The 144,179-nt window shown below is 34.9% G+C and overlaps 6 protein-coding genes and 1 long non-coding RNA gene across 8 annotated transcripts in view; 5 read left to right on the forward strand and 2 right to left on the reverse strand.

Moving 5' to 3' along the window:
• The first annotated feature begins 23,991 nt into the window (after nucleotides 1-23,991).
• LOC112057793 (homeobox protein DLX-3-like) lies at nucleotides 23,992-25,881 on the forward strand. Its single transcript, XM_024098339.2, has 2 exons — nucleotides 23,992-24,274; nucleotides 24,734-25,881. The coding sequence occupies exons 1-2, from the start codon at nucleotides 24,179-24,181 to the stop codon at nucleotides 25,784-25,786; spliced, it is 1,149 nt and encodes a 382-aa protein (XP_023954107.2). The 5' UTR covers nucleotides 23,992-24,178; the 3' UTR covers nucleotides 25,787-25,881.
• A 3,616-nt stretch (nucleotides 25,882-29,497) lies between these two features.
• Nucleotides 29,498-32,197, forward strand: LOC112057798 (retinal homeobox protein Rx2-like). Its single transcript, XM_024098343.2, has 2 exons — nucleotides 29,498-29,844; nucleotides 31,030-32,197. Exons 1-2 carry the CDS (start codon nucleotides 29,746-29,748, stop codon nucleotides 32,089-32,091), a joined length of 1,161 nt encoding a protein of 386 aa, XP_023954111.2. The 5' UTR covers nucleotides 29,498-29,745; the 3' UTR covers nucleotides 32,092-32,197.
• Nucleotides 32,198-32,513: 316 nt separating this feature from the next.
• LOC112057800 (homeobox protein pnx-like) lies at nucleotides 32,514-34,838 on the reverse strand. Its single transcript, XM_024098345.2, has 3 exons — nucleotides 34,678-34,838; nucleotides 33,836-33,908; nucleotides 32,514-33,422 (listed from the first exon to the last, which is right to left on the reverse strand). The coding sequence occupies exons 1-3, from the start codon at nucleotides 34,726-34,728 to the stop codon at nucleotides 32,788-32,790; spliced, it is 759 nt and encodes a 252-aa protein (XP_023954113.2). The 5' UTR covers nucleotides 34,729-34,838; the 3' UTR covers nucleotides 32,514-32,787.
• A 71-nt stretch (nucleotides 34,839-34,909) lies between these two features.
• LOC112057799 (homeobox protein ceh-31-like) lies at nucleotides 34,910-39,452 on the forward strand. Of its 2 annotated transcripts, XM_052883860.1 has the most exons (6): nucleotides 34,910-35,117; nucleotides 35,267-35,321; nucleotides 36,144-36,221; nucleotides 36,502-36,570; nucleotides 37,257-37,344; nucleotides 38,497-39,452. In XM_052883860.1, exons 1-6 carry the CDS (start codon nucleotides 35,065-35,067, stop codon nucleotides 39,015-39,017), a joined length of 864 nt encoding a protein of 287 aa, XP_052739820.1. In that variant the 5' UTR covers nucleotides 34,910-35,064; the 3' UTR covers nucleotides 39,018-39,452. The 2 variants fall into 2 exon arrangements, with proteins under 2 accessions (XP_052739820.1, XP_023954112.2); XM_024098344.2 differs by lacking the exons at nucleotides 34,910-35,117; nucleotides 35,267-35,321 and adding an exon at nucleotides 35,333-35,767 and having other exon boundaries at nucleotides 38,497-39,160.
• LOC112057772 (homeobox protein DTH-1-like) lies at nucleotides 39,290-41,579 on the reverse strand. Its single transcript, XM_024098315.2, has 3 exons — nucleotides 40,802-41,579; nucleotides 40,497-40,566; nucleotides 39,290-40,305 (listed from the first exon to the last, which is right to left on the reverse strand). The coding sequence occupies exons 1-3, from the start codon at nucleotides 41,447-41,449 to the stop codon at nucleotides 39,377-39,379; spliced, it is 1,647 nt and encodes a 548-aa protein (XP_023954083.2). The 5' UTR covers nucleotides 41,450-41,579; the 3' UTR covers nucleotides 39,290-39,376.
• Nucleotides 41,580-44,955: 3,376 nt separating this feature from the next.
• Nucleotides 44,956-110,532, forward strand: LOC112057773 (uncharacterized). The gene is made up of 7 exons (XR_008251135.1): nucleotides 44,956-45,503; nucleotides 57,907-58,107; nucleotides 59,708-59,787; nucleotides 60,076-60,278; nucleotides 76,272-76,314; nucleotides 95,561-95,617; nucleotides 105,435-110,532. It is a non-coding gene; the product is annotated as an uncharacterized LOC112057773 (long non-coding RNA).
• A 19,029-nt stretch (nucleotides 110,533-129,561) lies between these two features.
• Nucleotides 129,562-144,179, forward strand: part of LOC112057774 (homeobox protein Hox-C4) — a 16,661-nt gene continuing 2,043 nt past the window's right edge. Inside the window, exons 1-2 of the mRNA XM_024098317.2 lie at nucleotides 129,562-129,784; nucleotides 130,284-130,900. Of these exons, the coding sequence (XP_023954085.1) occupies nucleotides 130,378-130,900 (523 nt within the window). The 5' untranslated portion in view covers nucleotides 129,562-129,784; nucleotides 130,284-130,377. The remainder of the gene's footprint in view (nucleotides 129,785-130,283; nucleotides 130,901-144,179) is intronic.

The raw sequence follows: 144,179 nt of genomic DNA on the forward strand, positions 1-144,179 counted from the left end.
AGGTTGGTGGGTTTAGGAAGATAGTGCTTGACTCTGTTAGTTATTGAAATCTAATGAATGCTTTACGTGTTCGAAGTACGGAGGTGTAATTACTGAAGATTTTTTTTAAAAGAAATATTGAGTACTTCCGTAATAGTAAGGAATCCATCCGAAGCCACAACTATCTAAGTGGTGCAAGGCATTTCGAACTCTATGAATCTGAAAATAAACAAAATAAATTTTAACAGCCATAGTACCTACTAAGTTACGAATACATTCTTTAATCCTTGAGACGGGGTTCCTCTCAACTGAATTAATAAAAGGCTCTAGACGCCCACCAGAGGAGGGTAAAAGAAATTATAATCCTTTCTTTTAAAATGCAATGAGGTGATTCTTAAAAAGGTTTGCGGCAAATCTTAAGCGGCTGCCCCGGCAATTAGTGATCCGACTGAAATTAAAACAATGAAGTAAGGGTTCGAGCCACGCGACCAATTGTAAGGGTTGCAGGGAAAGGGACTACTAGAATTATACAAATTCTGTAACAATAAGTTTTATTTTTATAGTGCGATATTATTACAGTTGGTGTGTTTCTGTAAACTAAATCAATTTTGATATCGCTAATTTAAGCTTTTTTTTATTCTCTACAAGTTAGCCCTTTACTACAATCTCACCTGATGGTATTGGCAAGTGATGATGCAATCTTAGATAGAAGGGCTAATTTGTTGGGAGTAGGATGAAATCCACACTCCTTTCGGTTTCTACACGATATAGTACCGGAACGCTAAATCGCTTGGCGGTACGTCTTTGTCGGTAGGGTGGTAGCTAGCCACGGCCGAAGCCTTCCACCAGCCAGACCTGGACCAATTAAGAAAATCTCAATCGGCCCAGCCGGGGATCGAACCCAGGACCTCCGTCTTGTCCACCACCGCGCATACCACTGCGCCACGGAGGTCGAAAAAAGCTAAAATTTATCAAATATTAAGCTTAGACAATAATAACAACCCACAATCAGCTCACTGTTGAGCAAGAGTCTCCTCTCAGAATGAGAGAGATTGGGCCTTAAGCTCACAACGCGTACCAAATACGGATTAGCAGACTTTTAACCGCAGATAATTAAGAAAATTCTCAGGTATTTGTTAATCAGGCTGGTACTTTGTTAATCAGCTTTTAACCAATCAATCTATAAATCAAAGTACATAATTATTTGCAAACTAACCAAGAATAAAATGAAACCAAGTAAGTATGTTCTCGTTTTCTCAGTTAATAGTAAATAGTAATAGTATCACTTACCTACCAATATAAACACTTTTTACTTTTCCACGGGAAAGTAACTAGGTGTAATTACTACACTGTCAAAAAATGCTTTGCTCACGCTAGTAATGAGAATTTCTTGAAAAATCCAATAACTTTTTTGGTCGACCAGATCCTAGACTCAATGTCAACAGTTCGTCCTTCTTTTTTCATTCAAATCGTATGTAATTTTCAAAACATTTGACATATAAATAATTTTGCAGAGATTTATGTTTAGCAAACCTTAAATAAATGCATACGTATTTAAACAATAAGCATCCGGCACTGCGAGGGGTTGGCACGGTGCGGGATTTAAAATTTAAATTGCGTTAATTAAATTTAAATCTAACAAGGTGTCACTTGCGCGGCTTGATAGATCGCCGATACTATCGCAGGGCATAAGTATTTACGATACAATGTTCTTGATGACTTGAGAATCACTTTTTTATTCACTGACAAGTTTGATTTAGTCATTTTAGTCAAAATAAAGTAAGAATATCGGAATGTGAGATACCCAGCGGAATATTTGTATTTTGACATTATTTTGACATTCTAAAAGTTGTCTTAAAATCTACTGGTATTTGATGTTGTATTTATTAACTTAATTAAACTTAATTTATTTAAAACTAGCGGACGCCCACGACTTTGTCCGCGTAGAATTCAGCTATTTACAAATCCTGCGGAAACCATAGATTTTCCCGAGATAAAAAGTAGCCTATGTGTTAATATACAGTAAAATCTATTATCATTCCAAATTTCAGCTAAATCGCCGCAAAATTGACAAAGTTTCATACAAACTTTCATCCCCTATTTTATCCCCTTGGACTAGAATTGGTCAAAAACCTTTCTTAGCGGATGCCTACGTCATAACATCTACCTGCATGCCAAATTTCAGCCCGATCTGTCCAGTGGTTTGGGCTGGGCGTTGATAGATCACTATGTCAGTCAGTCATCTTAAATATTTAAATATACTTAATACTACTAGCGTCCGCGTGAAAATCGATATAAACTTTCAACCCCTATTTCATCCCCTCACAGGTCGAAATTTCAAAAACGCTAGAACAAATGTTTAATTATGTCATATCAAGTGCTTAAATATGTATTTAAGTTTCATGGTTTTATTTTTTAAAAACCCATACAAACTTACAACCTCTATTTCAACCTCTTCATCCCTTTTTTTCGCAATAAAAGGATTTCTATGTTCTTTTTCAGGGTCTAAAAATTGTCTGTGCCAAATTTCATCAAAATCGGTTGAGAGGTTTAAGCGGGAAAGCGTAACAGACAGACAGAGTTACTTTCGCATTTATAATATTAGTAGGGATTTCAGGTATATATTTTAAATTTAACCTAAGTTTCAAAACAAACCGTATTTCTATATTAAAAATGTCTACGTTATTTCCTCAATATTAGCGCTTGCTATTATCGCTCACTGCATTAGAATTACAAATGAGGCCTGACTATACGTAAACCGCACCATGACGGCGAATATTGCAAGAGCGTATCTAAACCCATGATTCAAGGATAATATATATAATAATATTCCCCTGGAACTGTTTCCTATTCAGACGTGGGCTCACCGTGAAGACGGGCAAATAATAAAATTGTTATCGAGATACGTACGTCATTCATAAACGCATACAATTTGTTCATTTTATATGCTATTATTTTCACATTTCTTGCATGCAAGTGCAATATTGTAAGTGCATACAACATAATAATCTTTTTAAAATAAAAATGAAACCGACTTCAAAGACGTATTTGAGTTATTTTGATTTTAACAGAAAATGACTAAAACAATTGTCATGAAAATGAAATGGGACCAATCTGGAAGTATACTCTTTCAAACAAAAAAAGAACTTTCAAAATGTAAACATACCTACATAAAAACATATACGCCCAATTGAAAACCTCCTTCCTCCTTTTTTGAATTCGGTTAAAAACACAACTACAACTCTGCATGCAACTTTGTGTCACAAACAAATTCCTATTTTGAAAAGCCATCTAATATTAATTCAAAGTGAGCTATAGGTTATTGTATATATTTTTTAGCTATAGGTTATTGTATATATTGTGTATATTCGGCGAATACTTGAATCTAAGTACACAATCTTAGATAACGGGAAACTACAACTCAAAGAATATTCCCAATTGTGTGCGTAGAAATTCTTACCAGTAGTGATTTTCTTACTAGCCAACAGTGCCATTTTTTTATTCCAGTTCCCCTCCAATTAGTCGAAGTGTTAGGATTAGGTACAACAATGGTTCAGCGCTCGGGGATCGACTCCAGGACCTTTCAATGCTGAGTCTGGACTCTTTACCAAGGAACTATTGAGGTTTTGAGATTCTCCTTTTAGCGAACACCAGTAATGATAAATAAATTATTCGCTGTTTTAAAGGAACGAAAGCAAAAAAGCCTAATTAATTTAATCTACATTCGTACATTAAAACAAGAAATTTCATCTTCTCGCACAAGTGAAATAACGAATGTGGAACTATTTTATTTTAAAAGTCATGAATGAATATGAAATTATGAAAATATAATTATGTAATAAAAAAGTGATACAAATATTTTAACAGAATCAGAATTATAACTTTAAAATTGTTATAAAGTATGTCTATCACATAAAATATTACAATAGTCGTATTTTATGTGACATTATTTAGGTGTTATAGAAGAATATCTTGTTTAACTTAACTCTTAATCTGAAATAGGTCAAACAAAAAACAAAAATAAAAACAATAATTTTAAATGCGCATAATATGGACGGCAAGCCGCGAGATAGCTAACAGACGGAAAATATTAAAGGGAACTTTTCTTACATTTTTAAAGGAAGTTTTCTTTATCCGACGAATAAATCGAAGGTGGGAGGGAGAAGTTACGCGGCGGAAGTAGAAATCTGTTGTTTTATTCATGAAAAAATAAAGAAGGGAAAATAAAGAACGCCAAACAATTGTGCTCGCTCTAAAACTTGCTCCCGGGCACTTGAACTAACAAATCTTTTACTACCGCCCGCTAAGCAGTATTTTATACTTAAAATAAAGCGCGCTACGAAAGCCGCAAGTTTTAAATTAAAATAGCGAAATTTTTATAGTTGGAGAGCTGGTCGACATTTTTTGGCTAGGTGTTTGAGGTAAGCCGATTCGTCGTGTTCCTTATCTGTACTACCAAAACATATAACTGGAGACCTGCTTGGCGAGTAGTAGGCTCTTTTTTCACAAAAAATATCCTTGAGGGTTATGTTTAAATATAATATACTAAACCTTAACGCTTACTTATTTAATACTAGCGGACGCTCGCGGCTTCGTCCGCGTGGAATTTAGTTTTTCACAAATCCCGCGGGAACCATGTATTATTTAACCGGGATGAAAAGTAGCCTATGTGTTAATACAGAGTAAAATGTATTTCCATTCCAAATCGCTTCAGTAGCTGCAGCGTAAAAGAGGAACAAACATATATAAATACAATATTAAATTTAAATATAATATTATAAACTTAAACGGTTCAGATGTTTTGCCTCAAGGATATTTTGCCCAATAAAAATCCTAACTGCCTTTTTGGAAATATAAAACTTTTTATAAAAATTGTTTTGCAAGCATTGATCAAAGTCAAAAACCCGACTAAACTGTTTATTAGATTAGTTTATTTAGATTATTTTCTTTAATGTAGAGGTACAAAAATTCCAGATGGCCTCATTGACATATTTTGGAAACTAAAAGCCCCTTTAGTCCAGGTCATCTAGGTCTCCAGGTCGTGTTAGGGTAGTACCTATAGGAAAGGTACAAAGCAAGTTTTCATAGTATGCTTCAAACCCGTACCCAAAAATGTTGACCAGCTCTTGGATCATTTGTAGCTATTCGCAAAACTTGTTCCACTTTTGAATGTTTATAAACTTGAAAATATTTGTAGCGAACTTTGAACAAACAATCAATCAAAATCAGCGAACAAAATAGCAACGCGAACTAAAGCGGCGGAGTTCGCGACAAATCCTCACGCACAGTATCCATTAAATAATGCAAATTTCTTGTAATCCCCACTCGGCGGAACATCTCAAAGCCGCTACGAGTGAATTATTTAATTTTCATAAAGTTTGTTTGTATATATTTACAGACAAATAAGATATCTATATCTAAATAAGGGTGATGTTATTTAGGGTAGCAATATTTTTATGTGATCGGAGGTATATTTTAAACTATATTGTATACCTAATCTTTAAGAAAAAACATCTATCAAAAATTTAGATACCTGCTGTTTTAGTAATTATCTACATATATAGACTAATACTATAAAGAGGCAAAGTTTGTGAGGTTGTTTGGATCTACTGAACCGATTTTGAAAATATTTTTACCAATAGAAAGCCACGGGATTTGTGAGTGTCATTATGTATATGTTTTTTATCCCCGTATTGACACGGGAAAGAATAGTACGCGGGTGAAGCGGGTGAATGAAGAAGTTGGGAAAGTAACGGGTACATCAAGGTACAAATACAAAACGGCTGAATGGATCTGGTTGAAAATTAACACAAACATTGCACTCTGGAATAGTACATGGACTTTTATCCCGGATATGCGGATGAAACAGCAAGGCATAGGTAATTAGTAGGTAATCTATATTTTTTGTTTCAGTGTGAACTCGTCACATCATTTATTTCATTTCCCGCGACCGTTCAATTTGGAAACAAACCCGATCGACAATTGTCTCGCGGCTGTTCGACGGGATCCCGACAGCAAATTTGCATATCACCAATATTATATCGTCACGCGAAAAACGTATCCCTTACGCCTGTGTACACATGAATGACGCGTGATGCTGCCGACCTTCCCTGACGTCATCCATCATTCGACGTGGCGCCTGCACCTAGACTCGTGACAGCGACGCGACCGGCGAGGGTGTTAACTAACTCGCAGTGCAATTTTAAACTTTACAACCGAATACCTTAAAGTCCTTTTTGGAATAGCAACTCAGCTCGCAAGGTGGCACTCCACCTCCCCGCGGGTTAGGGAGGATCCCTGTCAAACGCTGGCGAAGAGTTTGACAGACGCGGGGCGCGGAGTATTTGACATGAAGGGGCTTGTTTGATACGGGGGTGAGCTGACAGCGGGGAGGGGGGCAAATTCTGCCCGGTCATGAATAGGCAATGGGTTCGGTTTATTTATAAAGATTGTTAGCCAAACATGAGCAGTGAACTTCTGTTGAAATTAACACATCATCGGGTCTCACATAATCTAACTTGCCCTCGAAATGTTATAAACGTATAACTTTGTTGTATACTTGTGTTCGTATGAAGACTTGTATAAGAGCATTTTAGAGGCTTTACCTGTTCTAAATGCCCTGTTCTGAGTGCCCGCTTCATTAAAATATATCATTTTTAAGAGAGTAAAGATAATAATTTCGTACCCTTTTCCCCATTTATTATCTATTGTAAGCTTCAACGGGAAATAACAGAGCGCGCAAGAGGACTTTATCAACGACAATTTAATTCAAGCAACCGCAACGCAACTCCGAGCATCTTGTTAGGGGGAATAAAATCCATAAAAGACACGGCAGTGGCATGAAAGTTGAAGGCAACGTGGAGAAGAAAATTTGATTATTCCGCGAGGTTGGCCTATCGCCAGCGTTTGACTATTTATCACAGCTCTCCTCGCTCGACGGTTTACAAGGATACTAATCATCGATAAACGAACTCTTAAGAGCTGCTGTTACGATGTAACGTACTTCACTGTACAGAATATAGAGAGTGGATACAAATGGTAGTTTTTTTATAAAAAAAATTAATAAATATACCTAATACTACTATACTCAATGATTATTTTAAAATATGGATAGGTTAGGTGCCTAGAAAATTTCCGTAAAAAGTGATTCGAATTTAGCGACTCCACTCAAAGCACACATGCACAATTTTGGGTTTTACTTACATCATACGTATATTACTTATTGGTTACGCCAGCGTTCAAATCCTCATATTATACCTTACCTGTTCCTAAACCATTAAACCTGAAGTCCCTAACCTTACCTTAAAATAAGGCACAAATATATACTGGCCACACCATATTGTGGCTAGCAACACTGCGTGGACACTATGCCCGCGCGGACAGTACGAAACCTACCGCGGTGATGATATAAGCCGTTAAGTACAATCGAGTATGCCACGTGTGAACGCGAAGTGCATCTCGGGATGGTGATAATATAAGCCATCCGTTCAGTGTGAACATTATATAAAAGTGTGAATGTGTGCCTAAACTGTACTTTCCATTTGTCTCGGGGTTTCTTAATTGCTGTATTCCCCGAGCAATCAAATATATGGTGACGTCTCATAAACCAGTGGTCGGCCGGTCATCTTCTCGAAGTCGGCAGGAAACGCGAGTGGATATCAAAGGTATGTGCCATATTATTCCCGTCTGGTTCCTGTCCGAGTCCTGCCATACCACATCTTAAATCCCAAATACAGTCCACTTTCGAAGCATACGTTGGCGTCATCATAAGTGGTCCTTCGAGCCGGATATACCACATAAGTGGTTCCTTTCGAATCGGATTCACCACATAAATGTTCCATACAAGTCGGATATTTATTGGTTCCTTACCGTAAAATAAAAATTATAGGTTATGTATAACCTACCGATTTGGTCACACTCACACGCATAAGTTATTAACTATATTAACAACTAATCCCTTATTAGAATACGAGATTAAAGGCTCTAATTCGCGGAATTAACGTTAATTGTTCGTAACAACACATATAAATTTAATAAAACAAATAAGTTATTGCGTCATTCTTTTCTTGTCCTATACTGGTATAGATTCACATATAACTTGGTTATCTGAACTCCCCGGTTGGCTAGAATAGGATACCTACGCTTATTTATACATATTTTCAATACATATTCTGTATTTATTTATATAAAAACAAATAAGTTATTTGTCATCATTTTCTTGTTTAGATCGGCATAGAATCACATATAACTGAGTTATCTGATCTCCCCGGCTAGCAGAATAGATACCTACGCTTATTTGTATATATTTTCAATAAATATTGTGTATATATATAAAACTAACATAATTTAAAACAAATCGCCGCATACGTCGCTTTTATCTAAAAGTGGAAGTAAAACGTTACAGCATTCTATACGATATACAAGGCAGATTACTGTAGCCGTTTATACAACCATCGACGATACGCGACGCGCAATCTATTTCGACCTATTCGGGTTACACTTGTTAGTTCGAATCATGATATTAGATTACGATCGGTTGAGTATTTTATGCGATATTATACGACAAAATACTGTAGCCACCTTCACTAGATATACCGCGCGCCATTAAGTACGCGACGTGTATACCTATTGTAATCGTTTGGGTTTTACTTGACCTAATTATCAACGAAGCAGCTAGCTGCGCGTGCATTTACAATACGCGAAGTAAAATTTACCAACTACCCGCGTTTGAAAAATAAAACATAATTATTAATTATTTGCGGTCGGTTATAATATTCTATGCGATATTATACGACAGAATACTATAACATACGACATAAATACCTACATAAATATTTGTTCGGGTTTTACTTTTAACTCGAATTATAATATAATTATTATAGTTGCTTTTTGGTACTTGTAAATCGCATGTAACTATTACGATGCATATCAAATTATCTCTCTTGCTTGCTAAGCGTGAGGCCTTATTTAATTTCGTGCAAAATATTTATGATTTGTCGCGAGACCCTGAGGTTTTCACGAACGTCGAGAAAAGGGAACACTTTCTAGACCAATCGTTTCAAATAGACTCATTGCGAGATAAATTTAGGTCATTAGTTGACGAATATAACACCTGCTTATTGAGTTTAGACTCAAATGCACTTCAGGATAATAAGTGTTTATATACTTTCGAAACTTTATATAATAAAATTAAAATAACAAATACAATATGTTCAGATACCTACACTTCTTCTCCTGATAGTGTGCAGAAATATCAAGCTTATGTAAACACAGTTGATAAGCCTGTAAATAAATGTTTATGTAAAAATATTACACATACACATATTAATGAATGTGTTGCATTTAATAAATTAATAACCCCTCAAAAACGACTTAAGTGCGTTAAAAGAAAGAATGCTTGCGTGAACTGCTTTTCTATTAAGCATAAGGTCAGTCAGTGCCAATCTCCTCCCCATTGCTTTTGTGGTCTAAAACATAATAAAAAACTACATTTTGTAACAACGGGGAATCGAACTGGGGACAGCACTCGTGATCTCTCGAGCTCGACTGCGGTGACGTCACGCGCGCACACGCCGCGCGCTGCTACGATCTCGCGGCAAGCCCCGCCTCCTTTCGTAGCGGGCGAGCGAAACGACGTAGCACTTAGCACTTCGAGCGTAGGTTATAATATCGGCGCTACGCCGCTTGATAGATTAAAATTAAAACATTGTTCTCAGGTTGTCGGGAACATTAAAAATAATATTCGTGTTATCTCGTCGCTTGTTAATAATGAAGTGACAGATAAATTACGCACGGTTGTGGTACATACGTCTGGTCTACCACACCTGGCAGGTATCCCGCTTTCTGTCGAAAGTTTCGGTGTCCCTGACCAAATTGACGCCTCATTAGGTGTCTATGTGTCTCCGCATCTACTGGTCCCCGAGGGTGTCCATGCATTACGTCGCGACCCGTCGGCGCCTATAGTGTTGCGGAGAGTTTTAGGTTGCGTGCTCATGGGCAATGCGCCCACGCTGCCTTCAATAAACGCCCATGCCTTAGCGTGGCGTTTTCGGGAATATGAAGAATTGCCTTCAATCCTTATACCCAGCAGGGTCTTAGATCACCCTCCTGTGACAAAAACCGTGCACCATAAAATAGTTGGTTGGCATTGTTTCACACAGGTTGGTGACTTTTATTATAAAATAAATGTACCGAAAGATGCGACATGCATTATGCGCTCCATCTTATCGACTAGTGTGCGTCAGTGGGACATAATGAGCTTCATTGCTCCCACAGTCGTATATACAAAAATGATAGTTGTATTAATGTGGCAGTTAAACCTAGATTGGGATACTGTAACTCCGATATACATCATTAAGATGTGGAGACAGTTTTGCGCTGAGTTACCAGCTCTAAATAAACTTCGCATACCGAGTCATGTGGGCGAAGATGAAAACTGTGAGGTCATACTCTTAGGCCTATCATATTCTAATCTAGCAGCCTACGGTGCCGTAGTTTATTTACACATAGGTTCGCCTGCTGGTAACACTGTACGTGATAATTACGCCGAACGCATCCCAATCAAGGCTACATATGCATTTAATCGTATTGTTCAGATTACCGAGAACATCTCGTCTGACAACTTTCATTACACCGGCACTGAGAACTCAGTTGTCATTTTGTCCAGAGGTGTGACTCCGGAGAAGCTCATCTCTCACCCTCTGAGAGACCGCGGTCCCCCGTGGCCCTCTTTGCACCCATCTCAGTGGCCGTTAAAGACCTTAGAGTGGCAGTCGATCAATGACGTACTCGATAAAAAGGTTATAGCGCTTGCTCTGTGTATAACTATTAAGCACGATGCTTTGCACGAGCTTGCTCTTCACACTCCTTCGTGGAGTAAACTTCTACGTATAAATGCATACGTCTGTAGGTTTTTAAAATTATTGTCTCGTTGTAGTACTCCAATAGTATCTGCGGGAGATTTAAATTTAGCAGAAAATAAAATGCTTCGTGCGCTGCTAATCCAGCATTACGCTGATGAATACGTTAATAATAAAAACTTTTCACCGACGCTTAATCGCTTAAGACCATTCATTGAGAATGGCCTGATTCGCGTTGATGGTTGGTGGTCGGATGTACGTGCGCGTCCACGGTTGAAGTCCTCCAACTTCACAGGCTGTAATTGTGCAGGTCCTGTATCGTACGTCCCTATACGTCAACGGGGCGTACACAGCAAAGAAATTTATCTTTTGCTGTACACATGTCTCACTACGAGATCTATTCATATTGAGGTTTCTATCTCATTTAGCACGCATAGTTTCCTAATAACTAAGCGCGGCGCTGCTTCCTACCTTCGGGATCTCTATAGATTTCTCAATGAAAAATATTACCCGAAGTTAGAGCAAGAATGCGCAGAGAATAGAATATCATGGATGTTTATTTGTTCTAACTCTCCACACTTTGGTGGTTCGTTGGAGAGTATGATCAAAGTAACAAAATCCATCCTCTTTAAAGTTATAGGACTACAAATCCTCTCTTATGAGGAGCTCTGCACCGTCTTGACGCAAGTAGGATGTCTGCTTAGTTCGCGCCAGCTGATCGTGCTGAGCTCAGGATCGTCCGAGCCTTTGGCATTTACGCCAAGTCGTAACTTTTTATATACCGCTCCATTAAATTCACTCCCTGCACCTGTAGTCGATACACGCGTTAGTTTGACTGACAGACAGATAGTAGGGAAAGTGTTCTCTTTGAAGGACGGCGTCACTCGTGTGGCGAACGTGAAAACGTCTGGGCGTACTTATACTCGTCCGGTGATCCGTTCGTGCCCTCTACCGACTCAATGAAATCATAAGTAGTTTATTGAGCTGGAGGAGTGGCTAGGAGTAGGTAGTTAATAAGTAGACACTCATAATATAACATACCATAACATAACATAACATACCATAACATAACATAACATAACATAACATAACATAACATAACATAACATAACATAGCATAGCATAGCATAGCATAGCATAACATAACGTAACGTAACATAATATAAGAAAACTTAAAATAAATTAACACTATACTGTAATAGATTATAGGGACGCTTAATATACATTACGTATCGAGCACTCTACGGTTTAGTTTGGAGCTTTTTTAATGGGTACCCATTAAGGGGGGGCGTATGGTTACGCCAGCGTTCAAATCCTCATATTATACCTTACCTGTTCCTAAACCATTAAACCTGAAGTCCCTAACCTTACCTTAAAATAAGGCACAAATATATACTGGCCACACCATATTGTGGCTAGCAACACTGCGTGGACACTATGCCCGCGCGGACAGTACGAAACCTACCGCGGTGATGATATAAGCCGTTAAGTACAATCGAGTATGCCACGTGTGAACGCGAAGTGCATCTCGGGATGGTGATAATATAAGCCATCCGTTCAGTGTGAACATTATATAAAAGTGTGAATGTGTGCCTAAACTGTACTTTCCATTTGTCTCGGGGTTTCTTAATTGCTGTATTCCCCGAGCAATCAAATATATGGTGACGTCTCATAAACCAGTGGTCGGCCGGTCATCTTCTCGAAGTCGGCAGGAAACGCGAGTGGATATCAAAGGTATGTGCCATATTATTCCCGTCTGGTTCCTGTCCGAGTCCTGCCATACCACATCTTAAATCCCAAATACAGTCCACTTTCGAAGCATACGTTGGCGTCATCACTTATATATAGTTTTAACACTTCCTTAACACACATTTCGCCATTGTAGACAATATTTAGGTAGGTATTATGTGTTTAAATAACTTTCGTTGTTTAATCGAAGTGAAATTAAGACAGTTATGCACATAAGATAAGATAGAGGGAGAGTAACAGAGCGGTAACTAAGTTTTGTATGTCACAAGATGATTATACAGATAGCTTGGTGCAACATGCTGGTTTTGTTGTGAGATCGTAGAGAAAAATATTAAACTAAAGACATCAAAATAATGTAGTATATGAAACCTAATAAAATTTTGTATTACTCGAAAAAAAAAATTCTTCAATTTTTAATATAAAAAAATTAAAGCAATCTTATATTGTGTGTGTGTGTTAAAGTGTCTCGTTGGTCCAGTGGTTAGCTTATGCGGCCTTCTTTATGAGGTCATGGGTTCGAATCCCGGGCTGGATTTTTAGACATTCAGTATTTTGTTTCGGCAACAACAAGTACGGAAGTTGTTGTGTTATTTGTCGTGGCCCGGAGAGCAAGATAAGCCGTCGATATCGGTCATTATAATTGGTATTTAAAGAAATATTATTTACTGCGAAAATATTAATTTTATAACACATGTTCTTTAAACATTTTAAATTATTTTTCGGTGAAGATTATAACCCAAGAGTTATGGGAAATACTCCCTAGCACCCTGTATAAAGCTAAATAAGCTTCAAATACAATCTAGAAAGTTTTGGGTAAAATGAAGTAATAATAATAGTTATTTTTAAAGAATAAAGCAAAAAAAATTAAATTCTGTGTGATGATCAGAATGAGAATTAAATTGCAGACCTATGTAAAGCTAGTCCATCATTTAAAAATTCAACCGTTGGGGTAAAATTCATTAAAGCTAATTATAAAATGAGAAATTAATCATTAGGGAAAATTTTCATTAATTTAATTACAACGTATCTAATTACTCACTTGTTAAGTAATTTGAAGTACAGCAAGTGGCTTAATGTCAACTTTATGTAATTTGATTATTGGAACACGATTTGTTCATAATATAATTTAGGTAATTAGTAGGTACGTAATTAATTTAATTAACCTAATTTGATGCAATAATTTGTCAAATTATTGTGTTTTTTGCGATGAGTGATATTAAAATTTTATTAATTACTCGATGACACATTTAACTAGTATTTAAAAGTATTTTGTTGAATATTTGAGAGACATACTAATAAACAATAATTCAACAAAACTTAACATATTTTTCATCGCTTCTTACATCGATAAATAAAATGTGTCATGTGGGTTGGTTTGTCGTTGGATACATTTTTATTGAGAAGTTCTTGGAAGAAAGAAAAGCTCAATTACGTAATAAGACTCGAACTTAGGACATCGTTTTCCCACTCCACATAAGCGCAGTAAGGACTGTGTGACACAGTGAGTGGTGTGACCCCCCTTCTGCATCCACAACCGTGGGTTCGATTCCTACAACTGATAAAATATTTGTGTGATGAGCATTAGTACTTTTCAGTCTTTGGGTATACATAAGTCTTTATACTACACTAATATTACAAAGAGGTAAAGTTTGTGGTGTTGTAGAGGGTAATCTCTGGATATACAGAACCGATTTTAAAGTCTTCTACCACTAAAGCCACGTTATTTGTGAGTATCATAAGCTATGTTTGATCTCGGTATACGTACTCACGGAAACGAGAAATACGCGGTCGCAACTGCGGGGTGTTGACTAGTAAGTTGTCTATAAATGAATATGATGAAATCATCTATCTTGGTACCCATAACTCAGGCTATACTTTATTTATGGCTAGATAGTGATGTGTTTATTATCCAAATATATATTTATATTAAAAAAAAAGAAGTACCTATCATAATAATATTACGTAAGGATGTTCCACAACGAACTGGGGGCACGTTTAATAAAACAAAAGACAACATGTTGACGCGACGCTGCCTCCGATCGTCTGTCAAATAATGACGCTCATTTGTCAAACGCGATCGAATCCATGTAGTCTAGGAGCCGGTGGAGACTTCATCTTGGAATTTTTTTGCTAATTTTACCCACTACGAACCTACAAACTGACAAATCATTTTTGAGCGCTTGTAAAGAAAAATAAGTAATTTTTTAATTTGGTACAATGATACTCTGATGCTATTTATAGGGATTGCCTCTAAGCGATTACGGTGCTTTTAACCAACTTAAAAGAAATTAAAGTTTGTATTCAAGCCGTATTATAAGTACTATGTAATAAATAACTATCTATGTATATGTATAACTTTCTTTGTAATAAACCTAAGAAGTAGAACACAATAATTGTTTTAGGAAAAATTATCATCAAAACTAATAAAAATAAATTTCAGCATTTAATAACGAAATTCATTTTCCAAATTGAATTAGTAGATTCGAGATAATCGGAAATATACAAACTTACAAACCCTATATCTATACTAATATTATAAAGCTGAAGAGTTTGTTTGTTTGTTTGTTTGTTTGATTGAACGCGCTAATCTCTGGAACTACTGGTCCGATTTGAAATATTCTTTCAGTGTTAGATAGCCTATTTATCGAGGAAGGCTATATATTATCCCCGTATTCCTACGGGAACGGGAACCACGCGGGTGGAACCGCGCGGCGTCAGCTAGTTATTCATAAGAATGTAATGCTATTATATATTTTAATGTAGATAAAGTAAAACAGGAATATATACATAGGGCTGAATACAGAACCTATTTCTTAAAATCGGTTAAATAGGATCATTTATTATCAGACGAAAATGTAAACAATACTTGTTCTAGTGATAAGAGTATTAAAGGAATTGGCTCTTGTCCTGCGATCTTGCTTTTATTTGTTAACTATTTTATAGATACTAGACTAAGAGCTAGCGGTATTCAGACATACCATTTTTTGTGAAGGCTAAAAGTTCGTCAGCTCATGATCCTACCATTAGTAAGTAATAGCCAGTTATAGTTTGGACGATAGTAACTTTAAAAGGCGTCAAACATCTAAGTATGAAGCATATTTTTCTTTAAATCTTAAAGAGTAAGAAGATTTAGCGTTCCGGTACGATGTCGTGTAGAAACCGAAAGGAATGTGGATTTTTATCCTTCTCGTAACAAGTTAGCCCGCTTCCATCTAAGATTGCATCATCACTTACCATTAGGTGCGATTGTAGTCAAGGGCCAACTTGTAAAGAATAAAAAAAAATTCTGGTAATTGCAAGCTATCCTTCTTAACCACGTTCCCAATGATTGTATTCCATCACAATGAAAACATTAATTCTTAGCAACGACCAAAAATTAATCTACATTTAAATAACTCAGATAAAGAATTATAATCTTCATATAAATGGCGATATCGGTCAAAATTTTCCGAATAAATGATGTAAGTATCGTAAACAATATGTAAGTAAATACTCGTATGCTAGTATTTCATTTTACGAGATGTTTCTTTCGTAACCATTGCTCCCAACGATTTTATTCCACCGCAATAAAAATATAGCCTCACGACAGTAATATGTCAAGAGGCGGCATATGGCTGCCGCGTCTATTCTAAACGTATATAAACAAGGAACACTGTATGTAAGTGGGTCTCTCCTCGCGTCGATCCCGTCATTTCTTTTATATTTTTTCATCAATGTGACACGTGACGCCAGAATGTCATTTTCATGCGACGAGAAAAAAAAAATTATTAAGACGCGCCGCGCACGCCGCGATATTATAATTTTTCCCACTAGTGAAATATGGAAAGTGATTTTTTACGAGAAAATAACAAGGTGAATACGACGGCCGGATTAAAAGTCGCTATTAAGAAGGGTTGAGCAAGATTTATTAATGTGAAAGCCGTCTTGTACTTCGTCGTACAATATTTTGCCTGCATCATTAGTTATTATTAAAATAAGCTACAGCTACTTTGTAAATGAATTCGAATCTCAATAGTTCCGTGGTTAAAGGAACGGGTTAAGGCGCGAGAATTCCGTAGTTCAATACTCGCTCGTTAACTTTATCCAAGTCGTCTACGTATACGCAAGTGGGTATAGGCTTTTCGTGTAGTTTTGGGGTAAAGCTAATTGTCCGGTTAAATGGATTAAAATTATTTTGAATTTTTATTCTTATTCGAAATTATTTAAAAAAAATACAACAAGTCAACCGAATCGTTGCTATTCACCTGTCATTAATGTCCAAAGAGATGCTTAATAATATAGCATGATAGTAATAGTATCCTATTAAAGGGTTTCTTAAATTGTCCTAATTAATTTAATAAGTAATTAAGTTTTATTACTTATTAAATGTATTAATAACGTTTAATTAATTTATTATGTAATAATAATAATGTTTTATTTGATATCTAAGGTCTATCTATCTTTGAAAATAATTAATTTAGCTTATTTGCAGCTAGCTATTTTTGAAAGTAAGTTGGTATTAAAAAAAATACTATATTAAAAAAATACTATAGTATGAATGGGTTGTAATATAATGATAGTAAGTATTAGCTCAGTATTTTATACGAGTACCTATGTTTACTTGTGAATTAGTCACTGATATTGCTGAGTAATCAATTAGTTAGTCGCATCTAATTATTGTAATAATCATTATTAAATCACCTTCAATTAATAAAATTAATAATTTAATGATATTAGGATAATGTTACGTAAAAGTTATTTTACTTATAAGAATTACTATGAAGATGTCAGGCAACTGACATTACCGACCTGCTGGCTTTTCCACTGTTTTGGTTTTTATCAACCTATTAAAATATACATCATATCAATTGACAAAATGTCATTTAGCTACTGTGTTATAGCACCGGATGACATTTTTATATAGAATTTCAATTTCGTATATTATGTCAACTATTATACGTCAAAGATAGTGAATTATCCAGATGATTTCTCATAATAAAATAAAATACGGAAAAAGGTTATCAATTCGACGCGCATATTTTTTATACATATAACACGAATATCACGTGTCTCAAACGGTGAAGGAAAACATCGTGAGGAAACCTGCACACCAGAAAATTTCTTAATTATCTGCGTGTGTGAAGTCTGCCAATCCGCATTGGGCCAGCGTGGTGGACTATTGGCCTAACCCCTCTCATTCTGAGAGGAGACTCGAGCTCAGCAGTGAGCCGTATATGGGTCGATAACGTAACACGAATAACTTTTTATTGAGTGGTCCGATTTCGATAATTATTCAATTAATATTTCATTACAACGGGTACATTTTGAAACTGCTTCCATATGAATTTAGAAAAAATTCAAGGTCCTCGCATAACTTTTCAGCGAGTAGTACGATTTTGATAATATTTTTTTTATTGAATAGGAATATTATAATCTTATTGTTGATGATAGTTTGGCCAGGTTTTTGAGGCAACCTACTTGCAACATATTTCAACGTATTAAATTTGATATACGGATCTTCTACTAGTAATTACCTCAGACCAATTATTATAGAAAGACCACAATCACGAACAAAATTGTCTATAATTGTCTGAAGAAAACGAGCTTAGATTTGGTATATATCTTATAGTAAACTAGAAGTTTTTGCCCGTTTTTTACACTTTTCAATTAAACAAAAAGGTATTTTTACGAAGCTCTTTAACTGACGAACATGTTTACAACTATGAAACATCGGTACTATAGAGATAGTTTTTATAATCGCATTAGATCGTCAATCATATACTTCGACATAAAAGTAAAGACTAGCAAGGCAGGTCCTATTTAATTGGTCTGAGACTAGAACGAATTCTTTATTTTAATTCAATACAATCAGTCGTACGACTAGCTTCTTCCTATCATTGAATAAAAAAAATATGTTCATAAAGAGCCGTTAGTTGATTCAATCGTCACAGCTCGCACAGCACCCCGCGTGTTTGCTCTGCGGCTCGTAAGGGATGATAGTAGCGGTGTCGATGGCGGCGCGGCAGATGCGGCACCGGTTGTGATTGTCTTCCGCCATGATTGATGATCTCCGCCGCGGCTGGCGCGCAGGGCTGTGCATCCACTACTTATTCATACTAATATATTTACACTAATCCTACTAATATTATAAACGCGAAAGTTTGTATGGATTACTGAACCGAATTAGCTGAAATTTGGTATTAAGATATACTATAGCCTGGATTAACACATAAGTTACTTTTTATCCCGGAAAAATCCATGGTTCCCGAGGGATTTGTGAAAAACTAAATTCCACGCGGACGAAGTCGCGGGCGTCCGCTAGTATTATTATAAAGAAAAAAGATTTGTATTTTTGTTTAAAAAATTAATAAAAAGATTTCACAAAATTGGTTAATAAATGACGAAGTTATGAGGTTATGATTAAAAAAAACATACGCGTCGAGTTGTTGTAACTTAAAAAGTAGAAAGATTTGATTGTTTGTTTGATGCATTCAATAGGCTCCGAAACTACTGAACAAAAAAAAACATTTTATAGCTATACTATCCCCGAATGCTATATTTTGTTTCCATATTTCCACGGGACCAGGAACTACGCAAGACATTACTACGAATAAACTTATAAACTACTGGACCGATTTGAAAAAAATCTTTCAACAATAGGGAACTACATTATCAGTTAGTAACAAAGACTATATTTTATCCCCGAATTCTTACGGGAATGAGAACTATCTCGGACTTACCGCGAGGTTCTGCTAGTCTTAATGTATAATGCGAAAGGTCAGTGTTGAGGTTAGGCCAGAAATGTTTTATTTTTAAATTATTAGTTATTATATACCTATCTAGTAACATATTGTACTACTAAGTTGTACCCATATATCTAACGTTGACAAATCGTGTATATAAACCTCAGCCAGTAAATAAAGAAGAAACGACAAAAATTTTAAAATGTAATTTAATATGTAGGTAATTTTGCAAAGAGAAAAATATTTAACTTATTGTTTGCTTTAGTTATGTCAATAACTTTATAACAAACAATATGCATAAACAGCTTAACTATCCCAGCACCGTTTGCAAGTAAATATTTTGATCGAAATAAGGTGATTAGGAATGTAAATAAACAAGGTTCAGGTAAAGATTTGGATACTGTGTGTATATACAACAAAGAAGGGATTAACTACTTAGGTACGAACGCTTGACAGCTTCTTACAAGTGAGGGAGTGTACCCTTATGTAAACAAAGATCCGCCTATCAATTGTACCTATAGAAAATGATTGTAATATACTATTAAGTTTAAACCAATTAAGGAAATTTGTATAAAGCTCGTATATGCAGTGCACTGTAAGACTCATAATATATAGCTCACAAATCTGTAAAGTACCATATTTAATTTTCGAATTAAAAATTTTCGAAAGCGCTTGGAAGCCATTGGATCAGCTTCCACCTTCACACAGGAAATAAAACTATAAGAAATTGTAATTGTTATCAATTGTAAATTATAATACTGTATGACTTTTTCAAAAGAGCAACTGTTGAGTTTCTTGCCGGTATCTTCTCAGCAGAACCTGCCTTCTGAACTGGTGGTAGAATCTTTACAAATAGTCAACTGACGTGTCAAAAGTGCTTGTAAACTGAGCCTACTTGAAATAAATGATTTTTGATTTTGATTTTGGTTTTCGAATTTTAATTCGAAGTTTTTCAGAATCAGATTTTTTTTTTCAGAATCAGTAAAATGCGCAAGATTTTACTGATTCTGAAAAAAATATATTTATTATATTCTACTAATAAATATATTTATTACAGTATGGTGACAGCCCTATTCCACTATTCAACTCACGTTTATTCAATATAAGCAAACTCAAGCATAGGCCACAGTAAAAGTACTTTGCCGAAATATTTCACATTCGTCAACCGTTGCCTTAGCGATGATTCCGGTGTACCCCCATATAAGTATTTTTGTTTGATTTAGTTTACTTGTGTAACCAAATAAATGCTTATTTGGTTTACCTCTTTTGAAATACAATTTCAAAAGAGGTACATATATTGTTATTAACCAATTTATTTACGTATTCTCACTGTTAAGTAAATGGTTTTTTATGTTTATGATCATTACCCGATCACTCGGACTTAAGAAATTAAATATCACGTGTCTCAAACGGTGAAGGAAAAACATCGTGAGGAAACCTGCATACCTGAGAATTTTCTTAATTCTCTGTGTCTGCCAATCCGCATTGGGCCAGCGTGCTGGACTAAGGCCTAACCCCTGTTATTTTGAGAGAAGACTCGTGCTCAACAGTGAGCCGAATATTGATTGTTAATGATGATGATGATGATGATGATGATGATGAAGCTGTTAAATGACAATGATTTGGTCATCAGAGGTGCTTAGACCAATTTGCTAGATAAGTCAATCTGCAATGGAGCACGATATCTCAAAACCCTTTACTGTGAGACAGGAAACAGTCTGTGAGCAAATTAGTATGGTGATGACGAATAAGTCGTTATATTTATTGTTTTCTTTTTTTTTGTTATTTTGATTTTTGGCAAGGGTAAACAAGCAGGTAGGTACACATAGGTAGGTAGATTTTTCACAAACATAAAAAGTTATAATTTTCCTCCAAGCGCCATCTAGGGATAAGTTTTAGAAACATCACGTTAACGTGACAGTTTGGAATTACGATGCAATATCCTAGAAAACCAAACAACACTTTTGATTTTAAGTGCAATAATTTATCATATCATCCTTTTAAATGAGTGTGTTTTAAAACGAGCGAGGGGTTCAAAACTGAGAAGGATCTGAAATATTGTTGACATCGTCTTTAGAAAGGAACCCGTAGAATAACGTAGCGCTGCTTCGCCCTTGTATGGTTCGAAGGCTCTTTGTAAAATAATATTGATGCGGCAAACTAGATGGCGTTATAGAATAAAACTTGTTTGATTTTTTCTTTTTTTTTTATTATTTACAAGTTAGCCCTTGACTACAATCTCACCTGATGGTAAGTGATGATACAGTCTAAGATGGAAGCGGGCTCACTTGTTAGGAGGAGGATGAAAATCCACACCCTTTTTCGGTTTCTACACGACATCGTAACGGAACGCTAAATCGCTTGGCGGTACGTCTTTGTCGGTAGGGTGGTAACTAGCAACGGCCGAAGTCTCCCACCAGCCAGACCGAATCGTAAATTCACCGCGCATACCACTGCGCCACGGAGGCCATCAAATTTAAAATTTGACGGCGTTTGATAAATAATATTTCGTGAAAAATCAATTCTTGTAGCAGGTACCAAAAAACGTGTCAAAAATGTATCTAGGTTGAACAATGAACATCCTGTGTAATGAAAAAAAATGTTCCTACTAATAGCCTGTTTGTTACGTGTGATATGTATGCCTTCAAGTTGCACTTGAAGACATCACTAGCAGATGCCTCGCGGTTTCACCCGCGTAATTCTACTACTAGTACTACTAAAGTGACCCACAAATAATGTGATTACATCACCTGTGTGTTAAGTTTTCAAACAAGTTTTCTAAACTTACCTGGGCACCTAATTGAAAAGTATAGCTTGTTTTCCACTTGATGTTTACTTATCAACAAAATTATTCAAAAACAAAAACATTATTCAAAACAACAATTACCTTATAGATAGTAAATTATGTACCTACTTATTTTAGAAAACATTTTGCTTTAAGGCTGTTTTTTTAACATTAATATTACCTAATATAAAAATTAAACCATAGCACTAAATCGATAACCACAAAAAGTCTACAAATAGATTAACACCTAAAATATGTTTTTCTTACATAAATCTAACTTTTTAAGAAAAGCTTAGTATGTAGCTACTATTAGGAGCAATAATTACAATGCTAACAAATTTATTTACGACATTTAATTGATCATTATATAATTTCTAATTAATATAATAGTATAAAGTTTTCGATGCTTTATAGAAAGACGCAGTCACTGGTATAAACTCTGACAGATAACTATTAAGAATTAGGGGCAGTTAAAGTGTGTTTGAACCCTGGACTTATATGGCCTAACCCTAAGCCCTGTTCTGTAAGCTGGTTACTGGACTATAAACAAGTAACGCAGGTACGTAAAATTTTTGTACTTCAAGTGTCATATCAATCTTATTAGAAAACGTGAACGAAAAAAAAATAGTGGTGTGGTTGTTATTATACTATAATTACTATACACATACATCTGATAATTGGTCGTTAAGGAAATTATCATTATCACCCTAAGCCCACCAACACGCATTGGAGCGGCGTGGTGGGTCTAAGCTCCATATCCCCTCTCATATTGAGAATTGAGGTCTGGCCCTGTAGTGTGTAGTAAAATAGGTAGATGATAGCTTACTATAGAGAGGGATTTAGTTTATGGGTTCGATACCCACCTGTTCGATTGCTATATAGCTGTTATTCTGATAAAATAAATATCAGAAAATATTTGCTTCAATTAAATCGTTTTTTTTTTACTTTTACATCATTTTTTGGTAAACAATTCAAGCACAAAAATGACGAATTGATTTAAACTTAAACAACAACAAATAAATTATAAGTAGATATTTGTATGTCAACATTATCTCGCCAATCATAATTATTGTAGCGTGGTGGGTTTGGTTCTAGAAGTATCTACTATAATAAAAATTAATAGATAAATCTTTCTTTGCTACGCGTGCCTGCCTATATGAATTGAGAGCAAGTTTGCAAACGAGCAAGTCGATTTTTCACATCTTCATAATAACACCGTAATGAAGATGAATACAAAAATTCAACTCAGCAGGAACTTTTCCCCAGATTGGAGTTTAAAATGCCTAAAATTACTGGACTATACCAGAACTTTCAACTTTGTGTTCTCAATTAAAAATAGTCCGCAACGCATATAGTTCAATAATAAAGATCACTGGATATAATAAGAACTCGTTTTTCAGATCAGCAGTATAATTATTTTATTAAAATACTAGCTGACGCCGCGCGGTTTTACCCGCGTGGTTCCCGTTCCCGTAGGAATATAGGGATAATGTATAGCCTATAGCCTTCCTCGATAAATGGGCTATATAACACTGAAAGAATTTTTCTAATCAGACCAGTAGTTCCTGAGAGTAGCGCGTTCAAACAAACAAACAAACAAACTCTTCAGCTTTATATATTCGAATAGATTCTTCTTACGTATTCGGATTCGTATTATTACGTATTCGGATTCGTATTTATTATTATCCTCTGTAATAAGTACAAGTAACCCTTAACGCATATAAAAGTTTAACGATAAAGATCTATAGACACAAATTTTTCAGTTCAGCAATGTAATTATTTTGTTAAATTAAATTATTAAAAAATATGTTTCTATTTTATTTACAAATAATTACATACTTATACACATGTTATAGATCGTTGATCAAACTTATTTTTCCATAAAAGCTTAATAACAACATCTAATTAGCTCATTAAGTCAGTGCTATCCTTGATTTGGGATTAGTTACCTAAAATTGTTAATGATGGTGTACAGTGGGGGTATATATATTTGCTAATTTTTAGCAAAAACAATTAAAAGCGATTGAGCTTTCGTAACTTACACTTATCAGTCTAGTAATTTAGCTCAGTTTTGTTCGTTCAATATGTCTGTATCAACCTCGTCTCAGCTGTTCCCCACTACCACTAGTGAGATACAATGGGACCCAGTTACCAGTAATACAAGCACACCAAACCATACGGTAATTTTTTTTTTAAATCAACTATAGAAAATCATTTTTAAGGTTTTATATAGAAGATAATAGATACTTATTGATAAAAAAATATTTATTAGTGGCTAATTTACAAAAAATTCAATATTTACAGTTTTGAGTTTTAAAATAAGTACTTAGTTAAATCTAGTACGTCATTTAAATATCTAATTTTTCCAAGATTCTCTTAAAGGTACTATTTTGTAAAGAAAGGCTTCGAGGTACCTTTACATAATTTAGGTTAAATAAGTACTAGGTTAAATAAAGAAGTATATTTTATATTGTTTAAATTATAGAGAAAGAATAAATGTGTTAAAAAGGTCCGAATAAAAGGCTTATTTATTTGTTTAATTTTTCAACAATAGTTGCGTGCCCAATGATATTTTTATTTGTGTAGGGATAATGTATATACTTTAATTGTGTACTAACGTCAATATTTTTATTTTACAGAATTTTCTTGTGGAAGAAGCAAAGCCGTACAAACTCATTCCCTTGAATTGCAATGGCGGCAATGGTGTTTTTAACGTACCGAGACTGCCTCACGTTACCAATGCTAACTGCATCAACAGCCACAATGTATACAACAGCCCCTCACACTACGTCAACGCAGGCACACCCAACGGATTGATCAGCCAAGATATGAGATTCCAGAAGACATACGGAATTCACAACCCAGTCATGGTTCCTAACATGCGAAACGGACATGCGGTCTCTAATGTCAACACGTGGGGACCAGTTACAAACGGAGATAGGATCCTAACACGACCAACTTGGAATGTAAACAAACCTTCCAGTGGAGTAGTGAAGAAGCCGAAGCGAATTCGCACGGCGTTCACGAGTCACCAGATGATGGAACTCGAAAACGAATACGCAAGAACGCGGTACCTCGATCGCAGTCGCCGCATCGAGCTGTCCGAAATACTCAACTTGAACGAGCGTACTATCAAAATATGGTTCCAGAATCGAAGAATGAAGGAGAAAAAGGATAGATCGGAGAGTCTTGAAGACACTGAAGCTACCAGCACTACTGAATCATCGCCTGAAAATGTTCCAGTGCAAATGGTTATGTTCGACCCATATCCTCACAACAGATTAGATCATGTGGGTTATGTGGAACACTTTCAGCCAGCAGTCCCTTCAGTTCCGGTGCATAACGTGGGACCGTCTATGGTTGCAGGCTGCCACGATGTCAACAGTTGCTACCCTACATATGTGCTAGACAACACTCCGCATATATCCCAGCAATTTCAACAAAATAATACACCGTTAGTAGCTCAGTGCCAGCAAATGCATGTGCAAGATAATGTGCCAGTGTATCCAACTGATAACAATAAAGATATATTGAATGTCTATAAGGAGGAAATGATGGAAAATTCCTCAACTCAGTCGGAAAATAGTATTAGTGATGCCATCAAAACTGACGACGACCAGAATTGGGACTTGTCGTGGATACGTAGCATTCATATTGAAGAAGAACTTCCTGAACAAACAGAACAAAATTAGTATATGAAAAATCTACTATGTATAAAGTTAGGCTAAGCTTATATATTATTAAAATTAGGCTAAGCTTTTATGTAAATAAATTATGTTTAAAATAATATTCGCATTGCTTTTATTTCCCACAACCAATTATAAAATCAATTATACCAAAATCATAATTAATATTAGCAGCTTTTATTGTTCTTTTAGATGTTAGCTTTTTATAAACCCAGAATTAAAACCATAAAATTTTGTTACTACATTTAGTGTAGGAAAAAGATAAATAAGCCTTATATTTTATAGCTCGACCCAATTTCAGCTGAGCTATGAATATATAGGCTTTTCTTTATATTTATCTATTCATTAGAGTATGAAAGAAAAGCCTAATATTTCCTAGCCTAAAATATAATACATAGAAGGTTTAGGTAATCCCAATCCTTCTATCTAACTACATCATAATCCTAGGTTCGAGTCAGGACTAGTAGTATGTCATCATCATTAATAACCTATATTCGGCTCAGTGTTGAGCACGAGTCTTCTTTCAGATTAATAGAGGTTAGGCCTTAGTCCACCACGTTGGCCAGATGAGGATTGGCAGACTTCACACACGTAAAGATTAAAAATAATCCCAGTTAGGCAGGTTACCTTACGATGTTCTTTCATCGTCTGAGACACGTGATATTTTATTTCTTAAAATGCACATAACTGAAAAGTTGGAAATGCTAGCGTCGGCACGCACTTTTTTTTGCTGGGAAATGCATTGACGCATCCCTATCCGAAAGGATATGTGGGACTCGCCGAGACTATGAAATACCCACGAAAACCCAGGGGATCTGGCTTCGCCTTTTGGCGACATCACCATCACCAGGATCATTTAACATATTCTACTGTGATGTCCCGACGTTTGTCACCATGTGTCGCCGCCTACCTTGTTCACCCTTAATTAAGGTGGGATTAGGTGCGCATATCGGCGCCTCCTTCTACCTTGCCTTTGCCTGCGTATGAGGGGAGCATCGGGAGCTTCTTCCCTCGCTCTCTCTCTTCAGCCTCTTTCAGGCCCATGACAGCCTTACAGAACAACAACATCACTGTCCAGCACGATTTGCTACATGTAATAGTGTCAACTACGTCGAGCAACGAGACGGCTACACTAATAGTTGCACATACTAAATTCAAATTCAAAATTCATTTATTTCAAGTAGGCTCAGTTTACAAGCACTTTTGACACGTCAGTTGACTATTTGTAAAGATTCTACCACCGGTTCGGAAGGCAGGTTCTGCTGAGAAGATACCGGCAAGAAACTCAACAGTTGCTCTTTTGAAAAAGTCATACAGTATTACAGTTTACATTTGATAACAATTAAATTACAATTTCTTATAGTTTTATTTCCTGTGTGAAGGTGGAAGCTGATCCAATGGCCTCCAAGCACCTTTGTCGTTAAGGAACTCATCAATAGTGTAGTAACCTCGACTAAGTAAATGTTTTTTAACACATTGCTTAAAGTTGTGCATTGGCAAGTCCATCACAGTCTTGGGGATCTTGTTATAGAAGAGTACACCCAAACCCATAAAAGATTTTTTAACTCTTTGGAGACGATATGCAGAAATAACTAACTTATGCCCGTGTCTAGTAAGACGTGGGTTTAGATCTCCTTTTCGTTTGTACAAATTAATATTTTGTCTTACATAAACTATACTGTTATATATATACTGACAGGCTACTGTCAAAATGCCTATTTCTTTAAACTTTTGACGAAGGGACTCGCGTGATTTTAGTTGATATATTGCTCGAATTGCTCTTTTTTGAAGTACAAATATAGAATGTATATCAGCAGCCTTGCCCCACAACAAAATACCGTAAGACATTACGCTGTGAAACACTGGACCAACGATGCAGAGTTGTAAAGATTTACTAATGTATAACTCTGTAATCGAATCTGACACCACTTACTAGAAAGACTTTTGTCGACTGTACTACAAATTACATCAATATAGTTTTGTGATGACAAGGCTACTTTGAAGTTGATTTCCTACATAATTGGCCCCATTTAGTGGTAGATAAAATTATAACATAAATGCCTAGTTATATTTGGTTGTCTTTTGTTTGAAGGACTGATAAGGTTATTTATATAGGTACACAAATAATTATTATTATTCTAATGGGTAGAGTGGGTGAAACTGCAATTTGTTTTATTAATTAAATCTTTTTATTATAAAGCTAATAAAAAGTTCGTTTGTTTAGGTGAACTTGCTAATCATAGGAAATAATGGTTCGGATTTAAGAAAACCTTTTTTTGTTAGACTGTCCATAAATTATCAAGAAAAGTTCAAAACTACATCACGTTATGACTAATAGGATTCAAGCATCAATGAAAAATTAAATACAATCGACTTCTAAACATTAACGTACCCACTAAAACGAGAAAAATAACATCATAATATTTTCTTGATTGATCACTTTGAAGGAGGCGCCAATTTACAGATGTTTCTAGTAATAATAGTTTCTGCGCTAAGGCGGACAGACAGACGGGCGACGGATAGACATGGCGAAACTATAAGGGTTCCTTGTAGATTACGGAAGCCTAAAAAATAATTATCAAAATACTACACTATAAAAAGTTATGCGTGGTTTTACTTTACAATCAATCATCCCCTGTTTTCTTATTATCCTTAGGATTGCATTTTTTATTCCTTTATATGGAACCTAATTCGAAAATCGTACTACCACTCATTAAAAAGGACCACGTGTTCATTAATAAAAAAAAAATTCGTCGGTAGAAAATGAAAGACGTCCTCCTTTGACCTAAAAAAGGATGGATGAGCGTACTCTTTATTTATATATATAGGTATTGTTAAAAACAGTGGCTTAGCTGGTTGGAGGCTTCGGCCGTAGTTAGTTACCACCCTACCTACAAAGACGTGCGATTTAGCGTCCCGGTACGTTGTAGAAACTAAAGAGATGAAAGTTGGCACGTAGTTAATAGTTAATATAAATAATAGCGATAGGGCCAGATTAAAGAGGTCTAAGGACGAACGAAGTCGCGGGCGTCCTCTAGTTAATTATATACGAGTATGAGGTAATGCACGCGCCTTGATGAGGGGGAAATAAAAACCGAGTTTTTTTTACATTATACATTAACGGAGGAGGTTCTGTATTCGACTCGAATACAGAACCTCCGTTTTTGAACTCGATTAAAAATAGGTCACACACAAGTATTTAACATATTTACCTACTTGTATGTAACATATTTTTAATTGAATACCTACGTTACTATCCTAGGTGGAGCAAAGTGCAATAAGACAACTTTACATATCCTACTAATATTATAAAGTTTGTATTGATGTTTGTTTGAATGTTTCTTACTCTTACGCCGCTACTACTGCATCAATTTGGCAAAAGTTTGGAATGGAAATAGATTTTATTCTGGATTAACACATAGGCTACTCTCATCCCGGAAAAATCCATGGCTCGCGCGGGAATTGTGAAAAACGGAATTCCACGCGACCGAAGTCGCTGGCTTCCGCTATTCTTCTGCCTACATATATTCGAAAATAAAACCGTCCTTCGGCAATCGAGCAAAAATAATTTAATTTTCACTATTATAACTGACATGTCAAGCCAAACGCCTCCTAATAGTTATTTATCCAAGTCTCTGCAAACTCATTAAATGATTGTCAATGTACCTTCCTAATTAGTTTTAAAATAAGATGTATTTGTTACATTCTAAATACATTACAATTAGTATATGTAGACTCAATGATACATAAAAACGTGCCTCGGTATTTGATATTCCGTTGATAGTCGAATTATTAATTTCTTTCATAATTAGTTAATGATGGACAATATTCGAGTAATTTGCTAAGAGTCAATTAATGTGTCGAAATGATTTATATATATACGTTATAATATTGGAATGTTTAGTTATTTTCTGATCTTTACTGATTGAGCTACATGTTTTTTACCGTTATTCGAGTGGTTTGTCATGAAGTATCTTTTATATAAACAATCGAAGAGTGTGAAGGAATCTAACATGAGTCGTGTAACTGGGCAAATGGCGGCTAAGGACAATCAAAATGTTATTGTAAGTGTTTTGGATTTTTTTCATAGTAATAGTTAATGGGACGAGCAGATAGCCTACATGGTGTTAATTTATATCCTATTAATATTGTAAATAAACCTATGCGTGATAGCTAAGTGGATATGACCTCTGCCTCTGATTTCAGAGGGTGTGGGTTCAAATCCGGTCCGGGGCATGCACCTCCAACTCTTTAGATGCACAAGTCTCAAACGGTGAAGGAAAACATTGTGAGGAAACCTGCATATCAGAGAATTTTCTTAATTCTCTGCGTGTGTGAAGTCTGCCTATCCACATTGGGCCAGCGTGGTGGACTATTGGCCTAACCCTTCTCACTCTGAGAGGAGACTCGAGCTCAGCAGTGAGCCAAATATGGGTTGATACGAATATTATAAACGCGAAAGTTTGGATGTTTGTTACTCTTTAACGCTGCAATTAAAACCGATTTGGCTGAAATTTAGAATGAAAATAGATTTTACTCTGGATTAACACATAGACTTAACATATACTTTTCATCCCGGAAAAATCTATGGTTCCTGAGAGATTTGCGAAAACCTAAATTTCACGCGGGCGACGTCGCGGGCGTCCGCTAGTGAAGCAATACATTGTAGATCATTCAAGGAGCATGTCTATTGTCTTGAAATGGATTGTGTCCAACTCTTGATATAGGATTTATTTCTGATTGTGTAAGTGCCGTAGGTTCTAACAGGGAGAACAGTGGCGTCACCTGGGTGAATAGGTATTATTTAGCTTCGACTATAAAAAAGTACCTAATTTATAACTTGATGAATACGTTATAATATTGAAATGGGGAAAGCTTAATAAGAACATTTTGAATGTGTGAATATAATGATTTGACTAAATCACACGTTTACAATAACAATTATTACTAATGAAATGTCAATCATAATTTTTATGCTACCTATACTATTTATTTTTACCTATAAACAAAGCCGAAGACCTTTATGTATAAAAATATTTAGCATGTTTTAAAGATTATTCTTATTAAATGAAATTAAGACAATTATGCACATTTGTCCGCCTAAGTTTAGACGCGTTAGTGCCCTATCTCTAGTATAAAATATCGTTCATTTTTTATGAAAATCTTTATAACTTTGTAAACTAAAAGCACCTATAATACAATTTACATATACATTCATACTAATCAAATATATTTTTTATATTTTCCAGGTTAAATCGAAGTATTTTCAAAACTGTGCATCGAAAAAGTCCAAAAGGTTTCGAATTGCATTCACTACTGAGCAGATTAATTATTTAGAGAGAGAATTTTCCAAATTTCCCTATATCGGAAGCGGCACTCGCAAGGATGTTTCAGATAAACTAAAAATCCCGGAGAGAGCCGTGAAAATTTGGTTCCAAAACCGTCGTATGAGAGAGAAAAAGGAAGGCAGCAAAGATTTCGAAATGGAAGACATTACTAGAGATACCACGAAGACTGCTAATGAACCATTAATTAATAATACTTGTAATTGGCAATCAAATAATGATAATCACTGTGGCGTAGTGAATATGAAGCCATTGGCACCAAACGTACCTACTTGTGTGACAGTAAATCCAAAATTATGCACAATTACTAAATCTCCAGTCAACCCTAAAGTTAAAGGAGATTCAACGAATAACTATAATAACACGTCTTTTGTTCCAACTAACAATACTGTGAAGACAACACCAGTATCACTCCAGAACCCAAAAAAGGAACCAAATGTAACTCTTGCACCACTGTTCAAACAGAAAACCATATATCCTACACCTTCTAAGAAACAAAGCAAAGGTCCTGCAAATCATTGCCCGTCAACAAAGAGTAATTCAAACACTGACCAAGACGTACCTCAAGATTTGTCATCCAAGAATTTAAACAAGTTGCATACACAACAACCATATCCATCCATATCCAGTGGAATCCATTATCCAGTGAATACAGCACAGGGTCCAAGGTTCATACCAATGCATATTCCTAATGCTTACCCTCCTCCTACAGCTTTTCCAACTGGTCATGTAATTTGGCGACCGGTTAATATGCTGTCAACGTTACCCGTGCCACAACCATCCCCTGTATCGATGGGCATCCCTCAGAATAGTACAGGAGTGCATTTAGTTAATAGTCATGTTAAAGATTCCTGCAGTTGTAGTTGTAACTGCCATGGCTCGAACTCACGAGCTTACAACCAACATAGTGTAAGAGCACACCCACAATACATTCTGGCAATACCTTTCAGCGAGCCTCATAAGTAAATGTAACTCTTTATATTACTGCTAAGTACTAAGTAATAATAGGTCGTATTATAATTATTATGTTATAGTTTTTACAGAGAAATAAATAATAGTAATTTATTAAAAATTCGTTTTATTTTATACATTTAAATAAGTATACATTAACTAAACTAAAATTAAATTTAGTTAAGTGCTAACAATTTTATATAATAAAATATTTATATTTTTCATATATTATAAAATTTTATATAATACTAAAATTCTATTAACTAAACTTATCACGTCGCATAAAAATTACACATAGATTCATTTTATTTCTCTTATTTTGAAACTTTGGCAGTTTAATATGGAAAATAAAGTTGTCAAGTATTATTAATAAGAAATAAATTAATTTATAGAGAATAAATAGAATAGTAACATGATATAGATAGAAATTATATCACTAATTAATAACAAATTCAAATAAAGATAGAAATTTTTATAATATAAGATAACTAAATAACACAAATCATAGTATTTTTCTTATAGTTCACTGAGCTTAATTAATATATTATATAACTATTAATTTAATTTACTAATAAAGGATCGATGATTTACAAAAATAGTGTCCATTATAAAATTTATTAAACAATATAAACATAAATTTTGTTCGACTTGCGGGGGCACTGCCGTGCCCCCAGATATAGACTATCAATGTAGACAAATAAAACTTAAAATCTAAAAATAAGTTAATTCCGTATTGTTAGACCAGTTAGGGACCTCAGAGAATGTATTCATTTGATCTTGGATAAACTGAGTGTTATTTGTGTTCGTGTACATATAATCGGGTATGGTTGCATAGGGGTATTGTGTAGGGTTAATATTTGTATGACTCTGATAATAGTCATTAGGGTGCGAAGGTACACTATAATTTATATATTCAACAGGGTTATAATTCTGATAACCAATCCCATGTGACGATTGCAAATTTTTCATGTCTTGTTCAATTGGATAATAGTATAGTTGTGGGTCAGTTTTGGTTGGAATCGGATGAATGTAATTATTTGGGATGTATTGGTCTTCGCATGTGTTCTGAACTACTGAAGGGCTTGTTGCTGCTGTTTTATAAATGTATTCACTCGAACTATCAGGATTTGATTCTAGAATGTCTCGTTTCTCCTTCATTCTCCTGTTTTGAAACCAAACTTTGACGCATTTTTCACCGATGTTCAAATACTTTGCGAGCTCCTTGCGACGATCTGCATCTATGTATTTTCTTACTTCGAATGCTTTTTCTAGGGACTTCAGTTGGTCTGTCGTATAAGCAGTACGATTACGCTTACTCTTCTTCTTTATAGTTCTTGTTCCTGTATCTGTAAAAGAATGTCACCCATAACATATATTGAATGAAAAAGAATTTCACCCATAACAAATATAAGTGTAATTGTCACTTGTCAAAAAAAAACCCAGCGTTACGTTTTTATTTACTTTCATAATGTTAATTCATGGTGCCCAAAGCCCAAAATTGAAAATGAAAATAAAAATCTCATGTGGGTACCTCTATTAAGTGGACCTTATGATTCTGGCATATTTAAATTAGTCCCATTTGCCCCAATCCCAATGATACATACATACAAACAAAGATAGTTCCAGAGATACATACATACAAACAAAGTTCTCGCTTTAAAATGTTAGTACAGATATTACGAGAATAAGAACGGTAGGCCAAATTGAGATTATTCCACCCATTTTGATGATAGTTTATACAAACAGAGGGTGGATTTACCTTTATTAATCTTCTTTTGACGACTTGACTCTGGCCAACTGTGTACGAATGGTCGGTTTTCCCAGCTATTAATCTGAAAAAATAAGGAAATATCAATTATAAACAAAACTTATTATTAACTTTGTCTATAATCTTAGAATAGGTATATAAGTAAAGAAAGACTGTCCGCCTTATTTAGATTATATATTAAAACCTTCCCCCGTTCCGTCCTCTATCTTTATTTCAGCCTTCGGGTCTCATCAGGCGATGCTTCTGCGCTCGCCCAAACCCCCCCCGGTGACGCCGTAGTGGTACCACATGGAGCCATCGGCACTTACTCAACACGAAAAAAAAATGTGCGTGTCGGGCCACGCGCTGTGTAGGGTTCCGTATATTAAGCTAGCACTTTAATCCCTTGTGTAATGCACAAAAATACCGATAACCATACCCCACACTATGGGATTCATCCTCACTTTGCATGTAGGGAAAGAACCCCAAAATTTCTTTTACAAACTTTCTTTTTACCATTTTATAGACGAAATTAATATACAAACCCATACCAAATTTCATCTTTCTAGTTTTAACAGACTCTGAGGTATCTTACTGACAAAGTTATCTTTTTAATTAACAACTGAATTAGTAAGCAATTTTCGATTTTTATTTTATAAGTTGGACGACGTTTGAAATTATGCCTGGCGCTAGAAATACACATACTGAACTATTTTAAAACTAACCTAACTGTAAAGTACTGTAGCTACTGTAGCTAAAGTTATGATTTTTACGCATTCGATTTAGTCTAGAAATATTACTGAAATATCTAGAAAAAATATGAATTATACAATATAATACTAAACATTTCATACCTCCTTTGTTTCACTCAACGGTGTTACCGCCATTAAAACGTTTTGAAACATTCCAAATATAAATCAAATTAAACAATATCACTAAATATAACGTGGCAAAGTATCATTCAACGGAATCCAAGATTTGATACGCACACAGCGTTACCACAGACTAAGGAGACATATCGATTATTTGTTAACCTACCCGCAATTATTTTCTAAAATATCTGTGGTCTATGCTTCAATCGTAATATCTAAAAAAAATATATACGGTCGAATTGAGAAACCTCCTCCTTTTTTTAAAGTCAGTAAAAAAAAGTGTAATTCCAATATAATACGATTAATATAACCTATATTCCAATGGTTTGCTAAATTGAGTGCTACTTGTAAATTGATTGAATAATACCAATGCTTGGGAAAATTTATCCTGCCATTATGAAATCGGAAATAAACACAGACAAGTACGGTAATCATTATTATTTATTTATAAGCTATATTCTATACATTTTTAAAGCGGAAAGTAAAAAAAATACAAAAATACAACGTTTTTTGTCATAAGTATGTTATGACAAAAATATATTTGTTTTTAAAAACGTTTTATATTTCACAGATACTTTTCTAGCAATAATAATTTAATAAAATTGTGGATTGCTGTGATAAATAAAGTAGGTATATTACTGACATTTTCTAGTGAGTGTTGATTACAAAAACTATACCAATCAAATTGAAAACCTTTTTGAAGTCGGTTGAAAATATAACGGTATAGGAAAGCTTAATTACAATGTAAACAGATTAATTAGAATCTTGCGAACCCTTCCGATTTGCTAATTAGTGTTAGCTTAAAACGGCCAATAGAAATCAAGTTTGCACCTGGAGAGGGAGTTGTCCTAATTACCTAAACAATTTAACATATAAGGGTTATTTTTTTTTATAATTATATCAGTTAGTGTTTAGATCTATTGCACAGTAGATATAACAAGTCTATTGACAGTGAGTTCAAAAAAGTACGCATCGCTTAAGTACGCATTTCATCGACATGTTACATTTGAATAGATTTCAATTGGGTTATCCAAATGAAAGTTTTGTTCAATTTGAAAACATGGGATTCATAGTAAGTATGACATTTCTCTAATTATATAATTCAAAAGTAAAATAAAATGTGTTCTCATTCGTTTATTAATTTCTGTATATTTTCTTTTGCCTCGTTGGTCTGATGTAGTTAGATAGACTGTTTATGAGATTTTGGGTTCGTTGCCTGGGTTGGGAATTAGGAAATCCAATACTGACCATGACATTGGGCAGAGTAATCTATATTATGCTCCAATTATTTTACTATAGCAAATATACAAAATCATCATGTAAAGGCATGATGATTTAGTGGATTTATACAAAATATATTTATTGATATTTGGTATACAGTACATAATGTCGTTAGTATGTAGACTATATTTATAAAATATTTATAATCGTTTCATTTATTTTTTCAGCCCGAGCACGGATTTACTCAGCCATGTCAAGAGGAGGATACCGTTGTATTTAATGATTCTAGTTGCTTAGTTTATCAGGTACGTAAATATTATTTTTATAAAAAATGCGTCCTAATCGTATGTAGGTATTACAATCGTACCTAGGAGCAGTAAGGTACGACTATAATGCCTAGGCCACACTTTGCGATATATTCGCAATGACCAGAGAGAAGATCCTACGTTAAATTATATTTAATGTAGGTAATAAATTAATTATTTGATGTCAAGCGATTATAATAAAATGTTAAGAAACGACTTCTTTTGTTTGAAGTTTTTGTTAGTAAGTCGGTTTAATAATAAGGCGTATTTTATTTTTCAGAATGCCATTGTGCAAGGCTGGATAAACAACTGCGAAGTGTTGGGATTTATACCAGATTGTCCATCACCGGTGAGTAATACTATTTAATACTATTTCTTTAGGGTAGTCTACTCGTAGTAAGTAGGTAGTTGGGATACGCTTGGCAGATATGAAATATGTATTGAAATAATTTTGCATGCGTAGGTATATAATTATTGCGCGGCGACGAATGATGTGGCTAGGCCAAAAGTCAATCTTACTCGCAGCATAATATACCTAATTCATAATAGGCTCTCTCTCTCTCCATTTAATCGGAACCAACTATTATATTATATTAGGATAATTATCATTGATCTCAACCGAGCATCGTGCCCAATAATCTGGCAACATTAGATAGGTACCTCTTTGAATAGTTAATCAACTATTTATATTTGACTTTTGAAAGAGTTAAGATTAATCTTTGATATTTATCTTTGGCTAGGGTGACTGCGTACTATATGAGCTTGAATGCTACCTGTCACCTAAGATTTTTTTCCCGATAAATTGTTTTTTTCTGATAGGCAACTACAGCATTAACTAAGTAACATCTAAAACATGATAGATTCCCATTTCTTTTAAAATATTTTGTTGCAAAATATGTCTTCCTTTTATTAAGTTGAATTTATAGTTATTCCAAAAATTATTAAAATTGGCGATTTTTGCAGTTATAGTCTAAAATAAATAATGTGATTTTTTAAGTATTGGCACTACTAATATCTTTGTGTATTTATTTTCAGGATTATCCTGCGACAGACTGTTTCAACTATTCAGTATATAATCAAAAACAGACATCGCATGCGAGAAGTTTTCATGGATTACATTCAAGTGAGTATGACAATATTTTCGTATACGGTAGATGATGTGGGGCCAACTCAGTACCTCCCAGTACATGCTACCTTTGAATCTCTTGAAGAGAAATAGATAAAATATCGACCAATGGCAGTCTCAGTCCCATCTCATTCACCCAGTGCCAGATTAAAGTACCTTGATGCCGTAAGCAATCTTCCCGTGTCTGTGAACTATAAAGAAATAATTTGTAAAAAAAAAACATAATTTAAAACGCCCCGATTTTAAATTCTTTAACTTTTGTATAATTGTTTTTTTATTTCACGCTCCACACTGGTGCCCTAGACGTACTATGGACTATGGAGTTGCATATATAGCTTTAGGCTAATCCAGGACTGCTTTCGTCCCAATGCAATGAGAGAGATAGTGATATTTTTGGTTGCTCCGTAGAATTTTTATTGTTAACCTCCTTGATAAAAAGAAGGAGGTTCATCATTCGACGCATATTTTTTCTGTTTGTTACCTCATAACTTCGTCATTTATTAACCAATATCGAAAATTCTTTTTTTGTTTGAAAAAATATAGTTCCAGATTGGTCCCATTTTATTTTCTTGAAAAAAGGTTTAGTACCTAATTTTGTGTTAAAATCAAAAAGTAAATCGTTTTTAAGACGGTTCCATCTTTATGTTAAAATTTTATTTTATTTATTTATTTTTTTAAAAATTGATTAAATGAGGGCTATCTGAAAGTATACTCTTTCAAACAAAACAGAATTTTCAAATTGGTTAAAAATGACGAAGTTATGAGGTAACAACATTAAAAAAAACATACGCGTCAAATTGAGAACCTCCTCCTTTTTTTGAAGTTGGTAAAACTATAACAAGTAATGTTTATCCAAAAAAAGTCTTATAAAGGAAATATTACCTGAAAACAAAAGCTACATTGTTTTGTTTTTTCAACACACCCACTACGCGCAAAGTTCTTGTAGTAGGTGTGTAATGGCAAACTATTTTTTTAACTAAGTTCGGTTTTGTCGACTGACGTCATTTGCATGCCAGTAGACTCGAATACCATATGTAGTAATAATATGTACCTTATGTAGTAAATGTAGATTATGAAAAAAAATAGTTATTACTACGAAATATTGCAATTTTGAATGAGTATTCAAATTGTTTTTTTTTATTTTTACAGGTCCGCCCAAACGAAATGCATTGAGAGTAAATTTGAAACGAAAACGCAAGCGAACAATTTTCACAACGGAACAAATAGTTATTCTCGAAGGCGTGTTCCAGAGGAAACCTTACATTTCCAGAGAAGAGAGGTTAGCGATGATGAATAGTTTGCAGCTCAGTGAAAAAGCTATTAAAATTTGGTTTCAAAACCGTCGTCGCCTGACAGATAAAAAATGTCAAGAATATACATCCGATTCCCCATCATCACAAGATTCTCAAGATTATTCAGAAAGTTTGACATTCATTGAAGCACAAATAAAAGATAACACAGATGAAAATGGCTACGTAACATTAAATGATCACGCTATGAGTGAGTTAGTTAATGTTATTGATGATTGTATCCCTAAAGATTTAAATCTTAATGATCTGGAATTTTGTAGAAACACAAATTCAAGTAGAGCTTTATATCCAGCAATTACAGAAGATGTTGTAATGTACGAACCCATTTCACCTGCGAGTTCTGATCATAACGTTATATAAAATTCTAAATATGGGGATACGATTTTTATATGAATAGATTTTAGTGAATTTTTGTGATTAACCCAGTAAAATGTGTAACTCTATGTATATTATGTTATCTAATTATTAAATATGTAAATATTTTTTTTATTTAATATTAATTATCAATTTTATAAGTACTTTTTACTTAAGTTTAATAAATGTAAGTAAAACTAAAATTACCATAAAACATTTATTTACCTTTAATATTTGAAACTGAAAACTATACATACTTAAAAATATTTTATTCAGAGAAAATTTGTATAATGTATTAAATAAGTAACTCTTATAAATTAAATACATGTCTATAAAATACATAAACTTATTTGTCAAACAATTCATTATAAAGATATATACGAAGAGTATTTACTTGTTGAAGTAGATGCTTGTTGACTAGATGGCTCAGGTGGTGCCATATAAGAAAAATAGGGGTCTGGAGGCAAGGTAAGGCCAGCTCTTGCATGTAAAGCAGTATCATCGTATGTTGGAGTATTTAATGTAGGCAAAGTAGTACTGAATCCATATGATTCAGTCGTTGGCGTGTGCATTACCACCCCATTCGCTAGTGTGTTGTAATAAGTAGATCCAGGTGGAAATCGTGACATGTCTTCGCATAGTTTCACGTTACCACCATTTGGAACGTAGCTGTCTGACTGTAGTGATAGTGTATGTGCACTTGGTTGCAGTGACTCATCAGTGTACCGATAAACTTCGGGCATTGGTGAGTAAGCGCTTCTACTTGCTCCTGTTGCGTAGTACGACGAATATGATAGATTGGGTGTGTATGCTGGCAATTCGATTGTGCTCTGAGGCCCTTTAATTACCGATTTCAGTGCATTCACTGACGAGTATTCGGGTGGTCGGGAAAGTGCGTCATTGGATGTTACGTAAACTTTGTGATGACTTGCGTGGCTTTCTGATAGTAAACGTCTGTGACGATCGTGACCACCGCAGCCTCTTCCGTGGCTCATCTTGTGATCTTGAGTTGGTGACATTTCCTTGGAACTGGATGGACTGTTGTCGTCCACTGAAGAACTTGGTTTGTTATGTTTGTTGTCTTTTTTGTACTTCATCCGTCTGTTTTGGAACCATATTTTGATTTGACGTTCCGACAGTTGCAGGTAGTTCGCCAACTCTATACGTCTCGGACGACATAGGTAGCGGTTTTGATGAAATTCACTTTCCAATTCTACCAATTGTGTACTTGTATAGGCAGTGCGTGCGCGCTTAGTGAAGCCTTTAGGATAAGACGATTCAGTAGACATAATATCTGAAAACGTGGAAACGTATTATATAATTAAAAATGTTAATTAGTATTTGTTTTAGTTTTTCAATTAAATAATTATTTTTATTAAATTTAATCATTTTTAATGCTTTCAATTGTTTTAAACTTTAATTTTTTTTATAAATTAATTTTGGAACAATAGGAACACAAAATAAAAAAAAAACATTAGGCATTACCGTTCGATAAAGATGCTGCACTTATAATCTGATTGCTGATGATGGAGGATTTACTACACCATGTTGAACTCTGAAACACCAGAAGTCATAATTTAAACCAGATACACTATTTATACAAAATACGACTAGTAAGAGCTAAGCGTAACAGTGTAATAAACCAAATTCAGCCTATTTCTTAATTGTCTATCTATGACAAAATTAAATTGTCATTATGGATCCGGTTGCGCTGCGGTAAATCACTTCAATGTGGCTGACGTTCTTGTCTTAATTAGTTTTGAGGCTAGGTGTAAAATGATAATAACTACCTGACTAGGAAAACTGGATTCGTTGATATCGCTCGCTTCGTCTTCAGGATTTTTTACGACATCGTTGCCCAAATCACTCTTATGACATAAAACAGGTTTACTTTCTGGGTAGCTTCTGTGATAAATGTTTTGGTTTTCGACTTCTGCTTCGTTTGCAGAAAAAAAGTCGTCACTAGTTCTAGCAATATGATCTGATACAACCTCCTCAGTGCCAGATCCATAGTTGTTATTAGAACTGTTACTTATATTGTCATAATGTGGTATGTGATATTCGTATCTAGGTTCTAACAAACTTTCTTGACCGGTTGCAGTATTGTATGACTGTTGTAAACCAAGAATATCGTGTATACTAAACCCCGTCGAATCTCTGGAGTTGTAATCTTGCACAAATGCTTGACTAGATACTGCGGTTAGAACTTCTGCTTTACAATCCGGGAATGGATTTTCTGTAGCGTTATAGTTGGCACCTTCAGAAAGTATGTCCTCCACACTATGCGATGTGAGAGAATTTATTTTGTATATATTCTTTTGAGCGGAGTTGTAGATTTGCTGTCGAGTTGCCTCATTTGAGAATTCAGAAGAAACAGATTCCATCGAATCGTCACTCGTTTGTAGGCTGGGTGGTGGGGATGGAGACGTCGTGGACATCTTGTGGGTATCTATCTTTACACTCGCTGGCACACACCTCTTAAATCTCCAAGTATGTTGTCACAATTACACAATCACTGAGCACTCAAACGACCGAACTGTCAAAGATTTGTTTACTAAATGCTTTTTTGTTCACCTGAATGTCGTTAATTTGGTAATGACTCTGTTCGTTTGTGTGCTACATTTTGACGTGACTATTGTCTTTGTGTGCTTACGATAAGACGGACATACCGGGTCTCTGATAGTAAACGAACACAAGATAATAGGTTAAAATTATTTCGGTAGCTAAAATGTCAGTACTTCTTATACAAAACAATGTTCCTGACCGATAATGTGAAGGTATCTAGGAACTGCTCCTTCGGATAACTCGAATAGTTTTACTTAAACATGCCTACTATGATAACTTGCAGTTGGATACAGTATCGTGTCGCTTTGTGACGATTTCTATTACATTATAGTAGTAGTAGGGGACAAAGTAAAAATTGTTATCTATCTATCTATCTATATATTATAAAGCTGAAGAGTTTGTTTGTTTGTTTGATTGAACGCGCTAATCTCAGGAACTACTGGTTCAATTTGAAAAATTCTTTCAGTGTTAGATAGCCCATTTATCGAGGAAGTCTATAGGCTATATATTATTCCATATTTCTACGGGAACAGGAACCACGCGGGTGTAACCGCGCGGTGTCAGCTAGTAAGAGATAAATACAGATTCATGAATAGTGTAAGTACAAATGAAACATAGTGAAGATTTTAATTTTTTCGATGTGTTGGGGACTTGGGGATTGGACGTGTATTTTCTATAGAAGGATATTTTTTGAATCGTATTTTTTCATGGTCGTATATAAAACGCCATCTCCAAACGCGGACGCCGCAGTCACACCAAAATACAATATAATATTTTAGGAGTAGCATTCAAATTATAAATAATTATGTACTTAGAAGTAAAAACCATGTTTTTAAATATAAATACTGCTGAATATAGACTTACACTGTTTTAGAAGTTTATAATGGAAACATTTTTAAACGTGACTTATATTAATTTACCTAACCCATTACATTACGCAGTAAAATTTAGGACCTCGATTTGTTAACGCTTGAACCAATGATTTTTTTTTCAAAATCAGTCTATTGTGCTAGTGAAGCAAAATTTACTGAAATAGGTAAGTAGGTGCAGTGGCGTGCACTTCATACATGCATTAAAGTACTGCATACCCTAAGAGTTGTCTTCATAGTGCTTATTAAATACAGATTTTTACAGTTTGCTTAATTTTATTACTACTTATGCACGCCACTGAGTAGGTGGTATTTTGAGTGTGGTATTCGGATTGAAACTTTTTCCGGAAACGGAAGAAAAATTCTTGCTTCGCTGTTTAAACTGTGCGACTATGAAGCTTTGCTCAAGATTTAGTCTCAATACTCGTGAATGGCGTTAAGTCTGCTCATGACTACAGGGCCTTAGGCGACATCATTTTGGTTAATAATATTTTTGTAACAGATCATTTCTAATGACCACGTGATGGTAACCGCAACTTACGCAAGCTGTCGATGTAGATCACTTGCCTACGTAGTAGGTATACATACTTATTACCTACAGCTACCGATACTGGGCTCGTTAAGATAAAACCTGTATCCATTTTAGAAAATAAATTATTAAATGATAACAGGTACCCTTTGATTATATGTGTAAAATGTTGATAAGTGTATTGGTATTTAATAATTTAGAGTAAGGAATTAAATATCATTTGTGATGAAGGAAAAGCATCGTGAGGAAACCTGCATACCTGACAATTTTCTTAATTCTCTACGAGTGGGTAGTCTGCCAATCCGCATTAGGCTAGCGTGGTGGACAAAGGCCACAATAACTCTCGCATTCTGAGAGGAGTAGTCTGCCAATCCGCATTAGGCTAGTGGTGGACAAAGGCCATAATAACTCTCGCATTCTGAGAGGAGACTCGTGCTTAATAGTGAGCTAAATATGGCGTGTTAATGATGATGATAGCGAGTTTAGTGTATTGTTTTATTCTCTAACTAGCATACACTTTTGACTTCGTCCGCGTGTAAACCTTGAAACCTGATATTCTTTATTGAATATGCAAGAGTCAAGACCCATCATGCTCCAATGCAGTTTGGCGGCTTCGTGTCTTAAAGGTTAGGTTAGGTTGATGATCACATCAGATATAAATAAAAGTTGCTACAAACGCATTAAAAGCCTTGACAACTGCGGGCCGCTACGGAGAATTCTCGGAAGATTTAAACAAAAAAACATACATACAGCCGAACGTAGAACCTCCTCCTTTTTGGAAGTCGGTTAATTAGTTTACCGACACAGGAATCGAACCCAGGACTTCAAACTCCGTAGTCAAATAATTTAACCACTGGACCAGCTGTACTGTACGTGTCTAGTATAAATTGAACATTACGAAATCAAAAGCACCGTCAGCTGTTCAAATCACCTTTTGTTGAGTTTGATAAATGAGTTTGGTCCGTGTGGTGTCGTGCCTTACGCGGCTTACTTTTATAGTATTTCATACGTTTAAAAAAAAGTAAGGGTAAACGCTCACTGGTGCAAACACACGACAAAAATTTGATAGTGCAACGAGTAGGTAGCGCTCGTTTTTATTGTTTAATCGACTTAATAAAAGGAGGTTAAGATTTTGACCTTTGATGATTCCATCGATCGTAGATCGTTAGATAGGCCCCAAAGCATCGCGGAATTCTCATGGGTTTCGCACGTTGAGTACGTCATCACTCGTCATAGAATAATATTGATCAGAAGTGATAAAATTTATATCGATGGATGATTCATCATTAACGATTCATAATCGCCTCACTGAATCGCCACGCAGAATCGAATAGATTGTTCAGTAATTACGAAATGGTATTTATATACAGTAAATATTTATCTACTTACTATACAGTAACCCCTACAGACTGATATTTATATTGATACCGCTTATTCATTCAATAGTGTTAAATCCATCTTTGTATTTTTTTTTGCTACGATAATATCTTAAATAATTTTAATCGTCACCCACCAAAATCCAAAATCTACATAATAAAAAATCGATTTTAAAGTCTATTCCATTTTTTCATCCGTCCATTTTAACCGACTTCAAAAAGGAGATCTCAAGTTAACCGGTATGTTCTTTTTTATCTTATTTTCTTTTAAGGACGATTTGCGGTGAAAATATTATAAATAATCGTGTTGAAAGTAAAAAATCCGTTCGTTACATTTTTAATTAATTATCTTACCTCCTATAATTTTTACTACAAATTAAATAAAACAGTATTGCATTAAAAATAATCACGTTTTAAAGTATCAACTGTTCGTGACTAGACCATAATAATTTTATAATAACGGAGGTTTGTTAGTCATAGATAGTGACCGTTATCCAATAAATTTTAGTGCCCTGGACAAAAGCACACTATTTCGCCGAAGACCCCAAGCTCATAACGTCAAAATGATGATATATTACAATTTGCTCAAAGGGGACCCTTTTTTGTTCTCACAGTAATGGTTTTGTTTAAAATCGACGCCTGCGAGACAGAGATACGGGAGGCATGGTGGTGTGAGGGAGAGGAAAGATGAAAGTGCATACGTTCCCGCCAAGAGAAAAGTGATTCAGAAATTGAGTCGAGATGTAGTTTACTCACTGTCAACAGTTTGTGTTGTGGTGTCTGCGAGCGAGGATTTGAATTTGGAATAGTGTGAAATTCAAAAAAATAACGTTTATCAAAGTGTAAATAACTAATCGTTTGATATTAAAAGTACCCGCAAATATTTTATATCACCAACAAAGCGATTGAATGTATGTGAAGGTCAAGTGACAAATTAAACATTCGAGAACAAAGATATAATAAATGACGTTACAATTTATTAGTGTCACCTTACGTTTGGTTAACGAATCACTTTGAAGACGGAAACAAGAAAATTTTCTAGAAACTTTGAAGGCTTTCACGGATACTATGTTTTCGAGATTTTCCTAAAGATGGCGCTGTGGTACTGCGAAAAAACATAATTTGAACACGTTATTGAATCGCAATGGAAAATGTAAGTAAAGAGTAATTAATTTTTATTATATTTATAATAATATCTCAATTTGAATGGATAAAGCATCCATATAATAATAATGTACGCCATCTATTGCATGCAAAGGATATTATGTAGACACAAAGCGTGTACTGGTTCGGCGCATATTTCGCTTTGAAACCTTTAAAGGCTGTATGTTAGAACCTTGTAGCTCAAGTATACTCTACGACAGGTTTTAAGAACTAACGTTTGGGTTTCCAAGACTATTGTAAAATCAAGTTATATATTAACCATAAAATATCTAATTAATGTCATACATTAAAGTAGATTTTGTCAGCCACTGATGATCAATTAATCTTACATGCCTGCAGTGCTAACGGCTTGACAACCGTTTTTGACGGCCTCCGTGGCGCAGTGGTATGCGCAGTAGACTTACAAGACGGAGATCCTGGGTTCGATCCCCGGCTGGACCCATTGAGACTTTCTTAATTAGTCCAGGTCGGGCTGGTGGGAGGCTTTGGCCGTGGCTAGTTACCACCCTACCGACAAAGACGTACCGCCAAGCGATTTAGCGTTCCGGTACGACGTCGTGTAGAAACCGAAAGGGGTGTGGATTTCATCCTCCACCTAACAAGTTAGCCCGATTCCATTTTAGATTGCATCATCACTTACCATCAGGTGAGATTGTAGTCAAGGGCTAAATTGTAAAGAAAAAAAACCGATAAAACTAATCATGTGTTGGTTGCATGACATCATGCCGATCGCGACCAACACACGATCAGTTTTATCGAACGTCAAGCCGTTAGCGCTGCTGGCATGTGAGATTACTTGATCGACCGTGGCTGACGTTAGACTAAAATTTAACAGATCTTAGCAATTAAGCTTGAATGTAGAAGATGTAACTTCAAGTTGAAGACGCTTTCTAAACCTAATACTTATACATGTTTCTATGTGGCATCACAGAAAAGCAGTAGATAGCTTAACAATATCTCTATAATGAGATGACAGTGCCAACGTTAACCTATACTACTAGTAAATGCATAAAATGTAAACTAGATATACGTTGTATATACGAGCTCATGACTAAGGGCCCCGACAATACTCACGTTTAGTCGTATTACGGAAATACTTAGTTGTTTATCATCTTACCTGAACAATACCACCAAGTGAATTAGCGTTCTGGTACGATATTAAATAAGTAGAATAATTCAGGGGTAGTTTTGGAAAAGTTATTTCTTGAAGCTTTGACCCACCACACTGCTCCAATGCAGATCAACGGGCTTCTCTTCTAAATTAACGCTTCATGACACTAATATTATAAAGGCGAAAGTTTGTGTGTGTGTAAGTGTGTATGTTTGTTCCTCCTTTACGTTGCGGCTACCTACTGAAGCGATTTCGCTGAAATTTGGATTGGAAATAGATTTTCCTATGGATTCATGGTTCCCGCGGGATATGTGAAAAACTGAAATCCAGGCGGACGAAGTCGCGGGCGTCCGATAGCTTAATATAATTCAAGATTGTATTCACATTTCTCGTTCTTCGTTGAATTCAAAATTCAGCTGAATCATTTTTGCCCTAGCATTCGAAGGCAGCTTTAAAAAACTGCACTATAAATTTAAACAATCGCTGACTAGTATAACGACAATCCGCTGCAGCAAAATGGAGGCAATAACTCAAGCGGAGTATCGGGAGTTCTACATTTAAGGGTTAAGTGCTCAGCTTGCCAATGGCAATTCTGATACGGCTAGTAGTCTCTAAATGTATTTGCAGTTTTAGTTGCCACTCTTATTTGTAGAACACTTACTTATTATAAATCTTTACTTACCTACATTCAAAAAATCTTCGCTAATTTATTTATTTATATAAAAAATAAAATAATAAAAAAAAATAAAAAGCCTTTATTCTAGTATCCATTTACAATTTTAACTTACAATCTAACATTAATAAAAAAGAAATAATACACTAGATACAAGTCGCCTGTACGGCGTAGGCCTCCCCCAAATCTTTCCACATTTTCCTGTTTCGGGCTGTACGCATCCAGGCCGAGCCACTCGTTTGTGAGAAGACGTCTCTCCATCTCCTTTTCTGACGACCTCTTTTTCTTTTTTCGCCCCTTGGTACCCATTCCGTCACCCTTTTGGTCCATCTATCGTTCTGCAGTCTACAAATATGTCCAGCCCATATCCACTTTAAGGATCGGATCCTTTTTATTATATCCGTCAGTTGTGTTCTTTTCCTTATGGTTTGGTTTCTTACTCGGTCCTTTATTTTTACGCCCAGTATGCTTCTTTCCATTTTCCTCTGGCAGATAGAAAGTTTATCCTCCTCTTCTTTTCTTAGTGACCATGTTTGGCATCCGTACGTTAGGCATGGTAATATTGCAACTTCGAACAGTTTCCTTTTTATACTCATGTCTATGTCTTTATTTTTCATTATCTCTTTGAAGCTCCAATATTTTATTTATTTATATAACAATGTAACAAATCAGATTCAATCTGTAATATAAATTCCGATTGATTGGATCTTGTCTATGTCAGATGCTTTGCCATTTAATGAAACATTTTATTATTTTTATAGATTTTTGAGTCCAGTGCTAGTCAAAATATACGATATCAAAGGCCTTAATCAGACATCGTTGAATTAGAAATTCAAGTGTTCACTCGATACATATGCTCTGAAGCCTGAGAAAAAGGAGCTTGGGTTGTAACCATGTGGCATGTCGATTATCTTTCTACAAACGCTAACGCTACGAAAACTAACAAAATGTACAGGAATGACATTCACTATCGACAAGTCACGTGATCATGTTGTGGATCGGATCTGTCACTACCATACATTTTATTAATTTTCGAAACGTTAGCATTTGTAGAAAGAGACCTTGATTACAGGTCTACAGGTCTACTACTACTACTTGACTACAGGTCCTTGATAATGCTACTACGAGTGCATTGTTTTCTTTACTTTTGAGAAAACAATGTAGTTCGTCGGGAATCTTAAAAAGAAATGTTACTGACTAATTTGTAGAATAGGTACAAACTAGGTATACTATAAATTTAAACCGTTAATAACTAAAATCCATAGAAGTGAAATAGAGGCTATAACTCATGAAGTGTATCTTAATGTAATACTGGTGCTACCAGTTTAGAATTGAATTGCTTTAACACTATTAGAATTACCAACAGTGTTAAAGTTACTGTTCTTTGTCTTTCTCAAAATCTATATAATCATAAAATATCTATAATTGCTTCTATTACCCAAATCTAGCTCCATAACAACAAAGCAATAAAACATTATATTGCGTTTTCTGTGCATAGTAACTCATTTACCTTTTTATATTAATTTTAACCGGCCTCCAAAAAAGGAGGAGAGGTTCTCAATTCGACGCGTATGAAATTAAAATGTTTGTTACTTCATAACTTCATTTATTTTGAAAATTCTTTTTTAGTTTGAAAGAATATATACTTCCAGATTGGTCCCATTTAATTTTAATGAAAATCGGTTTATTAATTTTGTGTTAAAATAAAAATAACTGAAATAAGTCTTTGAAGTCGGTTCCATTTTTATGTTTAAAATATTATGTTCTAGTTGAGGTACTAATTTGTGTAAGACGTGTCCAAATTTTATAACTTACCGCAACGTTATTTAATTCATGATCGACAAATAGAAAAATTCAGAATGAGATCCAATTTACAATCAATTAGTTGTCTATGTACTATGTACGTATGAAATATAAGCCACAAAATAATCATCCCTTTCAGTAAATAAGTAGTTTAACGTAGTTAAAACTGTTGCACTATAAATTTACTCTAAATTGTTGTATCCACAATCCACTACAATAAAATTAAGGCAATAATTTAAGTGGCGTATCTTGAATGTCACTTTCGAGGGTTAAGAGCTTTAGATTGCCAATGGCAATTATGACACGATTCGTCGATTTTCTCTTACTATATTAAATTGCGTAGTTTTCCTTGCATTTTACTTACACTGTAAGATTAAATAAAAGACTTGAATAAATTTTGCTCCGCTATGAGTAGAGCAATAAAGCTAGGATTTGCATTTAAATTATAATGCGGATGTTGGCATTTCAGTTTAAGATATAATGTTGCTTTATTTCCGGATCCATTTCAAAATAAAGAGGTATTTTGAAAAACATTTTTATAATATACTACTAGCAGATCCCCTGAGGTTTTGCCTGCGTAGTACCTATTCCCGTAGGAATACGGAGATGAAATATAGCTTATGTTACTAGCTGATAACATAGCTTTACATAAGTGAAATAATTTAAAAAATCGATTCAGTAGGTAGTTTCGTAACAAACGAACAAAATTCAAATACAACCTCTTTTTGTTATTAGTTTATTTTAGTTATGCTTTTAGAAGTTAGCCCTTGACTACAATCTCACCTGATGGACAAGTGATGATGCAATCTAAGATGGAAGCGGGCTAACTTGTAAGGCGGAGGATGAAAATCCACACACCTTTCGGTTTCTTTAAGACATCGTACTGGAACGCTAAATCGCTTGGCGGCACGTCTTTGCCACGGCCGAAGCCTCCCACCAGCCAGACCTGGGCCAATTAGGAAACCTCTCTTTTACTTTGATATCAGTTCCAAAAATCTGTTTTTGTACTCCATACGTTCTACGATTCATCGATTGATTTAACATACACAGGTCTGAAGACTTCAGTATCCAGTGTCAAAGTTTGTAGCTTTAATAAAAAAAATCAATCGATGCAGTCGATTTAAATGGTATATGAAATGATTTAGCAGGGGATTATTTAGCACAGCACGATAAAAGCTAAGATTAATTTATTGCAGCTCCTAGGTTCTAAGTGGTAAACATTTAAATAAAACAGCTAGCTAGAATGCAACGTGTTGAGTAAGAAATTAATTTCCTTGCAAATTTACAGTCGGTATTAAGTTGTTGGGCGCTAGTTTCGTGCCAGATTCTGCTGGGGAAGTTGCGACTCAGGAAAACTTTGTCTCGGTTGTATTGCGACCTGTAGTGTTTGGGGTACAAGTTGCAAGCTTTAGAGGTTCACTAAGTTACGTCACTTTTTTTTATTTTATTTATTTACTTACCAAACACTTATCTCTGTAAGAGATCTCTGCCAGTGACCAGTGGGAGAGATTGTAAACAAAAGAAATGGATAGGTACAACAAAAAAAAGTGAGGAAACGTATACATAAATAATAAAAGTAAATTATATTAAATTTATCACAAATAACACTATTTTTTTAACACGTTTTTGTATTTTTACAACGTTTTTTTTAGGATTTTTTTTAAAATTGTTATTTTACATGCCTTGTTGGTGGTTGTGTGAGGATAAATCTTGTTAAATTAAAACCATTTTCTGACGATCGATTCTGACTTAAGTTTGGTAGATATATTATGAACTTTTGTTGATATAAATACATAAATAGTAGCCTTCTTACTCTACTTATATGTTGCTTAACAACCTTTTTTATCTGCCAGTGAAAGACCCGTTATATTTCGTCCAAAGATTAGCTCGGATAAACAGACAGATTTTTTTTAGAAAGCTTGTTTATGTTTTAATACCGTGTAAACAACTATAGAAAGCACTTGAGGAGTCACAGTTATTTTGCAATCACAGACAGACACATTTTGTTGATGTAGGTATATACCTATTCCAAGTCTCGGAACCATAGGTCATCTCTGGAAACACGCACTGTTCGAAGACATTTGTCTTCAGGCACATAGGGCGTGGTTGTATGTAGCCAGGTCCAGTCGGGGTTGGCAGCGGAATCTTTGCCGGAGATTCTTTACTTGCTGACTCTTTATGAAAGAGTCAGCTATGGGCCTCATAAGAAGGCTGAGAGTCACACAGCGGGCGATGGAACAAGCTATGCTCAGAGTATCTCTGTGAAATGAGGTATCGTGATCCGTAGAAGAGCCAAAGTCACCGAGTCACGAGTCGCGAAGCTAAAGTGGCAATGGACGGGGCACATACTTCGAAGAGCCGATTGACTTTGAGGTCCTCTAGTGCTGGAATGGCAACCGCGCATTGGAAGCGCAGTGTTGGTTGACCCTCCACCAGGAAGACTGACGACGTCAAGCGAGTCGCAGGGATTTGCTGGATGCAGGCGGCTCAGAATCGTGATGTTTGGAAGTCCCTACAAAAGGCCCATGTCCTGCAATGGACGTCCATCAGCTGATATGATGTATTGACTTAGGTAAAACATGTAACATAATAATGGTTAATATTTGTATTTTAACATTAAAATATTCAAATCCTGTTTGAAATTCTCTATACATTGGAGCATGCATCTATGCTACACAAAGTGAGGAAGGTTTTATTAAAATCGTCCGGGGCTCGGACAGATGCTGCAAATGCCTGCGTTAATACCGCGGCTCTGAACTTTTGCCAAACTTGATAACAAGTACCATATTGACTTTTATTACTATATCGTGATGTTCTCGCTTCCTCGCGTGCAATCGCACTAGATACTGACACACTTTTTTTTACCTCTTTAGCATAGTTGGCTAGCTCCAGACAACTTAAGATTTGACATTTTCTTGAATTTGCTCTTCAATAGCTTCTCGGTTAAAGACAGTATTGACGTCCGAGAGATCTAGGTTCGATCCTAGAGAGTATCCATTAGCCTTAGTTAAACTCGTATTATATCGTATTAAATTCAATTCTGATCGATGGCTGGTGGCATAGTTTTAGAAAAGGTATACCTACCTATTTCGGAGGCGGTTCATTTTAATTTGAAAAAAAAATATAGTCAGGTATATTAATTTTGACGGCCTCCGTGGCGCAGTGGTATGCGCGGTGGATTTACAAGACGGAGGTCCTGGGTTCGATACTCGGCTGGGCCGATTGAAGTTTTCTTAATTGGTCCAGGTCTGGCTGGTGGGAGGCTTCGGCCGTGGCTAGTTACCACCCTACCGACAAAGACGTACCGTCAAGCGATCTAGCGTTCCGGTACGATGTCGTGTAGAAACCGAAAGAGGTGTGGATTTTCATCATCCTCCTCACAAGTTAGCTCGCTTCCATCTTAGATTGCATCACACTTACCATCAGGTGAGATTGTAATCAAGGGCTAACTTGTACAGAAAAAGAAAAAAAATTTTGCAAAAATGTTTTTTTTTTTTATTTTAATCGGTTTTTACTTATTTAACGAATGTTTTGGAACTTTTTTGTCGAGTGATTTAACTTTTTATCATCTTACACGTATAAAAACATTGTAGCGTCTGAATGTTGATTTGGAAAGCTATTTGCACTGTTTCATGGTAATTTTATGAGCGCCATAAAATTCACCGTCCAATTATAGACGAGATAATTTATTTTTTACGTCACAGACAGTAATCTGGTGCGGCCAAAAATAAAACGGCAAACAATTATTTTATTCGTTTTATTGCGTGGTTGATTTTAATGTTATTTGATTTACCAAAATATGACAGCTTGTAACTAGTATCGGGGTGTATTTATACATTATCTAAGTATTAGTATCTAGTACATATAAATATACTCAGAGGCACAAATTATCAGCCCTCTTTAATATGACGCGAGTATATTAAAGTGGGCGGATAATTATGCCTCTGAGTATATAATATAATATACCTTAGTACCCACAGGCTATAAGTACGCTAAGGATTTGTAATTTTGAGAAAATCGTTAACCGAAATACACATACAGGCTTATAGACATATATGTAGGAGAATTTTTTTATACCTACGAGTATATACATAATATAATACTACATTAATCACCATCTTTATCAACCTATTTTACGGCTCATTTCCAATCAGTTATCAATGCTTATAGGAAATACTTGTATAGAACTTAGACCCACCACGTCGCTCTGATGCGGGTCTATGGAGTAGGTATACAAACATGGGTCTGATATTAAATCTTTTTTAAATCTTAATATCCATAGGTACTCGTCTAAAAAAAGCGAAAGGTCACTCACGAAATGTCAAAAATCGCTGAACGTAGAAAGAAGAAATTTAGCAGGTAGGTTGTTTAAAACCATCGCCACGGATGCTGCCCTCGTTTTAGCAAATCTCATACCAGCTCACCTGCTGGCTCACGAAAGAACATCTACGTACGGACAACTGCCAGAGGAAAGAAATAAAGCTAGGGACACTACACTACAGAAGTGGCAAAATGAGTGGGACCAGTCAACAAGAGGGCGCTGGACTCACAGACTGATTTACGACATACAGGGGTGGGTGAATAGAAAGCATGGACACCTAACATTCTGGATGACACAGTGCTTCACAGGGCACGGAGTCTTTATGCAGTACCTGAAACGCATAAAAAAAAGAGATTCCGCAGAATGCATGTACTGCCCAGAGGAAGATGATGCGGAACACACTTTATTCCACTGCCCAAATTTTGAACAACAGAGAGAATTAGTAAAACGTCAGGTTGGGAGCGAAATAGAAGTTGGAAATCTAAGCAGCATAATGCTAGAGACGAAGGAGAAATGGGAAGCTATAAGATTTTATCTGGAAGGAATAATAAAGTGTAAAGAGAAGGACAACAGAGAAAGAAATAGAGCTCGGTGATACATAGACAGGGGTGTTGGTGGTAGGTCGAATTGGCAGGAACACCAACGCCTTGGGGTCAGGAGGGGCTTTTTTTTTAGCCGGTTGGAGTCCGGCACTATCCGGTTCAGGATGTCCATGAGGATTTTTTTCCTCCTAAAAAAAAAAAGGTTGTTTAAAGTTCCGTTTAACCTTAAATGTTAACAAACATACTTGAAAGTACAATCCGTAACTCCAATCTGATACGTTTAATTAATTAACAAACGCAAACAAAACCGTGTAGGTGTAGATACGAAAACGCGTGTTGATTTTGACGAAAAATTTAATAGAATATTTATTTATACGATCTCTGGATCACTTTTAACCCCGAATTGGGTTAAATATGTTTACCATTATGGAAAATACGAAAGCAGGACATGGGAAATTATTATTATTTATTACTTATGAATTGTTAAATATGTTCATTACTAAAATTAAACAGCTATATCTTAGATAGTTTTTTAGAAAATTTTGATTAGAGGTGCCTTCCATTTTCACTCGCAATGTCGTAAAAATTATAGTAAGTAGGTTATGTATATATATACCTAATATGTTTTATAACCTAATACTTTTCTAAACACGCCAAAAACAAATGACAAGACTGCAAGTTCCAGAGGTTAGCGTCTGTACATCAGCTTGAAATTTTATTTATTCGGTATTTTTGTTTTCATTTGATCTTGATGAAACAAATGATTCCAAGCTTTGGTTAATCTTAATAGCTCAACGGTAAAGTAGTCTGACTCGGTAAAATGAAAGAAAGAAAATAAGTTTATTCATTTTTAATGGTAAGTGGTGGTGGTTGGATCCCGCCCCGTTGGTCTACTGTCGTGCCTACTCCTAATACAGTCTTTTGGAATTAGTCAGTCCGATTAGTTGGAGTGGAATGGGAGTATTAGTCATTTAAAATATATGAACGAATAGATGTGGCAAATATTCTTTTTTTTTTTAACAAAATCTACCTGTGAAAACCGCGTAGAAATTATTGCAGTAACTGAAAATTAATCAGACATATTCAAACATACATTTTCTGTTTTGCATTTTGTTGCACTTCTTTTTTCATTTTCTTCTACTCCCTTGTTATAGAATAGACTCTATAAATAGAAAATAAACTTCTGAGTTTCATTATACATCGTATAATATTAATGATTAAAAAACCTACCAAAGTAAGATGAGAAAGCCATGTCCAAGGAATATCGAATGTGTGGTCGCCCTGAACATCATAAATTCACTATGACATTAAATCCATGAGCGAGGGTTTTTCTAACTCACGTGAAAAACGGAGGTTCTGTAATTGAACTGTATTGTATGTATGTTTCTGTGATCGCGATTTTCTCAGAATCTATATGATTTGACTTGTCAAATTTTTCTTATCTAAATGGATATTATATCAGGAAAATTTACAATGTATACCTTTCTGAAGAAGATGCCAATTCTCGAAGCATTACCTAATTAACTATAACATACAAGAATTGCTGTCTCGATACCTGTTGCTAAACTGAATAACGTGCTACAAAGCTAAACGGTAGGAAATCACCGATAAAATATTTAACCTCAGGACACACCAATTTCGAGTCATTTTAAATTTAATATCGCAAATAAAAACATCGTCATCAATCAATCAATCAAACAATTCGGCTCACTGCTGAACTCGAGTCTCCTCTCAGAAAGAGTGGGGTAAGGCCAATAGTCCACCACGCTGGCCCAATGCGGATTGGCAAACTTCACACAGGCAGAGAATTAAGATAATTTTCTGGTATGCAGGTTTCCTCACAATGTTTTCCTTCACCGATTAAGACACGTGATATTTAATTTCTTAAAATGCACACAACTGAAAAGTTGGAGGTGCATGCCCCGGACCGAATTTGAAACCCACACCCTCCGGAATTGGAGGCAGAGGTCATATCCACTGGGCTATCACAGCTCAATAAAAACATGTACCTATAATATAAATTATTTAAATTACTAATCTTTTCCTTTTTATTATATGTATTGCAAATATGAAGGTATTGTAATATATGTTATGTTTGTCGCTTTTCATGCATAATTACTAGCAGATTTTGATGTAATTTTAAACATAGGTAAATTATAATCTGGACTATTTTTAACTTGTTTGTAATCTCCAAATAATAGGTCAATACATATCAATGCATTAATCTATGGTATACCTATCAACTAAAACTAAATTAATAGTTTGTTCTATTTAATCTACGAAGCCTGCGTTTATTGCCACGTGTTTAAATTTTACAGAAATGTAATTTTAGCATATCTTTTTTCAATTTCAGTTAATGGCTTTCATACAATTCCAAGCAGATATATTGAATAAATAAGCAAAAATATTTTAATCAAAAAATGTTTAAAGTAATCGCTAAAATAAATAGGTTATAACAAAAATGTAACAATACAGCATGTAACAAAAAGCCGCAGAAAATAGCTCATTTACAGAACATCAGATATGTTAATTTGCGTTATACTTGTTCTCTTTCTGGGGTATAATTTCATTAAAACGCAAAATGACAGGCAAATAAAAGCTCTCCTCTTTTTTCAGCTTCGGTATACATGTGACGCCCGAAGCGAAAATGGCACAGACCAAAATGGCGGATGAGAGATCAATATGACCTACCAAAAGGTGATGCTGTCTTTATCGCACGTACTCATTATATCGACCCCTCTCGCTCTGACGGGTCGTCGCGCCGCGGCTACAATACGTCGTATGACGAAGTAAATTTTCCGCCGCCAATTTTCACATAGACTTTTGGGAATATAAATCTTTTAGGGTCTCCTGTAACAACATGTTTGCAAAGCTATTAGCAACCTGCGACGAGTGTTGTTTCCTCTTCTCAACACGCACAATAGACACTTTACATTTTAAATTTTCTTTACAACACGCTAGCGTGATATGGTAATTCATGTAAATTATGAAATTATGTTTATTAGGTTATTAATTAGGGCTTAATACGTTTATTGCCCATTTGTTCGTAATTTACGCAGATAATACATATTTTGAAGTACTTTAACAACGCCTGTAAAGACTAGTACGTTCCTTTTTTTAATCCCCGACACAAAAAGAGGTGTTTTAAGTTCGGCGTGTCTGTCTGTCAGTCTGTCTGTGGCACTATAGCTCCCGAACGGATGAAGATATTTCTGAGTGAGAAGAGTGACTTATGTACGAGTGTAGACATATTTAATGAAAATCGGTTGAGCTGTTGAAAAGTTGTGGGGGTGAAAGTGGGAAAGAATAACCGAATATTTGCAAATATACTCGAGTAGGGTCTCAAATGAAGGCGCACAGAAATTTAATATTGATGACTAGATCGAGAGTGTAATTAGTAATATCATGACATTCGGGGGTTTTTCAAAATTATCAATTTTATGTCATTTCCTCAAATGAAAGCTTCCTGAAAAGATACAATAATAGTGGAAAGTTGAATGTATATATGAATTGTTATATTTACAATTATTCTAATATCTAGTACCTAGTATCATCATTAATACATGTAAGTAAAACTGATGTGTCTGTCTGTGATTAAAATAACTATATTTTTTCAAGTGCGTATAGTTATTTACTCGATAGGAATTAAAACACAAATATGCTTATTTTTTAAATTTGTCTGTCTGTTTTTCCGGACTAATCTTTGGACTGATTTTAATGGAACTTTCACTGTAAGATCAAGGAGGTTATTGAGCAACATATAGACTGCTTTTAATCAGAAAAATCTATGGTTTTTGCGGGATTTGTAAGAACCATATTTCACGTTTACTCATGGTTGCTAGTGAAAATAAAAAGCAGGAGAATTATCTGCTTGTTCCGTCTGCTATTAGAAAAAAAGATCTAACAATTGGTTTATTTTTAAATTTTCTTTATAATTTTCAGACGATGTGGCTACGAACTGAGGTCAAGCTCATTAAAACTTTAAGGGACATCGTGCAAGAGCTTTTGCGAAAGAGGGACGGACAATAAACTGTTCATAAATCTAAATTGCTCTTAGCTTCATGAAATCGGGGCTCTCGGACCGAAGATAACTTTAACTGCGAGTATGAATTTGAATTGAAATGGCGTCTGATAAGATTATATGTAAGCTGAACTGAATTTTATTTCTTGAATATTTATATGCGAGTTTTTAATCTACAATCGAAGTCAGGATGTTGTTTAAAGTCCTTTGAACAGGTTAAACCAATGGTACTCAACCTTTTTCACAAACACGTGTTAGTCTTGGTGTCGGGGCCGCAAAAAAAAAAAAAACTTTTTCTTAGGTTTTCGCAAAAGGATAATAGGTTAAATGATAACATGGTTTTATAAATTGTATATAAATTAAGAGTATGCTAATAGTAACTATCGTCCCTGAAATCAACTGAGCGCATGTAATAAGTACAGTGCACATTAAAAACAAAACAACGTCAACGTTAGGTGATTACCGGTGGGTGAAAGGCGCGCGGACGGCGGAGTTAGTTTTCAAAATGGTTTGATTAATACCAGATGTCTTAGATGGGCCAACAACAATTAGATGGGCTTTTGCGGTTAGGCTTAATTTCATGATCTAGGTATCTATATATAAAAAAATAGATATGTTTTTTATTGAGAATCGATAGAATAGGGAACTTTAGCTAACTTATCCTAATAACTATACAAATCTTTCACACGCGGAATGGTGGCAATAACACTATTCTCGGTACTTGGTACAGCAATAATAGTCAAATAAGGTAAGGCAATGTGGTCGGGATTGAACCTAGGACTTCTTTATCAGGTTACGCCAATAGTCCACCACGCTGGTACTATGCGGATTGGCAGATTTCACACACTTAGAGAATTAAGAAAATTCTCAAGTATATAGGTTTCCTCACGATGTTTTTCCTCCACCGTTTGAGACATGTGATATTTAATTTCTTAAAAGCACATAACTGAAAAATTGGAGGTGCATGCCCCCGTACCGGATTCGAAGCCACACCCTCCGGAATTGGAGGCAGATGTCATATCCACTGGGCTATCATGGCTCTTAATACCTTGTTACTTACATAAAAAAACATACGGTAACAGAACCGAGTACGTTCTTTTCAGTTAAACAATAGATATGGATGTTATCTGTGGCTAAAGGGAAACCTACACAAATAAAAGTTCTAAAACTAAGATATCTCTCCAAGAATTTAGTTTAAAATTCTGTAGATAAGTTTAAATGATTATTGCAAATAGGGATCTCTTGGCGCAGACTATGATGTTATTGAACTGGGACATTTGCATAATCTATGGCTATGAAGTCAGCTCTGCGACTAATTTAGGTACGCCAAGAAAACTAAATTATCTTTGGATAAAATTTTAGGAACATTTATTAATCCCGCAATTCTTACAGTAAAGATAAAAGCTCGAAATAAAACTAGCCTATAAAAGACAATGATTTATATACAATATTTCATTAACGTACAGAAACGGAACACATACCTACTTGGAAATGGCATTTTTACATATAAGCGGCTAAAAACTCTGTGTGTCGCGGATAGCGTTTTTGCGATTGGTTGCTTGCGTAAATGTCCAAGCGATATTTTTTAGTTTATAGCCGCTTATGTATAAAAAGGTTATGATATTTACTAACAAAATCTTTTTATACTAAAAGTTGGAAATAAATAGTTGACATAATATGCAATCACACAAATTAAATTTCAAATTTAACTATTTATTTCAGGTTTATTTGCCCATACTAGTGATTATCGTCGTCAATTACAGAGCTTCAACTTCCAAAAAACTCTCTTTATATGTATACAGGTATGCAATGCTTTGCGTCCGTATTATCTGAGAGATAATATTTGTTAAACTTGTACTAATGCAGTAATATTCACTTCTAGGCTTTAATTGTCTATTTTTATTGATTTCAAATACAGTGTAACGCTAATTGCGAAAGTATTTTATTATGTTCTTTACATCATCTTACCTTTACCAGTTTCTTTGTTTATTTTTATGTTTGCAATGTAAAGATTTTCATTGCAAGCATAAATAATTAAATATATTTTAATTACTTATCGTTACGCAAAAGATGACCAATATTATTTTCAGATTGCAAATAATTAATAATAATGCAAAGAAGCAAAAAAAGGAGGAGAGCGAGGAGGACGCTAAAGAAAACGCTAGAGAAAAGCAAATGGCGCCGCATGACTGGAAATTCCAAGTACAAGATGAAGAGATAACTAGATACTAAGACTTCTTTCGAAGAAAATCAGAAGTATAAGACCTGAGCAGCAGTAGATAACGCTTACGTGGTAAGTGTACATTCAGTAGTATTTAATTATTTTTTTCATTTTGCTTTTTCATAGCATGCCGCTATACCAACTGGGTACTATTTACTCCGCTTCTAAATATCACGTCAAATTCACTAGCAATTTGTGAAGTAGGTACCTACTCTCTTAATTTTTAAAATGCATAGTGATTCTGCAATCACTATGACGGCCTCCGTGGCGCAGTGGTATGCGCGGTGGATTTACAAAACGGAGGTCCCGGGCAAAAAAAATAATCAATCAATCTTTTTTTTTATTTCAAATAGGCCTAGTTTACAAGCTCTTTCTAAAAGTCAGGTAATAATATTAAACTTAAAATAATGGTGATAATAATTATTCAGCCATTAGCTTATATATTGTTCATGTGAAAACATAGCAGATTAGTTCAGAGCAATCATGTTATAAGAAAATTTAAATTATTTAATAATTAAATTAGTTAATAGTTCATAAGCTTCCACTACGTTAATTTTTTAACACCCGTGCATTAACTGGCAAGGTATAAATGTATAGCTACTCCAACTTTAGGGCATATCCAGATGTATCGGTTCGTACTGATACGAAATTTGGTGAATGGCCAAGTGTGACTGATTACTATATCACAATATTCATAATTATACTAATCCTTTTATTCTGAACAGCATATTTTAAATATTTATTGTGCTTACCCTGACTCGCTTCTATACTTTTCAATGGAGTTGCGCTTCTTTTCTCCGGTGAAGTGCTGCCCATTTGTCAAAACAAGCATTATAATTATTTATTACATTATTACGCTTTACAACTTTAAAAAAAAATATACAATTATACAAATACTAGCGCACGCCCGCGATTTCATCTGCGTGGAATTAAGTTTTTCACAAATTCCGCGGGAACTATAAGATAAAGATAAGATAAATATACTTTATTTGCACACCACAAAGACAAAAACAAGTGAAATAAAAAACAAATTAAGAAGAGATCAGCATACAAAAGGCGGCCTTATCGCTAAGTAGCGATGATTTTTTTCGGGATAAAAAGTAGTCTATGTGTTTATCCAAGCTATAATCTATAATTATCTTTTTAAAATTTTAATTAATTAAGTTCATTAGTCGCGGCGTGAAAGACTAACAAACATTTATACCATCAAAATCTCGAGAAACCATGGATTTTTCGGGACAAAGAGTAGCCTTTGTGTTAATCTAGAGTAATATCTATTTCCAAACCAAATTTCAGCCAAATCGGTTCAGTAGTTAAAAAATAACAAACATCCATACAAACTTTCGTGTTTATAATATTAGTAGGATGTGTAGGTACACGTAAGTTCGTGTGGATTACCCCTTATTACAAAGGAGTATATTTCTCCAACGCCAGTGCCATATATTGCTCCACTGCAGTATCGTAATGGTCTAGTGGTAAGCTTAAACTACCTTGATCGTTATTTAGGTATCTAATTTGTTTCAATGTGTATTTGCTTTAGTACAGCAATTAATGTGCTCTCTGGCGTGCATTGATACTTTGAAATATACATTTATTTTCCTTTTAAAATTTTTAGTTTCTGGAATATTAGGTTACTAGCTGATGCCACGCGGTTTTCACACGCCTGGTTCCTGTTCCCGTAGAAGTACGGGAAAAATGTATACCATATAGCCTTCCTCGATAACTGGGCTATCTAACACTGAAAGAATTTTTCAAATCGGACCAGTAGTTAGCTGAGATTAGCGCGTTCAATCAAACAAACAAACAAACTCTTTTGCTTTATAATATTATTATAGATTTTTGTGTAATAAGAGCGTTAATTTTTAAGACTTTTACAAGTATTTTTGTAACTTTCTTCCTTTATCTTTAGTAGATATCCAATATTATCTACGTTGTTGGTATTAAAATGTTTTTCAGAGAGCATAGGTGACAGTGCGTTTTTCACTCTTGAAAGTTTGTCGCGATTCACGATAATAGAACCTATTATATCTATATATCTATATAAGCTATCTGAAAACACTTTAGCTGTTATTCAGTAATTCTTAACCGATTGATGTCTACCTACAGTTGACAATAAGTAGGTTTCTTTCTAAAGGATCAGCTAAGGCCCTTTTTTTGAAAATAACTAAATTTTGTAATCTATAATAATAATGTAATAGTTATGTTGTGTTTTTATAACTTGGTTTAAATATGGCTCTCTTGAGATCTTGACATACTTATATTATTATTGTTAATAGTAGTTAATAGTTGACATTAATTTTACTAATGGAACGATTTTCTTTTTTCCAAAGTATTTGCCCTGCATGTTACTTAATGGTCATTTACCGTAAAGTGTTTATATCGACGTAAGGAGTATTTAAAGGACTCGATAGCCTGTCTGAAAGCCTGCAGTTTTATATCTTCATTAGAGCCATGTATTTGTTCGCGGCTCGTCGGTAATCGAAGAGTTAGTGCGGTACGGCGATGCCCGATTTATTGCAGTCTCGATTGCGATCACGATTTTAAGAAGCCAGCAGAATGTAGGACTGCGATTTATTTAGATCTTATTAGATTCAATTTGTTCTTACTTTGCGGAAAAAAGAAGATTTGTGTTTAGTTGTGCTTACAAACTAGCGGACGCCGACTTCGTCTCGAACTCAGTTTTTCACAAATCACGCGGGAACCATGGATTTTTTAGGGATGGAAAAAGCGTAAAGGAGGAACAAACACACACACATTACACACACACATACACACATATAGACTTACATACAAACTTTCGCCTTTATAATATTAGAATGATAGTGTTATTATAGGCCAGGGTAGGCGAACCAATGGCACGCGTGCCATTGATGGCACGCGACACAATATTTTGGGCACGTCGCCGATCATATAACATGTGTAAAGTAGGTATTTGACATAAATTATTTGTCATCTAACCTGCAGCAACAGAAGTCACACTAATTTTACAATAATTTAATTTATGCGTGTAATAAAAACATTCCAAAATGTACCTCTTTTGTTTACTTTATTTCATAAAGAGTTTTGATAGTATTTATTATTGTTATTCTCCAAATAATCAGAAAGTCAAAATTATTTGATGGCACGCCAATGACCCCATTAAACATTTTTTAGAAAAAATGGCACGTTGATGCATAAAGGTTCGCCTACCCTGTTATAGGCGGTGTTAGACAGACAGTGATTTTATAATACCTGATAAGAGAGATATAACCATCAATTGTAATGTAAGACATACAGGTAATGCTTTTCCACTTATCGTCGGTTGGGTTATTTGTTTTATTAACCTTACCTTATCAGCCGATAGACGTCCACTGCTGGACATAGGCCTCTTGCATGGACCTCTAAGCACAACGATCTCGAGCCGCCAGCATCCCGCGGCTCCCTGCAACCCGCTTGATAACCTCGGTCCACCTAGTGGGGGGTCGGCCAACAGTGCGTTTTCCGGTGCGAGATCGCCATTCCAGCAGCTTAGAACCCCAACGTCCATCGGCTTTTCGAACTATGGCCTGCCCATTGCCACTTCACTTCACTTCGCGACTCGCTGAGCTATGTCAGTGACTTTGGTTCGCCTGCGGATCTCCTCATTCCTGATTCGATCACGCAGAGAAACTCCAAGCATAGCTCGCTCCATCGCCCACAAAGTGACTTTGAGCCTTCTAATAAGGCCCATAGTCAGCGACCAAGTCTCGGATCCGTAGGTCATCACTTGCCACAGTTTTATTAACGTACCTATAACTTTTAGTAACGGGTGTTAAAACAACAAGAAATCGAAATATGTCAATAGTATTCCGCTGGAATGATACGAGCATTGTAGTTATGGGCAAAATTTTCCTGCGAGTATTTGATCCAACTGTCACAATCGACGTAAAAGTAAGCCTTCATTCGCACGAGAGCTTATTTAACGGAAATTTGAATTTTTTGAAAAGCGTTCAAATACAACAAATGCATTCCCAAATGTATGTTCACGCGACAGCGTTTTTAAAACACGACGTTTTTCGAGCAGTGTTGCGTTTCCAATTTTGGGCGTTGGAAATAGATCTTTATTTAACTTCATATATTTAACTTCATACTATATTTGAATATTTTTTTAACGTCCGTTAAAAAAATTCTCGTGTGAATGAGAACTTAGACTTTCGACGAATATGTTGAAATGATTGTGATACATCGAGATTTTAGACGTTGGATATGTCTTGTTTCATTTTTAAACCTGAATCGAATCTTCTACTCCAATAGATATATCGAAGATGGATAATGTTAGCCGAAAGATCGTATTTGATATTTATTTATCGCTCTTGGGATCGTGAAAAATGGTAAGCTGGGATATTTCATTGCGAGTGTAATGTGATTGAGAGATTGAATTTTAAATTGCTTTGGTTTATTGTGTAAAAAAGTACCTACATACAATCTTAGATAAAACTCCTGTGTCGGTGGTCCTTTAAATCCAGATAAGTGCGTGTTAGGCATAAAATAAATCATATTTCCTCACTATTTTAGGTACTTGTTTAATTGGTTATTTTAATAAAAATTCAACGTGAATATTTATGTTCAAAAGCGTTGATAGATTGATTGTTGAATTTTCATTAGATTGCGAAAGCCTTTTTTCTGTTTCGTCCATGTCTATATTCAATGGGTAAATATTCATGTAACTATAATAAAATTTTGACCTTTTATCTAATTTACCTCATCGTCATCATTATCAACCTATATTCGGCTCACTGCTTGAGTCTCCTCTCAGGATGAAAGGGGTTAGGCTAATAGTCCACCACGCTGACCCAATGCGAATTGGTAGACTGCACACACGCAGAAAATTAAGAAAATTGTCTGGTATGCAGGTTTCCTCACAATGTTTTTCCTTCACCGTTTGAGACACGTGATATTTAATTTCTTAAAATGCACACAACTAGTTGGAGCTACATGCTCTGGACCGGATTCAAACCTACACCCTCCGGAGTTAGAGGCAGAGGTTATATTCACTGGGCTATCATGGCTCTACTATAGAATTTACCTAATTTTACCTAACAACAACATTAGCAAGAATTGATACGACAGAATAATTTATTTTCTTTTCTAGTCGCCTAAAAATATGTAGTTGACAAGAATGTGTTTAGAACGATGATAGTAGAGCGAGTTTGTAAGGGTCGACAAGAGATAAAAGGGGTTCGTCCAAAGGGCCAATATCGGTCGGAAGGAGGTGATAGGCCCTTCGCGAAATATCCGTCAATGTCTATTGAGTTATGAAAAACGAGGGCATATTGTATAGGTAGGTAATATTTTAATATATAAAATTAAAATTTTCATCACGAGCTTACCTAGATAAAAACTATGAAAATGTTATAAAATACTTTTATTTTAAATTTAAAATCTTAGGGTGTAGATAATATGTCATTTTACTAAAAAAGATAAATAATTTATTGGTGTTGTCAGCGTATGATGTAATACATAAACTGAAGAGACAAATATCTTAGCAATCATCATTTACTCTTTGGCAATCATTCAGATATCAGATTCAACGTGCGGGTGCCGGGTTCATCGCGTGGCAGAGAGAAATACTCCGAGCAAAGTCCAGGACTTGTGACCAATGGATGTAGGGTTAAGGAATAGCAGAAAAGCAGCTAGTTCTATATTAGAACTAGCTGCAGTTCTAGAAAGGTCTTCTAAAAGCAAGCAAGTTATAGAGAGATTTTGCTGATAATCCTCTCGCACCTACTTCTACGGCGTACAGACTAACGACATAGCCATTCTTAGTTCAGGTAGGTAGGTAGCAAAATACGAAAAGCAGGTGTTGAAATATCCACATATAAATAATAAGATAAGTTGCCCGTTGTTGAGAATATGAAAGGACAGCGAATCCCCGGTCTCGATATTATTTACATGAGTATTCCGATAAACGTAAGAAGGGATAGCCGACCTATATACCTCCGGCGAGCCATGATACGCGTAATCTCTCGGAAAAGGGTCCCGTGGTCGAGATACGTGATCAAGCTCGGGATGAAGGCCTATCCTATTTTGAATTATTCGATTCGCACATCCGACCCGATGTCTTTGTCTCCTATATTTTTGATGCGTGTAAGAGAAACATGGAATCGAGACACCTTCAATTGGGTTTGGGTCGTGTCACGAATAAATAAAATCAGCGGTAGGGTTACATTTTAAAAATACATACGCGCTGTCTGTTTGGATGTAGACATAGAGCTTCTTTTTGCAATATGCATGAATGAGACGTTTTGTTTTCCTTTTTTTCCGTATTATTTTACCTACACCTGAGTATATATAAAGTATACTTACAAGGCAACAATCTACGATTTTGTTATTTATCATTTGTAACTAAGCTTCCCTCGATTTTTCTTTTTGAATGATATTATATTCATGATAATGTAGGTTTAACATTATAACAGTACATATTATAGAATTGAGCTTTTATATATTTTACCATAACCGGTGTATGAATTATCTTAAATAATTAAATACATTTGAACGAAGAAAAAAGCATATAAAACTAAATTAATACAATGTCACAATTACAAAATAATAAGTTAGAAAATGTCCATGTCCATAAAATAATCTTGAATGTCATAATAACTTATTTTTAATAATAAATTATAAATATTACATTTAAATATTGACCAGGGCTTCTCTTTTAGACCATGAGGAAGTTTATTATAATATTTTTATTGCCATACAAAAAAAACTCTTGGCTTGGCTCTTCTTCAAGACTTCTCATTTATAAGAGAGGAAAGTGGAGCTTAATTCCACCCCGCTGTTGTTAGTGTATTAAATACAATTAAAATTATGCATGTGAATAAATTGTTAACTGTACGATGTTTTTTTTTAATATTTTGTTTATATATACCGAAATAAAACATATTTGTAATTTACCTATTGGTTACGAGAGAATTAGTAACTACCGATCGTAGATTTTATTTATCTAATGAAAACAATTTCGTATCAAAATAATTATTATTTATAACATATTTGTATTGTATACGGCCTTATGGCTCGAACGTTGTGCAATAATAATTATTATCGCGCAGATTTATGATACGAGTACAGACAGAATATAAATGATAGTGTTACCTGTGCACAACGAGCGTATATTCTCATTACATCCAAAGGAAATTAAATTTTATTGCCTTTTTTCGTTTAATATGAAGTCGTGACGATTATTAGGTTATACGGCTAATATCATTGCTAGTTATATATTTATTTAATATAAATTAAAACCGGACAAGTGCGAGTTGAACTCGCGTGACGAGGGTTCCGAACTTTGTTAATCTATCATGTTTTTAAAAAGTGACCTGAAATTGTAACTAATTAATAATGTGCGAGTGATATTATAAGGGTCCTGCTTTTGTACTACGTAGGTACCTACTTTCGGAACCCTAAAAATACAATGGGTTCAACTCTAATGTTTTTTTTATTTTTTAAAAGCTTTTATTTATTTAAATATCTTTATTGCAACAAACATAAAAAACATACAAAATCTTAGAAATTTAACTTGCAATGTATGTAGGATGTTACGGTGGATCCTTTGAACTGAAGTAGATATCTTCAACCGATTGAGCTGAAATTTTGTATTTAATTAATAAACTTACTTAATTAAAATAACTGTGATGCTAAAGACTAAATTACTTAAGCTTATTCTTAACAATTTATGAAAATTAAATAAAATTAGTTTTGTACGTGTAAAATGTGGGATAATTTTCGTTTGAAGGTACTCCCTTAATAAACTTTTCTTACATATCTTGAAGGACATGTAAGAAAAGTTTATTAAGGATGTGTCGAAGAAACTTTGCCAGGTAATCCAGGAAGTTGAATTATAAACTCAAAATTTTGTACTTACATTATCTCACTCTACGTGTAGCTTAACGTAAAATGGTTTCTTACCGCAAAGTAGGTAATATATTGTTAATTAGACACCAAGGACCGCGAACTACGACCTAGGCTCTGCTCTTATCTCTCTATTCACTAGAGTTATGAAAGTTAATTATCTTTCTAGCAAAACTTCAAGTTAGGTAGGTATTTCAAAGATTTAAAAATTAAAAGCAGGGCAACGTTTAATAAATTAAGAGGATAGTAATTTACATTATCTTGCATTATTAAACAGATTTGCACACGACTACTTAAAATTAAAACTTTGATTTTTATCAATTCAATGACACTAGTCATTACAATATATTTTTTTGTTAACGGTCCGTTGCTATTGCACTAATTCTGCATAACTTAATGACATCGTAAATTCTCAATTAGATTTATATCGTTAATAGTAAATACCTGCATATATTATTCTGATATAGTGAACATTTTATACAAGGTATATTTATTTTTAGTATGTGAGTATACTCCTCAGGTAAACATATAAATAAAAGAAATAAAACGCCGAACTTATCCTAAAACCTTGACGGCCTCTGTGGCGCAGTGGTATGCGCGGTGGATTTACAAGTCCTGGGTTCGATCCCCAGCTGGGCCGATTGAGGTTTTCTTAATTAGTCCAGGTCTGGCTGGTGGGGGACTTCGACCGTGGCTAGTTACCACCCTACCGGCAAAGACGTACCGCCAAGCGATTTAGCGTTCCGGTACGATGTCGTGTAGAAACCGAAAGGGGTGTGGATTTCATCCTCCTCCTAACAAGTGTTACAAATAGTACCTGCTTCCCGCCTATTTCGTATAGATACGTGTCGCCGCCTAGCGTATAGTAGCGTCAGTCCATTTCATACTTTTATGACTTCCGGCTATTATAGTTAAATTTAATTAATTAACAATGATTATCAATCCGAACAGTGTAGAGGTTATTATTAATGATTTATATAAATATAATTATTTATTTTACATAATATAAATTCATCATTAGTTAGTTATTTTACTCTTAACAATTGTGACGTCACGTTATGATTTCTCAACTTTGTGTTTCGATATTTTAATATTATTTTACGATTGTTATAAATCTCCTCTAATTAATTAATGTGTTTTAGATAGAATTATAACGTTTGGTTTGTATAATAATACTCCGGAACTATTATTAAAACGTACTTGTATTGTTAACATATTCGTGTTACCAACAGTAGACACTAACTTTGCAAATATTATAAAATAGAGGGTTGTTTGGCAGATATATTCATATACTACCATCAGCGTGTAATATTAACATTATAGCGGAAGCTATGCTGAAATTGTTATCGAATAAATTTGTGTACAGTGAAAGTATTATTTTACTTCTCCCACCTTCTGTTACACAAGTTAGCCCGCTTCCATCTTAGATTGCATTGCATATCAGGTGATATTGTAATCAAGGGCTAGCTTGTAAAGATTAAAAACACTGTTTTACTAGCAACTCGTATCTCAGTGTTGATTTTAAGGTAGTCAAAAAATATGTTGCTGATAAATAATGTTATACTCATATTTTTCATCGGGCAACTGTTCCATTACATAGTCTTCATATATCAGACATTGAAGTTAATAAATAAAGCGCATCCAATTTTGGACTGAAGCTTGGCAATATTGGCATAAAATATTGCTTAAAATAAATGATGCTCGACCCAGGAAGTTAAATTTTGCATTTTTACTATCTAGTGTAATCTATACACATAAATTATATTGACTTATTGCGTTTTCTTACTAAAAAGTCTTAAGCAAAAAGCTTTTGTAACTGAAAGATAGCAGTTAATAGGCGCTTGTATTTTAAGGAATAATGTTGTTAACCTCCAATTTGGAACCGTCCCAAAAATGCGCTCTCGTGCTCTCAACGTTTAAAAACATAAAATTACGCTTTCTCGTTGCAGTAGGTACGTACAATGTTAATTGCATCTTTATTATATAAAGCTGAAAACATTTTAAAATAAAAAATATATTAAAAAATGTGGTTATAGTTTAGTTCAAGGCTATCTAGCAGTGCTTTATCCATAATAGGTTCAGCGGGCGATGGATGCTTGGAGTTTCTCTGTGCGATCGAATCAGAAATGAGGAGATCCGCAGACGAACCAGTCACTGACATAGTTCGGCGAGTCGCAAAGCTGAAGTGGCAATGGGCAGGCCACATGGTTCGAAGAGCCGATGGACGTTGGGGGACCCCAAGGTGCTGGGGCCCCCCTACTAGGTGGACCGAGGATATTAAGCGGGTTGCAGGGAGCCGCTGGATGCTGGCGGCTCGAGACCGTTGTGCTTGGAGGTCCATGCAAAAGGCCCATGTCCAGCAGTGGACGTCTATCGGCTGCTAAGGTAAGGTAGGTATCTAGCATTGTGAGCTGATTCTCAATCCCGTTGATATTCCAGTCAATCAAGCAGTTAACCTTATACCCAGTGAACCAAGAGCTCGCGCTTATTTGGCCCAAAGGATAAGTCTTGCCATCCAGACGGGTAACAGTGCCAGCGTATTGGGTACCTTGCCTATGGGTGAACATATAGATGCTGTGTATTTCTTATAATTATTTTATTTCATCATCATCATCATATCAGCCGATGGACGTCCACTGCAGGATATAGTCCTTTTGTAGGGACTTCCAAACATCACGATACTAAGCCCTCTGTATTTAGCGAATCCCTGCGACTCGCTTGATGTCGTCAGTCCACCTGGTGGGGGGTCAACCAACACAGCGCAACTAGTGCTTATTATTTTATTTATTTATTCAAAATTTAGATTTTATTATTCTTTAATTCTTAGTCTTAATTTTTATTAATGTAGGTATACCTCCCATAAACATTACAACAGTTAAATATATAAGTTAGCTGACGTCACCAGCGCCTAAAAGTTACACCCATAGCCTTTTGACTGTATGTTTGTGAATTAATGAAACTTTTTTTAGAATATAATATTCCCTAAAAGAAATTACGTTCCTTAGACTTTCTAAAACTCAAAAGGACTCGACTGTATTAAATAATAATTGTCTGTTTGAGATGACTCTACTAAAGGTTCGCATGTTATTTTCAATTTCACAATATTGTATATTCTCGTTTTGTTATACAACAACTATTATATATTTGTTATTATTTATATTGCTTCATTGTAAATAGAAAAATATGTTTGTCGTAAACGCAAGCATGGAATAAGCTACTAATGTGCTATAGTAGCGTAATAATATCTATTCGACGTAGGATTAGGACGCGGGCGAGCCAAGTAATACATTATATTGGCGTCGACCCAAGCGGCCGTCGCCTTGTCCAATTAATGGGCTTTTGTATGTAGAATCTGAATTCGAAATTTTGTTGTATGCGTTGAATAAACGTGGTCTTCTTTATATTGATATACTTATCATCTTTAACAACCTATATTCGCTTTACTTCTGAAGCTGTCAAAATGTGGAATAATTTGCCGTCTTTTGTCCGTGCCAGTAATTCACTTGCCATTTTTAAGTTTCGTTTGAAACGACAATAATTGTCGTTGAATTAAAATTTTACTTTTCGAGGTATTTATTTTATTGTTATTTATTATTTATGTAGTATATATTATATTATGTAAATTTTTATATTATATTTACGTATATATTATATTATATTTATTTAATTATTTATATATATAATTACATACAATGTATTGCACCTTCCCGCTCTTTCTTCGCAAGTTCTCTCGTCAGGGGTTGCCTGGTAGAGATTACTTTTAGTAATAAGGCCGCCTTTGCATGCTAAGTTTAATTTATATTTTTATTGTTTTAATTTATAATTGTATTTTTGTGTGCAATAAAATATTTTTTCTTCTTCTTCTTCTTCTATATTCGACTCACTGTTGAGCACGAGTCTTCTCTCCAAATAAGAGGGGTTAGGCTAATAGTCCACCACGCTCGTCCAATGCGGATTAGCAAAAGAAAATTCTTAGTAATGCAGGTTTCCTCACGATGTTTTTCCTTCACCGTTAGAGACAAAAACGTGATAGTTTATTTCTTAAAATGCACATAACTGAAAAGTTAGAGCTTCATGCCCCGGATAGGATTCGAACCTACTATTTACTTATTGTATACCTACTAATTATAGTTGGACATTTTCTTATGTTCATTAGTACATATACTACGTATTTTTGTGTTAATCCGTGATAGCCCAGTGGATATGACCTCTGCCTCCGATTCCGGAGGGTGTGGGTTCGAATCCGATCCGGGGCATGCACCTCTAACTTTTCAGATGTGTGCATTTTAAGAAATTAAATATCACGTGTCTCAATCGGTGAAGGAAAACATCGTGAGGAAACCTGCATACCAGAGAATTATCTTAATTCTCTGCGTGTGTGAAGTCTGCCAATCCGCATTGGGCCAGCGTGGTGGACTATTGGCCTAACCCCTCTCATTCTGAGAGGAGACTTGAGCTCTGCAGTGAGCCGAATATGGGTTGATGACAAATAGATAAGTAAAAATAAAAAAATATATTGTTAAGCTTTTTGAATTGGTACGTTCAGTACAACCCACGAGCCCATCAATAAAATTGTCCAATCGGTCAGCAGACAGCGTAAGAAGATACGGACGGAGTGTAAACAATACGTGACAAAGCCTTTTAATGGTGTTATTTGTTGAGAAAGTATAGCATTGTTTTTTATATAATTACATTTACAAACGGATCCCTAAACCAAAATATGTTGGTAAGAACACACTATGAAATAAACGAGTAAACAAAATCATCTCCACTTTAGGTATATGTAGGAGAGGTACTCTAAAAAAATGTTTTTTTTTCAGATTTTAATAACTTTGTTTACATTTTTAATGTACATAATATCTACTCATGCTAATTTACAGCTTTCTAGTAGTTATAGTCTCTAAAGCGCGGACAGACGAGTTCCTTGTGGACTATGGAACCCTAAAAAGGAGGTACTTTCTTGATAAGACTCAAGTATTATTTTCCGGCAAAAAACTTCAACTTTATCTAAGTAGGTATTTCTGGCGTGACATCGCGAGGTTTTTCCGATGAAGAAACTCCGAAAATACGTAATCTTCAAGCGTAGCAATGTAAGATGGTTATTAATCATTAGCTGTCAACATCACTTCAGGGGTTTAGCCTAGCTTTGGCTGCTTAGTACATTTGTGGATTTTGCGTAGGGAATTAATAATAGGCTCGTGATGTATAAGTAGGCGTAAACACATCAGTCGCATGCTAATGTTGAGGTTCCATATTTTTTATGCTTCTCCTTTAGCAGGGGCTTGTGATTAAGTATTAGAAAGTTTTTGACGTGACAACGTCTTATAATTCGATGGAGCCGGCTGCACACTCGAAAAAAGATGACGTCATGCGTCGTTCCCTCGCTCTAGGGTTGTCAAATTTTTTTACAAGAAATAAAGTATACTCTGGTCTATGAAGATTATTAAACATTATTTTAGAAAAACGAACATTTTCTTTTGAAAAATGCAACCATTCCATCAGTATTTTCTTATGACGTTGTCACGTTCAACTATCGTCAGTAAACCGACTTTACAGACAACCGATTTTTTTTAAATAAAAAACCATTTTAAGTGATTTTAGAGACTGCCTACGTTTCTAAATATATATATTTTTTGTATTTTACTTGCACAAGAGGAAACTGCGTGAAAGTAGTTAGAAATAACTTTTCAACTAAACTTCTTTTCAACTAAACTCACGCATACATATAGCGTAAACATCATTTAGCGTAATCATGGAAGATTAATAATAAAAAAATAAAAATAATTAATATTTTAATTTTATTCATTTAAAAAAAACCTTTTGGCCATTGAGTCAGAGTGCGAATTTTTTTTCGTACTATTTCCCTGCGGCTAATTGCGGCGACTGGTGACAGAAGGGATGGCGCATTTTTTGCGTGAACCAGCGTGACTATCTCACGTAAATGCCAGTATTTTTGCTACCAATCCACGTAGGCATGGTCTATATTACAGAACATAGAAAACGGTAAAGCTAACGCTTTATCGGTATAGCGGCATGTTTAATAAAAGAAAAAAGATAAAGAAAGAGGAATTATTTCATTCAATATTCATCTGTCATTTAATTTGACTAAAACAGGTAAATTTATTCTCTATGTGCAAAACTTCTGCTAGGATTAGATACGGCAATAGTCGAACGGGTAAGAAATAAGAATCAAATCATAATTCATTTAGCTACATATTTCAAGCATTTTTGAAACGTCAAGTTATGTCATGATTTAATGGTGATAATTAAAGTCAAGCGAGGTTTCCAAACGCGCCTTGGTCCGAGAAGAGCCCACAACAAACTCTGCCAAGTTTTATTTTCCGACCCCTAGACTATTGTGATTGGAGTCAGTCACTTTATCCATAGAACTATTAAGTCTCTATCTATTCTTATACTGAGTCTTTATCATTTCTATATAATAGATTTGGATTACAAGGCGGTAAATGTACAGCTTTGCGCTTAGTATGTGTGCTCAGTATTATTTGTGGATTTCGAACGTCGGCCTGAGACAACACGGGGATTTATCATCGGTTTAATGCGTGGCCGCTACATAATCCCAACAATCTGTTGTTATGACTGACTCGGACATTGTACATTATGAATTTATGCCTCCTGTTTGCGTGAATGGGATTTATGAACGAATTATAGCTAAAGGTGTGAGGATTACATGTATTGGTATCGGCTAAACGTAAATGTCTAATCGATGTTGTTATGTTACTCGCAGTTAAGGTTGATTGTACTTGGTGGACTATCTGTGCAATAGCTTTGCGTGGTAGCATAACATACTATAATGTACTATACTTTGCGGAGATTCTTAAAAAAACAATGAACAATTGTAATTTTTTTCTACTTTCCTCTTCCTTAGCAAATTTATGTAGCAACAACACGCAGATTTGACAAATACTGACAAAGCACAGAATTTTTTCTGTCAGATCTTTGCATTGGTGCACAGATCAGGTTTTCGCGATGAATAACAAAATTTGGGTAATTTCGAATTTGTTATATCCAAATTCAGATGTAGTATCTAGGTGTGGGAACTGACTAGATACCATTTTTCTAGTAAATCAATGCATAGGAACCAGTAAAGGGTGCGATTAGAAGCCTCACCCTTTCAGAGTAAATTCAATACATTGTTTTACTGCATCGACTAAACAAAAACTAAACAAATGCACACTGAACAAAAGATATAGGAACAATGTAGTAGAGTAGCAATAAAAGACTACGATTGTAAACAATTTCTTTAGAAACAAACATCTTGCTTCTCGGATAATGTAATGAGGGCAAATTCAATTATCCCGCGCTCTTTTGTTTTTTTTTCCCTACAAAACAAACGGGAGTACTGATAAAAACCGTGATGGAAACTGCACATTTATTGTGCAGTACATTGCCGATTTGTATTGTGGAGCGTGGTCCCTATATAGCGCAGCACCGCGGGTTCGCTCGCAGTATCTCCCCTGCCGCCCGTCGCGGGAAAGAGCCGGCGAGGTCTATTCAAATATCCCCTGTCTCTTCACACCCCTCCCCACCCGCCAGCGCCTCGCAGTCTCGTTCATATTTCGTGTTCCTATTTTGCGCAGCATCCCCGGGTACCAAAACGCGCGCGACAGACGTCGAAACGACTTATACGCCTTAACAAAGTTTCCAATTTAAACTTTACTCCTTCGTCTTAAGACTGAATTTTGCTTGGTCAAAGTACGTTGACTTAAGCCATTTCTTGTAAGATAAATTCCGCCTCCCGAAGCCCGGAATAGGGGTAGAGATTCAGTACAAGTAGCGTGTAGGGGCGCGGCTCGCCGCAAAGTTAGACGCGACTGAGCTTCTGACGATAACGACACTTCATGCGAATACATTCCTATATACTGTTACATTATATCAATACCCAGTAAGGAGCACTGTTTTAAAAAGGTACGTAGTTGTGACTGTTAATATTTTATAAGGTACGGTATGAGGTGAGAGTTCCTCGGGGAAAGTTACCGTATAATTTGATTGCGTCAAACGCTCCCTAATGTGATTTCGTTCCCTCACCTTCCTCTGAGTGACGCGCACAAGTGTTGTTGACTTGTTGTTTCAATTCTGTTACAACTTGTCTTCTTATATTTGTTTTATCTCTGAATGTTGTAACTTTTTTGTGATTTTAGTGATGTGGAAATGGATATTTATCTTACTCTGTCGTTTCAGATGCTGGTGCCGGGCGCTTTCCTGTGTCCTGACTGCGTTTTAGGTAATGTATAATATTTTGTTTTTTATGATCATTTCATTAATTTTAAAATAAAAAAGTTAAATTAAACTATATCTTAACATTATGTTTAAAGCAAATTGATTAAAAAATATTAATTTTATATTTTTCATAAAAATTAAAGTATCGTTCGCGTGAAATTCGGTATTTCTCGAATATTTTTTTTATGATTATAATTTTAATTACATATAATCAGCTGATTTGAAAGCTTTCTTCTAGCTAACTTAATCTACTTTACCAAATCCCATATAATACTTGAAAAAAATAAAAAAGACGATGAAATATTTACATGTTACTATATACATGTTTAATGTATACATGTTTAATCGTTAAGATTTACTTAAAAATTACGTTTCGGATCTCTTAAATTATCGATAAGATAATTCGACAAGCAACAACTTTGGTAATTTTTATAAAAATGAAATATTGTTTTATAAGCGTGACCCATCTACTAGTACTTATTATAGTAAACTGACAAGATACATAAGCAGATATAAATAGGACAGATTGTTTAATGAATTTCTAAAATTACACTTGCTTTCGGTCCTTTCAATAATATTTTACTTACTGCTTAAAGTTTGCTACTTTAAGTACTTTACTTCCTTTTAGATAACTATTTTACTTTTAATAAATGTTATATTTCAATTAAATAAAGCAATACCTATATCAAAAGCTAGCTAATTATATCACACTGGCCATTCTATAACTTCAACTCATCAAAGTTTCCCCTACCATTTCCCCTTAAAGTTATAATTTTTAAAAATATTTATGAGCTAAATCTCTATACCTTATAAGGGGTAATTACTATAGTTTCATTACTGGTTCATCATCATCATCATCATCTCCTTTACCTTGTCCCACATAATGTAAATACGTCATCATCCACTCCTATAAATACATGTTCTCTTTTACACACTTCAACCATCTCTTTTTTGTCCTTCTTCTCCTCTTGTGTCCTTCCACTTGCAGTTTCGACATTCTTCTGATAATATGAACACACATCCCTTCGTATTACATGTCCATACCAAGCTAACCTTTTACTCCTCAATTTTTCTGTCACTGGCGCCACTTTCAGACTTCCTCTTATATACTCATTCCTTATTTCATCCATTCTCGTCACACCACACATCCATATCAACATACGCATTTCGTTTGCGTGCATTCTCCTACTGTCCGTCGCTTTTGCCGCCCAAAATTCTGATGCATACAGACTTTCAATATTGGCTAGGCGTGTCAGTCAGATTTTCTTTATAAATTTAATAGATGTAAATATACATACATATGAACACGGTTTCTTTTCCGACTATTTATAACAAAGTACATATCGAATATTCTAATTGTAGCGAACCGTTAAATATGGGGTTTATGTAGCTGTTCAATAAAATATTAAATATTTTATATTTATAACAAAAAACTATTTTCGAAATCGGATTTTATATTACGAAGCTATGAAGTACTCATATAAAACAAAAAAAAAAACGCGTCTAATTGAGAACTCCTCCTCTTCGGAGGTCGATTAATATTAGAAGGAAATATATAATCGAAATAAAGTTTCTTTTGAGATTATGTTAATTAAACAAACACTTCGTTTTTAAATTACGTATCTATACTTGTATACTAAGCTGAAGAGTTTGTTTGATTGAACGCGCTAATCTCAGGAATTACTGGTCCGATTTGAAAAATTATTTCACTGTTAGATAGCCCATTTATCGAGGAAGGCTATAGGCTATATATTATCTCCGTATTCTTACGGGAACGGGAACCACGCGGGTAAAACTGCGCGGCGTCAGCTAGTTATCGTATATAAGGGAACCCTTATGTCATCTTTTAGTTCTCCGTCTGTCGGTCTGTCTGCCAAGACCCTTTTTGGGAATATGTAATTTAAGATGAAATTTAAACCGTATACTCAGTCTACGGTCTCATGAAATTGTGAAAATTCCGTTTAAAGAGATCGTTTTAGACCACGAGTACCTATAAGAAAAAATGTCAAAACTATAAATTTGTAATTAAATCTTAATAAATAACTTTAAATAGTTTAAATAATCTAAAAAAACACGCTCTTAACACGTACTTAAAATTTGATTAAGGTCACGTGACTATTTTTTTCGTATTTCTGACAGCAAACTCTGTCATTTGATATCCATATCATAGGGGTGGAACAGCCAGTCCGCCATCTTGGGGAGGCCGCCATATAGGATTTGTAATAACTTTTCTTAGCTAGTTATCTATTGTCAGAACTCAGAGCGTGTGCAAAATTTCATCCTAATCGAAAACCGGGAAGTGGGTCAAATTACGATTCCAAGATTTTCTTACATACGTAGGTACAAGTGAAGCTAATATAAAGCGTGTAAAAGTGTTTTAAGCTGAATTACATGAAAAGCGCAATAAAAACTGAAGCAATTCGATTGATCTTGCGTACGGAAGCATCGGCTTATCGGTGGACGAGTCTGATTCACATTCTTCCCGTTTTTTCTCAAACAGGAACAAATTTTATGGAACGCAAAAATACACTTACGAACATCTTTTGTCTAAAGGTGCCTTTACATTCTATCCCTACCTACCTAATTTTTTCATGTGTAAACAAAGACGGAGCGTCCCCGGGTTCTGTCTGCATTCGCTAAGATTCTATGGAAAATTCTAAGAAAGTTCCAGCCACTGGAGCGTCGATACACAGTTGTACAGTTGCTTCTTTTGGCTGATCTGAAAATCTCTAGAGCATGTTATTCGTTAATATTCTTTTGGTATAAACACTGACTAGCTGTTGGTTTAATCTACCGTTAAAATTGCACTAGGACGATTTCAACAAATCTTCTTTTTAATTTTCAAGTTAAAAAATCTATATGGCCACAATTTGTTTACTAAAACATCCACAGCATTTATTTTGTTCCAACTCCTAATATTTTAGCGAAGCGTTATTGTTACACCCAAAACACTAAATTACTTTGAAAGCGTTGGATATGGCTCCAGTAATTTTGTTTGCGACTGAATTAGGTTCTATTTGCTCGCTCGGAATTTGAAATCTTTTCTATTCGTATGCAGCTCTATAGTTGAAATTATTAAAGTTTTGGACAAAGCAATTTTATTTAAATGCATTCAAGTCTTTTCTTACTCCAGACTTGCTTGAATAGCAAGTTTCAAGTTGTTTTTGGCAAGGGCCGACGTAAATATGATCTCATTTTGCTTCTTCTTCAAACTGAGCTTATACTCGTACATACCTATTTATATAATATTTATAAATCTTTTATGTAGTAACGGTCTCGTCGATCCAGTGGTGCAATGCGGCTTTGGATGATGAAGTCTAACGTTCAAGTTCCTAGTCAAACTATACAATATAGAACTTTTCATTCTTTTGTGAAATTCTCAGTTGCAGTTCTGAGTTGTGAGGTATTTGGCATTCACGGACTACCTACCTACCTTTGACTAGGATCGGCTTCCACTATCTCTCTTAATTCATCGTTATTCACCTATGTGGGCGGTTTTCCTCGTGGCTCATTCTTTAAGTCGAAATTTCCATCACGAAAGCGTTTAAACCAAAATCGCACGGTGCGTTCATTAGTAGACCCCTCTCCAAACGCAGCATTGATATTGCGGGCTGTTTCTGCCGCGTTAGTTCCGCGTCGGAACTCGTATTCAAAAATCACTCGAATTGTATCCATCTTTCTTGTCTAAATTGAATAACAAAAACAATTGAAAGCCGATATTCAAATGTTTCACATTTAAAAAAAAGAACATCATAGAAACTATTTGAAAAAAGTTTCATTCGAAAACCTCAAACCATGAAGATTCTATGTCAATTCAAAAAACCTATTGCAATAAAACGGCAATTTCATACTTTAACCCCTATTATATCGAGTCAAAATATTAAACTTGCTCGGGATAAAGCTAAGTCTCCATATTATTATTTGTATATTTCTGTCTGTATTACACCACCAAACACTCAATTCTCCAGTGGCGCCTGATATGGCTAAAGCAATTTACTCTACGACCGGTTATGAGACGCTGAGGAGTTACTTGTTTGCCGAGGAAAAAGGCTTACAATACGGTTTGTTTCTCGACAAAATTAAATCCATTGAAAGTAGAACTTATTATGGATAATCTTGTTTATTTAAACGGTGTCTGTGGCGTCGTATAAAATCTTTACTATAAATGTGTGCTGTATAAAAATCAAAGACTTCTTATGATTTTCATAAATCAACCAACGAGATTTAGTATTTTATCCATTTATTTATCTTCTAAGTTCTATTTATTTCAAATTGAATTTTTTTTGAATTTTTTCTTCTTCTTTGTCCTTCCATAATGATATGATTCTTTCTCCACTTGACATCACCAAATCAAATTTGCCTATTACTCATCTTCTTTACAAATCTCCCTTTTCCCAATTTCTTACGATGATCACAATATATAGGAATTGTTACCTCATTACACAATATTTATCTAATTTCTCTATCAATCAATTTATATACGTATTTATAATAATTACTTTGATTTGGGTTATTATGCATTTTTAGTTTTAAGTATTAATACATTCAATTATATTATGAATCCATTTATTGGTCTCAGATAACCGATATAAGTAATAATACAAATAAAATGTGCAATCGTAAATCATTGTCCCAATACTGATCGATATGGTGCAGTATCGGATAGTAAAATTTATTCCCCGAACGTGGTGTTATTTATTTCTTTGCAATTACGATTTATGACGCTTATCCGAAATGATTGGTTCTCCTACCAAATAAAATACCAGATACCTAAAATCGGATTGAAGCCTCAACGTAAATAGAGAGCAGTAATATTGATTTCATTCAATTTTATGTTGATCGGTAATTGTCAATCTTGCACAGATACTCTTAGAGTGGCAAAGGGTGAATATAATTTGTATCAGGGAGTCTTTTATCACAATGCTAGAACTATTCAACAAGAAAAGAATACATTTTGAATATTATTTAAGACTAGCCAATGTCTGGCAGTTTCACTCGCATAGTTACCATTCCCGTGAGAAAACACTAACAAATAACGTAGCATTCTAGTGGTCAATTGTTTTTTTTTAATAAGTACAGTAGATCCAGAAATTACCCCCTACAGTACAATTTTATCATCAAATGGTTTTGTTTTTAACTATAAATGGTATTTTAATACTAAACGGCCCGGAAACTTCTTTTATTATTTATTAGTATTTTGAGGAATTTTAATTTCATATAGATTCTTATACAAATTATCTTGACTCTTTTACCATACGTTGAAAAACTCTGTTTAATTCTATATTTCGTTGTTATTTTATACAGGAGTTCCTAAGGTAGTACGGTGAGGTTGTAAAAAAAATATAAAGCAAAATTACGCGTCCAGCTAACTTAATTCCATTTTATGCGATTTTAAAAAGCACTTTAAAAGCGCATCTGGCTTATACAAGAAAACCGGGGCATAACTTTCCTTTACTATCGCACTGCATTTTCAGTTTTTAGTACCGCATTAATGCAGGGATAAAAAATAATAACGTAACAACGAAAAATTAAAATAACCGAGGAGCGCGCTCAACAAGTATAAAAGAATTTTTATTGAAGACTACTTTGAAAAGACTATTGAAGTCTTTTGAAAGATGTTTTTAGCGTGTCTAAAGAAAAGTTAATGGAGTTTGTAATCCAGTCAAGTTGAAATAAAGGTAGCTATATATTACAAAGAGGGATCTTTAATGGAAATCATAGTAGATACTAAAGCAGAGCAGTACTAAGAGCCATGATGACCTAGTGGATATGACCTCTACCTTCGATTCGGAGGGCGTAAGGTTCGAATCCGATCCGGGGCCTGCACCTCCAACTTTTCAGTTATGTGCATTTTAAGAAATTAAATATCACGTGTCTCAAACGGTGAAGGAAAACATCGTGAAGAAAACTGGCATACATACCTGAGAATTGTTCAATAGGGATGATGACAGTTTTTTAAATGGTATATAAATTAGGAGTATGCTAATAGTAAAGCAATATTGTAAAAGTAACAGGGTATGTGCGATCATTACTTTCGGAGCAACAGGGATTTAAAGGGTCAGATTTGCGGCGTTGCCGCGGATCCCTGAAAAACGCCCCATACAAAATGGTACGATTTAATGACGTCGTAGGCCATATTTATCGTTAGATTTGTATGGGCGTTCAAACAAAATTACTAATATCTTTTTTATTTGTGCGTTTATAATTCAAATATTGAAAAATATCACATTTAATATAAGGAAGCTAAAACTGTATAAATTTTTATTTAATTACGATAAAAGATTTTTACAGATTTTGAAATTTTATAATCTTATTTCTTTGCAAATATCCAGACAATCCTTGCTTTTTTGTATAAACTAGTTAACATTGACCTTATTTACCCGAATGTATCATAAAAATCAATATATTTGAACCTAGTCATCATCCCCATTCTCTAGGTGTGTGAAGTCTGTCAATCTGCATTGATTGGGTCTGTGTGGTGGACTATTGGCCTATACCCTTTTCGCGTCGAATTGAGAAACTCCTCCTTTTTTGAAGTCAGTGAAAAATCTTGCAGTGAAAACCAACCCATGCTTTCTTATGCACGCCATTGACGATCAATTATTCTCACGTTTCTGCAGCACCCACGACTATAACTGATCGTGTATTGGTCGCTGCGTTCATGACGGTTCGTCTTATGAAACGTCTTCACTGCCGTTTGCGCTACGTGAGAATAATTGACAGTCAATGGCTGACTTTATCCAGGTATGCACGATGATCTCTCATATAGTTCTATCTAGCACTACATACTAAATCAACCTAATTTAGAGTTTAAACTAATTTAAGAGACCAGTTTGACCTCAGTTTGGATACAAATTGCATGCAATTAGATGACATTGAAATTCCGTCTTTATTCATTTCAATAATTGGGTTTGTAATCGTTGAAACAAGCGACTCACTCGGACGAAGTCGCATTCCGCGCTAATGACTCCAATGATGTCATTTATTATTGAGCCAATTCCTTTGAATTACAAATGACGCGCACGTCTCACTTTTATGTTGAGGGGCTACTGAGTTGTGTGTCGTGATTGTTGTTAATGCTCATTAGAGCATGTTACACTGTGGGTTTATATACCTGACTAGCTGATAACCGCGACTTTTTCTGTGTGGATTTGGAATTTTTATTTTACCGCGGGCACTGACGGGTGAATTTTCGAATATGTTTTCCCAACGGATAGTTATTTCATAATGATTACCTGCATTCTAAATTGCAGTGCAATCCGTTCAGTTGTTTGAGCTGCATAATATTAGATCAGTATCTAAAGGTAGAAATTTTATCCCCCAACGCAACCTAAAAAATCATCCCCACTTTACATGTAGGGAGGTCGCTAAAAAATATTTATTTCCAGATTTTATTTTACGACTTTGTTCAAATTTTTAAAGTAACATACTCTTGGTAATTTACAGCTTTATAGTAGTAATAGTCTCTGCGCTAAACCGCGGACGGACGGACAGACGGACATGACGAAACTATAAGGGTTCCTTGTCCACAAGAGACAGAACCCTAAAAACGAGTGATAGCAAAATCGGGGGATATTGTTTTGATATAGTCATTACGTCGAAAAAAACGGCTCAAAAATGCAAATGAACCGAGTAATTATATATATATGATATGACGTCTAAGAATAGACGCGTAGTTCCCTTTCCCATGATTATGCGGAGATATTATTAGATCCAGAGATTACCCCCTACAACATCACAGACTTTACCTTTCTTTAATGTTAGATAATAATTATAGTCTTCACGTTTCTTTTTAATAACATCTTAATTTAACAAATCAGTCGAATTCGTAGTACCTACAAATCGTGCACAGAATTTGTACTGCGGTTCGGATCTAATACGTATGCTAATTTATGATAGCTCTCAGGAATAGATGTCACCCCAGGCGCGAAATTACGACCCCTGTATCACCCCTCTTGCTCGCCGCCATTTTGCCGTTTAATTTTGCCAGCCGGAATTAAAATACACTCAACTTTTTCACTGCTAATAGTGCTTTTTGTTGCAACGCGGTTTTTTCAATTGTTTGTGTTTAGTTTTTTTTATATTATAGTTAACGACTGTTGATACAATGGAAAACAAAATTCATCTAATATTAACCCTAAAAAATCTGTGTGATAACGTAACGTAAGAAACCATACATACAGCCGAAAAAAGAACTTACTCCTTTTTGAAGGTCTGTCAAAAATCTGTTATTTAAAAACAACATAAGGAACATCTTATTGACAAGATTCAAATAAGTAGGTACTGTAAAACTATTGAAGCTTTATAACAAAACTTAATATCTAGTAGATAATATTTGGCAATCAGTGTTGTTTTGGATTTAAATGTATTTATTTATTTATTTAAACTGGACACCAAAATCTTATAATAAAATATATAAGTTACGGCAATTATTGCAGACCCACTTATTAGTTGTCACAGCATGAACTAAGGATAAGGATAAGGCCTAGTTCGCACTACTCCAGAAATCCAGCCGAGTACAAACGATTTTTGGGTGGTAAAACCAAAAATCGCTGGCACCCGACTAAAACAATAAACTAGTCCGAAGTAGGTATATTTATGACAATACATTTTTAATGTAAAAGCCTTCATAATTATATTGTATTTTTAATACGAGTATTATCAGATCAGTGTACATACAGTCCTTCTTTTTTTGATGATACAAAAATTAATTATGTAGGTAAATAGTTGTTTTTATAATTACGAGTACCTAGTATGTTCATATACGAGTAGAAATTGTCAGTTATTGTAAAAAGCACTAAATGAAGTGATAAATAAATTAATGGCGATAGTTTGTTGGTAATGTTAACAGTGTATCTATTAATTAACGCATTTAAAAGCAAAATGCTGTAGTGTTGAGAGATAAAATATGAAATAGAGTGCCATAAAGTGTAGCTATCATGCAAATTATATCTCGCAGAGTAAATTCGAGTAAATGGGCGTCGTATCAATTTACGACATCGTTTTCACCAATTTGAGCAGTGTTGCCACTATAGGAATCAATTTTAATATAGAGTGCCACTCGTGTACATTATTTTTACCTTTTACTACGGTCTGTGTAAAATTGTAAACGAAAGAGGTTTTATGTTTTTCACATATTTGCCTTTTGACCTACTTTCTGTGATGTCGTTCCATATTTTGTAATTTAATACTTAATAAGTTGTTCCTACATGACTTTATCGTGTCGGGTCTTATTTTTCCAATAATAAAAGCATAAAATACGAGTAAGTATACGATATTATTTTGTATACTTACCCAAGTCCCATGTTCATTTCAACCTTCATAATATATTATAACTAGCGGACCCGCTCAAGCTTCGCTTTGACTTATTAATTTATTTATTTGCACTTCTTCCCTATCCCTACTCCTACCCTACCCCTACCCTACCCCTACCCTACCTCTACTCTACCCCTACCCTACCCTACAACTACCCTACCGCTACCCTACCCCTACCCTATCCCTATACCATAAACCTACTCTACCACTACCCTACCCTACCCCTACCCTACCCCTACAAAAAACAGTATACTATGTCCTTCTCCTGGCTCTAAACTACCTCCCTGCCAATTTTCAGCTAAATCGGTTCAGCCGTTCTTTAGTTATAAGAGGAGTAACTAACACGACTTTCTTTTATTTAAATAGAGACAAATAATTTGCAATAAAATAATATTGTGACTATAAATTGAGATTATAAAGATTACTCACTCAATATTATAGAGAGGAAAGATTTTTTTATTTGTTTGCATTATTGATTAGGCTCCAAAACTATTGGACCGATTTGAAAAATTCTTTCACTGTTGGGAATATTCTTACACTATCTCCGGGTGATATAGGCTTGCTTGATTTTATCCCTGTATTCTTAAGGTAGAGTTAGGGAAAAAATGAAGTCCATGAATGAAAATCATTGTTTCGTTCAGTCGGTCGGTCATGGGTGTGATAAATTAACATTTTACTCAACATTCATAGAAAAAACAGACGCTGTATTAAAAATTTTCTGTAATAATATTATTCTAAAGTTTATATGTTTGTCGGCTCTCATTAATTCTGCCGGGACGCTGAAACTTGCATAAATATTATTTACGACCCCGACAACCTCTGCTACTAATTTTAAATGAATTCCCGCTTGTATTAAACTGAAAACTTTTGTTGTATTTTCTTAACGCGACTTACTTTTCTCAGTGCACTTTTATGTTCCCAAGAGTTCGTTTGTTGTGAAAGATTACTTGGTTTTATAGTTCTGGTTTTATGCTTTTAATGCTCCGTATTTTTGGGGTTTATGTCGTAACTTCTGGTTAGGTATATGCAAGTATATACCTATTAAGTTAAAGTAAGTTTAAGTAGATACAGAGTACATTCTGTTTATACAGAAATAAGACAGAAATGTATAGAAAATGTTTTGTATTACCAGAAACTATTAAAAAGCTTTAAATTTAACTTATCGACTATATTATTGTGAACATTACTTAACATAATTTACATTTGTGTTAAATATATATTTTTTTAATTAAAAACATAAATTTCAACGACTCACAAATTTATATTATCACAAATTAAATCTAATCAAATCAATTTTACTAAAAATTAATAAATGGAAAAATTAAATATGAAAAAAAAAGAAATAGAAGTAAGAATAGAATTTAGTGTTTTAATTCAGCAAAGCGGAGACAGGTAGGTATTTATCTAAGACTAAAGAAAGGTACCTGGAAGAAAATATTTCCCCGTACTGTTCATACGAAAATGTGTATACTTAACACAAGAAAATACCCAGTGAAATTACTTCAGGGTGCATTTTGTTTGGCTGTCGGTTATCTCTTAACCACCAACAATAACATCATGTATACGGCCATTTCTTTTTCCAAGTTCTATTCCCAAGCTCCTATGCACAATAGCGGTGCGATATGCAAATGCAATTTAAGCTAACAGCATTGTGCCGAGACTTATCTAGAGGCGTCTTATTGTTAGCGGCGAGATAAACGGAGCGGATTTAGAGCTTAGTCTCTGTTAGTTTTCATCGCAGCTTTAGGATTTAGAACTGTTTACCCTGCAATACTTAGTGTAGAAATAGTTTCGGATTATTGTTATTTGGAGAATAATCTTTTTGTATACCTAACATTAATCATATCAAGTAAGATGCTTATTGTTCTTTAAATTTGGTACATGACTGCTATGAACATTCCATTTTTTTTATTCAAAACTTTATTAAATTGTACAGTAACGTAATTGTATAGTAACGTAGAGAGCCGTGATAGCCCAGTGGATATGACCTCTGCCTAGGATTCCGGAGGGTGTGGGTTTGAATCCGGTCCGGGGCATGCACCTCCAACTTTTTAGTTGTGTGCATTTTAAGAAATTAAATATCACGTGTCTCAATCGGTGAAGGAAAACATCGTGAGGAAACCTGCATACCAGAGAATTATCTTAATTCTCCGCGTGTGTGAAGTCTGCCAATCCGCATAGGGCCAGCGTGGTGGACTATTGGCCTTACCCCTCTCATTCTGAGAGGAGACTCGAGCTCAGCAGTGAGCGACAGTAACGTGATATAAACATCTGCTTTGTTTTTTTGTTTGAACTTTATACACTAACGACAAAGGAAAAAGTACAACATCTATACTAATATTATAAAGAGGTAAAATTTGTGGTATTGTAACGGGTGACCTCTATATCTACCTCTGAAGAAAGCCACGTTATTTGTGAGTGTCATAGTTTATAATTCATCCCCATATTCTCACGGGAATGGAATCTGCGCGTGTGAAATCACGGGGCGGCGGATTGCAGTAATAAAAGCTGTTTAAACCCAAAATTCGTTTTCTTAATCTGAATTACATTTTGAGCAAGTAAATTGCCGACTATATATGCACAGAACGTGGCAATTATAACGCTTGCACTGGCATCACTTAGAATAAAGCACTCAAGTTTGGCAATACACACTTGAGCCAAATTTACATAACTATGCGAATAGCTTTAGCGCATTAGTTCTATTGTGCATACTATCGCAGTAGTTTGGAAACTATGCTTAACTGTTTGCTAACTAAACTTTAACAAATTTGGAACATTTATTTATTATTTATTTATTTATTTATTTATTTATTGTATATCCTTAGTATGCTAAGCCAAAACGCATACAAAGTACAGACTTACAATATAACAATATTACAGATAAACAAATTACAATATAATCTATCTACAATACAAACACATAAATTGCATATTTCTATAAAATTAAAATTAAAATTTATGCACTTCTATCTAAGTATAACACAATATTTTGAATTATAACAAGTTTTTTTATTTAATTACAATACTTTTAACCCCAAAGGTTATAAGTTCTTGTAGTTACTACTATACTTAATTTTCTTGCACTACTTTAAAGTTAATTACTTCTACCTAAACTTCGTTTAACTATAACAGCTTTGCGCTCTTGCTAATAGGGTTTCCTAGGCATTAACATTTGCATAATACATTAACTGCAAATTCTTTATTTTTTTCATTTAATAAAATTTTGTAGACGCAATGAATTTTAGAGCCAGCTTTTCTCTATTATATTAAAATAAAAGTTAACATGTTGCAATTTTCATAAACGCTACCCTCACTGGAATTCTAAGACTCCCGTTGGCAAATCGCCGAGTAGGAAGCCTTGTGGTAATTGCCTCGCTGTCACTCGCACCGCTTACAATAAATCCACTGAAGTTTAGGCAATGTACGCTCGAGATTCGAGCCAAGTTACACTTTGGGAATGTGCATGTGTGCATAACTTTGCATAACAAGCTTTGAGACATTGCTCGGGACATTAAAGTAGAGAAATTGTTGAATCTGGATTAATATTATATTATATCTTTATGAAATTATGTATACTTAGCCAGTGGCGTAGCTAGGCACTTAGGGTCCTGGATTAAATAAATAATGGGGCCACACTACTATCAAAACTATTCGATCACGATTGTCCGGTAAAGATTCGAGGGCTCCCTGAGCTCGTTGGCCCCGGGGCATTGCACAGCCTAGACCCTGTGTACCGATGCCATTGTACCTACTTAGCTATTTCGTGATAAGGATAATGGAGTAAGGATTCGATTTAAGATCTGCTTATAAAAAAATATTATTTACTCTGAAAATATTAATTTTAGAACATATGTTCTTTAACATTTTGATATTGATTCTTATTGTAATCGATCGCCTAACTGTTCTCCACTCCTTAGGACAGGCTTGTTATTTTATTCATTTATTAGGTTTATTATTACTAAAATTATAAAATTTAACTAAATTATAAATCAATATAATTAGTAATTATTTACAATTAAACACAGCATGGACTAAAGAAGAAAAGTAAATAAAAGATAGCTTAAATATAACAAATAAAGAACATACATATTAACTTAAAAACAAAAAAAAAATAGAGAAAGAATGAAAATTAAATAGGATGAGCACATGAGTCACAAGAGTACCATGTAGAAAATTTGTTAGGAGCGAATTAAATATTTTTTCCAGTTCGGGTCAATTTAATGATGCACAGTCTTTCCCGACTAGTTGGAGGGGAATGGGAATATTGGTCATATTATCTATACTAATATAATAAAGCTGAAGAGTTTGTTTGTTTGTTTGATTGAACGCGCTAATCTCTGGAACTACTGGTCCGATTTGAAAAATTCTTACAGTGTTAGATAGCCCATTTATCGATGAAGGCTATAGGCTATATATTATACCTGTATTCCTACGGGAACGGGAACTACGCAGAAAATATATGGCAAATAGTTTAAAAACTAAAAGGATAACTACCATACTCAGGTTATTGCGCTATCTTAGCTGCAAAAATGTGCAAACTCAAGCGATCAGTTTCGCACATCTATAAGACAGTTTGCTCTACTAGTTTGTTATTAGTTTTAATACCTATTTTCGTTCCAAACAGATAAGTGTCACAGTTTATAAGTGTGAACTTATGGAAGTGTGTGACTAGGTTAGTATAATTTTCGTAAATTAAGCAAAATGTGTTCCGCATTAGGGAAGTAATGGTAATAGTGATCGTTGTTACGGGCTTTTATCTTTTAGTAGGGTATTCGGTTTACTACCCACTTTTATTGAGGTAAAGTCCTTACATTTGGTTTTTAATAAGTTAACCCAAAAAGGACTGTTTTAATGATAATAATAATATTTATTGATTCACTAGTAAATACATAAAATAATTTTACATAGTTCTGTGATCACTACACTAGGATTCCCTGTATTGTAGTAAATTTAAGTGACTAATATTACCTATAATTTATTTGTATTAATAATAAATAACAGATGAGGGTATATATTTCTAATGCCGGTTCTTAGACCAATACGGTCTGGCCATCAACACCGACATTTATGACAGTTATCGTTATAAAGTTAAACCCTAAATCCGTCTATCTATATTGCAACAAAGTCTAAGCTCTAAAAGATCTATAATATAGATAATGATGATAATAAAAAAGTTATAAACCAAGGTAACTATTAAAACTTTGTCCTTTAACATTCATTTGATGTTCTTAAGTCTATCGGGGGAGTTATTTTGAGGTGACCTTAGTCTTCTACTAAAGAGCTTTAGGCGCTTGTTAATGACATGAAAGCTCCCATTGTTGCCCACACGAGACGGCGACATTGCGACTATCTAGCATAGGCGGATTAAAGGCAAAATGGGTAGTGAAACAAGTAGAACTACACCTATAGCTTCACAGCTTTCAGTGTCGTATTATGGTACCCGTAGGCTACAACTGTAACTACCTCTTCTATTAGCTACTACTCAAGCTATTAGTTTTAAATATCTACTTACGTTACATAAACAAATATGTCATTATCATCATTAACAACCCATATTCTGAGCACTGTTAAGCACGAGTCTTCTCTTAGAATGAGAGGGGCTACGCTAATAGTCCACCACGGTGGCCCAATGAGGATTGGCTCGTATCATTAGACGATAGGTACGAGTATATAGTATAAACTTTATAGTATATACTCAGAGCTCAGATTAGGCTGGTTTTTATGCAGTTTTTTCAGCATTAGATATAATTATTCAAGATGAAGGTTTATATTTATAATAAGTACATATTAATATAATCTAGTGCAGATTTGAAGTACCGTACGTTTCGTCTCGGTTGGCAGCGGTCGGTGACCGTGGTGTTAGCCATAAAAATATAACTTATCATATTATTCATATCTACATACAAGCCGAGTGAAGCCGAGGCGAGTCACTAGCAGGCTATACTTCATATAGATATTGAAGCTGCGGTCGTCTGCTGGTAGAAAATAATTTAATATCATACTTGTGTAGATATTTTTGCACTAAATTACGAGGGACATAACGGTCAGTTGCACTAGCCTAAGGCCCGATCCTCGATAGTCTGGCGCGGAGCCAGACAAGCGTGCAGATTTATGTTCAGTTTAATATTTTCATACACTTTCAGGTTCTATATTTTCGATCGTTATGTCGCCTGTGTCATTGTTACACTGTGAAAATATGGTTTGGAATTTATTTGTCTTTTAAAGCGAGCTTCGTTGTAAAATCCTTGGAAGTTATTTACCATAATAATATAGGATTTATAACGTAACATTTTGATATTTGTAATGCTTGTGCCAGTAGCGTAGCTAGGTGTGAGTAAAATGGGCCCTCGCCCATATACTTACACTAAAAGATGTCTTGCAGGGTGGTTTCGATGTACCTGCAAATACTGTTTTACTTACTGTTACATTGACGAAATACAAGGAAAATATATATAATATGATCACAAAAATGGAATAGGTATAACCAAAATCTCAATATTATGTATATAAATGCGAAGAAAGGTCGGACGGTCTACACGAAATCTCGAAAACCACTCGACGTACCAAATTGAAATTTTGCAGTGAGGTATTTTATTGTTAGTAGGTATCCGCTAAGAAAGGATTTTGGAAAAAGGCTAAATTAAGGAGGTCAAAGGTATAAATAATGTTAATAGCTATTACAGTCACATCACATAGATAATGCGTATATAAGCTACCGCTTAAGTATATTGGAGCTTTAAAATCTATTACGCAAGTACCTTCCAAAGTCACCATCGTCAAATCTCTGTACTTTATTTATTTTTAAATTAAAAAAATATATATACAGATTTATAACAATTGCCTACTGTATTTAAAATTGTTCATCTCGGGCCGTAACTGAAGCTTGTCACTAGTTCTAAATAAGGGTACAAGTATACCTCTTATAAAGAATAAACGAGTAATAACTTTTGTAGAACTTTCACAAGGTATCATAAATATAGAATAAATATTTTATGACATTATTTATCACCACCCAGCCGTCTACAGTGGTTTGTAATGTAACACGATATATGGCTGTGCGAGTACACACGAGCCAGAGTAACATAAAATGGACGACCCGTGAATGTAGCAGCACTTTGGTACTATATGTAATATTTCCTAACTGAATATTTTATTAGGCGTAAAGATTTCATTGCTGCACACAGTCCACGAACTTTGGACGTGATATGGTTCACTCATAAACTGTGACGGACGAGTGTTATGATTTAGAGATTACTTTTACTTTTGCTTTTGTGGATATTTAAGCACATTGTACATGCACTAGGAATCAGGACATAAAAACGAAGAGTCGTAGTGTGTAGTTACGTAGTAGGCGTTTTATTGGATGTGGGTAGCGTTGCTACATGGATTTGATGTTTTTTTTTTTTTCAAAAATAAAGCCTACGACATATAGACAAATACAAAAAATACGACACGCCAACGTTATGATGTATTCATGAATATATAAATTGAGGTCAAGTTTCTACTATTCTTATTAAAACAAAAATTCTAGAATAACACAAACCTAAACGCATAATTCTGAGTACGTTTTTCCATCTGAGAATTTTTGGAACCAATTATGCCATTGACGGGCTTACGTTGTTACTTCGCTGCTTGCAAAAATCCTAAATATTTACTGAGAATAATATTTATGTATTTTCGCTACTGTGATTAAAAGATAAGCCAAAATACTCGAATAAATAAATTTATTGCTTTTAAAAACTGTAAAACAATGGATAATTTATTAAATATTCTAAATTCAAATTAACGTGATAATAGGTAATCTCTGAAGAGCGTAAAGTTAGCTCATTAGCTTTAATATTAAGAGGAAAGTTTTTGTGTAATGGCCTCAAGTTGAATATACGTCGGTGTGCCTATTCAGAGATATAATGTATTAAATCTCTAGACACTCGTATTCTCAGTACTAAGTATAACATTAGGACAGTATTAACGTTATCAAAATGCCCATATCCAGGGCCGTCTTAAGATATCTGGGCCCTTGGGCATTAACAATTTTAAACACTGACTGACAAGAAATAAATTTAATTAAATAAAAATTCTTAGAATGGCAATGTCGGCGGAGGATAACAAATGCTTTTTTTACATTTTTGGTATTAAATTTTTTTTTTTAATTTTTACTGACATTATGTATTAAGAATATGATTGCAGAGGCTAAAATACTTTATAGGCCTAGATCTTGGGCTTGCCATCATTAAGTAATAATAGTTTCACGGTAAAGGGACCGGACTCAACGTCGAGTGGTCCTGGGTCCTTTTTTTCGTATGCTGAAATAGGCAGTGCTGGACCTTTACCTTCTGAAACCCCTCCTGTCGCCCTGTTGTCTGTGTACCTTTCAGCCTATCACGGTTAGTTTATTTATTTAGATTAGATAGATAGATCTCGTCCGTTGTACTAATGTACCCACTTTTAACAAGCATTAATGACTTATTTCAAGGGAATCGGAATATTGGGCCTATTTAAAAGATAAGCATGCCAGTGAATAAAAATACTCGTGTGTAATATAGGTATGTTCCTAAAATATAATCCGAAATTAAACATTACTCTCACTTCATTCCTTCTGATGTCTTATTTGAACAAAGTCCTTCCTACATTAACATTCATCTCTCCTATGATAATTTAAATGATTCTATTAAATACATTAAGAATTTCTAATCTTCAATGTTATAAAGACGTCATAGTCTACGGAATAATTTGTCGAGTTCAAACATAAAATTTAATTAATGCGGGAATGAATGGTCATTACCCTTTCGAGATGATCTTACATTTTCGTCAGAGAGATATACTTTTATTTGATGTATTAATAAAATATATTTATCTACTGAAGATAATATAAAAAAATACGCTTTGTACACAAGTGGTGTGAAAGCATTAATGAGAATGGAAGAAGCCAGTGAGATAAGCAAGGATCGTAGCAAGCGGCAGACGTGATCTCTGCCTTGGTTTGGCAAGTTCGTTGATGACACTCCCATGATATGCGGGCGACGGGAGGAAAGACTGCGCGGGTGTGAAATCGTGCGTGCGGGGAAGTGAGGTGCATCAGTCGTGGGGTTTTCATTCATCGCTACACGCCCCCCGGCCCGCTCGGACCATCGGGAGTATTACGAATGAAGTTGCCAAGCTATATAGTCATTCCCTAAGAGAATGAGGTGTGATGTTGAGTATTTGTATGTATTCTGATTGCTGATCCTTTGAAACCTTCTACCTCCCAATCCCACCATCATCAAAAGTCTTTTATTTCCTAAAAAACAAACCTATTGACTATGGTTCAACAAAGCATGCTTCATAATAGGCTCTCTCTCTACATATATCTTGAAAACATATGCAGACACTCCAATTATTATCCTTATCATACTGTATCACGTGAGTTTTAGCCGTGTTTCATAATCATTTATCAATTGTCATTGAACAGGGGAAGAAGTTGTATAATTTAGTTTTTTACCAGAAAAAATATCTGTTTTGTTTATTTTAACTAGCCGATGCCCCGCGGTTTTACCCGCGTAGTTCCCGTTCCCGTGAGAATACTTGGATAAAATATAGCTTATGACACTCAAACAACGTGGCTTTCTATTAATGAAAGAATTTTCAAAATCGATTCAGTAGATACAGAGATTACCCCATACATCACCGATAGAGTATTGGTGAAATTTAGTCGTTGATAAATATCCCATAATAGATAGGAAGAAAATATATGTTACAACTTTTAGTACTTACGAAAACTTTAAATATTCATACAGTAAAACACATTAGTAGGAAGGAATACGGATACCAAGGAAGATACATTTCACGTCGCTGGAAGAGACATATTGCTTTCACATAAAATGTGGGATGGTGGAGTTAAAGTTATGCCTGTTGTAGTCAGCATATTGAAATGTGACATTTGGGACTGAATGTTTCAGGCCCAGGGGAAAACACGCCGATATGAATACTTGCCGATGCAGAAAAACATTTCAGAGGTAAGATTTAGTGGCTTTAACCCAAATTTATTTATCAAATTAGAGGTTGTCCTTTATTGATTTTAAAAACGTATTTTGTTTCATACCTAAATCTATTTTTTAAAATGTTTAATGGAAATGTAACTTTAATGAATGAATAAAAAAAATCCTATTTACATTTTATAATGATTTATTGTCTTTTAACGTCACTTCTTTATGGTTATGTAAAAAATAATAAAATGTTCACACGATTTAAACAATTTAACAAATTGCTTTGACTGAATATACGAATTTACTCAATAATTTCTAAACGATGCGTCTCATATTACTCGTAAATTTTTAGAAAACGCACAATTCTGAGCATGAAAACGTACTGTCTATATTTTAAAGATAGATATGTATCTATCTTATTAGGTATATTTGCATAGCTTCTATCGCGGGCTTTGAGCGCGGCGACCGAATCAAGAAATTCCGTAACGAAAATAAACCTAACACCCAAACCGTGGATTAAGTTAACATATTTCGACACATCGACTCAACTGGACAAGTGGTGTGAAACTAAGGAGCAAAACTAATTCCAGTAAGGATTCCGTAAAGACATTTTTTATTTTTTTTATTTATTTATTCTTTTGTTTTTAATTATTTTCTAAAGAAAAAAAAAATACTACATAAATAAAATGAATAGTTGATAAAATGTGCTATGCAATACAATGATAGGTCGTTGATGCAATAGCTTTACGGTCCCCGAGTGCCACACCTATTTTTTTATCTCAATTTTTCAAATAACCAATATCAACACCAAATAAGATCACGTCATTTTATTTAACAGCTCATCGATCGCGAACTGTTGTTAGACTCGCAACTTGTTCCACGGAGCGTTGTTTGCTCGCCGTCTTGCAAGATTAATGATAGCAGGAGGACACTACACAGACCCCCGGGAGGGGATGGGGTACAACCTCTCGCAGTACAGTAACACTCCGTCGCTATTTGCCCTAATTGCACGTAAATATTCACGCCAACTCCTACCTGCTCGGGATGCTTGTATCCTGCTCGTTGAATTTATAAATGAGCTTCAATTAAGACGAGCTCTATTCTCGAGTAAATCTGATGGTTACGCTACATTGTACTTGTCATTAGCGATACTGTACAAATATAGATATAAACAGCTAACAAGCGCTAATACATTTTATGTGTAGTTTCGAATGTAATCGAATTTATTTAAACAAACGTTTTTTTTATCTATACTAATATTATAAAGCTGAAGAGTTTGTTTGTTTGATTGAACGCGCTAATCTCAGGAACTACAGGTCCGTTTTGAAAAATTCTTTCAGTGTTAGATAACCCATTTATAGAGGAAAGCTATATATTATTCCCGTATTCCTACGGGAACGGCAACCACGCAAGTGAAACCGTGCGGCGTCAGCTAGTATATTTATATATTTAAATGTATGTAATGTATCTGTGGTTAAAAATGTAAAAAAGATATTTAAATGAGTTAAATTGCTTTATTTACGAGTATATTGGACAGCACTACCTTAACTATGACGCCATCTCTAATATTTATTTCTACAGTTGCATTAATTAGTAAACAAATACCATAAAATTCGAGACGACTGACAATCTCAATAATATAGTGAAGGATGTCGTATTTTAAAAATGTACCTACAGTAGGTAGTACTGCTAGCATTAAAGAAAAACCCATACCTACATATATTTTTATTCGAGATTTCGTTGTATTTTTGTGGTAGCCATTATTTTGGAAAGCTAGATAAATGGCCGCATGACAGGGGATTGAGTGCAATCGAGGATTTTCCGGTCGAGCAGGGAGTAGCGAGCGTTACAAATATAAAATGTAGCACCTCCAACATTCATTTCATCCTTTTTTACAGATTATACTGAAATAAATGCTCTAAAAATTTAACGTACCGTATTTTAATTAATGTTACAATTTTTAAAGTAATTCCTTTATTCATATGAGTTGTGGGTTTTCAAAGTTTCAAAGTTTAACTTGTCTGAGGACTTCGTCTTATATACCTAGTTACATTATTGTTATGTAGAGCGGCAGTGCGAGACCTACATCATTGACAAACCGAAGCCCCGTGTTTTCATCTGCTTAGTTCCCGTTCAGGTGGAAGTACGTGTTTAAAATGTCACCAAAAGATAGAGTGATTCGTGGCTAAGGTATGTAATTTCATAAGGTGTTATGTAAATAAATATGACAAGTATGGTTGGAAATGGCTGAAAAATCAAACCGCCTGGGAGAGTTAATCGCAACCAAACGCTACCTCATTTCTAAAAGAAACATAACCAAACAATGCATGTTGGAATGTATCTACAAAAAAGTCAACGATGGCCTACCTAAATTTATTTTGGATAATCAGTTTTTTACAATAGCCAATTACCAATTATATGTGAATGAAGCTGGAAAGTCTGTTTTTTATTCAAAAGAGGCAGAGATTGCCGCGGGCGTCTGATAGTACATATATTGTAAAGGAGATGGTCCATTTCAGGTCCACTCTTGTACCCCGAATCATTAAAATTTAAAAAATAGAAGCATTTTATTAAAATTTATTAAAGTGAATAAATCTAACTAAATAAAAAGAAATAAATAAAGTAAAAACCTAAGTTTTTGATTTATAACAAGATGGCGCACATAGAGCAATTATGACATGACAATTGACAGCAAACGTCAAATCGATGATTGCATTGGAAACGTCATCTACCCGCCATTATTACCCCTATTAACGTTGCATTTCTTGGGAGATAATAAATATTATTTCGAAATAATTAAAATAAATTCGTAGATTTGTTTAATCAAAAATAGTTAAAATAAATATCTTCTTTTATTTCCGCTAGGGTACAATGACTGATCTTGGGCTCCATACGATTTTGGACCATCTCCTTTAGATAACTACTCCAGAAATAAGTTACGAGTAAGTTACAGCGTTTCAGTTAGGTTGGAATTAGTTACGATACTAAAATCTCAATCGTTTCAAGTCCGTCAATGCAAGAAAATTGATGAGTCAGGCGAACGAGCGAGCTCGTATAAAGGCCTCGCGGGAGAACAATACCAGCTCGCCTTTCAGCGATCTTCCCTACGCAATTAAGCGAACCTTTTTTGTTCGCCGCGCTTTCCGCTACTACATTATCGGTACACAATAGTAGCGATGATTTGCGAAAATGCCGAGATTATTTTTTGCGAGATTCACGGAGGCCGATTTGTTTGATTTGTAATCCCTCGTCATGCGATCGAGAGAAAAGTTTGCGGTGAAATGAATCTCGGAGGATATTTTTGATGGGACGTTTTTATTAATGACAGATTTTGCCCACTATGGAGCGCTTAATGACGTAGTTTAAGATATTATAACGTTGGATAAAAAGTACTTAGGGGGTTAAAAGTAGCCTGTGTTATTCCAGACTTTATTTAATCTTTGTGGCAAAGCTTTATTATCATCATCTGCTGTGATTTAACTAAATATATTTTTGTTAAAGTAAAGCTTGTGATAATTTTGGTTTAGGGTAGTTATACGCTTACGCTTATAATTATTATAAAGCACATTACAAGTCAGAGATGCTGGACAAAAGAACAAATCCATCAAAATACCTTTCAATTCAACTGAAGTGAAAATATTACGAATTCAAGGCTGCTCGGGCGTAATCTGGGGTTATATTTTTTACCGAAATTTAATTACAAATGTTCAAGGAACATGTGATCTAATTAATATTTTCGGGGTAAATAATATTTTTATTAAATAGATTTTAGAATGTGTCCCTTATACCCATCCTTATAATTACGACTTAGCCAAGTTTGAAGTATTTTAAAATGCAAGGATAGATAAAGGCCTGTGTTATTTGAATTACTTTGTTTGAAATCATAGAAAGTTTTTATTATTTAGTTAAAAACATATTAATTATGCAGTTTGGCTCCTATAAGTGGACTTGCCAACACCTTAAAGTTATGGGAAATACTCCTGAGCACCCTGTATAAGTATTAGGTTTTAAATATTTAAAGCAACCGTATTCTGTAGCAATAACGCCATCCACATCGACGTAATATTATTTTGAAAAACCCCCGTATGTCATGAAATTATTAATCACACTCCCGATCAAGTCTTCAATATTCTCTTTCAGTGCGCTTTCATTTGAGACCTCACTCGATTATTCTTCCTCACTTTCACCCCCCACAACTTTTAAACGGCTCAACCGATCTTTATAAAAATGTCCAAGAATACTCGCATATAAGTCAATTTTAATACAAAAAAAATCTAAATTGAAATCGCTTCATTCGTTCGGGAGCTATGGTGGTGCCACAGAGAGACTGACAGACAGACAGACAGACAGACAGATACATCAAACTTATAACATCCCTCTTTTTGCGTCGGGGCTTAATAACATCATTATCAGTTATTTTTTATGGCCACTACAACAATGCTACTTACTTATACGCTAGGCGTCCTTGTAGGAGAGAGGATATTCAAATTTCATTTATTTCAATTAAGCTTATAGACTACAAGCCCTTGAACAAAAATTACATGTGATATGAACCAACATGAATAACGCTTAGAGGGCTGTTACTATATCAGAAAATAACTCTGAGCACTATGCCGACATTTCTGAGCGGTACAGGTGAGTACGCGAGTGAAGAGTAAGGCTTGCGACTCTTATCTTTCGACTCCTGCGCTGGAAAAATGTACGGCTTTTACGGGTAAAGTATCTGTATAAGTGAACAAAACGAATTGCACAAATGCCGTACAGCTCAGACCAATTATTGTATAGGACCTGCCTCGCTAGACATTACTTTTCTGTCAAAGTATATGATCAACGATCTAATGCGATTATAAAAACTGTCTCTATAGTATCGATGTTAAATAGTTGTAATCGTGTTCGTTGGTTAAAGATCTCCGTAAAAATATCTTTTTGTGTAATTGAATTGTGTAAAAAACGGGCAAAAACTTGTAGTTTAGTATAAGATATATACAAAATCTAAGCTCATTTTCCTCAGAAAATGACAGACAATTTTGTTCGTCACTATGAGTGCGATACAGGTCCTTCTATAATTGGTCTGAGCCGTACAGTAATAAATGACCTATTTTGCTTCTGCAATTGTCGACAATTAAAAGTTTGTTCTGACTTCCGGCACCACCATTTTAGTACGGCACTAGGATTTTCGACATTTAATCGTATTTAACACTATAACAAAGCCGTACATTAATAATTAGTCGTAACTCATCATTTGTACCTGAGAATTCCATTCACTCGCGTACTCACCACTATACCGCTCAGAAATGACGGCATAGTGTTCAGAGTTATTTTCTGATATAGTAACAGCCTTCTAAGAGTTATTCACGTTGGTTCATTTCACAGGTAATTTTTGTTCAAGGGCTTGTAGTCTATTAGTTTACAAGCACTTTTGAAATGTCAAGTTGTGACGTGAAAAAATATTTATTTATTTAACCACTGTACCAAGTAGCAATATACCACATGATTCATATAGTTTTTGGCGAATTTCAATAAATATTTGCATATCATTTGTATGTTCCTCCAGATATCCGACATGGTATCTGAATTCCAATTAACATAAATCCGTCGATAAATCCTTGGATTACTACGCAAATTCGCGCAGGCCATGACTGATCGATGTTCTGTCAGGAGATTAATAATGCCATTTACATATGAAACGGCGCGATTGCCTTAGCGGACGTAAGAGTACCTACTTACCGACAGCTGCAGAAAAATAAAATATGTATTTTTTTCTAATATAGTATTATTATATTTATGCCAGAAAGATAATAAGTAGTCTAGTAGCCTCAATGCATCAGCGTTTCCTATTTTAATTTATCTAATCTTTCAACATTGTCAGGAAAAGAAAACAATTTTTTTGGTCTCTCATTTCTCTATTTGTCCTTTTTTTTTAATTTTTAACAATGTTAATACATATATTACAAAACACTATTAAAAATTTATAAAAAAATAAACCCTCCCGCTGCGGGACATTTGAGTGCCCAAGCAATCGGTGGTCAGGGTTCCAGAGTGAGAAACCTCCTCACAATACGCGCCGTCTCAAAAATCACTGCCTTCGGTATCCGACTCATGATCCAACAGTTAAGTGAAAGCTTTTTAAGATGTTGGTCGAAGCTTTTCGCTATATGACCATTGACGGAAACAACTATCGGAACAATAATAGTTGACTTAACATTCCACATAGCGGTAATCTCGTCCAAGGTCCAAGTATTTTGATACTTTTTCCTTTTCGGCTTTTACCAGATTATCGTCATGTGGAAAACAATTTATTGTTATTACTTAAATACTTGTATTTTAATCACACCTTATTCGTAGCTCGTACCTTATTCAAATAAGGCGGCTTAGGCGGCCAAGTTCGAAATTCGAAACTGCGCATGCGTCAAGTCGCGCGCATAATACCACAGAGTGTATAATAAAGTTCATTACGTAGACAGAGAAATTGTCTATTTGAAGAATATAATATATTAAGATCTTTTGCGTCGTAATGTTGCGAAAGTGTACGTCTATACATTTTTTGTACACAGTAGGTATGTGTAGACTTTTATTCTTAGATTTATAGTTTGTGGTGTGTGACGTTTCATATGGAAAGGTAAACAGCCGAGCTTCGTTAAAGTAAAATTGGTTACATTTTATAATCTGTTATTTTCATATGATTAGAGCTTTACATCAAGCTTACATCAAAACCCCTTAAAACGCGGGAGCTAGAGCCGTCATTGTCTATGGAATGTTTTGCATGTTGGTATTTGGTTCATGCTTGATTCTATATTAACAGGGCTGTCATTGACATTGACGTGCAATCAGCTGATTTGTTATTGTTGTGTCGTTCGCTTTTATTTTCAATAATTATCTGTGATTATTTTTAATAAGCACTTGAAGTGTATCTAGTCGTAAAGTGTTAGTAACATTGTCCAGAATAACTTACAGTAGTAAAAAGTAAAACCGTGGCGCTGTTGAAGACACTGTTATTGTGTAAAAAAGTGCTTTTGTTAATTTTTTTTTAACGTGAGCCTACTTCGTAAACCGGACAGGAAATAGGCTGGTGATGATGATGTGTCTTGCGTTTTATTATAATTTTAGGTATTTGTGCATTATGGAATGAAATAACGATTGAGTTGAGGAGCGCATGCGTAGTAGACAGTTCACTAAATCAATTCATATATAAGAGAGCCGCGTAGAGTTTACTGTCAGTTACACAAACTGTGTGCGGTGGCACGCGCACACAGTTCGTGTAGTTTGCCATATTATTGTCAAAAATGTCAAAGTGTAGGGTAATAAAATACTGTCGAAATGCCGGTATACGACTTGCAATTCCACAATAATAGGTATACGAGTAGACCAACAATGATAATTATTATTATATAGGCTCAGATTGCCTAACATCGTATCACATCGGTCGTATACTGTCTCAGACCAATTATAGAAGGACCTGTATCGCACTCATAGTCACGAACAAAATTGTCTGTCATTTTCTGAGGAAAACGAGCTTAGATTTGGTATATATCTTAAACTAAATTAGAAGTTTTTGCCCGTTTTTTACACAATTCAATTACACAAAAAGGTATTTTTACGGAGCTCTTTAACCGACGAACACGACTACAACTATTTAACATCGATACTATAGAGACAGTTTTTATAATCGCATTAGATCGTTGATCATATACTTTGACAGAAAAGTAACGTCTAGCGAGGCAGGTCCTATACAATAATTGGTCTGAGTATACTGTAGCTATATAATTATGAATGAATGTTTTAAAGAATGTTTATGGGCTTAGCTATATAGATAGTGTTCACACTTTATAAATGTAATTTCCGAATCGCATACTAAATGGCGCTATTACTAGTATGAACAAAAATTGTTTCGTGCTTTGATGATCGTTCTTCCGTGAGCCTGAAACTAGTACCTACTTCGTAAAACAGGAAGCGGTGCCAGGCCGGAAATAGGCTGATGATGATGTGTTTTGCGTTTCATTTATAATTACGTGACTTCCAATAAGGGTTATTTTATTTGTCCGTTATGGCAAGAAATAATTATTGATTTGAGGAGCGCATGCGTAGTTCACTAAATGAATTCATATAAAAAGGGAGCCGCGTGGAGTTTACTGCCACTATACCGACTGCGTGCGCGTAGCACCGCACACTGTCGGGATAGTCAGACTATATTATTGAAAATATGGTAGTTGCAATAGGGTAATTGCCTTTAAGGCAAATAATACTGTCAAATTGCCGGTATACGGTCTATATTATTATATAGGCTCAGATTGCCAAACATCGTACCACAGCGGTGGTACAGTATCGATACAGTCAGATAAATTTTACTCTCACGCCCGATACAAAATAAATAAATAAAAGGCCAAAAGGAAAATACATAAATTTACTTAGATACGCAAAATAATATATACGCTACATAAATACATATATGCACCGGACGGAGGATTCACCCCGGAATTGTGATGTCCACCAAAAACACTCTCGACTGTGCCCGGTCCAGCACCACGATGTCAGGCTTATTCGCAAGAATAGTCCTGTCCGTAATGATGGACCGGTTCCAATAGAGCCGGACTCCGCCGCGCTCAAGCACTGGCACCGGTGTGTACTTGTAATAAGGCAACCTCTGATCCAGGAGACTGTACTTCAGAGCAAGCTCTTGGTGAAGGATTTTGGCTGCTTGGTTGTGTCTGTGCAGATACTCAGTGTTGGCAAGAGCTGACCCGAAAGCACATGTCTGAGTGACTCACCGGGATGGCGACAAGCTTGACAGATGTCATGAGTGCCATCCTTCAGAATGTAGTAATTACTTTCGGTAGTTCTGCGTCTTTACCACCTGATCTTGCATCGCAAAGACCAAACCCTGCGGTTTCCCCAAAGAAGTCACCGAAGCGCACTGTACGGACGCTTTTTTATTGACAGGAGGCTCATGAAGAGCCTTAAAAAAGCATCCGTGCAACTCCTTCCCCTTCCATACGGTCTCCCGGTATGAGATGCTCAGTACCACTGGTTTCTGCCATTCGCTGTTAGCCAAGGCTAGCGGGGTAAATCCTTTATCACACTCTATGACTTCTGTATGCATCGGGGACTCCCTTTTCGTCTCTAAGTAAGTCCTGAGCGTCTTTTTTCATAGCGTGCATTATTGAAAATCGACAAAATGTATGGAAATAACGAATCGTCGAACCTGTATAACTTGGTTCAGAGCCCTCCTACAACTTTTATGCCATATTAGCTATTACTCCAAATGGCGCGTGCGTATGTAAGTATAGCATCACAGTCGAGTTGTGCGTCTATTCTTGCACAAGATTTTGTTCCCAATTTAACGAATAAATATAAAGACACGTGGCAAAAAGTACATGCTAATGCTAGCGTTACAGTCGAGCGAAAAAACTGAGAGCACAGTACCTTAATAAAATGAGATACAGTTCAATCATTTATTATTGAGGTCCTTGGTTTTGACCTTGAAGTCCTAGTTTTAGATCTTGTGGTCCTAGGTTTGGACTTTGAGGTCCTAGGTTCGAAACCTGGGTCGGGTTATCATATAATGAGGTTTTCTTTTTTCCTAGAAAAAAAAAAACAGATAATATGATTCAGATTTAGATACACTGGAATATTTTGGGGAGTAACTAATAGATGAGTTTAAATGTTTTTAGTTTATATTTCATTATTTTAGTTTCTTTTGATAGTCCGCTATAGAATCTTTTAGCCCATAAGGGAGGGAGACTGATTATGTAGTTTGTCACTAAGATAGACTGGTAAAACTGTAAGGTAAAAGGTTATATGAATAGACTGAATATCATGTAATTCTAATTCACACAATTTCAATTTTCAGATGCAGCAGCAGTGGAGAAACACGGTGAAAGAAGAGCGAAGATTGAAGACTGAAGATAAAAGAAGACTGAAGATAAAAGAAGAATACTTGGCACATTCGTGATCTACCCTGTAGATCCGGGCTTTTGTAGCGTTGTTTACATCAGAAGCTCGTCTCTACAGGTATCTCACGGCTGGAAGACCTCGCTACTTTAAACAACGCCAGAAAAGAGAAGATTACTTTTGAGAGGAAGAGTAGCTTAAAGTTATTACTAATGGAAATAGACATCGTCCGGCAAATTAAAAAGAAAAATCGGAGGGCATTCCCCTAAATTATAGTGTTATAGTGTAAATTTTGGAAGAATCAGTTTGATACATCTAATATTTTTTTAAATATCAGGTATGTTTACACGTGCGTATTTTAAACAAAAATTTGTAGATTTCTTTTTATTTGCTGGGCGATTTCAATAGCCAAATCATAGTATTTTTTCTATTAGTGAGTAAAGAAATTAAAAAGTTTTAAAACTGTAACTCTACATATAAACCAATAATTTTTAACAAGGTTTTAGTCAGTTTCACGTAAATATTATCGTAAGGCCCAGGAACAAAACATTTATTCGTGTTCTCAAACTTTGCTTGTTTGTTTGTTTGTTACTTTCCGACCTTTGACCGCCTTAATCCAGCCTTCTCACAAAATTCGTTCTTAGTGGACCTCTACTATCTAAACTAAGTCTCTTCCAAATTTCATCTTTGTACATCAAGCAGTTTATGAGATTTCGTGATTATCGCATTTATATATTAAGGTTACACAAGACAATGTATAAGGTACAAAGGCGAAATATAATGCCTTGTAATATTTTCTACCAGTTTTATTTGTGTATGTGATATTCATGTGGAGGGGCATTTTCATTCCAAACCATCGTCCAGACTTGCATCCAACCACTTATTTGCCATCTGAAAATTGACTACTTATTTTTAAATATATTTCTTGCTCTTTTCATGCAATAGAGAAAGAAATATAATCTGGCTCTAAGCTTAAATAATTTTCATCTTATAAAAACACCAACTACCAACCCTATAAATAACTTAAATCCGTTATTAATTCTTCATCATAATCATTACCATTATCATCATTAACAGGCGATGGACGTCCACTGTCGGACATAGGCCTCTTGTATGGACTTCCAAATAAAACGGTCTCGAGCCACCAGCATCCAACGGCTCCCTGCAACCCGTTTGATATCCTCGTTCCAACACTGCGCTCCCCGGTGCGAGGTCGCCATTCTAGCATCTTGGGACTTCAACTTCCATCGGCTCTTTGAACTGTATGCCCTACCCATTGCCACTTCAGCTTCGTCATTGGCAACCTCACTATTGAGCACAAGTTTCCTCTCAGAATGAGAGGGGAAAATTCTCAGGTATGCAGGTTTCCTCAAGATGTTTTTCCTTCAGCATTTGAGAAACGTGATATATTTTTTTTAATGCATATAACTGAAAAGTTAAGAGGTGCATGCGTCGTACAGGCGACTGTCCCAGATACATGCTATCTGAAAAATGATTTTAACAATAAAATATTGCACAAACTTAAGTACTGAAGTTGTATTTTTTGGTGCCGCTACTCAAAACAAAGTTTGAACATTATGCTCACAAATTATTATTTTGTTCTTGGGCTACTAAAACATTCTTACCGTATTTTTCTTGTTATTACCGTATGCTATGCATATTTTTTATTCTGTTTGACGATATTTTCATCAATGTCAATGTCAAATTAGGTAGATTGTTCAAATTACTTATGCGGGTTAGGTACGTACAGTCGGTTACAGTTTTAGAAACCTGTTATTCTTAATTATTATATATAAAATGTCCTATTTGTCGGTTATTCTTCTGTTTAGCTGGCCTATTTCCTATTTTGGTTTTTATTATCAACCCATCAAAATAAAAAACAAATCAATTGACAAAATGTCATCCACATAAATTACTTAGTATCTGTCAACTTTATCACAGCACAACAAAACACAACATATCAAGCACAGAAAATTCGTAAATTATAAATATAATACGAATCCGGGTGTTGTTAAATCTGCCATTAGATGGCGTTAGTGTGTTCGTTTAGTATTAAACGCTGAAATGGCTGATGCTTTAATTTTCGCTCCTTTGTTTATCAAACACAGAAAATTCGTAAATTATAAATATAATACGAAAACTGGAGTTGTTAAATCTGCCATTAGATGGCGTTAGTGTGTTAAGTTTAGTATTAAACGCTAAAATTACTGATACTTAAATTATCGCTCCTTCGTTTATCTTAATATTATTTTATTTTACATTAGGTACTTTTTAAAATTGGCTTTCTGTCGTTTGGTCCAGTCAATATAATTAAATGTTCCATTTATGTCACATCGGGTTTCTTTGTATAATAGGAATGGATGAAAACCTTTTGATAAAAGAGAAGAAGTTTTGTTTTTTTATAAAGTATAAAGTTCGTGCTCTTACAAACTTTAGCGTTCATAGTATTAGTGGGTTTAATGTGTTATTGTGATAGCTCCATGCAATTTTATTTTGGCAACATTTATTTTATTCCTAATTTTCTTTTTCTCACACAAACTGTCATTTCTTAACCCATAGGAACTCTGACGTCTTCTGGGATAAAAGTATTCAAATATTATTCCAATTTAGCAAACACCTGCAACTTCGTTAGAAATGTCCCAAGATCCGTTAATACATCCATGCATCCATACAAACTTTTGTGTTTGAAATATTAGTGGGATTACAAAGGTCTGGCAATTTCAGCTATTTATGTTGTGTTGTTGTTTACAGAAATTGTAGCAATATATTAATCGTTTTGATCAAAAGTTCGCTTTGTATCTATGTATGGGACCACCTACACCTGTTTTAACTATTATTTATTTTAAGTTTATATCAATGTTATATTTTGTATGGCAGGCAGTAGTTATTTAGTTTTAATAAGATTTTTTAAAATTTCTATATACATATGGATTATTATGCCTTATTTAACTCACGTGGTATATCATTGGTGATGTCGTGTGTGGTGACACACGATATCGCTCTTGTCGTGTAATAATAAAACACATAAGCTGTTTCATAATATAATGTTTTGCAAACACAGAGTAACCAGAGAGAGTTTTTACAAACTGCGTGCTGAAGCCGGTGTAATCCATAAAAAGAAACAAAAGTTACGCGTCTCATTGACATCCGCTTATACAAACTTTTTTCATAATATGCATTTCAAAATTTAACACTAAAAACAATTACTTAAAATAATATAATAACCAATAAAAAATACTCTATATTGTTTCTTTAGTTTTTGTGTTTTTTAAAAATACAGTTTTTAAAATATTAAAAAACGTACGACGCCATTTTTCTTGAATAATATTGAAAATTACTGATGCGACGGTTCGTATCGTACTGACAAGAAAACGTATTCGTTTTTGAATTTTGTATCCGTGACGGGTACGACACCGTCTCGTTCCGTACGCTACATCTGTACAATATTGATTATTCTGTGTTTGCAAAATGGCGACCGACCTGACTTGACCGCGACGTTAGTTCCAGTTTTGGCCACCGGGTCCGAAAGTTTGTGGCGCTATAGACGTAGCGTTATTTTAAGTAAGTACATTTTTAAACTTAGTAAAGCTTTTTATAAAAAAAGCTTGTCCGGAAATGTGTGCTTATTTCTGCTACCATCGCGTAACGCTGTTCCAATCTGATTGATATTTGTGCCAAAACAGGCACTTACGGCACTACTACGCCCCAGGTATGGCCACAGGGCGGCATTTTGTACTACGTGTTCTTACGAAGTGTTGTTTTGCTTACAATTTTCCATTTACCATGAGCTTAGCTATCTGCTTGGTCCGTCGTTTGTAACTTTAAAAATAAATATTATGTTTTTGAAAAATAAATATTAACTTTATAAACTGAATTATTATATTATCATAATAAAGTGTTAAAGGGAATTACTTGAAACAATTTTTTTCTGTGAAAATCACACTAATCCAGGCTACAGACCTGCAATTCAAACTGTGCAGTCTTAACTGTACAGTCGAACTGTTCATTTAAAACAACCGCGTGTAGGCAAAACGGAGAACTGTACAGTTATTAGTTAACTGTTTTTTTACGATTTAGATTGAAATTTCGATAAAATAAAAATGTAAGGTCTGTAGCCTGGATATAAAACTCTATTACAGCCTTTCTTGAGCCTTTCTTTCTTTCTTTACCAACAAACAAATTGAAAATGAGGGTATAAATAAATCACTAGTCATTTCACACTTAATAATTATTATAATTAACTTGTTCTTAAATATTATGACAATAAATTTGATTAATAAGCTTGGAACAATAAGATGTGGTTAATGTATTTTATATAACATTTTATAAACAAACCATACATAATTTTAAATAAATAAGTTATGAAATGACTTGCGTTTTCCATCTTCATTTCTAATTTCTTTGTTGGTAAACAGTATTCATCAAGAAAGGCTATAGTAGTATAGTAGTTTATAGATTATTCTCTACTTGACTCATTGTTATTTTTAACCGACTTAAAAAAGGAGGAGATTTTCAATTCGACGCGTATGTTTTATTTTTTTAATGTTCCTTATAACTTAGTAATTTATTTGAAATATTTTGGTTTGAAAGAATATAATTTCAGATTGGTCTCATTATTTCGTTTTCATGAAATTCGTTTTAGTAATTTTGTGTTAAAATCTAAATAACTGAAATAGGTCTTTGAAGTCGGTTCCATTTTTATGTTAAAAATATTATTTTATTTAACGCAACACCCGTTTACCATTGTTATTGTAATTGATTATTTTAATGATGAATTTATGTTATTTAAATAACCAACAGAAACTTACTGTAAAAGTTAAGTCTCTTTTATCATTGATTCAAGTTCTGTCTGCTGTACTACTTTAACTTTTATTGTTAACTTGTTTTAAATGTAATAAACATTTTAAGTACGTCTGTAATTTGACCAATTGTTCTTCAGTTCTTAACTGAAATAGATAAATGACTTCCACGGCCCACAGTTAAATTTTGTCCACGTTGTGAAATTCAATTAGGGGCAGTATTTTCAGAAAAAATATTTAATAAATGGGAATTGTGTACTGTGTACCTTATTCTGTGCCAAATACCTACTTCAAAATATTAATTAATATAATCAATAATAAACGTTTATTTAATCAGTTGTGCTGTAAAGAAAATTCATATTTTTTTTTTCAGGAAATAGATTAGCTATCTTTGGGGATCAGAAAATCTTGGATTCAAACCCTGGGGGGGCTTTGATTATGATTAAGACTATAATAGTGAGTTTTTATTTCGTCCAAAAATTCTTAGTAAACTTCTCAGCCCGGAGTTTGGAAATTGGTGGAGTTATCACGATCAGATCATGAGGTACTGGGGGTCGAATCCCCGAAAATTGGTCGGGTTATATGAGATACTGAGTTTTTCTTTCTTCAAAAAATATTTAGATAAAAATTTCAGTTTTGAGTTGGGTTGGATGGTATTACACCCATATGCCTCGGAGAGCACTTTAAGCCGTCGGTCACGATAATTATCATTATGACATGTTAATGATAAAAATATAGTTACATTTGTTTATTTTTGTTCTTTAAAGGTTAGTCCTTGACCTATCAATCTAAGATGGAAGCGGGCTTACTTGTTAGGTAGAGGGTAAAAATCCACACCCCTTTCGGTTTCTTACACGAACGCTAAATCGCTTGGCGGTACGTCTTTGTCAGTAGAGTGGTAACTAGCCACGGCCGAAGCCAGGCATACCTGAATTAATAAGGAAAACCTCAATCGGTCCAACCGGATCGAACGAACCCAAGATATCCGTCTTGTAAATTCACCGAGCATATACCACTGTGCCACGGAGGCTATCAAAATTATATCTTACCCTAAGCCAGATAACTCATACCTATCTGAGTAACAAGTAAGCTCCATTTCCTCTTTCCTTTATAGACAAAGGTTTGGCTCTATAGCCTTGCTCTTGAGCCATTGAAATAACTCAATGGAATGGAGTTTTATACCAAGATGTTATACAGACTCCATATCCGTCACTGGTGTACTTCGTACTGGTATGCGAAACCTACGAGTGTAATGGTGAGAGACCAATAAGACTTCTGATTGTCATGACTGGCTGTTTGGCACAGCGTAGGTACCTGCCAAGTGCAGACAATGCTGTAGGTTCGGTCCTCGCAACTAAAAAATATGTAGTATTTCTGGAACATATACTGAGGTATCTATTCACTGACTTATCTTGCGCGCACTCTGCTCAGTACTTTGTCCTCTCAGCCGGGTTAACCAAAGAACGCTGAGTGCTGAGAGCTTGAGTGCTGAAAGCTATGCTGCCCAATATTTCTAAAATTATATCTGCCAATATGCTTTCTACCGCAGTAACCGTGAAAACGCCCTAAAGAAGAGGCTGGAGTCGTTAAGTAAAATTAAATGAACTATAACCAAATTTTTATGTCTATTGCCGAAAAAGCTGTGGGTACGTTCCTTACAGCTGCTATCACACTCCCTGAGAATCATTAGGATATCTAAGTACCGAAGGTTTGTAGTAGGCTCCAAAAGCATTAGAATATTATAGGTAGATAATGAATAGGTAGATACATACTTATTTTATGCTTCAGAGTTCATCATCATCATCATCATCATATCAGCCAATGGACGTCCACTGCCAACCGTAGGCCATCACTGGCAACATACACTGTACGAAGACTTTTGTCTTCAGGCACTGAGGAATTTCGCAAACTTTCCCAAATGCAGCCCAGCCGAGTTGGATTCGGCGGTTTACCTCTATCTCGAAATAGGACCTACCTAACTGGATCATATGTCCTAGGTATATGTATTCGTCTACAACTTCGAGTGCAGCGTTCTCAACTATAACTGGGTGGAGCGATACATGATCGCTTCAGAGTTGCGCTAAAAAAATTCAACTTATTATTATTAACGATACGTCGTTTTATATTTTTTTACGATTTTTACTGTGGTTAATTTACTTTTAGAAAGGAATTATTTGTTGAAGACGTAATATGTTAAAACAAATATGCTACTACTATTACAATATGCTACTCGGCAATAGATGGCGTTGTAGACCTACTCGATGTAACTTCATCGGTACACAATTGTTACCGCAAGTACAGCTACAATATAAGTTAAACGTACGTTACAACATTTTTAACTACGAATAGATGGCGCGACAGTTTTCTAAACAGTAGTTATTAACGCTGTAAATCTATAGCTGACTATATTTAATAATACTTATAATAAAACTGATCGAATTCTATACAATTTGAGATTTTACATAAACCATTTGTAACACCATACGTTACCGTGGCATAACGGACGCCAGCGCCATCTAGAATCTATACTTATAATACGAATTCTGTACATTTTGTTCATTTTGTACATAGAAGATATTTTGAAAATTTTTGTAGACATTATAAATAATCGATACTGAAAGTAAAAATATTTTTTGTCGATTTTTTGTCTGTCTGTTTTTTTGTTATTCGGGCATCACGCTGAAACTCCTGAATAAATTCAAATGAAACTAGGCACGGTTTAAGACCATAATACGGAAAAGATTATAGGACAGTTTTAATTGCGAAAATAAAATAAGAAGGGGGTGAAATAGGGGTTGAAAGTTTGTTTGGAAAGTCCTTAATTTTTAGAGTTACCTACAGTTTTAAAAATTTGTTCATAAATCATAAAAATCGAAATATGGATTCAAAAATTTTTTAAAATTCAAACTCTTAAGGGTTTGAAAGTTTAAATTGATTTCCACGCGGACGAAGTCGCGGGTGTCCGCTAGTTATTTATATATACTCAATATTGTACTGAGATAAAGTACCTATGTGGGGTTGTAGCCTTGTAGGGGGTAATCTCTGGGTTACTGCGCGGATTTTGAAAATTTCATTTAGCACAAGGAGCCACGTTATTTGTGAGAATAGGCTATATTTCATCCCCGTAGTCTCACGGGAAAGGAAACTAACGGGTGAAACGGGTGTCGGCTAGTAAATTATAATTATGATTATAATATTCTAGAACTAGCCTGCGATAGTCAGACTAACCTCATTTAATTTACTATCCTATATTTATAGGTACCCAAGTAAGGTAGCCAATATAGGGTTTAGAGAATTTAGATTTTTTTTATTCTTTACAAGTTAGCCCTTGACTACAATCTCACCTGCTGTTAAGTGATTTGCAGTCTAAGATGGAATCGGGCTGATGTTAGGAGGAGGATGAAAATCCACACCTTTTCGGTTTCTACACGACATCTTACCGGAACGCTAAATAGCTTGGCGGTACGTCTTTGCCGGTAGGGTGGTAACTAGCCACGGCCGAAGCCTCCCAGCCAGCCATACCTGGACCTATTAAGAAAACCTCAATGGGACCAGCCGGGGATCGAACCCAGGGCCTCTGTCTTATGAATCCAATAAAAAAGCAATGTATCTAACTCATCATTATAACTAAAGAAATGTATCTAATTCTATAAATCATGTCCACGTGGAATGCAGCAAAAAATGAGCCAGCAATTATGTCACCAGTTATGACTCAGTTGATTTTCTCCAACTACGTAGGTATAGCCCACCAACCTGAATTGACGCAGCAAGGTGAGTCTAATACTGTCTATGTTACTTAGTGAAAAAAAAATCATTTTCGTACCTCAAACCTTAGTAAATAATCGAACTCTAATAACCTTGAAATTCATCATCATCATCATCATATTAGCCGATGGACGTCCACTGCAGGACATAAGCCTTTTGTAGGAATTTCAAAACATCACGATACTGAGCCGCCTGCATCCAGCGAATCCTTGCGACTCGCTTGATGTCGTCAGTCCACCTGGTGGAGGGTAAACCAACACTGCGCTTAGTACCTTGAAATTAATAAATTTGAAATATCGGATTTATAAGGTCTCCTTAAACTATCAGTACAAGATTTTTCTAGTAGGTACCTATAAACAGGTATGTACCTACATTTGCAACTCTTTTAGAAATCTATTTTGGAGGTCCATTCCACAGAGTATAAAATAAATTGCGGTCTAATATTATGTGGCAGTTAAATAAGATTACCTTATTGCCTATTGTCTAACAGATATTGTCTATACAACATACATTATCTTCCATCACTAATATCCAGTCTTCAAGATCTATCTCATTCTTCCATGTTTCATAAAGCCGTACAGTAAAAGGGTCTTCTTATAAACCTGCGGTTCAACTTATAATGGTCGGTATGAAGGTATAAAATAAATCACCTGGCCTACAACAGCCCGCCCATTTTGAGTTGCTTATCGAACATTGATTAATAGCTTATGACAGAGTATTTTTTAATAGTTACCTAAAACTGTCTCTAATCGGACCTACAGTGCAGTGAGGGTGTAATGAGGTGATCGTTGATAAACATGTATCTTAAGCTCATCATTATGATAGGGTGAGTAAGTATATGTAGTTTCGGAACATAAGGTAATGAGCAAATAGCTTTCCTTATTGTAAAAAATGCTTTGTGTCCTCAGTTGTCCTATAGGCACGCCTGGTCATGAAGTTGGCCGTTTATTAACTATTGTCCAGCACTCTACGTAATTTGCTTACTACCTACTCTCTGAGGTGGTAAAGACGATTGCCAAAAAGAAATGTTTTTCCATGTAGGTCATTATCATCGTCATCATCATTTCAGCCGATGGACGTCCACTGCAGGACATAGGCCTTTTGTAGGGTCTTCCAAACATCACTACTACTAGGGCGAAAGTGGTCAAATATACTCCATCATCCGTAGTTGGCCGTCAGTCAGTTATAGTCCAGTCATGTCATGCTTTAGTACGGCGAAAGCAACCAAACCACCGAGTCCACCGAGCAAATTGTTTTTATCACTTAAAACACTCTTGTTCAACCTCCACTTCACACGTACACCTTTACAGAACTATATTGAATACATTCTATTTTATGCAATTAAACTCTAAGGGCTCCCGCATAGGGGCCACTGGTCACAACCACAAAACGCCGCTACCGGCATATATTCTGTAGTTTTCACACATTTTGTATGGACTCGCCGCACACGATTGACGCCAGTGGCCGCCACACGCTACAATAATCGCTGCTCGCTTCTTGTGGCCCGCACCGGCTACTAAACGCCGCAACACGCCACTCGCGTGATAATGATACTGAATGTATGGTTTAAATAAGTAGCAGCCACCGACCACAAGTGTCCACCACCCGCCACAAGTGGCTGTCGCGCGCTTCAGCTACTTTTGTGGCCTCTTCTAGCAGGGTTTGTGGCTGTCGCGTGTGGTCCGTGTGCGGCGACACTAAAATGCAGCAAATTAATGAAAGTAAAGGTTCAAGTCATTCCTACGACTTTCACGCCTAAACTGATATAATCAGCGAGATCTTTTTACAATCATCAAAACAACAATAATAACATTCGATATCGATTTTTAAATTTTAATTATGAAGTGCCCCGAAGTAATCAAGGGATGACCCCGTGACCCATTTTAAAACTTTGATATGGACGATCGACTCAAACGAGGGGAGTGATAAATGGATGGCATCAATCAGATGAGTTTAGATGTTGCGAATTTACACCGGCTCCGATATTAGCATCACCCTTTTTGTTTTGTTTAGGGCGAGATAAGATAATTGCTAGGAGTGAAGAAACTTGGTTCGTCTTGCTGCGAAATCTATAATTCTCTATGAAAGCAAGCTTGTACCTACTCGTATTTTAATTCAAATTTCAATAATTTATCAATCCAAATAAGTATATTCAAATAAGTTTTTTTCAAGTAGAGTCAGTTTACAAGCATTTTCAAAACGTATACCTAGTTTGTTTTTACTTCCGCTTCGGAAGATACATTTTAAGGCAGGAGAGCTGACAGGACACTCAGCAGTTGTTATTTTAAAACAATGTCTGACTTCTTAATGAGGCTTGAGGCTTGATTGTACTTATTTTATAACATAAGTTACACATTCTCGTAAACACATAAATATCGTATGTTGTATTAAACATAATTTTATCACTCAAAATAGAGCAGCGTCTAAAGAAGTGGTTCAAATAGCTGATGATATTGGTAAGTATTTGTATATAAGAGCTGATAAAAGTTTTTAAGCAAAAGGACGTACCTATGATCTAAGAGTCTGTGATAGAAAGATCCTCCTCATTTTACAAAAAGTTAAAAGTTTGACATTTATGCTTCGCTACATGTACCTACGGTAGGCAAGTATAGAGTTAAGACGATCGTGGCTTAAAGAAGTGGCATCATTAAAAGGTCTAGAACTTCTATCGTATAAGTATGAATTCTATTTTTATTAATATTTTATTCAGGTTAAAGTGATGTCTTTAGTAGCCAGATTTTCGCTTCATGGCAAACGTAACTGATCACCGCTAGAGATTGATATTTTAGGGATTATTAAACTTAATTCGGTATGCTAGATCGATTTAAAAGAGACTTTACTGAGCAACGTATACCTACAATCCACATGTTTCTTGCGAGATTTGTGAATAACTTAGTTTTTTACGGACGAAGTCGCAGGAGTCGTATTCTATCAATATGTGACGTATAAAAATCTACGTATCCAGGCTATAATATACCTATACATGTTATACGATGTTCACTTAAATGTGCTAAGATTGACATGGACATAGGTCGAACACGAAGGAATTTTTATACGTCAGTACAAATACTCGTCAGCATATCCATGCGTCACAATATTGAATAGGGAACACGTCGGAGTCCACAGATGGTATCGTATGATGATTGGAACAGGCGCCCCCGTAAACTTGGAGCTGATCGGCCTGATAAATCAATCACGAAGCGCGACCGTGGGATACAGATTATAGTTAAAGTAGGTTTGTATATGAACAATTGTCAATTCCTTTGCATTTAAGTATTCTATAAGTATACTAAAATTATAATTAGAGGTAAGAAATGATTGTTTGTTTGTTTGCATTGAATAGGATCCACAACTACGGAACAGATTTGTAAAATTCTATCACTTTTGCATAATAAGAAATTAAATATCACGTGTCTCAAATGCTAGCCACAAACGGTCAATTATTCTCACGTTTTTGTAGCACCCACGACTATAATTGGTCGTGTGTTGGTCACTGCGTACATTACTTGTAGGTAGGTATAGTATGCTGCGTGGGTACCTACTGCCGTTTGCTTTTGAGAAACGTGACAATAATTGACCGTCAATGGCGACCTAAACGGTGTAGAAAAAACATCGCGAGAAAATCTGCATACCTACCTGAGAATTTTCTTAATTCTCGAAGTGAGTGAAGTCTGCCAATACTCATAATAAAATCCGAAGACACAAATGCTAGTTAGTTGACCAAAGAAGTAGTTAAAATTATGAACAAATCCCACGGATAACTTAATTTTGTGTGTAAATGGATATAGTAGAGGATAGCAATATAAGATGACCATCAGCCATCTGTTTACTGGATGAAAAGTTCTCTAAATAAAATAAAATATACCAATAAATTAATAAATATTTTTCCAATGCTCTGCCTAAAATAAAAAGTCCAGAATAATTTTATTAAATAACAAATGTTTTTTTTTCTTTGCTTTGGATAACCGATAAAGTCCTTATCACAATCGAGCGAGCGAACGTTTATAGAGCTTTTATAGAGCTACCTACTACGTTTATAGAGCTACCTACTACCTACACATGTGCCTTTGTCATTCCGGAACTATATTTTTTCTTGATAAAATGTTACAAAAAAATAGAACTCAGTAGTAGGTAGGTATCACCATAAAAGCGTATTCAGCGTTGTGCCCTACTGACTGCCACTGATATCATTAATTTTGATTTTTTACTCAAATGCGTCTTTACAAACCTGTGCCAGTTGACATGTACCTATAATACACTCGTACTGTTGACAAAAACCGGAAAATTAAAATTGTATTTAGACTTTATATTAAATAATTGTAGTTAGAGTCAAAAGCTTGCAGATTAACATTAATTATATCGATATACTTCTACGGCGATATTTGTTGCATAGTACCTACTATGCTACAAAAAAATCCTAAAAAAACAAAAAAAAATCCATCGTCCATTGCTAGACTTCTAAACACCATCCTACAACCCCAGGATGTTTTCGGTCCACCTAGCAGGGGTCAAACCACTTTGTGGTGCGGAGTTGCCTTTCCAGCTCTTTGGGACCCCAACGTCCATCAGCTCTTCGAACTATATGCCCTGCCCATTGCCACTTCAGCTTCGCGACTCGCTGAGCTATATCAATAACTTTGGTTCTTATACGGATGCCCTAATTTCTGAGAAACTTTAAGCATAGCTCGCTCTATCGCCCGCTGAGTGACTTGGAACCTTCTTATAAGGCCTATAGTTAGTGATTAGGTCTCGGACCCGTAAGTCATTACTGGCAACACGCACAGTTAGAAGAGTTTTGTCTTCATCAGGCACTGAATTTTGGACGTAAAATTGGAACTCTGCCCAATCGAGCTTAAGTCTATGGTTCACCTTTTTTTCGAAATTAGGCATACCTAACCGTGTGTCCTGGGTGCCTATGCTCATCTTCAATTATTAATCATGGGGGCCTAAATATGAACATGAGTAAGACAAAGATCATGGTTTAATATAGATGCGAGAAAATATTTAGCTTAAGATGACCAGGTACCTAAGTAAAGCATAATATGCGATGTCACTCCAAAAGCACTGGCCTAGTCAAGTGGAATTAGGGATTACTTGAATTTAGTAATTCGAATTTACACGTTCGATTTAACAATAGTCTCGTAAAGATACCTAGGCTTAGGTCATAGCACAGAATAGCTGGTTACAAATAAATGTCTTGATTTATCACGTCGTTCGATTTATTATAGTCAGTATTTGTGAATTATGAATACTGAGTAAATGAACACTAGTTGTATAAAATGGAAGTTAGGTATTTATAAGCACTTATTCATGCTGCACCTGCATCATATTTCATGGTATTTCTAAGTCATACCATTCATGTATGACTTCAACTAACACAAGTTGTATCTAATGAAACTGATTGATTGAAACTTATCAGTGTTTGTAAACAAAATGAATTGTGTCGATTCCGTTATTTATTGTCTTTAAATTATTCAATTTTAATGCAAATATGAAGTTACATCTTGGATCAAGTGCTATGCATATTAAGTACCTTAAGCCGCACCTATTAAGCTTGTTTCTTTAAAGATTTCCATAATAAGTACCTACACCTCGAAATGGATTTCAGTTCAATACATTGACTAAAATGATTATTAGCAGGCATATATATACAGGCTAATGTATGGTATGCTTAGGTCCTAGGTAATAAAGACATTGTTGTTCATACCACGTTGCACAAACAAGTTCAAAATTGAAAAACCCATGGGAATACGAAGATACTAAGGAAATCTAAAACTACTACTTAAATATAGCGAAAATACTGGTACTGCACCTTTATACAAATGTCACCTATTGAGATTGAGTCGATTTTTCCATTATAATGAAAGATATTGAAAATATCGTGTAGTGTCTTAAGATAAAAAATCAATCAAAATAGATATAACAAAAGTTTAATGATTTATGTAAGTAATTTATTATTATTTTTGTGTGCACGATACGTTTTACGGTTATGACAAGATGAAATGTTACTAGATTTTGACCAATTTGTATTGATAAATGTGCTGATATTCTTACAAAAGTAATACTTTTGCTGTCGGTACCAGAGGCGTATAATTACCCATTCTCAAGTTCCGTGCAATGTCGCGTCTGTATCGAAAAACTTTTAATTTAGCCAAGTCGCTATTGTAAGAGTTTAAAAAGCTTCAAGTATTGTATGCATTTAACAAGGAGCTGCGCGACAGTTATTAATGGTTTTCCTACTATTTTTCTCAGCGAGGATCGGTTAGGTATCTACCGGGCTTTTGTTCGAGAGTGTCGCTCGGAAATTCTGAACTGTATATAATATTCAATAAGAAAATTAACTTAATTTTGTAAAATTTGCTGTTTAGAATATTCATTTATCTTTGCATGCTGGTAAACAAACAATAAAAAAGGCCTAGTATAGATATAGATAAGCCCTTTCATTTGATACCCATATTGTAGAAGTAAATTAAAAATAACTATTCCGCCACCTTGGAAGGACTGCCATATTGTATTTAGAATAACGTCATATAACATATCGTGCATTGTCATCCAATCTTAACGTGTATACAAAATTTCAGCTCAATCGGTTGAAGATATCTACTTCAAAATTGAGCTCAAAGAATCCACCATACCATCCTACATACATTGCAAGTTAAATAAAAGCTTTTAAAAAGGCCTCAAAAGCTTGTCTTTCTAAACTCCACTTCCCTAAAATGGGCGGTGGTAGTATTCAAGGAACCGCTTGACGTACAAAGATGAAATTTGGCAGGGAGGTAGTCTATAGTTAGTAGGTATCCGCTAAGAACGGATTTTGTGATAGGACCGGAATAAAGAAATCAATCAAAAGAATAAAAGGCGAACGAAGTTGTGGGCGTCCGCTAGTATTGTAATATAACAAATTATCTTGTCGCGATGTTTGCTCCCTAGCTCTGAAACAGACAGATTTTTGTGAAATTTTGTGTACCTACCTATCGGGTAGATCTTAGATTTTTTTAATTTTCATAACCCTAAGTAATTCTTTACGTAATAAAGCAAAGCAACGTTTGCTGGGTCAGCTAGTTTAAGTATACTTCTAATATTATTACCTACAATCTGACGCCGCGCGGTTTCACTCGCGTGGTTCCCGTTCCCGTAAGAATACGGGAATATATATAGCCTATATATAGCCTATATATCTAACACTGAAAGAATTTTTCAAATCGGACCAGTAGTTCCTGGGATTAGCGCGTTCAATCAAACAAACAAACTCTTTAGCTTTATAATATTAGTATAGATTTCTATAAAGAATTCGTGAATTGCAGGTATATTTTATCTAACCAAAACCACAAGTCGGCATTTATAAAGCATTCTCCAGTTAATTATTTTCCAAATTTCAATCATTGTCTAGGATGGTAACGTTGTGGTATTTTTTGAAATCCTCCCGTTTCGTTGCATCATTTTTCATTGCGGAGACAGCGCCGAGCGGCGCTTTTTGCGGCCCGTTTTGCTGCAGTCGGATATCTTCAGCCAATTTTGCATTTGAAAATACTGCAGCTTTAATCCAGAAAAGACAAGTAAGACTTGAAAAATGGTATCTTTTTATAATCTGGTCACGTAAAGGAAGTGGTAAATATAAACTTTTATCAGTGGAAAAAAAATTGGGTTGACATTAAGATTTTATTACTTTCAGTAGAAACACAGAAGACTACTTAGGTATATATCGACTGTTCCACAGTTATTTTTGGTTGAAATCAATTAACAAAATTAAATGTGTTATTTAAACTATATCTTTATCTATTATTAACCATAGTCCTTCAAGTCCACCAATCCCCAATATTTAAAGTCACCCGGACGTGGGTTTTCTAACTCACGATCTCTAGGGCGTCCAGACTGATTCACTCAGGTCACGGTTACACCCTCCCTCTAAGCCGAGATCCAAGTCTCATAGGAGACGCCCTTAGAGAGTTACTCCGTCTTCTGTCTTTATTTCAGCCTTCGGGTCTCATCATGCGATGCTTCTGCGCTCGCCCAAACCTCCCGGTAACGCCGTAGTGGTCCCACATGGAGTTATCGGCACTTACTCAACACGAAAAACGGATTTTCGAGCGGTTTTAAAAACAAATAGTGATTTATGAAGAAGGTAATGGTACACGATAACAAATTGTGTAATTTGATTGAATTATGATGATTATTGTTGAAAGTTTTGTTAACAATTAGCTGCATGAAAGCTTTTATCGAAAAAAAACCCTTGGATATATAATAAAAACATGCATAGTAATATATACATCTTCAATAGATCTGCTAAATATTAGATATGGCATAATTTATTTAACCTCCTTAAATATCTATCCTTTAAGGATACTCTAGCTATTTAATTTTTTATGTTCTAAAAAGGTTACGTTCAATGAAAGCCTGCATTGAAACTCTCTGCTAGAGGCTCTTCTGCTAGAGACGAATATCTTAGCAATTCGGGTGCGGGTACCGGGTCCATCGCGTGGCAGAGAGAAAACCTCTGAGGAGGGTTTTGGACCGACCAATGGAAGTTAAGAAATTCCTTGACAATCGCTTAATATTTTTTATTAAAAAAAAAATTGATATTAAATATGTTATAAGTAACCGAAATTACTCGTATTAAAGTTTTTAAAACTGACTAACTTTCACAAACAAACTACCGATCTCCCAAGTGGCGTAATTCTTTCCGATCGGACCATTGTTAACACTGAAGCTACCGTTTGGATGCCGTGCCCACGGGAGCGATCTATCAAATCTCTCGGTTCGAATGTCTTTGAACGATCCCCGCAGATACTTCGTTATTTGGAAAGCGATTGTTTCGTAATACGATGCTCGAACACGTCAAAATATTTACGGCGGTTCGGTGCGATTTTCCGGGCAATCGATCAGTTCTCCGCTGGCTAGAAAGTAAGACGCATGATATACTAGATGCGTGAAATTGAAGTTGATTTAGTAGTAATGTAACAGTCAACAAGATTGATAGCATAAAAAAAATTGTCGTAGATATTGTGATCTGAGTATTGCATTTACTGGTTACGCTTTCTGCATTTTGATAATTGCTTTCTTTCTATTTCTGTGGTGACACAGGCTTATGATTCTATTAGACCAGACGCTAGAGGTGAGTTACTTTGCATAATGTGAGTACCTACCGAATTTCGTCAACGGATTTAAGTGAAGACAAAGAATAATGCGAATGTTGCTGGTAAATTTTTTTTACCCCCTCTCTTTTTTTTCGTAAAGGGAATGTATCGAGTAAATGATATTATAAAATGATTTTAATGATTATTTCGTAATGTAATTTATAATTTTTTTTTAATGGTAAAAGTGAGGGTGGATTCTTAAATAATGAAAAAAAATATTTTTTAAATTTTGCACAGTCAAATAGCTCTAGCGCCTGGAATATATATGAGTTTCAGATTTGATCAGTGAAAGTATCTCAGTTTTCTTCATGACATTTTAGGTAACACATTTTTACGAGTATTATTTAGTACTTCCTATTTTATCGTAATCTATCTAACCATAACACAGGATAATATACCCCTAGGCCCTACACTCTTACTTTAGGGCTAAGTAGTGATGAGTGTATTGTGTAAGTATATTTATTTACCAACAATTTATTGCCCAGTAATTCTTATGACATTTATGTACCAGTAAGTAGTTATTTCCTCTTGAAGAACATGTAAGTTTCAAACAGCAATAAATGTTATAAATATTTGACAGACCATACTTGGCGAAAATCCACATTATTTTCAAACTTTCACAATATTAGACATTTGTAACTAAATAGATTAAACAACTAATTGGATGCTTCAGTATCGTATTGTAGCAAAGATCCAAGAAACGGGAATTAAACAATACCAACTTATTTTGGAATTAAGAAAATCTCAACATTTCATATAATTCGAACGCAGGACACATAGGTTAAAGTTCTCGTAAATCACTAAAATAAGTCGTCATAGAACAATATGTAAGAGTAAGAATAAACATAGAAACTGTATTGTATGTACGTATACAAAGAGAAAAAACAGAGTTACAGCCCTCCTCACTCCCAGAGGGATTATTCGCAGGATAAAGTGCGAAGAGTGACTGAGGGTGAAGGCAGATAAAAGCAATATTTATTTGGAGCTGAAAACGCTACACCTCGACACTGTACATGGGATAAATTATGCATTGAAATGTAAATTTCCGCACCCTCATCCAGTAGGGTTTGGCGAAGCACTGTTCCGTTGGACTTATTAAGTAGAAACTCTTCGAATACACTTTTCTTCTTTCTGTTTCCAGTTTACTATATGGTTTAACTAAAGAGACTTTGTGATAGACTTTGTTGTACTTGTCATATTAAATATTATTTTTGGTCAAATTAAAGGCAACTTATTGAGGTTACCACCATGTTTAATGTATAATGTAGTGGTCTGTAAGATGACTTCTGTACCTAGAGTATTTTCAAAGTCATGACTAAAAGTCTCCTGAGAACTAAAAAGATGAAAAACTCTTAAATAATTGTTATTCGATACAGCTTTTTTATAGAGCTCATAATCATTAAGCTTTGAGGCCACTTTAGGATTATTATTAGGATTATTCCCTAAATCTATTTAACATAATTATATTTACTTACCTATAACAAATTGATTGGTTACCTACACGTAAAAGAAAATTCATGTACATTGTATACTAAGGCAGTGAAATAAAATTAGGCAAGCGTATCACGTGGTTATAAATCAGTATGATCTTTGAGTACGAGAGATATACTTTTCTATTGATAGAAACCGACCACCCAGTTCCTGAGAATCCCAGGAAATCGCGTACGATATACGTAAGGGCGCAAGAGGAAAAAAATCGAGCCACGACGCCAGGCGACGCTACACTGTCGCGACTGCTTGTTGATTAATGAAACTTCCGCTCATTGAACTGGAAACAGCCTTACGGACAAGCATAGCCCCAAGCGACTTTCAATCTTAAAAATATATTATCAAGATGCAATTTTCATGGTCTCTAAAAATGCTATACGTATCACAATCTTCAGCCACGTCAAGTATACCAAACGTCTCCCCTCAACGCTGTAACATTTGACGTTTTTGTGCGACATACGTACGTATGAAATGGCAAATATGGGATTATTAGCTTTAGCAATTTGCTGTGCAATAATATGGGATCACGTAGAAAACTTCAACTTTTTATTAAATTAACTATACTAGCTAAAACTCTAGTAGCAGAGTAGGAGGTAATACTCGAGGTCTTTCGTTTTACAAAGACATATAAGATAACGAATTACATTTATGTCAATGAACACACACTACCAACTATGTATTATCAAGAAGTGATAATAGTAGATGTGTGCTTGCGTAAAATCGATATAATAAACGTAATCAATGGATTGTCTTGAGTTTTAAGAAGCTACTATTAGTACTAATCAAACCAGATGAATTGAAATAATAAGCTATGCTTAAAAAGGAATATACCCTTAGAATAGAGTAGAGTAATATTTATTTGGAAAAGTCAATATTTTGTTAGCATCATAATAACTTTGAAGATAAAAGCCATCAATACTTCAATGTTAAAACTTTGATTAGCCATCGAAAGTTGTTAGAGTGATGGGGTACCCTCTATACTCTCTTGTGACGTCATCTAACGAGAAAAAGGGGGAAAGGGGCGCGAACTTCTCGTCAAACGATGGCGTGCGATGACATTTTCGCGTCTGAAACTTGTGCGTGCTATAAATATATGCTTGGGAAGCTCTATGGGTCGATAAGCTGATGCGCTTATTAAATAATAATGAATTACTTGTCCATATCTTTTTATTAGTAGTACATACTAATAATGCTAAATACAATGCCGTGATAGCCCAGTGGATATGACCTCTGCCTCCGATTCCGGAGGGTGTGGGTTCAAATCCGGTCCGGGGCATGCACCTCCAACTTTTCAATTGTGTGCATTTTAAGAAATTAAATATCACGTGTCTCAATCGGTGAAGGAAAACATCGTGAGGAAACCTGCATACCAGAGAATTATTTTAATTCTCTGCGTGTGTGAAGTCTGCCAATCCGCATTGGGCCAGCGTGGTGGACTATTGGCCTAACCCCTCTCATTCTGAGAGGAGACTCGAGCTCAGCAGTGAGCCGAATATGGGTTGACGACGACTAATAATGCAAATGGTAATAAAGTTGACAAATAGATCACATTTAGGAATCAGCCAGGAATTTACAAGGCAAAAGTTAATTATCAAGTAAAACCCAGAACGTAAAAGAAATCACGTATCAAATAGGAATATAAATAAAAAAACTAAATTACGTATTTACTTAGGTATTCTTGATACTTGCCTACAGATATTAAAGTTTTACATAGCATAATCATTTGTTTAAACAATTTGTAATATTACATTTAAAGTTATAGATATTTTCTAGACTGCTGGTAACAAATCACAAAAAACACAAAATTGCAAAACAATGCTATCCTAAAAATACCAATAATTAATTTTATTCACTTGTTGAACAAAAGTTGAAGAAAAAATATACCTACGTGCAAAATCCTACATATAGTTACATTCCATTCCTACATCTAACCCAGCCCTCAGTATGGGAGGGGCGAGATTGCAAAAAATGTCGGCACTTCGCCCAACAAAGATAGGAAACGCAACCCAGCATTACAGAAAATTGGCTACCCAATCCCCTATCCAAAAAGTGGATTGAAGTCATTTCTATCCCATCGAATTTTAAAATGCTAATGTATTCTTCAAATGTATCAACCATGTTTTGTAAATAATGCAGGTTAGGTATACCTACTACACGAAATTTTTACTATTTAAGTACTTAAGTAGACATTCACGATTTTGTTTGCGATAAAACCGATGTAAACATTTATAATTGGACCTACGTGACCATTTTGAATATAATGGGTAATCTATCCTTAAAATTTAGATATACACTTTCATAAGAACTTTCTAGAATATTTATAAAAGAAGATTATAACTACCACCATGCATTGTTTTGTATAATCTCGTAGGGATTTGGCAGTGATCCGTGAAAGCGTCCAGGCGGCTCTACTTCATCCAACAGTCATAAACGTCAATTATCGTCACATTTCAACTGAAACTTAAAGAAATGCATTACTTATGTATGAAACCTTCATCACCCAAATTCATTTCAAATCACTCTGTCAAAAAATCAAAGTTTTTGAGTGTATCTCGAACAGACAGACTGACGTGGTGGAGAACTTTGTCTTGTAATATCAAGTATTAGTGATAGATTATTATTATTTATAGAAAGTTACAATAGAAAACCATGAACCATGATTTGATGAAAAAAATCACTGAAAAGTTCAAGTAAATTAATCTAAATCTCTGTATTCAGAGCAAAACAAGAAACAAATAATACGATCAAAGTCAGCTAAATAGGTTTTTCTTTGGTTCGTGCATAAGAATTGAAGGACTTTCGTTGCAAGATATATACAGTACAAAATCAATCATGATGTAAAACAGTATAGAGTTCATATTTGTTGAGCAAAGAGTTTTGAAATTTCAAAGTTTGATTAAAGGCCTGTCGTATTGTTCATTAAACTTGGATTAAGTTGGCGCTGGATAGAACGAGCCGACGTCAAGTTAGCTTCAGGAGGAAAAACAAAAGTAGAACTTCAAATGAAACTTCGTAGGATAAGGGACTCACCCTTCAAGACTACCTACTGGATAAATGGGACTGAGAAAATAAGGTTAAAGTATCGAAACTTTTGTCAAGGCTATTTTTTTCGTCTTTAAATCCAAAGTCATAAATAATATTTGTTATTTTTATCATTTCAACGTTGAAAATACTTAACAGGTCATGGGCGAAATAAACGTGACTGTCAGTTAAAATTATCTCGTCACCTATTTTCAGCGGTTGCTTTAGAATCTTGACTTCACATACACAAATATATTATTATGTCTACAAATATTCTTTACTTATTAATATTGTATCAACAATCTTACCGAATATCTTTTAACTTAGCGGGTGGTCAGTAGGAAGCTTCAAATTTGATGCCGTATAATCTCCAGTAAATCAAAATCTGCTTAACATTCACGAAGTGATAATCTTTTTATCATTGACTCTAATTTTTATGACAAAACAAAAAGTAAAGCTGGTGATTATTTCAAAATCAAATCGTACGATCGTGTCCAGCATCTAAAGGTGCCGTTCCTACTGATCAAACTTCCATTGAGCGGGTGTTCCCACCTTTTGTTGGTTGGAAGCCGTCATGAGTCAGCAGTTTCGCCTGTGATACCTACCATTGTGATCGTCTAATTCAATAAAATCACCGGACATTTTTGTTTATTTGTACCAGCTTTGTCGGCGGTTAGTGTTGTATTAGCGGCTTAAGGCCCATGATAGGCTTTGGTGGGTGACTGTGCTTTGTTTTTATTTGTAGTTGATTTGGTATTAGTGAAGTTGTCAGATGATGTTGCTACTTTAAGTTCAATATTTGAAGTTTTTGTGCAGTAGTGACTTACACATTTATCTATAAGATTCTTCTTCTTCTAAATTGTTTGCTTTTACTAGTTTATGCTCGATTTAAGGTATGACAATCTGTTTAATATATTAAATTTAGATATTATGCTCTAGCAATAAAATATGGGATATTGGATGTCAATAGTTTTTGGTAAAAAATTTAAGAAAAGAAAGCTAATCTATATTAATTCAGAAAAGTAGAGTTTTTATTTATCTTCTGTTATTTTGAATTTATAAGTATTGTAGTCCTCAGTAAGTAGCTATAGTACCTACAATGCTTGTAATAGAATTATTAGTTCATTAATACTAAGAATTTGTTATTCATATATTTAAGTAGTTGGATATTTTTTCTACAATTCGCTAACCATGATACCTTTACTTCGATTACAAAATAGATATTTTTAATTTCAATATTCTTTACGCAGGAGAAATGTTTTTAACTATGTATGATTAATATCATCAAGATATCCAATGCTACTATTTTCTTGACGAGTTTAATAATGCAATTTACCATAATATATATCATAATGCTAGTTAACTCTACTTTGGCCAGTTATAATTTATACAAATTACATTTCATTTTACGCCTTTAAAAATAAATGCTAGGTTACATTTAAAAATAGAGGAAATTGCAAATTAAATATTTAAAAGCGGTGCGTTGTAACGAAAGGAGACCATGTTCATTCTGTATTATTATTAAACAGCTTCTTAATCTCTACTTTTAATGGCATTGACTTAAAATGTTGTTCTCTCTCACACCTATTCAAACAGGCCTCTAACAGAACGAGACAGACATGTTACTCGTTGGATTACTAAAATTTGTTATCGATATTTCTGTCCCTCTCGAACCAGCAGAGCAGCTTGCGTGTGTAAAGTAGAGAATTGCTGTCATGGTTTAAAGCATCCGTTGCGTAGGATTGAAATTAAACCGTAATGCGTAATAAATAAGGTTCATATTTGTTAAGTTGGTATCCTATAAGTGAATCGAAGAACAGCTCCGCCTTAAAAATGGAAGGTGGTATGTAAAAATTGATGAACATGTATAGGAGTCCTTAAAGTGACAGAGTGTGCTGGCGTGTTGGGCAGTGTATATTGTCTCAAAATGTCGCGAGCGTGCGCGCCTCAGATTCCATTGTTTATTATCAAAAAGTGATAAATCAAATGACTTTGCAATAATATTTGTTTTGATATTTTATAATTTATTAATTAGTGAATTTCATGTTTGTTATAGAACAGTTGTGTGTGAGTGATTTACATATTTGTGGACTGTTTAAATTGTAAGTGTTTTTTACAAATGACAGTTTTAATAATAAGTAATTTCTGCATAAGTATATCGGAGTTCAAAGAAATTTTAACTGAGAGAAACATCGTATCTGTATCTCTGTCTTTTATACTGTTAACTGAGGTTACTTTACGAATTATACATAAATTGAGGTTACTTGAAAATTATTGTATCCGATTTCTACAATCCAAATAAGATGATTGTGTCTAACTAGTAAACCTTGGTCTTGTATATTCATAATGTCTATAAATAGGTACGTATAGGTACCTATTTAATCTTATTTTTCGACGAATAAACCAGAAATACATTCAAGTTAATATCTAAAATCAATACATAACTTTATTTTCAAAGAACACTACTTTTTCTGTTTTTAAGATTTACGATTTAGATTTAAAATTTTAACATTCAGTACCCCATCAGGAAGAAGCATTGTTACCTACTCCATATACTTATACTAGAATTACACAAGAATCAGTCGAACACATTATTTACAGGGGGACATAAGGAAAAAAATGCTCCAGTTAGTTGCGCGGCGGCCATATTAACAGGCGTGTTGGGATGTGATGCGCCGACTCGACCACGCCTACAATGAGCTCTTTCCTCATGAACGGTGGATACCAGCCACAGCCCGACCCGAAGTTCCCACCCTCGGAGGAGTACAGCCAAGCGGACTACATACCACCAGGGGAATACTACCAGCATCAGCTACAATATGGCTACCAACACCAATATCCTGTACAACTCGGCACGGGTTATGGTTACGGAGGATACTACCATCCTCTACCACAGCATCCACCTGTGGCTCCACCTCCACGACCGCCCGAGCCGTCTCATCCGTCAGATGCTGACCATGGCTACATCCCACATAATGACACCGCCCCAGGCTTAGCTGAACTAGGTTTAAGACTAGAAAGGCATATAGAAGAAGCTGCACCAGCTGCAAGGAAACTTCAGGCCTTAGGTCGAGAAGGATCACCTGTGTCTGAAATGGATGATGAGAGATTACTCCTAGATAGTCCGCCGGTTGAAGACGATGACTCGTCGATATGTTCCGACAACACTGATAGGGTCATCTATCCGTGGATGAAGAAAATACATGTAGCTGGCGTGTGTAAGTAAAAAAATTATGTTTATTTTTAATTAATAATAGCAGCACTTTACTGAACACTTGCGTGGACTGCTGTAGATATTAAAATAGTTCTTATGAAACTATTGTTATAACATAATATAGGTTTTCAAATTTTAACAATGTTAAAAGCATAAAACATAACACAAAACACTATCAATAACTTATAAAAACATATCATTTCCTCGTGCCATCATTTGCGATACATTTGAATGTCTAAGTAACAAGAGAAATTTAGGAACCTCCATAATACGCTGTACCTCAAGGATTGTTGCCTACGGTACCTTGGTGCAAAAGTCAAATGAAAGCTTCTTATAGTGCTGGTCGAAGCCTTTTGCTATTGACTGAAACGCCTATTGAATGGTTGACTTAATATTCCAGATGACGGTAATCTCGTGAGCAAGTATTTTGATAGCAATTCCTTTCACCAGATTATCATCATGTGAAACAGTATAAGTTTTATTATAAGGATATCACAGCATATATCAAATTTTATAAAGTAACATTATACTTTGAAATTATTTAAATAAATAAAGTAACAGGCCGTATTTAAAGGCAGTGCTGGTACATATTATTATTATTTTGTAAAGTAAACCAACTAAATTAATTTTAATTATCTTTCTTGGGTCAATTTTTTAGAACAAACAAAATATATTTTATTACATTTTCGGAAACGCGTCCGAATTTAGTTTATATAATACTCGTAGGAAGATAGATATGGATAACGAGTAGGTACAAACTAAATTCTTGGTACCTACTCATACTTATTGAAAAACAGACAACGACTCAACAAATTGCAAATAAAACGTGTGATAGAATTTAAATCAAATAATTTTTATGTAGAGTTCCTTAAGAAAAGTTAAGAGATTAATCGTGGTACATTAATAACGCCTTTGCCCCTTGATTCGTCCATTGTTATCCCTCAAGACATGAGTGCAAAATAGGATTTTAAGAGCTCTGATGTTTGCGGTATCACACTTGAAAGAATTAACAAATTGCCACCAATCAATAACCCTGCAGTTTACAAATACTTGAGATTTTTTAGGAGTGTCCTTTGATTTGTTTTGACAGTTTACTAATGTGATGTCATTAGAAAGGTCCTGCAAGACGCCAAGTCCTTTGTCGCGGTACAATGGAACCTAAAGCATGGTAATGAGGCTCGTTTATTTTTATAACTTTTAAATAGAGGTTGCGGTTTGGAATCTGCCGTGAAGATTATTTGTATCCTTTGAGCTTTTATGGGAGTTAAATGTGACATAATTACTGTTGATGTATTTAGGAGTCGCGCTTTTTGCAGCCATTTCATTTGGAGTTAATAGATCTTTAATTTTCTTAAGCTTTTTAATATGCAATACAATTTATTTCTACACTTTTGTTCTCGTCTTCATGCCCTAGAAGTTTGGTTCATTAATATCTTAGTATAAAAACAATTGTTGTCACCCATAAATAAGTACCCATACTGAAGGTGGATGGTGGTTCTTATTTTACATATTAACTAAATGTAGTATTAATGGCATGTTTCATTTTACTTATTTTTTAATGAAATAAAGTTTATTGTTAATTGGGGATTCAAAAGTAAGTAATTAAACATGTGTCTCGAGGTTCTAATTCTTCCTTCTTCGGATACAAATATGATTGAAATCAATTTTGCTTAAGTTAAGCAAATTCGTTGTTAAGAAAATTTTAAACACATTCATCGGCGTTGGCACTTTCATGTTTATTGGTATTCATTGTATACGACTGAGAATATTTTTCATTTTATACATAACCGAAAAATCCATTTGCAAGATTGAATGTCTCAGTATGATGTCATAATCAAGACGTGTTCGTCACGCAATACATTACCATACATTGTTGACAGCTTCTCCAAAGAAACTCGTGTCTAAATTATACATATTGTGTTCAGCTTTTTGTGATTTGACCTAAGAGGTCATGTGACACATTTATCTTACTTACCTTATATTACTGGATCATTTAAACAAAATATTATGAGACCCTAAATAAATTATTGTGTAGAAACATCTATGACGTATCGGATACCACGTGTTTTATGTATGTTTGGACTAAGAGCCTGGCTTAGTCAGACATATCTTATTTTAGGCACAGAAAACATATATTATTTATAAATACAGAAGATTCACTCCGCAACGTTCTTAAACTAAATAGCGACTCTCGCTACAACACAATAAGGTGCAATTCAGTTCGAACAAAATTAATAGCTTACCTATGCTTATTTACCTACAGCTCTTATTATTCATACATCGTTTCTTACAACGTTAGGGTTGTCTTCAATTACAAAATACTTAATCCTAGATTTCACGCGCGGCTATGCTCGCGTGCTTTGTTGATAAAATAAAAAAGTAATGCTAAAACATGGAGTGTGCCAGGCCTGTTTTAAGACGACTGGAACTGTCCATGCTAACACACTACCATAATATAGGAAGTAAGTACGGTAACTATGAAGTTTTGTACGTGGTAGAGAGGGTAGGAAGTTTCAATTGAACCTTTATAATTGACCAAGTATAAAACAGCCACAATGTAAAATGAGAATGTATTTTTTCTACAAATCTTGTTTTTTAATTTTCTCTTTACAATTTAATAGATGTGATTAATATAATATGCCTAGGCACTTATGCCAAATGTCAGCTTTCTAGCATTAACAGACTCTGAGTAGTTTTACTAAGAACTTTATCTAATTAATTAATAACGAAATTTGTATGCAATTTGCGGGCTCCGAGTACGATTTGGTTAAAGTTGGTCGACTATTATAACTCTTTCTTTGGTAATATATACTTAGCTGTTAAAGGTTTTTTGTAATTTTATTCTATACGTACCCCACTTCTATGAATTTATTCATGCATCCATAAACAAACATTTAGATGGTTCAGCTAGTAGGACACTTGACTCTAACAAAAATTAACAGAATATAAAACCTTAATATTTCATAAACCGATCTCTAATTTGAAAAATAATCTTTCATTGTCCCCTCGTACTTTTTAAAGACCATGATACAAACGAGTAAACAAAAATTGTACATGTAGTAGGTATAACTCCCTAAAAATATTTTTCACGATTTTACTTTACGACTTTGTCGATATTTGTAGTGTACATGCTCTAGCAGTCTAGCTAAATAAAGCTTTCTAGTAGTAATAGTCTCTGAACTAAACCACGGACGGACACGGACATGACAAAACTAAAAAAACAACATAACAAGATCACCATAAATAGCTGTAGTAAAGCTTAAATAATAAAATGTTATTTAATGTTAATTAAATACACGATTTACTTAGTAATCAAGATGTCATTTTTAGGAGGTTAGTTCAGGAATTTGCAACAGATGTAAGTACTTCTTTATTGAGGTTTTGTTAAGAGTATATTCTCAAATGTACTCGTAGGTATCAAATGACTTTGATTTTTGCTCGTGTTTTAGATTAGTTTATCGACACATGAAGATGCCATACATGGCAGCATACTTATCTGCGTTGATGATACGAAAAGATTTTAATCTTAATTACTATCTAAAATACTTATCACAATATTGTAATGTGTATGATAGTCAATACCACTGATTAATTTGATATCTTTATATAGATATCTACTAATTATAATTTAGTAATCTGGCACAAACTTCCTCTTTGGTTCAGTGGTTAGCTCATTAGAGTTTCTGGGTTCAAATCTTGAATCGGGCTCTAATTTTTTTCTACTTTCGAGAAATTCTGTGTAAAAATTCTTAACCTGGAGTTGAAACGTTGATGAAGATCCTTATGGCTTAGAGAGCGTCTTTAGGCCGGGGGGTCTCGGTCTTTATCATTAACATCTGATTAGTGATCGTAAAATAATTCAAAATTATAATCCTAAGCTCACTGTCCACATTGGTCCAGCGTGGTGGACTATTGGCCTAACTCTTCTCATTCTGAGAGGAGACTCGAGCTCAGCAGTGAGCCGAATACGGGTTGATAATTTATTTAGTTGGTCCACCAGTGACTGTTGCAGCATTTACACAAATACAATCTAAAAAAACACACAAACACAAGGCTCTGCACAATCAAATGAAGGTAGACACGGCATGCATATTTCCGTAATATTAAAATAAAGTGACGATTACATTAAAGTTTACATAAGAAAAAAAAATACATTTTACAGTAACAAGAAAAGGAAACATTTGGAAGCTCATTAACCCGCTTTGGAGCATCTTCGTGTCCTAATATTAACTAAGCCTAAAATGTTGTTGTTATTTATTTAATGTTAAATCTATAAGATAGCTAACTTACGCCAAAGCTAGTGAATTGACTGCCTAGTAGAGATCACTACTAAGCGATAAGGTCGCCTCTTATAGTATTCTATATTTTAATTTATGTTTCTGAGTAAATTAATAAAATGAAAAAAAAAATAAGATCGAATAAGCTCTGCATCCTCTGCTGTAAATTAAATCTGACCCTCTAATGGGCTATTAAAAAGGCTAATAGATAAATATGATAATGTATTTATTAATTCAGCAGATTTTTTCTAGGATAGGATATTTTTAAGATCTTCTGATCAATATAGTAGTTCAGTAAGTAGATACATGTACAGTTTTGGGTAATAAGATAAAATAGTCACGCCTAAAATAATTTTGCTCTCCTGATTAAAATAATGGCGGAAGTTGCTGGAGTATTGGATGTTAGACTGAATTTGTTTAGAGTAAAAACCAGTTGTAACTAGCTGTGATCCGTGGCTACACCCGCGTAGGCGCCATAGAAGCGTTGCCTAACTTACTCCTTATAACATCCAATATCTGCCAGTGAGTCCCGTTGCAATCGGTCAAGTCAGAACAAAAAATTTAAAAATCATTGACCAAAATTATTGCGGTGGTAAGGTTCTTGAATTTTCATATGGTTTCATCAATTAAACGCTAGTTTTATAAAAATTATTTGAAGTAAGTTTCGGTACGATATTACACAGGCAAAAGTTGGCAAGTAAACATTTTTAAAATACCGTAAACATGACCCACGACGGCTGGTTGGAGCACTGGGTAGTGCCCCTGCTTCCTGTAGCCACGGCCGTGGGCCGTGGGCCGATTCCCATAACTGAAAAATATCTGTGTGATAAACATGGGTGATTTCCAGTGTCTGGGTGTGCATATACATTATACAAGTATTTATAGGTATGTAGTATATTCTTAAATGTATATGATGATACAGCTATCTTAACACCCTTAACACAAGCTACGCTTACTTTGTAGCCTCAAAGTGTATTGTCCGTATATATTCATTTATTTATACCTTCTACCTTCATTTAGTGAAAAATCGAAGATTTATAATAACAGACTCTTCAGTTGTATTTGTGTGTACAATCTTAATATATAAATGCGAAAGGTCATTCATCACGAAATCTTGATAACCGCTTAACGTAGGCACAAAATTGAAATTTGGCATTGAGGTAGTTTATACATAGTAGACTTCCATTAATAACGAATTTTGTGAGACGGCCGGATTAAGGAGGTCTAAGGGCGGAAGAAGCCTCGGGCGTCCGCTTCAGTACATAGTATAAAACAAAGTCGCTCTCTCTGTCCCTATGTATGCTTAAATCTTTAAAACCACGCAACGGATTTTGATGCGGTTTTTTTTAATGGATAGAGTGATTAAAGAGGAAGTTTTATATGTATAATAACATCCACGGTTCCCGTGGGATTTGTGAAAAACTGAAATCCACACGGACGAAGTCGCGGAAATCCGCTAGTGTAGTTTAATATGTAAAATCATTCGCAATACAAAACCGTAGTGCACTCCTTATCGACACCTGTCAGTGCAGCAACATTTTTCACTCCGTAACAGTGGTACGCGATGGTAAAGCTGGTAATGAAGGACCACCGAGTGGGTTTGATAGGGTACGTCGCGAGATGGGCCCGAGATTATAAGATCTCTGCGACCACACGCTCGCAGGTAGTCCGTAATTCAATTCAGATTGTCATCGTTCGATGACGTGATAGTGGCTAACGAAGCGAAGATGGAGTGCCGCTCGCGTCCGGTGCCCGGTAGCCTAACGGGTTTCAGTTTTAGCGTGATAAACAATGAGTAATTAAACCCATACCCATGTGAGCTTGATTACAGTGGTAGATTCCAGTATTAGCATAATTGTTAACTAATTACAAGCTTCTGTAAGTAGATTGTAAATTATAGTGCTCGCGAAAATAGACAGATACTTGGATTGTAACAAAAAATTCCTGCTCCCATTCGAACATTGAAGTTAAATGAAAATTGAAAATGCATTACTGCTCGCTGAAACACTGTCATATAAACATATATCTACTTGGGAATGCATTTGATGTATTTGAACGCTTTTTTACCGTCCGTTAAAAAACTCTTGTGCGAATAGGGGCTAAGAGCTGTGGGTGTAGGCTCAAAATTACTTTCCCTGGGAGAGAGAGAAGCCTGAATATGCAGTGAGATATTGAAAATAAGATGATGATTATGTTGTTGATAGGTTGCTACATTCCCTTTAGATATACTGAGTTAAATATAGTATACCTTAATTGCAAATACATATTGATTTCTCGATTGACAAACATTATCTACGAGTAAAAATCATAATCATAAAATAAAAACTTGGGGTCAAAGTTTTAATCTAAAATCATCATTGCTTGTCTATTTAACTCATTGAAAATTGAATTCATGTCATTTGAGAATCTACTACCGAAAACTAATGATAAACTGAAGAAAGCTGAGTCCAGTTTTGTGTGTTTTGTTAATTTCATGCATGAGAGCATGAAATTAGGAGGAGAATCAAATGAATTTACCTTTATCTCAAAACGCAATGCTGTTTCAGAACAGAATGCTGTGGCAGAAAAATAACTGGTTTTAGTATCTAAGCTGGCCTTTATTTCATAGAGACCTGCTATATTTATTTATTAGAATCAAATAATTCCAAGTACTCGCATATCTTTTTTTTTAGAATATTTGCCATATCTATTTTTTTTCTATCTAGTCTATCTATATATTTCGTAATTCTAGTCTACATAACTTGTGTATTTATATTGATAACAAATAGACAGTAGTTTAATATACAATGAATTGTATCTAATTTTCAGAGATCCACAAGGCCTTATACAATTCCTTTTTCTAGTAGATCTTGCTAATTTTTTAATTTGCAAATACTTAGTTGATAATTTCTTAATTTGTTTTGTTTGAGATGTACGAGTGTTAGTATCGTGTAGGTATAATTTTGTGAACTCTGTGGGATACAGACCTGTATCATATTATTATCGAAATAATATAAAATAGAATATTAATTTTATTATCTCAACAAAGACATCACAGTACCCATCTAAATTATATGCTTAACATATTATTTACATTTAATTTGTATTATTATATTACAATGAACTTTTTTATGTGTAACTTCCTACGTAGGTTACATAATGTAAAAGTATAGATATCTAAATCCATTAACGTATTACGTTTACCTAAATATTAAACTGTTTTGTTGAAAACACGCTTTTAAATATTGTTTTGCCTACAAAAGTATTTGTATCTAGTGCATTCAATCTATATTTGTCAGTCCCCTGTCACGGATAGCTAAAATCTCAGAGGCAAGCCGCCAACCGCACATACCACTGCGGCCACTACGGTCAGTCTCCAAGAATTCTTTACTGATTTTGTGTCCCTTTGCAAATGCATGTTTGAGTTATTGCTTAGTCATCTCAATCTTGTTTCAGCGTTCAAAGGTTTTCTCCACAGTGTATATACATTATACCTGTAGATCAGTTATTTTTATTAAACAAACATTTATAATATTAGTAGGTTAACTTTCGTACCTTGCACCCTAGGGATTATTTCTGGGTGGAATTTTACAAGCATAAAATTGTCCAAATCATAATCTTCCATACACAGAGATTATGTTTGTTTTATCCGAGCTTATGTGTTTTATAACGTGGCAAGCTTATTAATTTTACTCGACTATTATTATTATCAACTCATATTCGGCTCACTGTCAAGCACGAGTCTCCTCGGAATGAGAAGAGTTAGGCTAATAGTCTACCACGCTGACCCAATGCGGATTGGCAGACTTCACGCACCTAGAGAATTAAGAAAATTCTCTGGTATGCAGTTTTCCTCGCGATGTTTTTCCTTCACCGAGACACGTGATATTTAATTTCTTAAAAAATTGGAAAGCTGAAAAGTTGGAAATGCATGCCCCGGACAGGATTCGAAACGACGCCCTCTGAATCGGAGGCAAAGGCTATATTCACTAGGCTATCACGGCTCAGTCTCTCATACAAACCGACCCAGGATTTTAACCCAGGACAACGTGAACCCCCCGAAACCACATATTATGCTAACCATTGAAACAACGAGGCAGTTACTTATATTAATGTCTACATAGTTAATTTCCGATTACTATGATCTATCTTCGGACATATTAAATGTTATTTTTATGTTTTATGTAGGTACATACCACAGAACATAGAAGGCTAAAGCGAACGCTTGCTATAGTTGCTGGGACTTTTCTTTCAAACGCTCATGCTTCGAAAATATACAAACAAATTGTATGGGAATGACGGACCTGATCACGTGACCTGTCGACAGTGAATGACATTCCCATATATTTTTACATTTTCAAAGCGTTAGAGTTTGTAGAAAGAGAATCGATGTACTACATTGGCTACAGACCCTCTACTACTGTGCCTCTACCTACTATGGTACTAGTAGGCTTAACGAATAGAATTTTAAAATTAAAATGCACAGATTTTGCTCAAAATCTAGCTATCTGGCGCCATGGGTATATAATTTCTAATATCTAATCGAAAAGAATATAATATACCTATATGAAGTTTCGGAGAAAAAGGGTTTTGATTGATGAAACGGACCGAGAATGTAGTGATCCTTTACTGGTTTCGTTTTTCCTACAAAGATGTAAGGAACCCTAAAATGATTTTTCTACATACTTGTGTGAAAATTAGCGTTGTTAATTCAGATTGTATACTCAATATTTAAAGAATATCTCAGTATCTTACAACTGATATTTACAGAATTGATACTGCTTGTTGAAATATAAATGGCCGACTGCCAAGTTTCTGTTTAACATATTTTCTATGTAGGTAGCTGTATCTTACAAACTCAACGCCCTTCTGTTTCTTTTGTATAATCTTCAACTCTACATTTGCAGGGTTCTGTAAACATCGTCTTTTAAACTATATCTAAACTATCGTATAATTTGTACATTCAGCAATATGTCTGAATTATTTTACAATTAGGTATACAACAGAAATCTCTTCAGGTAATGATATAATTTATACCTGGAGAGATTTTCAAAACTGATGGTTTTGTAGAATAAAATCTACAAAACCATCAGTTTTGAAAATTGATAGTTTTGTAGATTATGATGTTTTTTTTTCGGACATACCTTTGCCACTTGCACTGCCATTAAGAAAAAAATTGCGCCCGAAATGGTTAATTTGACAAAATTTTCTTTAAAGAATTATTTGATGATAAAATACTTGTGCCTATAGGTACCTACTATAGCAATACTCGATACCGTTTACCAACAAACAAATTAGAAATGAAGGTAGAAAACGCATGCCATTTCGTAACTTGTTTACTTTAAATTTCATATTTTTGTTGTATGTTATGCCAAATATATTAACTATATTATATCTGATTGTTCTAAGCTTGAATGATTGAATTTATTTTTATTATTTTAAAAACAAGTTAGTTATTAGGTGTGAAATGACTACATTATTAGATTGGATTTAAACGTTCCTTTTTAATTTGTTTGTTGGTAAATGTAAACTTCGAGTAGGGAGGGCTCTATTAAACCTATACCTAGTAAAAAAATTTCTTACGAGAACATATTTTTTTGGAACACAGTCAACAAACGTTTTGTTAAAAACCTCGTTTCACACCTAGGCGTATATAAACGGTTGTATTGTGATTAATAATGTTTTACTATTTCTTTAAACAATTTTCAAAATCTCACTCAAAGCAAAATTGATCCATGGATTCATGTCGATTTTAACTTTTACTTTACAAAAATCACAACGTAGGGTCCTAACCACTAGACGATCACGGCCAGTAAACAGCAGTAAAAGCCCAGTGGAAATGACCTCTGCCTCCGATTCCGGAGGGTGTGGGTTCAAATCCAGTCCGGGGGATGCACCTTCAACTTTTCAGTTGTGTGCATTTTAAGAAATTAAATATCACGTGTCTCAATCGGTGAAGGAAAACATCGTCAGGAAACCTGCATACCAGAGAATTATCTTAATTCTCTGTGTGTGTGAAGTCTGCCAATCCGCATTGGGCCAGCGTGGTGGACTATTGGCCTAACCCCTCTCAGAATGAGAGGGGTTAGGCCAATATATATAGGGTGACTCAAGCTCAGCAGTGAGCTGAATATGGGTTGATGACGATTACAAAAGTACTGATATTTTCAAATCAGCTTTTCTGACCTTTGCATAGTAGATAACTGAAAACACTTACAAAATTTAACCTTAAAAGTTCACTCCTTACCTATTTAAACTCATAAAATATCGCCATAAGTAATTTATAATTTAATAGCCCGTAACAAAATATATTTCTAGGCTACTAAACAAAAATACAAAAGATTATTACCATACTTTACAATTTGGACAAGTAAATAAATTGAGTTTTACCTTCTTTACATTTTTCGCATTTACTAAATAAAGCTTTTCATAAAAACCTGTACCTCGAAGCCTCTTTTAAGTTTGCGTATGAAAGCAATTTCCTATGAAGGAAATTAAGAATTTCCATACAATGGCTTCGCCGATTCTTTGCTAAGTAACTATTGTACTGATTTCTATTATAAATATAATATAAGGTCACATACCCTTTGTAGGTAATCAAGGCTAAGCTTTCATAAAGTGAGTGAATTATGAAAAGTGTCGTTTACATTTTTATACCATACTTACCAACTTATAACTCTTTGTAAATTTGATGAAATATGAATAGACACATAATGACTTGATTTGAATAAATTTAAATCTATGGTGTAAAATTATAACACCAGCAAGTAGTATGATGTAATAAACATTCATACCTAACACAAACAAAACACAACTAACCACAACATGATCATTATCGGCTGATTTTAACGGTCCATACAGTTAGGCCTCCTACTTCATAGGACAGGGTCTTGGCCTAGGGGATAATATGGAGCCTAGATCCACCACACTGCGATCCAATGCGAGTTAACGTTCTTGACATGCCATAACATAATTATTAATTTATATTCGGTTTTTCAAGTACTTGATAATTTTTTTTATCTTACAAAAATATTTTTTAAAATGATTTTAACCAAGATATATGTTTTATATTATAATTTGTATTTATTTACAACTTTCTTTTAAATTTTTAACAATGTCATTACATAAAAGCCTTATAGTAAGTGCGTGTCGGTCCCCACGCAATATAGGGATCCGTATTATTGTACGTTACCATTACCTACCAGTCGTTAGAATACTGACTAGTTTTAGTTTGTGTACTACAATGTTAATACCTACTTTCAACAATTTGAAATCCCTACTTTAAAAAACAAAATTACTACAAACCGCTTGCGGAGATTAGGGCGCAAACAACCGGTAGTCAGGACTAAGGAAACTTCTCAATATAAGCGTCGTTTCAAAGACTTGCTATCTCATCTAGCGATCCTACCAAGCCAAACGAAAGCTTCTGGTGTTGGTCGCAGCTCTTCGCAATAAGACTATTCAACAAGTCCTAGTCTTTGGATTAATTGATAAATAACTTTTTGGTCACCACAGACGAGGATCAGATTTTGAGATAGTAATAAGAAAATGTTTGTTTGTTTGTTATTAAAATTGACTATATCATATTTATCTATACTAATATTATAAAGAGACAAAGTTTGTGCTATTGTAATCTCTGAATCTACTGGACCGATTCGATAATTCCTATACTAATAGAAAGTCACGTTGTTTTTGAGTGACAAATGCTTTATTTTATCCCTGTAATCAAACGGGAAAGGGGATCTACGCGGATGTAACTGCGGGCAAAATTTAATTTACATATTAATAAACATTTTTTTGACACTTGAAGTTTCTAATGAATCTTTATAATAATAGACAAGTACAGTTGGTATAAATAAATATTTTTGTTAAATTTATAATTATAATAAAGTAATTGAGCTAACAAACGGAGTCCACGCAAGTGCAGTCTCGCCTACTTGTTACATAAACTAATTTGCTAAACGCAATTAATCAAAAGCTAAAAGGAAGCCCATGTACACGTGTAATTATTATGCACATTAATTAACTGTGCCCCGAGAGGTTGTTACCACATACATTATTCAGTAAAGTCCCCGGCACGCAACGCTGCGTTATATGAAGTACGATAAATTACCTAGTTAGATGTATAAATATCTAACTAGGTAATCTTTAGGGAAATTATCTAATATTTAGCTTTTGATATCTGCTTTGTATGATATTATTAATTGTTGTAAATCTTAAAGTTTAGTCTAAAGAAGTTAGAATTGTATTAAAAACAAGCTTTTAAATTGTAATACTTCAACATGTACTGTGTATCAAGAGTTCGTAAGAGGATGTGCCCTAACTTGAATATTTTCGATCTTGATTAGTTCAACTAGGCTACTCTGTAACGGCTATAATTCTCCAGCACGGCTATTTCTCTAACGATGTTTTGTATAACTCGCAAGTGCGAGTTTCGAATTCACTTCTATCTCTCTCTGTTTAACACGATACTATAGAATGAGAAATATAGCGGTGAATTCGAGACCCGCACTTGCGAGTTATACAACATTTATTATAACAAAACATCGTTAGAGAATTATAGCCGTGCTGGAGTTCCTATGTTCACAGTCACAGTCACCATCGTCATATTTTCCATCTCCATCGTCAGACTAGCTCTACAGAACTTCTAGTTCGCTCTAATATTGCAACAGGCTAAAGTGCGCAATATTATAACCCCGTTGATATAATTATATTTTTGTACACTGCCCAGTCCCCCTAGCCGAATGGCACGTCGATTCTCTTTCTACGATCGCTGACGCTTCGAAAACTACAAAAATGTATGGAAATGACAGATCTTGATCACGTGACTTGTCGATAGCAAATGTCATTCCCATACATCTCTCTAGGTTTAGAAGCGTTAGCAATCGTAGAAAGAGAATCGACGTACCACTTGGCTAGGGGGGTAGCTTTACTTAAGCTTTGGGGCTCGAAGTTTGTGCGTATTAATAATATGTTATAATTATTTAATATCACCAAAGTCCGCAAGTAGAGGCTATATCAAAATTG

Source organism: Bicyclus anynana, chromosome 10 (assembly GCF_947172395.1).
Source record: "Bicyclus anynana chromosome 10, ilBicAnyn1.1, whole genome shotgun sequence".
Classification (NCBI taxonomy): Eukaryota; Metazoa; Arthropoda; class Insecta; order Lepidoptera; family Nymphalidae; genus Bicyclus; species Bicyclus anynana.

What these genes read in the sequence shown, in the direction of transcription:
- LOC112057793 (XM_024098339.2), top strand. Translation starts at nt 24,179, where the DNA reads ATGTCTGTATCAACCTCGTCTCAGCTGTTCCCCACTACCACTAGTGAG. An exon ending in CAAGCACACCAAACCATACG is followed by an intron (nt 24,275 to 24,733) that starts GTAATTTTTTTT and finishes TTTATTTTACAG; the next exon opens with AATTTTCTTGTGGAAGAAGC.
- LOC112057798 (XM_024098343.2), top strand. Translation starts at nt 29,746, where the DNA reads ATGAAGTATCTTTTATATAAACAATCGAAGAGTGTGAAGGAATCTAAC. An exon ending in AGGACAATCAAAATGTTATT is followed by an intron (nt 29,845 to 31,029) that starts GTAAGTGTTTTG and finishes TATATTTTCCAG; the next exon opens with GTTAAATCGAAGTATTTTCA.
- LOC112057800 (XM_024098345.2), bottom strand. Translation starts at nt 34,728, where the DNA reads ATGTTTCAAAACGTTTTAATGGCGGTAACACCGTTGAGTGAAACAAAG. An exon ending in CGTTGAGTGAAACAAAGGAG is followed by an intron (nt 33,909 to 34,677) that starts GTATGAAATGTT and finishes TTATTTTTTCAG; the next exon opens with ATTAATAGCTGGGAAAACCG. An exon ending in TCAAAAGAAGATTAATAAAG is followed by an intron (nt 33,423 to 33,835) that starts GTAAATCCACCC and finishes ATTCTTTTACAG; the next exon opens with ATACAGGAACAAGAACTATA.
- LOC112057799 (XM_052883860.1), top strand. Translation starts at nt 35,065, where the DNA reads ATGCTTGGGAAAATTTATCCTGCCATTATGAAATCGGAAATAAACACA. An exon ending in GGATTGCTGTGATAAATAAA is followed by an intron (nt 35,322 to 36,143) that starts GTAGGTATATTA and finishes TTATTTTTTCAG; the next exon opens with CCCGAGCACGGATTTACTCA. An exon ending in CTAGTTGCTTAGTTTATCAG is followed by an intron (nt 36,222 to 36,501) that starts GTACGTAAATAT and finishes TTTATTTTTCAG; the next exon opens with AATGCCATTGTGCAAGGCTG.
- LOC112057772 (XM_024098315.2), bottom strand. Translation starts at nt 41,449, where the DNA reads ATGTCCACGACGTCTCCATCCCCACCACCCAGCCTACAAACGAGTGAC. An exon ending in AATCCAGTTTTCCTAGTCAG is followed by an intron (nt 40,567 to 40,801) that starts GTAGTTATTATC and finishes CTGGTGTTTCAG; the next exon opens with AGTTCAACATGGTGTAGTAA. An exon ending in TGCAGCATCTTTATCGAACG is followed by an intron (nt 40,306 to 40,496) that starts GTAATGCCTAAT and finishes CCACGTTTTCAG; the next exon opens with ATATTATGTCTACTGAATCG.